This window comes from Staurois parvus, unplaced genomic scaffold, assembly GCF_062004578.1.
Source record: "Staurois parvus isolate SC_StPar_1 unplaced genomic scaffold, SC_StPar_1.0 ptg001837l, whole genome shotgun sequence".
Taxonomy (NCBI): Eukaryota; Metazoa; Chordata; class Amphibia; order Anura; family Ranidae; genus Staurois; species Staurois parvus.
Window position 1 is genome coordinate 17068 of NW_028319633.1, and position 118345 is coordinate 135412.

General features: G+C 48.9%; 1 protein-coding gene across 1 annotated transcript; it reads left to right on the forward strand.

Moving 5' to 3' along the window:
- Positions 1-12538: 12538 nt before the first annotated feature.
- Positions 12539-82919, forward strand: LOC149434100 (uncharacterized). The gene is made up of 9 exons (XM_089664104.1): positions 12539-12620; positions 28037-28233; positions 29721-29815; positions 42262-44412; positions 47002-47069; positions 69577-69944; positions 72389-72483; positions 79886-81654; positions 81788-82919. Exons 2-9 carry the CDS (start codon positions 28050-28052, stop codon positions 82728-82730), a joined length of 5673 nt encoding a protein of 1890 aa, XP_089520230.1. The 5' UTR covers positions 12539-12620; positions 28037-28049; the 3' UTR covers positions 82731-82919.
- The last annotated feature ends 35426 nt before the right edge of the window (positions 82920-118345 follow it).

Consider the following 118345-nt stretch of genomic DNA (forward strand, 5'->3'; position numbering starts at 1 on the left):
TAGCCCCTCCTCCTTATCGCCATAACCCCTCCTATTTCCTTCCCCTGTCCTTACCTCTATAGCCCCTCCTCTTTCCCCTGTTTTTATCCCCATGGCTCTTCCCTTGTCCCCATCTCCATGCCCACTCCTTGTGCAGGAGCAGAGAGCACAGAAAGTTCTCTCAAGATTTCTGGCAGGATCAACGGCTATTTTCAGTCCTTCACAGCAATAACAAAACACTATCAGTGGTGTATTTAACAGAACAAAATGTAGCAATACAGAAGCTCATGATCGGGGTGTACATACCCTTTAAGTAAGAGCAGTGTGTGCAGCAAACTTTGAGCAGCTTTTTTGAAAGAACTTCGGTGTATTGCGGCAATGCGCGGTAAAATGTGCGTTCCCACAACACGTGTCGTGCGAATTTTTATTTATTTTTTTTAAATGATATCAGTGCAGTGCCCCACCATGCATATAAGTCGCAGGAAGTGGTTTTTTTTTTTATTTTATTCTGTTGTGGTTAACGTGCATGAACGCACCGCAATGGCAGTAGAAAGAGGAGTGAATGGGATGTTTGTACGGATCGGTAAGTGGGATCTGGTGGGGGGAGGGGTGAACTGTTGGAATGTAATTGTGGCAACGTTGGACCACGTACAGAACAATCACCGAGCCGGTTTTTCGGATTATGATGTGTAATTGGATTCCTGACAACCTCACCTTCCCTACAGATAACATTCCTGGCACCGTCATTGTCTGTATACGGTTCTGTATCCTCCATGGCAATGCCAGACCACCACAGTCACCATTGTACCATGCAAGAATAGGTGCAAATAATTCCACCTCCAGGGCGTGCTAGGCCCAGTACACGGTATACGGAGTCCTCAACACCATTACACACCCTATGCTACTGATAAGTCTCTTTTTTTTTCACTAAGGATCAGCAGGCATGCTGATACATGTAGTTCCTTGACTTTTATCTCACAAGACTTGTGTTCAAAAATGGTTTTCCACCTGCTGTTGATTCAGTTAGCTACATGGCCAACCCAGAAGGTCATCTTCACCATAAACTGGACTCATTCCCTCAGGCGTTATCTGAGCAATAGGTAGTGTTCCTGGTGCCAGGTCCCCAGTAATTCCCCAGGAGATTCCTAGTGTCCTCCATGTTTGCTAGCATAGAATGTTCCTAGTAGAGAAGATTCCTGGTGTTACCTAGCGTAGAGGATTCCTAGAGTAGCCCCAGTGTTTCTTAGCAGAGAAGATTCCTAGTGTCCCCCATGTTTCGTTGCATAGAAGATTCCTAGTGTCCCCCATGTTTCATTGCATAGAAGATTCCTAGTGTCCCCCATGTTTTGTTGCATAGAAGATTCCTAGTGTCCCCCATGTTTTGTTGCATAGAAGATTCCTAGTGTCCCCCATGTTTTGTTGCATAGAAGATTCCTAGTGTCCCCCATGTTTTGTTGCATAGAAGATTCCTAGTGTCCCCCAGTGTTACCTAGCGTAGAGGATTCCTAGAGTACCCCCAGTGTTTCTTAGCAGAGAAGATTCCTAGTGTCCCCCATGTTTTGTTGCATAGAAGATTCCTAGTGTCCCCCAGTGTTACCTAGCATAGAGGATTCCTAGAGTACCCCCAGTGTTTCTTAGCAGAGAAGATTCCTAGTGCCCCCATGTTTTGTTGCATAGAAGATTCCTAGTGTCCCCCAGTGTTACCTAGCGTAGAGGATTCCTAGAGTACCCCCAGTGTTTCTTAGCAGAGAAGATTCCTAATGTCCCCCATGTTTTGTTGCATAGAAGATTCCTAGTGTCCCCCAGTGTTACCTAGCGTAGAGGATTCCTAGAGTACCCCCAGTGTTTCTTAGCAGAGAAGATTCCTAGTGTCCCCCATGTATCGTTGCATAGAAGATTCCTAGTGTTCTCCATGTTTGCTAGCATAGAATGTTCCTAGTGTCCCCCAGTGATTCCTAGTAGAGAAGATACCTAGTGTAGAGTGTTCCTAGAGTACCCCCAGTGTTTCTTAGGGAAGATTCCTAGTGTCCCCCATGTTTTGTTGTATAGAAGATTCCTAGTGTACCCCCAGTCCTTTCTAGCAAAGAAGGTTCTTAGTGTCCCTAGTATTTCCTAGAGAAGATTCCTAGTGTCCCCTGTGATTCCTAGTAGAAAATATTCCCAGTGTCTTCCATGATTCATAACAGAGGAGATTCCTAGTGTCCATCATATTTCATAACAGAGAAGATTCCTATTGTCCCTACTGTTTCCTAGTGTACCCCCAGTTTTTTGTAGTGTAGAATATTCTTCATGTACCCCAATGGTTCCTAGAGCAGAAGATTCCTAGTGTCCCCCAGTGATTCCTAGTAGAGAAGATTCCTAGTGTTACCTAGTGTAGAAGGTTTCTAGAGTACCCCCAGTGTTTCTTAGCAGAGAATATTCCTATTGTCCCCCATGTTTCGTTGCATAGAAGATTCCTAGTGTACCCCCAGTGCTTTCTAGCAAAGAAGGTTCTTAGTGTCCCCAGTATTTCCTAGAGAAGATTCCTAGTGTCCCCGTGATTTCTAGCAGAGAAGATTCCCTGTTTCCCTTGTGATTCCTAGTAGAAAATATTCCCAGTGTCCATCATGTTTCATAACAGAGAAGACTCCTATTGTCCCCACTGTTTCTTAGTGTACCCCCAAAGTTTCCTAGAGGGGATGTTTACTAGTGTCCCCTGTGTTTCCTAGCAGAAAAGATTCCTAGTGTTACCTAGTGTAGAGTATTCCTACCCCCAGTGTTTCTTAGAAAACATTCCTAGTGTCTCCCATGTTTTGTAGCATAGAAGATTCCTAGTGTCTCCAGTGCTTTCTAGCAAAGAAGGTTCTTAGGGGTTTATTTACTAAAGCTGGAGAGTGCAAAATCAGACTCCCTTCTGCATAGAAACCAATCAGCTTCCAGGTTTCATTGCCAAAGCTTCATTGAACAAGCTGAGGTTAGATGCTGATTGGTTTCTATGCGGAAGGGAGTCTGATTTTGGACTCTCCAGCTTTAGTAAATAAACCCCTTAGTGTCCCCAGTATTTCCTAGAGAAGACGATTCCTAGTGTCCCTGTGATTTCTAGCAGAGAAGATTCCCCGTGTCCCCTGTGATTCCTAGTAGAAAATATTCCCAGTGTCCCCCATGATTCCTAGCAGAGAAGATTCCTGGTGTCCGTCATGTTTCATAACAGAGAAGATTCCTATTGTCCCCACTGTTTCCTAGTGTACCCCCAATGTTTCCTAGAGGATACGTTTACTAGTGTCCCCTGTGATTCCTAGCAGAGAAGATTCCTAGTGTACCCCCAGTGTTTTGTAGTGTAGAATATTCCTTGTGTACCCCAATGGTTCCTAGAGCAGAAGTTGATTTCTAGCAGAGAAGATTCCCCGTGTCCCCTGTGATTCCTAGTAGAAAATATTTCTAGTGTCCCCCATGATTCCTAGCAGAGAAGATTCCTGGTGTCCATCATGTTTCATAACACAGAAGATTCCTATTGTCCCCACTGTTTCCTAGTGTACCCCCAATGTTTCCTAGAGGAGAAGTTTACTAGTGTCCCCCAGTGATTCCTAGCAGAGAAGATTCCTAGAGTTACCTAGTGTAGTGGATTCCTACATTACCCCAGTGTTTCTTAGCAGAGAAGATTCCCAGTGTCCCCTGTGATTCCTAGTAGAAAATATTCCCAGTGTCCCCCATGATTCCTAGCAGAGAAGATTCCTGGTGTCCGTCATGTTTCATAACAGAGAAGATTCCTATTGTCCCCACTGTTTCCTAGTGTACCCCCAATGTTTCCTAGAGGATACGTTTACTAGTGTCCCCTGTGATTCCTAGCAGAGAAGATTCCTAGTGTACCCCCAGTGTTTTGTAGTGTAGAATATTCCTTGTGTACCCCAATGGTTCCTAGAGCAGAAGTTGATTTCTAGCAGAGAAGATTCCCCGTGTCCCCTGTGATTCCTAGTAGAAAATATTTCTAGTGTCCCCCATGATTCCTAGCAGAGAAGATTCCTGGTGTCCATCATGTTTCATAACACAGAAGATTCCTATTGTCCCCACTGTTTCCTAGTGTACCCCCAATGTTTCCTAGAGGAGAAGTTTACTAGTGTCCCCCAGTGATTCCTAGCAGAGAAGATTCCTAGAGTTACCTAGTGTAGTGGATTCCTACATTACCCCAGTGTTTCTTAGCAGAGAAGATTCCCAGTGTCCCCCATGTTTTGTAGCATAGAAGATTCCTAGTGTACCCCCCCCCCCCAGTGCTTCCTAGCAAAGAAGGATCTTAGTGTCCCCAGTATTTCCTAGAGAAGAAGATTCCTAGTGTCCCCGTGATTTCTAGCAGAGAAGATTCCCCGTGTCCCTTGTGATTCCTAGTAGAAAATATTCCCAGTGTTCCCCATGATTCCTAGCAGAGAATATTCCTAGTGTCCATCATGTTTCTTAACAGAGAAGACTCCTATTTCCTAGTGTACCCCCAAAGTTTCCTAGAGGAGATGTTTACTAGTGTCCCCTGTGTTTCCTAGCAGAGAAGATTCCTAGTGTCCGTCATGTTTCATAGCAGAAGATTCCTAGTGTCCGTCATGTTTCATAGCAGAAGATTCCTAGTATCCCCCAGTGATTCCTAGTAGAGAAGATTCCTAGTGTTACCTAGTGTAGAGGATTCCTACCCCCAGTGTTTCTTAGAGAAGATTCCTAGTGTCCCCCATGTTTTGTAGCATAGAAGATTCCTAGTATCCCCAGTGCTTCCTAGCAAAGAAGGTTCTTAGTGTCCCCAGTATTTCCCAGAGAAGAAGATTCCTAGTGTCCCTGTAATTTCTAGTAGCAAATATTCCCAGTGTCACCCATGATTCCTAGCAGAGAAGATTGCTAGTGTCCATCATGTTTCATAACAGAGAAGACTCTTATTGCCCCCACTGTTTCCTAGTGTACCCCCAATGTTTCCTAGAGGAGACATTTACTAGTGTCCCCCATGGTTCCTAGCAGAGAAGATTCCTAGTGTCCCCCAGTGATTCCTAGTAGAGAAGATTCCTAGAGTCCCCCATGATTCCTAGCAGAGAAGATTCCTAGTGTCCCCCATGGTTCCTAGCAGAGAAGATTCCTAGTGTCCCCCATGATTCCTAGTAGAGAAGATTCCTAGTGTCCCCCATGATTCCTAGTAGAGAAGATTCCTAGTGTCCCCCAGTGATTCCTAGCGTAGAGGATTCCTAGAGTACCCCCAGTGTTCCTTAGCAGAGAATATTCCTAGTGTCCCCCATATTTCGTTGCATAGAAGTTTCCTAGTGTACCCCCAGTGCTTCCTAGCAAAGAAGGTTCGTAGTGTCCCCAGTATTTCCTAGAGAAGAAGATTCCTAATGTCCCCGTGATTTCTAGCAGAGAAGATTCCTCTTGTCCCCTGTGAGTCCTAGTAGAAAATATTCCCAGCGTCCCCCATGATTCCTAGCAGAGAAGATTCCTGGTGTCCGTCATGTTTAATAACAGAAGATTCCTAGTGTCCCCACTGTTTTCTAGTGTACCCCCAATGTTTCCTAGAGGATCCGTTTACTAGTGTCCCCTGTGATTCCTAGCAGAGAAGATTCCTAGTGTACCCCCAGTGTTTCGTAGTGTAGAATATTCCTTGTGTACCCCAATGGTTCCTAGAGCAGAAGTTTCCTAGTGTCCCCCGTGATTTCTGGTGGAGAAGATTCCTAATGTCTCTAGAGCAGTGGAGATGTGTTCTCTAGAGTGACCAATCACGTTTCTCTGTCTGGCAATCCCATGGATGTGTCTGGCTTTGGCGTTTGCCAAGAGAATGGTACTTACCTGACTGCATTGTGTCAAGTGTAAAGTTTGGTGGAGGGGGGATTATGGTGTGGGGTTGTTTTCCAGGGGTTGGACTTGGCCTCTTAGGTCCAGTGAAGGGAACTCTTAAGCGGTCAGCATACCAAGACATTTTGGTCAATTTCATGCTCCCAATTTAGTGGGAAGAGTTTGGGGATGGCCCCTTCCTGTTCCAACATGACTGCGCACCAGTGCACAAAGCAAGGTCCAAAAAGACATGGAGGAGCCAGTTTGGGGTGGAGGAACTTGACTGTCCTGCACAGAGTCCTGACCTCAACTCAATAGAACACCTTTGGGATGAATTAGAGCGGAGACTGTGAGCCAGGCCTCCTCCCCCGACATCAGTGCCTGACCTGACAAATGTGCTTCTGGAAGAATGGTCCAACCTTCCCATAGACACCCTCCTAAACCTTGTGGACGGCCTTCCCAGAAGAGTTGAAGCTATTATAGCTGCAAAGGGCGTGGCCAACTCAATATTGAACCCTACGGACTAAGACTGGGATGCCATTAAAGTTCACGTGCGTGGAAAGGGCGGGGCCAACTCAATATTGAACCCTACGGACTAAGACTGGGATGCCATTAAAGTTCACGTGCGTGAAGAGGCAGGTGGCCCAATACTTTTGGCAATATAGTGTAGTGTAGAAGATTCCTACTGTACCCCAGTGTTTCTTAGCAGAGAAGATTCCCAGTGTCCTCCATGATTCCTAGCAGAAAAGATTTCTAGTGTCCCCCATGTTTTCTAGCATAGAAGATTTTTAGTGTCCCCAGTGATTCCTAATAGAGAAGATTCCTAATGTCTTTTGATTTTCCTAGCAGGGAAGATTCCCAGTGATGTCCCCTATGTTTAATAGCAGAGAAGATTTCTATTGTCTCCAGTGTTACCTAGAGCAGGGGCGGACTGACCATTTGGAAACATGGGCACTGCCCGAGGGCCGGGGTCAGTAGGGGGCCCCATGAGATGCCCCTGGTACCTTTTTCATAGGCTTTTTTGAGTTTGGGCAAGGACACAGGGGCCCCATGATCCCCTATTGCCCAGGGGCCCCATGAGTTGTCAGTCCACCCCTGACCTAGAGTAGAAGATTCTTATAGTACCCCCCCTTGTGTTTCTTAGCACAGAAGATTTTGAGTGTCCCCCCAAGTGTTACCTAGCATAGAAGATTCCTAGAATACCCCCAGTGTTTCCTAGAGATGAAGATTCCTAGCATCCCCAGTGATTCCTAGTAGCGAAGATTCCCAGTGTTTCCTAGTAGAGATGGTTCCTAGTGTCCCCCATGATTCCTAGAAGAGAAGATACCTTGTGTCCCTCATGATTCTTAGAAGAGAAGATTCCTTGTGTCCCCCATGATTCCTAGAAGACAAGATTCCTTGTGTCCCCCATGTTTAATAGCAGAGAAGATTCATATTTTTCTCCAGTGTTACCTAGAGTAGAAGATTCATAGAGTACCCCCCAGTGCTTCCTAGTATAGAAGATTCATACTGTACCCCCCAGTGTTTCTTAGCAGAGAAGATTCCCAGTGTCCTCCATGATTCCTAATAAAAAAGATTCCTAGTGTCCCCCGTGTCTCCTAGAGTAGAAAATTCCTAGTGTACCCCCATTGTTATCTAGCATAGAAGATTTATAGTGTCCCCCAGTGATTCCTAGTAGAGAGGATTCCTAATGTCCCCCCAATGTTTCTTAGCAGAGAATATTCCTAGTATCCTCCATGATTCCTAGCAAAGCAGATTCTTAGTATCCCCAGTATTTCCTAGAGAAGAAGATTGCTAGTTTCTCCTGTGATTCCTAGCAGAGAAAATTCCCAGTGTCCCCCATGATTCCTAGCAGAGAAGATTCCAAGTGTCCCCCATGATTCCCAGCAGAGAAGATTCCAAGTGTCCCCCATGATTCCTAGCAGAGAAGATTCCCCGTGTCCCCCATGATTCCTAGCAGAGAAGATTCCCCGTGTCCCCCATGATTCCTATCAGAAAAGATTCCTGGTGTCCGCCATGTTTCATAACAGAGAAGATTTCTATTGTCCCCACTGTTTCCTAGTGTACCCCCAATGTTTCTTAGAGCAGAAGATTCTGTGTCCCCCGTTATTCCTGGTGGAAAAGATTCCTAGTGTCCCCGTGATTCCTAGAAGGGGAGATTCCTTGTGTCACTCATGTTTAATAGAAGAGAGAGTCCCTATTGTCTCCTGTGTAGAAGATTACTAGTTTCCTAGAGAAGTTTCCTGGTGTCCCCCAAGGTTTCCTGCCAGAGACAATTCCTAGCGTAGAAGAATCCTAGTTTATCCGCAGTGTTTCCCAGCATAGGAGATTCCTAGCGTACCTCCAGTGGGTCCTAGAGATGAAGATACCTAGTGTCCCCTGTGATTCTTAGCAGAGAAGATTACTATTGTCCCCCATGATTCCTAGCAGAGAAGATGTGCAGTGTCCCCCATGATTCCCAGCGGATTCCTAGTGTTCTCCCAGTGTTTCCTTGTGTTCTTGTATTCCTGAGAAGATTCCAAGTGACCCCTATACTCTTAGTGTTTTATGATCTGAGAGACTCCTAGTGACCCCGATATTTCTAATGATCCTGTAGCTGGATCCTCCTTATTACTAATGTCTGTTTGCAAAAGTCTCCTAGTGTCTTCCAGTGTGATCTCCATACCCCCCAGTGTTCCCAGCATGTTCCAGTGTGATCCCTATAGCCCCAATGTTCCCAATGCCCCGCACTGTGATCTCCGTTCCTTTGGTGTCTTCCAGTGTGATCTCTGCACCCCCAGTGTCTTTCACTCTTATCTTTGTACCCCCAATATGTCTTGTGCCTTCCAGTGTGATCTCTGTGTCCCCCAGTGTTCCCATGGTGATCTCTGTACCCCCAGTATTTCCAGTACCTTCCAGTGTGATCTCTGCACCCCCAGTGTCTTCCATTCTTACCTTTGTACCCCCAGTATGTCTTGTGCCTTCCAATGTGATCTCCATACCCCCAGTGTCTTCCACTGTGACCTTCATGCCCCTAATGTTCCCAATGCCCTCCAATGTGATCTCTGTACCCCCCAGTGTTCCCAGTACCTTCCAGTGTGATCTCTGTACCCCCCAGTGTCTTCCAGTGTGATCGCTGTACCCCCCAGTATTTCCAGTACCTTCCAGTGTGATCTTTGTACCCCCCAGTATTTCCAGTACCTTCCAGTGTGATCTCTTTACCCCCCAGTGTTCCCAGTACCTTCCAGTGTGATCTCTGTACCCCCCAGTGTCCCCCAGTGTCTTCCAGTGTGATCTCTGTACCCCCCAGTATTCCCAGTACCTTCCAGTGTGATCTCTGTACCCTCCAGTATTTCCAGTACCTTCCAGTGTGATCTCTGTACCCCCAGTATTCCCAGTACCTTCCAGTGTGATCTCTGTACCCCCCAGTATTTCCAGTACCTTCCAGTGTGATCTCTGTACCCCCCAGTATTCCCAGTACCTTCCAGTGTGATCTCTGTACCCCCCAGTATTCCCAGTACCTTCCAGTGTGATCTCTGTACCCCCAGTGTTTCCAGTGCCCTCCAATGTGATCTCTGTACCCCCGGTATTCCCAGTACCTTCCAGTGTGATCTCTGTGTCCCCCAGTGTTCCCATGGTGATCTCTGTACCCCCAGTGTTTCCAATACCTTCCAGTGTGATCTCTGTACCCCCCAGTGTCCCCCAGTGTCTTCCAGTGTGATCTCTGTACCCCCCAGTATTCCCAGTACCTTCCAGTGTGATCTCTGTACCCCCCAGTATTTCCAGTACCTTCCAGTGTGATCTCTGTACCCCCCAGTATTCCCAGTACCTTCCAGTGTGATCTCTGTACCCCCCAGTATTTCCAGTACCTTCCAGTGTGATCTCTGTACCCCCCAGTATTCCCAGTACCTTCCAGTGTGATCTCTGTACCCCCAGTGTTTCCAGTGCCCTCCAATGTGATCTCTGTACCCCCGGTATTCCCAGTACCTTCCAGTGTGATCTCTGTGTCCCCCAGTGTTCCCATGGTGATCTCTGTACCCCCAGTGTTTCCAATACCTTCCAGTGTGATCTCTGCACCCCCAGTGTCTTCCATTCTTATCTTTGTAACCCCAGTATGTCTTGTGCCTTCCAATGTGATCTCTGTGTTCCCAGTGTTTCCAGTGTCTTCCAGTGTGATCTCTGTACCCCCAGTGTTTCCAGTGCCTTCCAGTGTGATCTCCATACCCCCCAGTGTTCCCAGCATGTTCCAGTGTGATCCCTATAGCCCCAATGTTCCCAATGCCCCGCACTGTGATCTCCGTTCCTTTGGTGTCTTCCAGTGTGATCTTTGCACCCCCAGTGTCTTCCACTCTTATCTTTGTACCCCCAATATGTCTTGTGCCTTCCAGTGTGATCTCTGTGTCCCCCAGTGTTCCCATGGTGATCTCTGTACCCCCAGTATTTCCAGTACCTTCCAGTGTGATCTCTGCACCCCCAGTGTCTTCCATTCTTACCTTTGTACCCCCAGTATGTCTTGTGCCTTCCAATGTGATCTCCATACCCCCAGTGTCTTCCACTGTGACCTTCATGCCCCTAATGTTCCCAATGCCCTCCAATGTGATCTCTGTACCCCCCAGTGTTCCCAGTACCTTTCAGTGTGATCTCTGTACCCCCCAGTGTCTTCCAGTGTGATCTCTGTACCCCCCAGTATTCCCAGTACCTTTCAGTGTGATCTCTGTACCCCCCAGTGTTCCCAGTACCTTTCAGTGTGATCTCTGTACCCCCCAGTGTCTTCCAGTGTGATCTCTGTACCCCCCAGTGTCTTCCAGTGTGATCTCTGTACCCCCCAGTATTCCCAGTACCTTCCAGTGTGATCTCTGTACCCCCCAGTATTCCCAGTACCTTCCAGTGTGATCTCTGTACCCCCCAGTATTCCCAGTACCTTCTAGTGTGATCTCTGTACCCCCAGTGTTTCCAGTGCCCTCCAATGTGATCTCTGTACCCCCGGTATTCCCAGTACCTTCCAGTGTGATCTTTGTGTCCCCCAGTGTTCCCATGGTGATCTCTGTACCCCCAGTATTCCCAGTACCTTCCAGTGTGATCTCTGTACCCCCAGTGTTTCCAATACCTTCCAGTGTTATCTCTGCACCCCCAGTGTCTTCCATTCTTTTCTTTGTAGCCCCAGTATGTCTTGTGCCTTCCAGTGTTATCTCTGTACCCCCAGTGTTTCCAGTGTGATCTCTGTGCCCCCAGTACCTTCCAGTGTAATCTCTGTGCCCCCCACAGTGTTCCCATGGTGATCTCTGTACCCCCTAGTGTTCCCATGGTGATCTCTGTACCCCCAGTGTTTTCAGTACCTTCCAGTGTGATCTCTGTACACCCCCCCCCCCCCCCCCCGTGTTTCAAGTGCCTTCCAGTGTGATCCCTGTACCCCCAGTATTCCCAGTACCTTCCAGTGTGATCTTGGTGCCCCCCAGTGTTGCCATGGTGATCTCTGTACCCCCAGTGTTCCCAGTGCCTTCCAGTGTGATCTCTGTACCCCCCAGGGTTCCCTTTGTGATCTCTGTACCCCCCAGGGTTCCCTTTGTGATCTCTGTACCCCCCAGTATTCCCATTCCCAGGTCCTCTGATTCCCTGTTTATTCTCACCTGCTTTTCATTAGCATCACCTGTGTCTTCAGTGTCCCCCCGGTATATTTCTAGTCTGTTTCCTGCTCGGTGTCCCCGTGCACCTCTCCCCGCTCCTGTTTGTCTCTGCATTCATTCCTAGTAGTCCTGCATGCCTCCCTACTGTCCTGTGATCCCTGCGCCTCAGCGCTGCAAGGGATTCTCACCTGTTTTTCAGCCCTTAGTTCCCAGAAGCGGTCTGCTCAGGTGAGGCGGAGAACCGAAACTTGAGAATACTCTGCAGTGCAACCCATCTCCACCGTCAGGATCTCTGGAGGACACCGGGCAGTTCCATGGATTCCAAGGGCCCTCACCTTCATTACGGAGTACTGATAGGAGTCCTTCCCGTCCGAGACCCCCCGGTGTACCTACCTGTGTCCTGTGTACCTGCATTCCCTGGGACCCCTGTGCACCTCATACATATTATTACCTCTGTGTCCCTGTAAACTCAGCATCCCACTGCTGCCATGATACTCCTGTGAGCCCAGCACCCCAGTGCATTCAGTGCCTTGTACTAGTCCATGTCCTGCCTGCCGGTGAGACCGATACCCCAGCGCTGCGCTGCGCTCCCGCCAGTCCTGTGAGTCCTGTATTCCATGCTTCTGAGTCTGGGCACACCGCCAACCACAGTGCAGGCGCATGGGGGGGGTCCACCATCCGAAGTATACAGCCCCTGCACACAGTATACGGAGTCCCCGGCACTGCCAGTCTATATACACACAGTATACGGAGTCCCCGGTATGGACAGTCTATATACACACAGTATACGGAGTCCCCGGCACTGCCAGTCTATATACACACAGTATACGGAGTCCCCGGTATGGACAGTCTATATACACACAGTATACGGAGTCCCCGGTATGGACAGTCTATATACACACAGTATACGGAGTCCCCGGTATGGACAGTCTATATACACACAGTATACGGAGTCCCTGGTATGGACAGTCTATATACACACAGTATACGGAGTCCCTGGTATGGACAGTCTATATACACACAGTATACGGAGTCCCTGGTATGGACAGTCTATATACACACAGTATACGGAGTCCCCGGCACTGCCAGTCTATATACACAGTATACGGAGTCCCCGGGTAGGCGGGACTTTCTGGCCGTTAGTAGGGAGTGTCTTCTCTACTTTCACTTTCTGTTCTCGGTAACAGACTGTTCAGTGATCTCCTCCAGGAATCCAGCAGATCTCCGTCTGTCACCCCTCAGGGGCCCCAAGCAGTGGAGGGGACACAGGTGAGTGGGGGAGGGGGGTGAGTACTTCCTCTGGGGTCTGATACTTCTTAACCTTTTCTGATCTCTTTTGTTACATTGTGTCACCAAGACACCTCTGACTTCCTGAATGTGTCCCTTCCCCCGCCCGACCCCAACATGAATCTGCGTCACCCATCACAGTGTGCAAATCGCCAACATGTCCTCTCCCGGGAATCCGTCTTCATGCCGAGATAAATAACAGGGACTACTGGGACTGTCCTTCCACTAGCAAAACTTTCCTCCTTCTCTCCACAACTGTCCTTTTCCCTCCACAACTGTCCCTCTTCCCTCCTCAGCTGTCCCTCTTCCCTCCATGACTGTCCTTCTCTCCACGACTGTTTCTCTTTCCTCCATTACTTCCTCTTTTTCTTCCATGACTGTCCCCCTTCTTTCTTCAATTGTTTCCCTTGTCCCCACGACTGTCCCTCTTCCCTCCAGGACTGTCCCTCTTCCCTCCAGGACAGTCCGTCTTCCCTCCAGGACCGTCCCTCTTCCCTCCAGGATTGTCCCTCTTCCCTCCAGGACCATCCCTCATTCCTCCAGGACCATTCCTCTTCCCTCCAGGACTGTCCGTCTTCCCTCCAGGACTGTCTGTCTTCCCTCCAGGATTGTCCCTCTTCCCTCCAGGATTGTCCCTCTTCCCTCCAGGATTGTCCCTCTTCTCTCCAGGATTGTCCCTCTTCCCTCCACGACTGTCCCTCTTCCCTCCAGGACTGCCCCTCTTCCCTCCAGGACTGTCCCTCTTCCCTCCAGGACCGTCCGTCTTCCCTCCAGGACCGTCCCTCTTCCCTCCAGGACCGTCCCTCTTCCCTCCAGGACAGTCCGTCTTCCCTCCAGGACTGTCCCTCTTCCCTCCAGGACTGTCCCTCTTCCCTCCAGGACCGTCCGTCTTCCCTCCAGGACCGTCCGTCTTCCCTCCAGGATTGTCCCTCTTCCCTCCAGGACTGTCCCTCTTCCCTCCAGGACAGTCCGTCTTCCCTCCAGGACCGTCCCTCTTCCCTCCAGGACCGTCCCTCTTCCCTCCAGGATTGTCCCTCTTCCCTCCAGGACCATCCCTCTTTCCTCCAGGACCATCCCTCTTCCCTCCAGGACCATCCCTCATTCCTCCAGGACCATTCCTCTTCCCTCCAGGACTGTCCGTCTTCCCTCCAGGATTGTCCCTCTTCCCTCCAGGACTGTCCCTCTTCCCTCCAGGACTGTCCGTCTTCCCTCCAGGACTGTCTGTCTTCCCTCCAGGATTGTCCCTCTTCCCTCCAGGATTGTCCCTCTTCCCTCCAGGATTGTCCCTCTTCCCTCCAGGGCTGGACTGTCCCTCTTCCCTCCACGACTGTCCCTCTTCCCTCCAGGATTGTCCCTCTTCCCTCCAGGACTGTCCCTCTTCCCTCCAGGACTGTCCCTCTTCTCTCCAGGATTGTCCCTCTTCTCTCCAGGACTGTCCCTCTTCCCTCCACGACTGTCCCTCTTCCCTCCAGGACTGTCCCTCTTCCCTCCAGGACTGCCCCTCTTCCCTCCAGGACTGTCCCTCTTCCCTCCAGGACCGTCCGTCTTCCCTCCAGGACCGTCCCTCTTCCCTCCAGGACCGTCCCTCTTCCCTCCAGGACAGTCCGTCTTCCCTCCAGGACTGTCCCTCTTCCCTCCAGGACTGTCCCTCTTCCCTCCAGGACCGTCCGTCTTCCCTCCAGGACCGTCCGTCTTCCCTCCAGGATTGTCCCTCTTCCCTCCAGGACTGTCCGTCTTCCCTCCAGGACTGTCCGTCTTCCCTCCAGGATTGTCCCTCTTCCCTCCAGGACCATCCCTCTTTCCTCCAGGACCATCCCTCTTCCCTCCAGGACCATCCCTCATTCCTCCAGGACCGTCCGTCTTCCCTCCAGGATTGTCCCTCTTCCCTCCAGGACTGTCCCTCTTCCCTCCAGGACTGTCCGTCTTCCCTCCAGGACTGTCCGTCTTCCCTCCAGGACTGTCCGTCTTCCCTCCAGGATTGTCCCTCTTCCCTCCAGGACTGTCCCTCTTCCCTCCAGGGCTGGACTGTCCCTCTTCCCTCCAGGACTGTCCCTCTTCCCTCCACGACTGTCCCTCTTCCCTCCAGGATTGTCCCTCTTCCCTCCAGGACTGTCCCTCTTCCCTCCAGGACTGTCCCTCTTCTCTCCAGGATTGTCCCTCTTCTCTCCAGGATTGTCCCTCTTCTCTCCAGGACTGTCCCTCTTCCCTCTACGACTGTCCCTCTTCCCTCCAGGACTGTCCCTCTTCCCTCCAGGACTGCCCCTCTTCCCTCCAGGACTGTCCCTCTTCCCTCCAGGACTGTCCGTCTTCCCTCCAGGACCGTCCCTCTTCCCTCCAGGACCGTCCCTCTTCCCTCCAGGACAGTCCGTCTTCCCTCCAGGACTGTCCCTCTTCCCTCCAGGACTGTCCCTCTTCCCTCCAGGACCGTCCGTCTTCCCTCCAGGACCGTCCGTCTTCCCTCCAGGATTGTCCCTCTTCCCTCCAGGACTGTCCGTCTTCCCTCCAGGACTGTCTGTCTTCCCTCCAGGATTGTCCCTCTTCCCTCCAGGACCATCCCTCTTTCCTCCAGGACCATCCCTCTTCCCTCCAGGACCATCCCTCATTCCTCCAGGACCGTCCGTCTTCCCTCCAGGATTGTCCCTCTTCCCTCCAGGACTGTCCCTCTTCCCTCCAGGACTGTCCGTCTTCCCTCCAGGATTGTCCCTCTTCCCTCCAGGACTGTCCCTCTTCCCTCCAGGGCTGGACTGTCCCTCTTCCCTCCAGGACTGTCCCTCTTCCCTCCACGACTGTCCCTCTTCCCTCCAGGACTGTCCCTCTTCCCTCCAGGACTGTCCCTTTTCTCTCCAGGATTGTCCCTCTTCTCTCCAGGATTGTCCCTCTTCTCTCCAGGACTGTCCCTCTTCCCTCCAGGACTGTCCCTCTTCTCTCCAGGACTGTCCCTCTTCTCTCCAGGACTGTCCCTCTTCCCTCCAGGACTGTCCCTCTTCTCTCCAGGACTGTCCCTCATTCCTCCAGGATTGTCCCTCTTCCCTCCAGGACCGTCCCTCTTCCCTCCATGGCTTTCCTTATGACCAGTCCATGAAGGTGTCCTATTTTTCGGTGGTATTGGTAGTCTGGCTCCTCCCTGACAGTAATGGGGCTGCACAGAGTTTGAAGGAATTGTAGTGATGCTGCCCATGGTAATGGCTCTCATGTTTCTCCCTGACAATGCCGCACTGAGCAGTCTGAGTGAGTGATCCCTGTGTTCTGTACAGTGCTGTGCTCCAGGGCGGGTATTTTTATGTCTGTTTTTGTGTTTATTAACCCCCTGCCATCCAGTGAACATATATAAACGCCCGGGACAGCAAGTGGTCATACCACGGTCCTAGCTGCAGCCGGGTCGGCCGACCACAGAGGAATGGGGGAACATCTGTCCCTCGATCCCCTCTGGGATGAAAGACCCCCGAAGTTACAATGTGAGTTTGACCAGCTGCCTGGGAGGGTGGGGGGGGGGGTCTAATAGAACCCCGATACATCCATAGAACCCTGATATCTCCATAAAGAGGACCTGTCACCTGGCCAATGCCATCACAAGGGGGTCTGTTAACCCCCCCTGTAATAATAAAGTTAAATAAAAATAAATCAAAAAATTAAAAAGTGTAGAAATAAATGTAATAAAAATGAACACAAATAAAAAAAAAAGAAAAAAAATTAAAAGCAGCCCCATTCCCCTGTGCATACATACACATGGAAACGCACATGTAGGTCTGGCACGCATGTATCGCTGCGAAGGTCGGGGTGAGAGCGATCATAATGCACCGCCAATGGACAATTTTAGGTACCGCAGTTTGTTGCCATTTCACAGGTAAAATCTTGGCACGTTTGGTATCTATTTACTCGGCACAACCTCCATCTTTTGTATTTTACCAACACATTAATTGTATCAAAATTAAACATTTGTTTTAGTATTTTTCTCCGAAAATTTACATTTGATAAACGTAGGGTCCTGAAGTTTGTTGCCATTGCATGAGGGCAGGCAAGTTTAAGGTTTGACATGTGGGGTATCTAATTACTCGTCTTTTACATTTTACCAACACATTAATTGTATAAAAATTAAACATTTATTTTAGTGTATTTTTTCCTGAAAATTGGCGTTTGATAAACATAGGGTCCTGAAGTTTGTCGCCATTGCAAGGGTGCAGGCAAATTTAATGTTTGACAGGTTGGGTATCTATTTACTCGGTGCAACCTGGTCTTTTATATTTTACCATCACATTAATTGTACCAAAACGCAACATTTATTTTAATATTTTCCCCGAAAATGTGTGTTTGATAAATGTATCATGTATATGTATATTTTGCAACAAGAAAAAAAATGGGAAAATGACTGCATTTGTGTGCCCTAAAATTAACTTTCTTGTATTTTTTATTGAAATTTTGCATTTCCTAGACCTTGACAGTATTATCAAGTGACATAAAAAACAGGTTGGGTATCTATTTACTCAGTGCAACCTCCTGAAGTTTGTCGCCATTGCACAGGCGCGCGCAAATTTGACATTTGACGCGTTGGGTATCTATTTACTCGGTGCAATCTCATCTTTTATATTTTACCAACACCTTAATTGTATCAAAATGAAAAATTCATTTTATTGTATTTTTTCCTGAAAATTGGCATTTGATAAACGTAGGGTCCTGAAGTTGGGTATGTTGGGTATCTAGTTACTCGGTGCAATCTCGTCTTTTATATTTTACCATCACATTAATTGTACCAAAACACAACATTTTTTTAATATTTTCCCCCGAAAATGTGTGTTTGATAAATGTAGGGTCCTGAAGTTTGTCACCATTGCACGGGCGCCCGCAAATTTAATGTTTGACAGGTTGGGTATCTATTTACTCGGTGCAGCCTCATCTTTTATATTTTGCAACAAGAAAAAAAATGGGAAAATGAATGCATTTGTGTGCCCTAAAATTAACTTTCTTGTATTTTTTATTGAAATTTTGCATTTCCTAGACCTTGACAGTATTATCAAGTGACATAAAAAACAGGTTGGGTATCTATTTACTCGGTGCAACCTCCATCTTTTATATTTTACCAACACATTAATTGTATCAAAATGAAAAATTCATTTTAGTGCATTTTTTCCTGAAAATTGGCGTTTGATAAACGTAGGGCCCTGAAGTTTGTCGCTATTGCACAGGCGCATGCAAATTTATGGTTCGACAGGTTGAGTATCTATTTACTCGGTGCAATCTCATATTTGATATTTTACAAACACATTAAATGTACCAAAACACAAAATTTATTTTAGTATTTTTTCCTGAAAATTGACGTTTGATAAATGTAGGGTCCTGAAATTTGTCGCCATTGCACGGGTGCAGGCAAATTTAAGGTTTGACAGGTTGGGTATCTATTTACTCGGTGCAGCCTCATCTTTTATATTTTACCAACACCTTAATTGTAGGAAAATGAAAAATTTATTTTAGTATTTTTCCCAAAAAATTTGTGTTTGATAAACGTAGGGTCCTGAAGTTTGTCGCCATTGCACGAGCGCTTGCAAATTTAAGGTTTGACAGGTTGGGTGTCTATTTACTCGGTGCAACCTCGTCTTTTATATTTTACCAACACATTAATTCAGTGTTTCTCAACTCCAGTCCTCATGGACCCCCAACAGGTCATGTTTTCAGGATTTCCCTCAGATGAAACAGCTGTGGTAATTACTTAGGCAGTGAAACTGATCAAATCACCTGTGCAAAATAATGGAAATCCTGAAAACATGACCTGTTGGGGGTCCATGAGGACTGGAGTTGAGAAACACTGCATTAATTGTACCAAAACACAACATATATTTTAGTATTTTTCCACAAAAATTTGTGTTTGATAAACGTTAGGGTCCTGAAGTTTGTCGCCATTGCACAGGCGCCCGCAAATTTAACGTTTGACAGGTTGGGTATCTATTTACTCGGTGCGATCTCGCCTTTTATATTTTACCAACACATTAATTGTATGAAAATGAAAGATTAATTTTAGTGTATTTTTTCCTGAAAATTGGCGTTTGATAAACGTAGGGTCCTGAAGTTTGTCATCATTGCACGGGCATGTGCAGATTTAAGATTTGACAGGTTGGGTATCTATTTACTCGGTGCAACCTCATCTTTTATATTTTACAAACACATTAATTGTATCAAAATGAAAAATTAATTTTAGTGTATTTTTTCCTGAAACTTGGCGTTTGATAAACGTAGGGTCCTGAAGTTTGTCGCCATTGCACAGGCGCCCGCAAATTTAACGTTTGACAGGTTGGGTATCTATTTACTCGGTGCAATCTCGCCTTTTATATTTTACCAACACATTAATTGTATGAAAATGAAAGATTAATTTTAGTGTATTTTTTCCTGAAAATTGGCGTTTGATAAACGTAGGGTCCTGAAGTTTGTCATCATTGCACAGGCATGTGCAGATTTAAGATTTGACAGGTTGGGTATCTATTTACTCGGTGCAACCTCATCTTTTATATTTTACAAACACATTAATTGTATCAAAATGAAAAATTAATTTTAGTGTATTTTTTCCTGAAAATTGGCGTTTGATAAACGTAGGGTCCTGAAGTTTGTCATCATTGCACAGGCGCCCGCAAATTTAACGTTTGACAGGTTGGGTATCTATTTACTCGGTGCGATCTCGCCTTTTATATTTTACCAACACATTAATTGTATGAAAATGAAAGATTAATTTTAGTGTATTTTTTCCTGAAAATTGGCGTTTGATAAACGTAGGGTCCTGAAGTTTGTCATCATTGCACGGGCATGTGCAGATTTAAGATTTGACAGGTTGGGTATCTATTTACTCGGTGCAACCTCATCTTTTATATTTTACAAACACATTAATTGTATCAAAATGAAAAAATTATTTTAGTGTATTTTTTCCTGAAACTTGGCATTTGATAAACGTAGGGTCCTGAAGTTTGTCATCATTGCACAGGCGCCCGCAAATTTAACGTTTGACAGGTTGGGTATCTATTTACTCGGTGCGATCTCGCCTTTTATATTTTACCAACACATTAATTGTATGAAAATGAAAGATTAATTTTAGTGTATTTTTTCCTGAAAATTGGCGTTTGATAAACGTAGGGTCCTGAAGTTTGTCATCATTGCACGGGCATGTGCAGATTTAAGATTTGACAGGTTGGGTATCTATTTACTCCGTGCAACCTCATCTTTTATATTTTACAAACACATTAATTGTATCAAAATGAAAGATTAATTTTAGTGTATTTTTTCCTGAAAATTGGCGTTTGATAAACGTAGGGTCCTGAAGTTTGTCATCATTGCACGGGCATGTGCAGATTTAAGATTTGACAGGTTGGGTATCTATTTACTCGGTGCAACCTCATCTTTTATATTTTACAAACACATTAATTGTATCAAAATGAAAAAATAATTTTAGTGTATTTTTTCCTGAAACTTGGCATTTGATAAACGTAGGGTCCTGAAGTTTGTCATCATTGCACAGGCGCCCGCAAATTTAACGTTTGACAGGTTGGGTATCTATTTACTCAGTGCAATCTCGCCTTTTATATTTTACCAACACATTAATTGTATGAAAATGAAAGATTAATTTTAGTGTATTTTTTCCTGAAAATTGGCGTTTGATAAACGTAGGGTCCTGAAGTTTGTCATCATTGCACGGGCATGTGCAGATTTAAGATTTGACAGGTTGGGTATCTATTTACTCCGTGCAACCTCATCTTTTATATTTTACAAACACATTAATTGTATCAAAATGAAAAAATAATTTTAGTGTATTTTTTCCTGAAACTTGGCGTTTGATAAACGTAGGGTCCTGAAGTTTGTCGCCATTGCACAGGCGCCCGCAAATTTAACGTTTGACAGGTTGGGTATCTATTTACTCGGTGCGATCTCGCCTTTTATATTTTACCAACACATTAATTGTATGAAAATGAAAGATTAATTTTAGTGTATTTTTTCCTGAAAATTGGCGTTTGATAAACGTAGGGTCCTGAAGTTTGTCATCATTGCACAGGCATGTGCAGATTTAAGATTTGACAGGTTGGGTATCTATTTACTCGGTGCAACCTCATCTTTTATATTTTACAAACACATTAATTGTATCAAAATGAAAAAATAATTTTAGTGTATTTTTTCCTGAAACTTGGCATTTGATAAACGTAGGGTCCTGAAGTTTGTCGCCATTGCACAGGCGTGTGCAGATGTAAATATGAAGAAAATGCAGCGCTGTGTGATGTTACTATATTGCGGGCAGATATAAATAATAAATGAAACCAAAGCAAATGAATAAATGAATAAATAAATAAATAAATAAATCACAGTCCAGCAATGGTGCTCACTGATTCCCAGTGCAAAAGTTAGAAATGCGCACTAACCAGAAACGTATTAATAATACGCATGTGTATATGGTATCTTGGAGATTCCCCTCTCTTTTCTGGTCTGGTAATGGGCAGGAGCTGAAGATAGTAGAGATGAAGCGCCCTCGTGTGGCGAAATGGAGGTCCAGCAGGTCACAGAAATCCTTACAGAAGTGTGTGAAGTGGAAAATTCCTCCTCTCAAAGGCTGGTGCAGGGATCAATCTGGGTCCGCCGAAGCTGAAAAGGCTCATCGCAGAAGACACAGGAAAGAACCCATAGTGTAGTAGGTTGATGAAAATGATTTTATTCAGGAAAAACTCACAATGGTGCCAGGTTTAATCAAATGACTGACCCTTTAAGATTAAAGATGGCCGCCGGGCCTCCACGTGGCACCGGCGGCGTAGTGTCAATGGCGTCCTGGGCTCCTTCTGACGCGTTTCGTGCCGCACGCACTTCTTCAGAGGTAGAGCTGAGGATCCCCGTGTGCAGATGTAAGGTTCAACAGGTTGGGTATCTATTTACTCGGTACGATCTCATCTTTTATATTTTACCAACACATTAAATGTATCAAAATTAAAATTTTATTTTAGTGTATTTTTTCCTGAAAATTGGCTTTTGATAAACGTAGAATCTTGAAGTTTCTCACCATTGAAACAAGCGCAGGCAAATTTAAGGTTTGACAGGTTGGGTATCTATTTACTCGGTGCAATCTCATCTTTTATATTAATTGTACCAAAACACAAAATGTATTTTAGTGTATTTTTTCCTGAAATTTGGCGTTTGATAAGCGTAGGGTCCTGAAGTTGGGTATGTTGGGTATCTATTTACTCGGTGCAACCTCATCTTTTATATTTTGCAACAAAAAAATTTAAAATTGGGAAACTGAATGCATTTGTGTGCCCTAAATTGAACTTTTTTAATTGAAATTTTGCATTTCCTAGACCGGGTGTCGGCAACCCGCGGCTCCAGAGCCGCATGCGGCTCTTTTTCACCTTGGCTGCGGCTCCGGAGCACACTGCCCACCAGGTGACAGGCAATAGGGCAGCAATGGGCAAACTACGGCCCGGCGGACCTTTTAATCTGGCCCGCGGAGCTAGGCTCCCGCTAGGCTCCTCTCACAGTCCGCCCTGAAGACCGGTGTAGCATGAAAATCTGTCTCCTATGAGGATCTGTCCCCCTCGACGTATCTGCACATGTGCCGGAGATGGCCGATCGACTGCTAATGCCTGAAACTGGCACATGCGCAGATACGTCGAGGGGGGCAGATCCTCATAGGAGACAGATTTTCATGCCACACCGGAACGGCGCGGGAACACGGCGAGAGGAACGCGCGGAGCAAAGGTAAGTGAATTGACACAGGGGGGACTTGGGGACTTAATATGGGGGATGAATTAATATGGGGGATGAATTAATATGGGGGATGAATTACTATAGGGGGGATGAATTACTATATGGGGGATGAATTACTATGGGGGATGAATTACTATATGGGGGATGAATTACTATATGGGGGATGAATTACTATATGGGGGATGAATTACTATGGGGGATGAATTACTATGGGGAATGAATTACTATGGGGGATGAATTACTATATGGGGGATGAATTACTATATGGGGGATGAATTACTATGGGGGATGAATTACTATGGGGGATGAATTACTATATGGGGGATGAATTACTATATGGGGGATGAATTACTATGGGGGATGAATTACTATATGGGGGATGAATTACTATATGGGGGATGAATTACTATATGGGGGATGAATTACTATGGGGGATGAATTACTATATGGGGAATGAATTACTATGGGGGATGAATTACTATATGGGGGATGAATTACTATATGGGGGATGAATTACTATGGGGGATGAATTACTATATGGGGAATGAATTACTATGGGGGATGAATTACTATATGGGGGATGAATTACTATATGGGGGATGAATTACTATGGGGGATAAATTACTATATGGGGGATGAATTACTATATGGGGGATGAATTACTATATGGGGGATGAATTACTATGGGGGATGAATTACTATATGGGGGATGAATTACTATATGGGGAATGAATTACTATGGGGGATGAATTACTATATGGGGGATGAATTACTATATGGGGGATGAATTACTATATGGGGAATGAATTACTATGGGGGATGAATTACTATATGGGGGATGAATTACTATATGGGGGATGAATTACTATGGAGGATGAATTACTATATGGGGGATGAATTACTATATGGGGGATGAATTACTATATGGGGGATGAATTACTATGGGGGATGAATTACTATATGGGGGATGAATTACTATATGGGGGATGAATTACTATATGGGGGATGAATTACTATAGGGGGGATGAATTACTATGGGGGATGAATTACTATATGGGGGATGAATTACTATATGGGGGATGAATTACTATATGGGGGATGAATTACTATATGGGGGATGAATTACTATGGGGGATGAATTACTATATGGGGGATGAATTACTATGGAGGATGAATTACTATAGGGGGGATGAATTACTATGGGGGATGAATTACTATGGGGGATGAATTACTATGGGGAATGAATTACTATATGGGGGATGAATTACTATATGGGGGATGAATTACTATAGGGGGGATGAATTACTATATGGGGGATGAATTACTATAGGGGGGATGAATTACTATATGGGGGATGTATTTTCAGTTTTAAAAATGTGGCTCTCAAAATAAATTTCAATCGTGGTTTTGGCGAGATTTGGCTCAGTTGAAAAAAAAGGTTGCCCACCACTGACCTAAGGCTATGATTGTGATTATGACGATACACTGTGGCCCTGATTAACCCTTTGCTTACTGGGCCCTTAAACCCCCTTCATGACCAGAGCGCTTTTTGCAATATATGCAGTGTCGGATTTGTTATAAATGTTGCAATGGTTTTGCGGCTCCCAGTCTTTTTTTTCCCTCTCGGAAACGGGTCCAAGTGGCTCTTTATGTCTTAAAGGTTGCAGACCCCTGGCCTAGACCTTGACAGTATTATCAAGTGACATAAAAAATTGCAACAACCACCATTTTATTCCCCGGGGACTCTGCTTTCAGCATATATTTTATATTGGAGGGTTCAAAGTCATTTTCTAGCAAAAAAAAAAAATGCTGATTTTTTTTTTACCACGTGTGTGAGAAATGTCAAAATTGCCCCAGACAGCAAGTGGTTAAATAGTCTGTTGAGCAGGAGGTGGGGAGTGGAGGGAAGGTGAGTATGTGCAGCTGCAGAGGGAAGGGGGTTGGTGAATCGGCTGCACTTTTTTCAGCATTTTGTGGGTTTTCCAGACAGGCTGGGGCTTGTAGTTCCTCTGCACCTACAGAGAGTCAGGCTGGGACTTGTAGTGCCACAGGTCAGGCTGTCATGGTGGTCCCATGTCTATACTGTATGCAAGAAAAGATTTTTTTTTTTTCCCACCTGTAGACCGGTTTAAAGTGGATCTGACACCACCGGTTTAACGGGTCCCGGCAACAGATACATTCCAGGCATGTCTCTGGTGACAACGGCCACTTTCCAGGGTGTCAGCTCATCGAATGGCTGGTGTCATCGCTGATCACATGTTAGGTCCCATATCTATATAGAGCAGGGGTCTCCAAGCTTTCACACAAAGGGCCAGTGCGAGGAACACTACTCCATCATTGGTGTCAGTGGAAGGAATAGTGCCCCATCATTGGTGTCAGTGGGAGGAATAGTGCCCCATCATTGGTGTCAGTGGAAGGAATAGTGCCCATCATTGGTGTCAGTGGAAGGAATAGTGCCCCATCATTGGTGTTAGTGGAAGGAATAGTGCCCCCATCATTGGTGTCAGTGGGAGGAATAGTGCCCCATCATTGGTGTCAGTGGAAGGAATAGTGCCCCATCATTGGTGTCAGTGGGAGGAATAGTGCCCCATCATTGGTGTCAGTGGGAGGAATAGTGCCCGATCATTGGTGTCAGTGGAAGGAATAGTGCCCCATCATTGGTGTCAATGGAAGGAATAGTGTCCCATCGTTGGTGTCAATGGGAGGAATAGTACCCCGTTGTTGGTGTCAGTGGGAGGAATAGTGCCCCATCGTTGGTGTCAGTGGGAGGAATAGTGCCCCATCGTTGGTGTCAGTGGGAGGAATAGTACCCCGTCGTTGATGTCAGTGGGAGGAATAGTGCCCCATCGTTGGTGTCAGTGGGAGGAATAGTACCCCGTCGTTGGTGTCAGTGGGAGGAATAGTGCCCCATCGTTGGTATCAGTGGGAGGAATAGTGCCCCATCATTGGTGTCAGTGGGAGGAATAGTGCCCCATCGTTGGTGTCAGTGGGAGGAATAGTGCCCCATCGTTGGTGTCAGTGGGAGGAATAGTGCCCTATCGTTGATGTCAGTGGGAGGAATAGTGCCCCATCGTTGGTGTCAGTAGGAAGAATAGTGCCCCATCGTTGGTGTCAGTAGGAAGAATAGTGCCCCATCGTTGGTGTCAGTGGGAGGAATAGTGCCCCGTCGTTGGTGTCAGTGGGAGGAATAGTGCCCCGTCGTTGGTGTCAGTGGGAGGAATAGTGCCCCATCGTTGATGTCAGTGGGAGGAATAGTGCCCCATCGTTGGTGTCAGTGGGAGGAATAGTGCCCCATCGTTGGTGTCAGTGGGAGGAATAGTGCCCCATCGTTGGTGTCAGTAGGAGGAATAGTGCCCCATCGTTGGTGTCAGTGGGAGGAATAGTGCCCCATCATTGGTGTCAGTGGGAAGAATAGTGCCCCACCATTGGTGTCAGTGGGAGGAATAGTGCCCCACCATTGGTGTCAGTGGGAGGATTAGTGCCCCATCATTGGTGTCAGTGGGAGGAATAGTGCCCCATCATTGGTGTCAGTGGGAGGAATAGTGCCCCATCACTGGTGTCAGTGGGAGGAATAGTGCCCCATCATTGGTGTCAGTGGGAGGAATAGTGCCCCACCATTGGTGTCAGTGGGAGGAATAGTGCCCCACCATTGGTGTCAGTGGGAGGATTAGTGCCCCATCGTTGGTGTCAGTGGGAGGAATAGTGCCCCATCATTGGTATCAGTGGGAGGAATAAGGCCCCATCATTGGTGTCAGTGGGAGGAATAGTGCCCCATCATTGGTGTCAGTGGGAGGAATAGTGCCCCATCATTAGTATCAGTGGGAGGAATAGTGCCCCATCATTGGTGTCAGTGGGAGGAATAGTGCCCCATCATTGGTGTCAGTGGGAGGAATAGTGCCCCATCATTGGTGTCAGTGGGAGGAATAGTGCCCCATCATTGGTGTCAGTGGGAGGAATAGTGCCCCATCATTGGTGTCAGTGGGAGGAATTGTGCCCCATCGTTGGTGTCAGTGGGAGGAATAGTGCCCCATCGTTGGTGTCAGTGGGAGGAATAGTGCCCCATCATTGGTGTCAGTGGGAGGAATAGTGCCCCATCGTTGGTGTCAGTGGGAGGAATAGTGCCCCATCGTTGGTGTCAGTGGGAGGAATAGTGCCCCATCGTTGTTGTCAGTGGGAGGAATAGTGCCCCATCGTTGGTGTCAGTGGGAGGAATAGTGCCCCATCGTTGGTGTCAGTGGGAGGAATAGTGTCCCATCGTTGGTATCAGTGGAAGGAATAGTGCCCCACCATTGGTGTCAGTGGGAAGAATAGTGCCCCACCATTGGTGTCAGTGGGAAGAATAGTGCCCCATCATTGGTGTCAGTGGGAGGAATAGTGCCCCATCATTGGTGTCAGTGGGAGGAATAGTGCCCCATCATTGGTGTCAGTGGGAGGAATAGTGCCCCATCATTGGTGTCAGTGGGAGGAATAGTGCCCCATCGTTGGTGTCAGTGACAGGAATAGTGTCCCATCGTTGGTATCAGTGGAAGGAATAGTGCCCCACCATTGGTGTCAGTGGGAGGAATAGTGCCCCATCATTGGTGTCAGTGGGAGGAATAGTGCCCCACCATTGGTGTCAGTGGGAAGAATAGTGCCCCGTCATTGGTGTCAGTGGGAGGAATAGTGCCCCATCATTGGTGTCAGTGGGAGGAATAGTGCCCCATCATTGGTGTCAGTGGGAGGAATAGTGCCCCACCATTGGTGTCAGTGGGAAGAATAGTGCCCCGTCATTGGTGTCAGTGGGAGGAATAGTGCCCCATCATTGGTGTCAGTGGGAGGAATAGTGCCCCATCATTGGTGTCAGTGGGAGGAACAGTACCCGAAGGACCAGATGGGGTCTCCAAACTACGGCCTAATGGTGGGGAAACCTCATTATTGTCAGAACACAGTAGCTCAGTGGGGAGGATTCCCCCATCTGCATCAAATGTGTGGGTGGAGGAACCGGATTTTTGTTTTGTTTTTTTGCAACCAACTGATTGAATTAAAAAAAAAATTGGCTGTTTTACAGTGGTAAAGGGGACTCTGATGGGGACTCTGAAGGGGACTCTGATGGGGACTGTGGTGTAATATATATATAATATTCCAGTCGATAAGTCCATTTTAAAGTAAAAAAAAAAAATATATATATATATATATATATAATCTCAGACCACAGAAATTAAAATTTTTTATTTTTCCAATATACCAGCCTCCAAAAGTCCCCAGGAGATTCAGTATCAACCTCCTCCTGGTATGACAAGCCGGCCCCCGAGGACCAGGCCCAGTGTAAGCCCCTCCCCTTTCACAGGACTCTTGTCTGCCTCCGCCCAGGCACAGATTCACGTGGAAGAGACTAAGGACAGGGAGAGCGGTTGACGCGGACGTAGGAGGACAGAACTTGATGTCCAAATTTTAGTGGCAGCTGTCTGTCGATTGGGGTTTGCTCGGGGGATGGGCGGGGGAGGGATGGGACTGGCCAAGTATTCTGAACCTACTGGAGGCCATGATTGTCTCTCTTCTGCCTGCACTATGGGCACTAAAGTCTTCCGTTAGATTTGTGGCGCTCTTACCTTCCTACGCGAAAAAATAAAAAAGGGTGGGGGGGGGGGGGACTGCTCCTTTACGTGTGACCTGTAAGTCTCATGAGAACCTCCTCTCCGCAGGAAACGGATCACCATGACGCAGAGCTGCGATCTACAAGTGTCGGGAATTCCCGCGGGTCGGTATGAAGATGACCTGGTACTAGACAAGCTTTTCCTGCACTTCCTGCGGCGCAAGAATGGAGGAAACGGCGAAGTCCGTATACTGTACCCCACGGGGGAAAAGGGTGTGGCCACTCTGACCTTTGACCTGGTAGGAGGTAAGTGAGTCTTAACACCCCCCCCCTCCTCCTCCTCCCTTCTGCCCCAAGTAGACTGGTGGGCTTTCTTCACTTTCTGTCTAGCAGTTGAGGGGGAGGGGAGTCACTAATCACTCTGTATGCCCACTGTGTGCCCCGGGTTGTGTTGATGCATGAGCATTCCCGAAGAGAGACACCCCCTGGCAGGAACAAAGGGTTTCCAACATGGTCCTCCTAGCCAATAGGCCTGACAGACCCCTTTCCTTATAGCTAGCTGAAGCTGACCACCAAGTACTAGGTCAGGGAGCTCTCCCAAAGAGACACCCTCTGGCAGGAGTAAAGGGTTTCCAACATGGTCCACCTAGCCAAAAGGCCTGGTGGACCTCTTTCCGTGTGGCTAGCCGAAGCCACCCACCAAGTTCTTGGTCAGGGGGATCTCTTGAAGAGAGACACCCCCTGGCAGGGACAAAGGGTTTCCAACATGGTCCACCTAGCCAAAAGGCCTGGCGGACCTCTTTCCATGTGGCTAGCCGAAGCCAACCACCAAGTACTTGGTCGGGGATCTCCTGAAGAGAGACACCCCCTGGCAGGGAAAAAGGGTTTCCAACATGGTCCACCTAGCCAAAAAGCCTGGAGGACCCCTTTCCTTATGGCTAGCCGAAGCCAACCACCAAGTACTAGGTCAGGGAGCTCTCCCAAAGAGACACCCTCTGGCAGGAACAAAGGGTTTCCAACATGGTCCACCTAGCCAAAAGGCCTGGCAGACCCCTTTCCTTGTGACTAGCCAAAGCCAACCACCAAGTACTAGGTCAGGGAGCTCTCCCGAAGAGAACAGGGGAGGAAGGAACCTAATGGCCATGCATCCTCCCCCTAGACTTCAGGGCAGGCCCGAGGACCCACACCCTCCATCATAGTGAGAAAAAAAACACACAAAAGTGAAAGGCGAGGAAAAATTAAAAATAAATCAGTGGCCGTGCAATTGTGCACTGGCAAGAACAGTGACCACGTGCACTTTTCACACTTGGGATCCCACCCCCATGTGCTACTAAGATCTCCACAGACTCTCTGCCTCCCCGGCCACCTGGCCAGACAAGGTAGACCCATTCAAATCAGGAGGAACTGGGCACCATTAGTTACATCTACTGATGATCCATATAAATAGCAATACACCTAAACAGCCCCACCCTTGCCAAACTTGGCATTGGACCAATGGATTGGCCAAGCTATGTATAAAATAACCTCTGCTGAATACCGGCACAGATCTGTGGTGAATCCATCAATAAAATCCATGTTTCCATCTTACTGGTGGAGTTTTGATATTATTGCAGTTCGGTTCCGCATTATGGCCACTGGAAGATCATAGCAAATCAATGTGTTTGGTAAAATACCGCCAAAATTCATGCTTGTGGCATTCGTACAACTTTTTTTTTTTTTTTTTTTTTACACATAGACCCCAGAGTGTCACATCTCTATCATAATGACTTGATGCTATGGTATTGTCTCCGCAGTGGCAGACCAGGTCCTGGCCAAAAAGCACCAACTGGAGATAGAAGGGAACATGTATCCGATTGAAGTCAGACGCCCTCAGCGCCAGAGGACTCAGGTAGGTACTGGATTGTCATAGGTCACCAGAACATCATTGGGTAACAAGATACAGGATTCAGATTAGTTTGGGGATGTGGGGCAGAGCTAAAGTCCATGGCATGCACCACCACTATAGCCATGATCAGCAGGTACCCTGTCACTTGGCCACCACATTGCTGATTAGGAATATGGGATAGTGCTTGCCTCCCATTGTTTACATGGAACAAGGTCACCTCCAATTTGCCTCTAATTGTTCGTGCTCCTCATGTCCTGGGAGCTGGCAAAGAAGCAGAAACAAGCTGCTGCCCCTGAGACATCCTCCTTGACAGTGGTAGAGTGCACATAAAAGAGCCAGCTATAGACGGGCAGGTTTTGAAACCCTGTGACACTGGATGGCCCAGGGATTTTGAATACTTGACTTCACACTTATATGAGTTGGTTGGACCTCCCATTCCAAAACCACGACCATTAATATGGAGTTGTGGCTATAACATCCTCCATTCTTCTGCTCTAAGGCTTTCCTCAAGATTTTCTAGGGTGTCTGTGGGAATTTGTGTCTATTTAGGAGGTCAGGTACTGATGTTGGATGAAAAGACCTGGCTCATATATTGGGCCTCATACTAGGTGCCAAAAAAAAAGACCTGGCTTGCAATCGGCATTCCAGTTCATCCCAACGGTGTTCAGTAGGGTTGAGGTCATGGCTTTGTGTAGGACATTTGAGTTCCTCCACACTAAACTGGTCAAACCATGTCTTTATGGAGCTGCCTCGTAATCAGGGTTCCATTTCATCCCAAAGGTGTTCAGTAGGGTTGAGGTCAGGGCTCTGGTGTAAAGAAACTGGAGTGTCCTGCACAGAGCCCTGACCTCAACCCTACTGAACACCTTTGGGATGAAATGGAACCTGATTATGAGGCAGCTCCATAAAGACATGGTTTGACCAGTTTGGTGTAAAGAAAACTGGTGTAAAGAAACTGGAGTGTCCTGCACAAACTGGTCAAACCATGTCTTTAGGGAGCTGGCTTTGTACACGGGCACAGTCATGGTGGTGCAGAAAAGGATCTTCCCCAAACTGTTACCATAGGTTGCACTGTTGGATAAAAGCCAAAGAAAATCAAAAACCAGGACCAATATTATGGAGTTGCCCCCTTTGTGGCGATAACATTCTCCACTCTTTTGGGAAGGTTTTCCACGAGATTTTTGAAAGGTGTCTGTGGGAATTTGTGCCCATTTGTGAGGTCAGGTACTGATGTTGGCTGAAAAGACCTGATTCACAATCAGCATTCTAATTAATCCCAAAGGTGTTCAGTAGGGTTGAGATCTGAGCAGGACACTTGAGTTCCTCCACCCCAAACCAGGCAAACCATGTCTTTATGGGGCTGGCACCACTCTTATGGGAAGACATCCCACAAAATTTTGGAGTGTGTCTATAGGATTTTGTGTCCATTGAGCCAAAAGAACATTTTCGAGGTCAGGTACTGATTTTGGATGAGAAGACCTGACTCACCATTATTGCTCCGATTCATTCCAAAAGGTGTTAAGTAGGGTTGAAGTCAGGGTTCTGAGCAGGACACTCGAGTTCCTCCACCCCAAACTGGGCAAACCATGTCTTTATGGAGCTGGCACCACTCTTATGTTGAGGCATCCCACAAAATTTTGGAGTGTGTCTATGGGATTTTGTGTCCATTGAGCCAAACGAACATTTTCGAGGTCAGGTACTGATGTTTGATGAGAAGACCTGGATTACCATTAGTCCTCAGATTCATTCCAAAGGTGTTTAGTAGGGTTGAGGTCAGGGTTCTGTGCAGGACACCCAAGTTCCTCCACACCAAACAGGTCAAAGCATGTCTTTATGGAGCTGACTTCGGACATAGGGGCACTGTCCTGGTGGAAAAGACAAGGGTCTTCCCCAAACTGCTACCACAAGGTTGAAAGAACCCAATTATCTACAATGTAGGATTAACAGCACCCTTCACTGGAAACACGTAAACTCCATCATTTGGAAGAGGGGTGGGTCTGCATAATTTTGATCATATAGTAGGTGTGATGGTCAGGTGTGCACAAACCTTTGACCTTAGTTTACATTTGGATATAAAAAAAATATACTTTCCCTTAGTTTCCATGAAACCTAACCCTTAGATCACCTAATCCTAACACTTAACTAATATATGCTTACCAACATTTCAGTCCCAACACAGGTAACCTTGTGGGTAGGTAAAGCATAGTGTGGCAACAGTAAAGACAAATTTCGGTTGCAATAAAGCTTGGAACTTGCATTGAAGGAGCGCCACTTAGGGGAAACACAGTTCAGTTCAAATGCAGAGATGCAGTGAAGAGAGATGCACCGACGGCGTCTGTTTCAGAAAGTGAAGTGCGGCCTAGCAGGTCCGGTCCCAAAAGTCAGGCTTCCTTGAGGATAGAGAATCCCTAGCCTGTCCCTACTCATCAGGAACCTTTCCCTGCCGATAGTCACTTTCCCTGTCAGACGGGGTCTCTCTCCCCACTCTACCCACTTTGCAAAAAAGCGTGCCAAAACCTGGGGGCGCAGATCTTATAAGGATCCTGCTGACCCAAGATGGCCACCAAGAGTCACATGGATGCAGCGTAGCCAAAAGGAACGCTGCTCCATGACCCAGGAAACCATAGACAAAACAGGTTTCCCTTGACTTCTTCAGGTTTTGGTACCACTAGTTTGAGGGCCACCTACAGTGAAGAACGCAGTCTGCATCTGCCTACAACCTCACCCACCCAGTTACTGCATGGCCTGTCCAGACCCTCCCACCTACCACGGTGGCCTAGCAAAACTCAGCCTCTAATTATGAGGGACCTGCCCAACATGGCCCCCAATCGCTGTAATGAACACCTTAGTGCATTTGTAATGGACCGCCTGACAGCACCTCTATCAATCCCCTGGCAGAGCCTCCCCAGAGTGCGGAGTCTAAGCACCGGAGCACTTGTTCACCAGGGCCCCTGATGGTGGGGATGGACTTGGAGCGCTCCGGTACCAGGTCACAACTGCTAGGTATCTCCAACAGGGGTAGAGGAGTCTGACAGGAGCTCCAGGGGGCTAAGAGTCTGATGTGAGGGAGCCTAGTGATCCCTGTGGGATGGATGGATGAGCTAAATCAGAGTCATACAGGCCGGGTCGGTAACTAGCGGGTCGGTGAGGTACAAAACGGTAGGCAAAGGATAGTCGGGTCACACGCAGGGTCAATACCAAAAGATCAGATTTAAAGGGGAACATCCAGGAGCAGAGTCAGGCAGGCCAAGGGTCAGGACAGGAGAAGGCAGCAAGGTCAAACAATCCAGATCAAGATACTCACAACACAGGTAACAGGATACAAAGACCATTCGGCAACAAGTGTTTGTGCAGAGCTGGTTTAAATAGCCCACCCTGCACCTGACAGGCGCAGCCCAGGTCCTAGTGCCTGCCCAGTACTGCCAAGACGACGGGTGCGCCTGGGTCCTAGTGCCCTGCCACCTACACGTCTCGGCAGACACCTACGCCTGTGCAGACGCATGCGTCGCGATGGTCCCTGACAGCATTGCTGCACTTGCACAGTATCTCAAACGGGTGATACTGTGATTCTGGGACAGAGCCCGGGACACCGCATCTTCGGGACTGAGGTTCAATGGTTTAGGACTGTCCCAGAAAATCCAATGATTCCCATAACTAAACGACCTAGCTACAGTCTAATTAGACAGTCCATGTCTGCTCAGGTGATATAAATAGGAGGGTCCACCATCTGATGCACCAAGGTGCAGACAGGGAATCCCTTTTATCATCTGTCTTCCTGATCTGGCCATCTGTACAATAGAGGTGTGGACTGATATAGGAAACATTCCTGCTCAGGGAATTGGGGTGTTCTGTAGTCCTGTCTGAGGGTGACAACACTGCTCCTTCATACAGAACAAGTTGTCACTGTGACACAGGATGTGTGTTACTAACAGGATCACCGGGGGGGGGGGGAGCCTAAAGAAAAAAAGAAATGCGGCTACCACATCTAAGGACTAGTTGGCTCAAATATGTTACATTTCTGTTCTTGGGTTTAGATACGCTTTAATTCACTTCTGTATTCCCTTTTATAAAACACGCAATACTTGTTTTCATTCATTACATAGACCAGACTGCAAACGTACCTGTTACGAAACCGGGCCCCGACTGCGCTAGGGTATTTCCGTTAGACTCCCGCTTCCCTGTCCAGACACAGATCCACGGACACCACCGCTTACCATACAAGACAAGACACACTAGACATGTATAAAAGACAGGAAATGGACTGCTTTATTTTACCACAGACACAAGATATATATACAGGGCGGGGAAATACATTTAGTAACAGGAAACACATCAGCAGGCCGTCCCATCAGGGGGAAGGGCTGCCGGAAACACCCCCCACTAAACCAAGACAGACAATAGAACAATGGGATACACCACTTGGCAGTAGACAATACAGGAACACATACATCCCATAATAGTTTGCTGGCAAGCAAGACACAATAGAACAATGGAACAACCACCTGGCAGTAAACAATGAACAACCCCCCACACCCCACCTATACATGTCAACACAATACTAGGACAGACCACCCTGTGCCCCTAACAGCAGGCACAGGGTGGCTTACACATAGGAGGAATATGGGGAGATGATACAGGGGTCCCCCCACCCTCAAAAGTCTCTCCCATCACAGTACCTCATCCCTGATATCATATGAAGAACCACAAAAAACTAGTGTGACTTTACTGGGAAAACGGACAACCTCTTATTACTGTATAAACCACCTTTATTGAAACATATCTTCCAAAAATTTACCAAAAAAAACTAATCAGCCCAATAAATTACAGCATTTTATGTATTGTGACATCCAAGTCCTCCAATAGGCCGACGCGTTTCACTTATTAGCTTCCTCAGGACCCCGAAAAAGTTGGAGGCAAAGAAATCCAATGCCCTAGCTGGAAGATACAGAAATGCACATATAGCTACATAGTTAGTCTGGCTGAAAAAAGACAAAAGTCCATCTGGTTCAACCATAGAAAAAAAAAAAAGTTATAATCCTACACCCACAGCTGATCCAGAGGAAGGCAAAAAAACTAGCAAAGTACGATCCAATTTGCTCCTGCTGGGAAAAAAATTCCTTCCTGATCCCCCGGATCGGATATTCCCGGGATCAACTTTCCCTATAAATGTTATATTCTGTGTATCCAAGAAAGAATCCAGGACTTTCCTACAGCAATCCACTGAGCTGGCCACAACCAACTCTGGAGGGAGTCTATTCCACATTTTACAATTGCGATTATTACAGAATTTTTACAACGGAAAACCTTCTCCACAGACTCAGCATGAGCGGTAATAAAGGGCCCATCGGTCAAAGTGGTCATGGATGAACATCCGCGCACACGGCCACCTCCCCTCGTACCCTTACTAGCCATTCATTTCTGGTTGTTTCTGAAGGTACCAAAAAAGTTATTTATGTTCCATCCTAAGACAGAAAAAAGGGGGCGGGGGGGGGGGAGAAAGGGAAACAAGAAATATTCTGTCTTAGGATGGAACATCACCGTTTGGTCTGTTTACGGGGCCTAATTTTGTGGGGTACGAGGGGAGGTGGCCGTGTGCGCGGATGTTCATCCATGACCACTTTGACCGATGGGCCCTTTATTACCGCTCCTGTTGACACGTGAGTCTGTGGAGAAGGTTTTTCGTCTTTGCCTCTTGGTCAGATAACATGCAACAACAAATAATTATCACAATTTGTACTTTCTGAGGCTTGGTATTACCCTTGTCCCCACCTTCGTCTGCCATCCTAGGTACTGGCCCACCAGGGCCATTATGGGAAATACAGCCCTATCCTTCCTGTCCTTTACCTTGCAGACCAGCCACTCCCACTACAAGCCTGGTTTTGCGTTCAGCTTGTGTTTTCACCATATTTATGTAATAATAATAATGACTGAATTATCACAATTTGTACTTTCTGAAGCTTGGTAATTCCCTCGTCCCCACCTTCGTCTGCCATCCTAGGTACCGGCCCACCAGGGCCATTATGGGAAATACAGCCCTCCCCTTCCAGTCCTTTACCTTGCAGACCAGCCACTCCCACTACAAGCCTGGTTTTGCGTTCAGCTTGTGTTTTCACCATATTTTATGTAATAATAATGACTGAATTAAGACCATGAAGAACCACAAAAAACTAGTGGGGCTTTACTGGTACAGAAAATGGACAACCCTCATATTACTGTATAAAACATCTTCCATCTTCCAAAAATGTACCATAAAAACAGTATTTGGCTAGACAGCCCAATAAATAACAGCATTTTATGTATTTTGACATCTAAGTCCTCCAATAGGTCGACGTGTTTCGCTTATTAGCTTCCTCAGAACTCCGAAAAAGTTGGAGGCAAATAAATCCGATGCCCTAGCTAGAAGATACATATATACAACATTAATCGCACAAATGTGATTATTACAGAATTTTTACAATGAAAAACCTTCTCCACTGACTTGCTTGTCAACATGAGCGGTAATAAAGGGCCCATCGGTCAAAGAGGTCATGGATGAACATCCGCGCACACGGCCACCTCCCCTCGTACCCCACAAAATTATGCCCTATAAACGGACCAAACGGTGATGTTCCATCCTAAGACAGAAAAAGGGGGAGGAGGGGAAACAAGAAAAATTCTGTCTTAGGATGGAACATCACCGTTTGGTCTGTTTACAGGGTGTAATTTTGTGGGGTACGAGGGGAGGTGGCCGTGTGCGCGGATGTTCATCCATGACCACTTTGACCGATGGGCCCTTTATTACCGCTCCTGTTGACACGTGAGTCTGTGGAGAAGGTTTTTCCTCTTTGCCTCTTGGTCAGATAACATGCAACAACAAATAATTATCACAATTTGTACTTTCTGAGGCTTGGTATTACCCTCGTCCCCACCTTCGTCTGCCACCCTAGGTACCGGCCCACCAGGGCCATTATGGGAAATACAGCCCTATCCTTCCTGTCCTTTACCTTGCAGACCAGCCACTCCCACTACAAGCCTGGTTTTGCGTTCAGCTTGTGTTTTCACCATATTTATGTAATAATAATAATGACTGAATTATCACAATTTGTACTTTCTGAGGCTTGGTATTACCCCCGCCTCCACCTTCGTCTGCCATCCTAGGTACTGGCCCACCAGGGCCATTATGGGAAATACAGCCCTCCCCTTCCAGTCCTTTACCTTGCAGACCAGCCACTCCCACTACAAGCCTGATTTTGCGTTCAGCTTGTGTTTTCACCATATTTTATGTAATAATAATGACTGAATTAAGACCATGAAGAACCACAAAAAACTAGTGGGGCTTTACTGGTACAGAAAATGGACAACCCTCATATTACTGTATAAAACATCTTCCATCTTCCAAAAATGTACCATAAAAACAGTATTTGGCTAGACAGCCCAATAAATAATAGCATTTTATGTATTTTGACATCTAAGTCCTCCAATAGGTCGACGTGTTTCACTTATTAGCTTCCTCAGAACTCCGAAAAAGTTGGAGGCAAATAAATCCGATGCCCTAGCTAGAAGATACATATATACGACATTAATCGCACAAATGTGATTATTACAGAATTTTTACAATGAAAAACCTTCTCCACTGACTTGCTTGTCAACAGGAGCGGTAATAAAGGGCACAGCGGTCAAAGTGGTCATGGATGAACATCCGCGCACACGGCCACCTCCCCTCGTACTCCACAAAATTATGCCCTATAAACGGACCAAACGGTGATGTTCCATCCTAAGACAGAAAAAGGGGAGGAGGGGGAGAGAAAGAAAACAAAAAACATTCTGTCTTGGGATGGAACATCACTGTTTGGTCTGTTTATAGGGCGTAATTTTATGGAGTACGAGGGGAGGTGGCCGTGTGCGCGGATGTTCATCCATGACCACTTTGACCGATGGGCCCTTTATTACCGCTCATGTTGACACCATGAGTCTGTGGAGAAGGTTTTTCGTCTTTGCCTCTTGGTCAGATAACATGCAACAACAAATAATTATCACAATTTCTTTCTGAGGCTTGGTATTGCCCTCATCCCCACCTTCGTCTGCCATCCTAGGTACCGGCCCACCAGGGCCATTATGGGAAATACAGCCCTCCCCTTCCTGTCCTTTACCTTGCAGACCAGCCACTCCCACTACAAGCCTGGTTTTGCGTTCAGCTTGTGTTTTCACCATATTTATGTAATAATAATAATAATAATAATGACTGAATTATCACAATTTGTACTTTCTGAGGCTTGGTATTACCCCCGCCCCCACCTTCGTCTGCCATCCTAGGTACTGGCCCACCAGGGCCATTATGGGAAATACAGCCCTCCCCTTCCTGTCCTTTACCTCGCAGACCAGCCACTCCCACTACAAGCCTGGTTTTGCATTCAGCTTGTGTTTGCACCATATTTTATGTAATAATAATGACTGAATTAAGACCATGAAGAACCACAAAAAACTAGTGGGGCTTTACTGGTACAGAAAATGGACAACCCTCATATTACTGTATAAAACATCTTCCATCTTCCAAAAATGTACCAGGAAAAACAGTATTTGGCTAGACAGCCCAATAAACAGCATTTTATGTAATGTGACATCTAAGTCCTCCAATAGGTCGACGCGTTTATCTTATTAGCTTCCTCAGGACCCCGAAAAAGTTGGAGACGAAAAACCTTCTCCACAGACTCGCGTGTCAACATGAGCGGTAATAAAGGGTCAAAGTGGTCATGGATGAACATCCGCGCACACGGCCACCTCCCCTCGTACCCCACAAAATTAGGCCCTATAAACGGACCAAACGGTGATGTTCCATCCTAAGACAGAATTTTTCTTGGTTCCCTTTCTCTCCCCCCCTTTTTCTGTCTTGGGATGGAACATCACCGTTTGGTCTGTTTACAGGGCCTAATTTTGTGGGGTACGAGGGGAGGTGGCCGTGTGCGCGGATGTTCATCCATGACCACTTTGACCGCTGTGCCCTTTATTACCACTCATGTTGACACGTGAGTCTGTGGAGAAGGTTTTTCATTGTAAAAATTCTGTAATAATCACATTTGTGCGATTAATGTTGTATATATGTATCTTCCAGCTAGGGCATTGGATTTATTTTCCTCCAACTTTTTCGGGGTTCTGAGGAAGCTAATAAGCGAAACGCGTCGACCTATTGGAGGACTTTGATGTCACATTACATAAAATGCTGTTATTTATTGGGCTGTCTAGCCAAATACTGTTTTTATGGTACATTTTGGAAGATGGAAGATGTTTTATACAGTAATATGAGAGTTTTCCAATTTCTGTACCAGTAAAGCCCCACTAGTTTTTTGTGGTTCTTCATTGTTTTAATTCAGTCATTATTATTACATAAAATATGGTGAAAACACAAGCTGAAACCAAAATCAGGCTTGTAGTGGGAGTGGCTGGTCTGCAAGGTAAAGGATAAGAACGGGAGGGCTGTATTTCCCATAATGGCCCTCGTGGGCCAGTACCTAGGGTGGCAGACGATGGTGGGGACAGGGGTAATACCAAGCCTCAGAAAGTACAAATTGTGATAATTCAGTCATTATTATTATATAAAATATGGTGAAACACAAGCTGAACGCAAAATCAGGCTTGTAGTGGGAGTGGCTAGTCTGGACAGGGAGGGGAGGGTTGTATTTCCCATAATGGCCCTTGTGGGCCGGTACCTAGGGTGGCAGACAAAGGTGGGGGCGGGGGTAGCCTCACAAATTGTTATAATTATTTGTTGTTGCATGTTATCTGACCACCTCTGTTTTAATTCAGTAAGAGAACAGTAGGGGGTGTACCAGGGGCGGACTGACAACTCATGGAGCCCCCAGGCAATATGGGATCATGGGGCCCCTGTGTCCTCGCCCACACTCAAACCACACCCAAAAAAGCCTATGAAAGGTACCAGCGGTATCTCATGGGGCCCCCTACTGACCCCGGGCCCTCGGGCAGTGCCCGAGTTTCCGAATGGTCAGTCCGCCCCTGGGGTGTACAAGAGGTTTCAGGGGAGGGGAGTCACAAGACTCTTTTTAGTACAGAAAACATGAAACCACCTCTACTTTCTCTTTAGTTTAAACAGCCATGTGACACAAGGGGAGGAGCTTTTACACAAGGGGAGGAGCTTTTACACAGGGGCATAACCCTTCGGGGGGTGCCTAGGCAGTTGGATATCTACATACAGCCCTAAAAAAAACAGAAATAAGTTGGCTAAGGTCAAGGATCGCCCAGGGTGGGTGTCGCCACTGTGGAAATGTTCAATGGCAATTCGGAGAGCAAGCAAGAGGCGGGGCCGTGGCACAGAAAGATTACAGGATATAAAAATTGACATTAGTATACAGCCATGTAGAGGAGTAAGATGGGGGGAGGGGGGGGGTCATTGCACTATTTTGCAGATATTTCTGCTCGTTCTGTGTTCAGTGCATCCAAAAAGTATTCCAAGCGCTTCACTTTTGCCACATTTTCTTGTGTTACGGCCTTATTCCAAAATGGATTAAATTAATTTTTTTCCTCAACATTCTACAAACAATGCCCCATAATGACAACGTGAAAGAAGTTTGTTTTGAAATCTTTGCAATTTATTAAAAATAAAAATAAAATAAAAAAACACATAAGTATTCCCAGCCTTTGCTCCATACTTGGTTGAAGCCCCTTTAGCACCAATTCCAGCCTCAAGTCGTTTTGAGTATGAGGCTACAGGTTTGGCACACCGATTTTTAGGCGATTTCTCCCATTCTTCTTTGCAGGACCTCTCCAGCTCCATCAGGTTGGATGGGGAGCTTCGGTGCACCGCCATTTTCAGATCTCTCCAGAGATGTTCAATCGGGTTTAAGTCTGGGCTCTGGCTGGGCCACTCCAGGACGTTCACAGAGTTGGCCCGTAGCCACTCCTTTGTTATGTGGGCCGTGTGCACAGGGTCGTTGTCCTGTTGAAAGATGAACCGTCGCCCCATTCTAAAGGCCAGAGCGATCTGGAACAGGTTTTCATCAAGGATGTCTCTGTACATTGCTAAATTCATCTTTCCTTCGATCCTGACTAGTCTCCCAGTTCCTGCCGATGAAAAACATCCCCACAGCATGATGCCGCCACCACCATGCTTCACTGTAGGGATGGTATTGGCCAGGTGGTGAGCGGTGATTGGTTTCCTCCAGACATGATGCTTGGCATTCAGGCCAAAGACTTCAATCTTGGTTTCATCAGACCAGAGAGTTTGGTTTCTCATGGTCTGAGAATCCCTCAGGTGCCTTTTGGCAAACTCTAGGTGGGCTGCCATTTGCCTTTTACTGAGGAATGGCTTCCGTCTGGCAACTCTACCATACAGGCTTGATTGGTGGAGTGCTGCAGAGATGGTTGTTCTGGAAGGTTCTCCTCTGTCCACAGAGAAACGCTGGAGCTCTTTCAGAGTGACCAACGGTTGCTTGGTCACTTCCCTGGCTAAGGCCCTTCTCCCTCGATCGCTCATTTTGGCCGGGCGGCCCACTCTGGTGGTTCCAAACTTCTTCCATTTACAGATGATGGAGGCCACTGTGCTCAATGGGCTCTTCAATGCTGCAGAATTTTCTCTGTACCCTTCTCCAGATCTGTGCCTTGATACAAACCTGTCTCGGAGGTCAAGAGACAATTCCTTGGTCTTCATGGCTTGGTTGGTGCTCTGACATGCACTGTTACCTGTGGGACCTTCTATAGACAGGTTTATGCCTTCCCTAATCATGGCCAATCAGCTGAATGTCCCACAGGTGGACTCCTATCAACTGAATGTCCCACAGGTGGACTCCAATCAGCTGAATGTCCCACAGGTGGACTCCAATCAGCTGAATGTCCCACAGGTGGACTCCAATCCACTGAATGTCCCACAGGTGGACTCCAATCCACTGAATGTCCCACAGGTGGACTCCAATCAGCTGAATGTCCCACAGGTGGACTCCAATCCACTGAATGTCCCACAGGTGGACTCCAATCCGCTGAATGTCCCACAGGTGGACTCCAATCCGCTGAATGTCCCACAGGTGGACTCCAATCCGCTGAATGTCCCACAGGTGGACTCCAATCCACTGAATGTCCCACAGGTGGACTCCAATCAGCTGAATGTCCCACAGGTGGACTCCAATCAAGTTGTGGAAACATCTCAAGGATGATCAGTGCCAAAAGGATGCACCAGAGCTCAATTTTCAGTGTCATGGCAAAGGCTGGGAATACTTATGTACATTGTTTGTTTTTTATTTAATAAATTGCAAAGATTTCAAAACGAACTTCTTTCACGTTGTCATGATGGGGTATTGTTTGTTGAATGTTGAGGAAAAAAATGAATTTAATCCATTTTGGAATAAGGCCGTAACAGAACAAAATGTGGCAAAAGGTAGGCGCTGGGAATACTTTCTGGGTGCCCTGTATGTGGTTTAACGATGTTTTAAGCTGTTGCGTTCTAAGTGCAATGTTCTTTCCTGCAGTTCTCCATGCCCATCAAGACCATCCTGAGCCTGGAATACTTTTGTGACAAGTCAGACGTCAAGAGGCTTCTCAAGAAACACAACCTTAGAATTTGCAGTGAGGACAGCTCTTCTATTACCATTGAAGGGGAATTCCAGGATCTGAGTCAATGCCGCAATGAACTTTACAAGACAATGAGCAATTCTTCCCATCATGCTGAGAACCGAAAGTCCCGTAAGGACCAGTTTTACCCCAGTGAGTACAGTCCAGATAAGTATCATGTCTGTGGAGAAGAAGGTCATATGCAAAAGTCAACTAGTAAACAGAGTCCAATAGACAGTTTGCCTGCCACATCCTTTCATAAAGCCTCTGACCGACACCTCTCACCTAGGAGGACAATAAAAACATCTGAGCCTCTATCAGCAGAGAATAATAGTTACAGTTCTACTGCAGACAAGAGCAGACCGCCGTACATAAAACCATCTTTAACCCATAAAGGAAGTCCAGTTCCTGGCTCAGTTGGCTCCAGTCAAAGAAAACCCAAGAACACATCTTCAGATGACTCAACCTCCATCAAAAAACACCCCAGGAGCAAATTAGCAGCTAACCTAAACTTTTATCCTGGACCACCCGAGAAAATACTTGCTGATGAAGACCGAAGAACAGGCAGGAACTCACCACTAGCTAGTAATGGAAAAACAGCTGATGTCTTAGGTTTAGCCACACACACTACATTTGCCAGCACACAATTTGGAGAGGACTTGCCTGGATCCAAACAACCCATGGACACTTTTGCATCTGACTCCAGCTCCAGTGAAAGTAAACCCAAAGGCACGATTGTAGATGAATTCATCTCCAACCCAAAGCATCCCAACAGAACTGATAGAGAGAGATCCGATTTCAACCCTGAGCAACCCAAGAACACATCTACACATGGAGTAAACTTAAACCCAAAACATTCCAAGGTGACCATCGAGGATAGCACCAAATTCAGCTCTGAACAACCCAAGAACACATCTACAGATGAACTAAACTCAAACCCAAAACATTCCAAGAGCACCATTGGAGGTGACACCAAATTCAATTCTGGACAACCCAAAAACACATCTGCTGATGAATTAAACTCGAACCCAAAACTTCCCAAGAGCACCATTGGAGATATCAGGGGAATCAATTATGGACAATCTAAGAACACATCTGCAGATGAAATAAACTCAAATACAAAACATTTCAAGAGCACCAAAGAAGACAGTACCAAGTTGAACTCTGGACAGTCCAAGAACACCTCTAGAGAGGAATTAAACCAAAACACAAAACTTCCCAAGAGCACCATTGGAGGTGGTGCCAATTTCGAGCGTGGAAAACCTCACAACTCCTCTCCAGATGAATTAAATTTAAATCCACGAATCCCAGATAATTTGACTGCAAACTCATCTAATCACTCATCCCTCACGGCAGCCGAATGGTCATCTTCTAGTTCTCCTGCTTTTAACTCGTTGGCAAAAAGTAATCCTCAAAGTCATCTGGACCAAAGCCCACTCTCTACAGAGTTCCTTGTGGACCCAGCAGTTCACACCTATGTAAGAGTATTTCTGAAAGACACGATCAAAGGTATTCTGGGTCAGTCTGATGTGGAAATGAAAACAGAGGTCGGTGAGGGCTTTAACAGGGTCATCCTGACCGCCAAATCCCGCCATCTTTCCCAGCACTTTTACAAAGCTGCTCGTGAAATGTCAGACATCTTTATAAAATACCAACGTCTTCTCCGGGTTCAAACCATCGACCTGTCCAATATTTCTGCTGATGGGACCAAAAAACTGCAGTTCTATCTCTATTCATGTGGCATCTGGTCTTCTACAAATAACAAGAGGCTACAAATGATTGGTCCATCCACAGACATCTCTGAGTTCATGGAGAAATGGACATCAGCTGGGGGTGACTTCGGGAGATTTATGCATCTTTTACAGGCAGGAATTTCTGCAGCTTCCTCTCGCCCCCCAGTGGTTGGAATGGACAATGTGCACCAATCTACATCCCAAGACCATAACAGGACACATGAAGTCCACACCCAGAGGGGGAGATCAAGACATCGCAGTGAAGAGTCTGGTGCCAGGGGAGGAAGTAGAGGGCCCGATACAAACAGTCGTAGCAAGACGGCTCCTAATCCACCCTGGAAATAAGTGTGTTTTTTTGTTGGGTTTTTCTTTTGTTTTTTTATAGACTGGCTTACTATTAACAGTACAACTCCAGCCAAAATGTTGTTTTATTTAGTTTTGGACAAAGGACATGTTATTGCTGTTTTTGTGGCCAATGCGGAGATGTTCTATCCTTTCCTGTGTGCTCACTGAGGCAGGAAGTGTAAAAAACCAACAACAGGGCCCAAACAATAATCCAAAAGTTTGTGGGTAAGGATGAGAACACCTATCAGGCTGTATGTATCCCAGTTCCGGAGATCTCCTCTTCCTGATTGGCTACCAGGACAGGAAACAAGATCAAATCTCCCCAACAGAGTTAAGGACGGCAGTGAAATCTTGACCGAGATCATAACCCTTCCCAACTCTAACCAAAACCAAAAATAAGTTGTGGAAGGAAGCCGGGCTTTAAAGGGATGCTGGGACAAAGCCTATCACTTCCATTGGTGACCACCTTCTGAACATTCTAGTGGCTTGGCTGCCATATTGATGCCCTGGGTTATAGACTCTTCCACGTCATCATTCCGCTTTGCCTGTATATGGTCAGTGTTGTACGAGCAGTAACATTGACACTGATAGAATGATAGAAATGAACTTTTTTATACAAATTCCTCCATTTTTGGCAATGTAGGGACCATGTGATTTCTCCGTAAAGCTCTTTTATCTATACTGACCATAAAAATGGGCATTTCACAGAAGCCTGTTCTTGTAAGTCTGGGTTCACACTTGTGCCTCTGCGTTTTATGTTTTCCATGTGCTCCAACTTACATCTATGGGGCCAAAAATTCACCAAAAGAAGCATCTGCACCTTCTTCCAAGTTGTACAAAACTGTGTTGCATAGATGTGAATTGGTCCCCATAGACAATAATGGGATTCCTCTTGCCATGCCTTTGGTGTTCAGCACCCTCGGTTAAGGCAGTCCCGGGGTTCCTCTTGCCATGCTTTTGGTGTTCAGCACCCTCGGTTGGGGCAGTGTCGGGGTTCCTCTTGCCATGCCTTTGGTGTTCAGCACCCTCGGTTGGGGCTGTGCCGGGGTTCCTCTTGCCATGCCTTTGGTGTTCAGCACCCTCGGTTAAGGCAGTCCCGGGGTTCCTCTTGCCATGCTTTTGGTGTTCAGCACCCTCGGTTGGGGCAGTGTCGGGGTTCCTCTTGCCATGCCTTTGGTGTTCAGCACCCTCGGTTGGGGCTGTGCCGGGGTTCCTCTTGCCATGCCTTTGGTGTTCAGCACCCTCGGTTGGGGCTGTGCCGGGGTTCCTCTTGCCATGCCTTTGGTGTTCAGCACCCTCGGTTGGGGCTGTGCCGGGGTTCCTCTTGCCATGCCTTTGGTGTTCAGCACCCTCGGTTGGGGCTGTGCCGGGGTTCCTCTTGCCATGCCTTTGGTGTTCAGCACCCTCGGTTGGGGCAGTGCCGGGGTTCCTCTTGCCATGCTTTTGGTGTTCAGCACCCTCGGTTGGGGCAGTGTCGGGGTTTCTCTTGCCATGCCTTTGGTGTTCAGCACCCTCGGTTGGGGCTGTGCCGGGGTTCCTCTTGCCATGCCTTTGGTGTTCAGCACCCTCGGTTGGGGCAGTGCCGGGGTTCCCCTTGCCATGCCTTTGGTGTTCAGCACCCTCGGTTAGGGCAGTCCTGGGGTTCCTCTTACCATGCTTTTGGTGTTCAGCACCCTTGGTTGGGGCAGTGTCGGGGTTCCTCTTACCATGCTTTTGGTGTTCAGCACCCTCGGTTGGGGCTGTGCCGGGGTTCCTCTTGCCATGCCTTTGGTGTTCAGCACCCTTGGTTGGGGCAGTGCCGGGGTTCCTCTTGCCATGCCTTTGGTGTTCAGCACCCTCGGTTGGGGCAGTGCCGGGGTTCCTCTTGCCATGCCTTTGGTGTTCAGCACCCTCGGTTGGGGCAGTGCCGGGGTTCCTCTTGCCATGCCTTTGGTGTTCAGCACCCTCGGTTGGGGCAGTGCCGGGGTTTTAGTACTGTTTGGTTCTCTTTCAGCAAACCCATTATTGAGCTGATGGTTCATTCGGTAAGTTGGGGTAAGCCAAGTGTTCATGTTGCATTTTTTGTTTTTGTGTTGGTGTTTTTAAGGGGGAGCGTTCTTTTTTTTTTTTAAGTCATTGTGCAAATGTCTCACCTTTTGCACAACCGTTGCACATAGCCCCCATAATACATGTATGAAATGGGATTTTCTATTTATTTCCTTTGAATATGAGCTCCATCTAGGGACCATGATGTGTTATTTTCCTGAAATAATGCAACTTGAAAAACAAATCATCATTATGGCCTCTAGATGAAGCTGATGATCATAGGAAATAACCAGAAAATTATATTTTACACATACTAGATACATTGTGGAATTATTTGTGACGGCTGTGTGAATGTTGGGACGTTCCTACAGTGATTGTTTTTTTTTTTTTTTTTTTTTTTAAAGACCCCTCAGTGTTGGGGAGGTAAATAGAAAATATAGTCTTTTTTTTAATGCAAAGATTATGAATCTGCAAGTTGAAAATTGTGTGCATGCGCAGACCTGCAAACCTGTGTTTTCTTTTGCTTTGTCCATATTTTATGTTCTCCATTTCCAGATCCTGCACTGGGACTGGGAGAAGCCACATTTTTGGTTCAGTGCAGCCAGCAAAGATGAAGCCAAGAGGTCCTAGAGCTTCCCCGGTCCTACACTGTGCTTGGTAGATCTTCCCCGATCCTACACTCTGCCTGGTAGACTTTCCTCGATCCTACACTGTCCCTGGTAGACCTTCTCTGATCCTACACTGTCCCTGGTAGACCTTCTCCGATCCTACACTTTGCCTGGTAGACCTTCTCCGATCCTACACTGTGGCTGGTAGACCTTCTCCGATCCTACACGGTGCCTGGTAGACCTTTTTCGATCCTACACTGTGCCTGGTAGACCTTCTCTGATCCTACACTGTGCCTGGTAGACCTCTGATCCTACACTGTGCCTGGTAGACCTCCGATCCTACACTGTTCCTGGCAGACCTTCTCCGATCCTACACTGTGCCTGGTAGTCCTCTGATCCTACACTGTGCCTGGTAGACCTTCTCCGATCCTACACTGTGCCTGGTAGACCTTCCCCGATCCTACACTGTGCCTCTTAGACCTCTGATCCTACACTGTGGCTGGTAGACCTTCTCCGATCCAGCACTGTAGCTGGTAGACCTTCTCCGATCATACACCGTGCCTGGTAGACCTCTGATCCTACACTGTGCCTGGCAGACCTTCTCCAATCCTACACTGTGCCTGGTAGTCCTCTGATCCTACACTGTGCCTGGTAGACCTTCTCCGATCCTACACTGTGCCTGGTAGACCTTCCCCGATCCTACACTGTGCCTCTTAGACCTCTGATCCTACACTGTGCCTGGTAGACCTTCTCCGATCCTACACTGTGCCTGGTAGACCTTCCCTGATCCTACACTGTGCCTCTTAGACCTCTGATCCTACACTGTGGCTGGTAGATCTTCTCCGATCAAGCACTGTCCCTGGTAGACTTTTTCCGATCATGCACTGTCCCTGGTAGACCTTCTCCGATCCTACACTGTGGCTGGTAGACCTTCTCCGATCCTACACTGTGCCTGGTAGACCTTCTCCGATCCTACACTGTGCCTGGCAGACCTCTGATCCTACACTGTGCCTGGTAGAGCTTCTCCGATCCTACACTGTGCCTCTTAGACCTCTGATCCTACACTGTGGCTGGTAGATCTTCTCCGATCATGCACTGTCCCTGGTAGACCTTCTCCGATCCTACACTGTGGCTGGTAGACCTTCTGGAACAAATTTTGCAGGTCTGAATGCACCATTTTTAAATTGCATTTTCAGAGTGTTTGCTAACAAGAAAAGGAACCATTATGGTGAGATCCTGTATATTGTGTCAGATTATTGTTGTTCTTGGGTTTAAATATACAAAGTTGGGTGGCAATATATCAATATATGTTGGGTGATACTGGGGAGGGCACTGCTGCTTTTATACATATTTGATCATTAATGGCGGGGGGGGGTTGTTTATAAAGAATTGTGGAACATTTTTAATATATATGACAGTGTTCAGCCCGATGTAAATAATTTAAAATTGTACAGTAACATAACAAATATCATTTTTTTTATGTATAGTATGTAGATCTCGATGTACAATGGGGGCAGTTATATTTAATAAACTGACTGGTTCCTGCTAAGTCGTGATGTACGGTGATTGTGCTTTACTGTTCCTTTAATGTAGGCCTACCAATTGATCTTATCTCAACAGTCCTTGCTGACCACCCTGCTACCCCTGAAAGGGAGAATCAACCAATACGGATATTAAATGCATTCCAATTGTTCCTATTTTTTTTTTGTTGTAGCATTCAAGCTATAAAAGACACAAATTAAGGATCTGAATGTGCCCGGGTATCAGCCTCTTGTAGTCCCTGTACAGCAGAGCTCAGACTGGGGTAGGGAGAAGCAGCACAAGAGGCTGTGATAGAGTGCTGCTCAGTGATGTACTATGTGCTAACAACAAACAGGCTGATAGAAGGAGAGAGCAGAGTGATGAGCTGCTCAGTCCACCACTTCTCCTTTTACTGTCCAATGACAGCGTGGGGGAGGGACAAGACCTGGAAGTGTTACTGAACTGAACTGACTAGATGGACAGACGAACAGATCCTTTGGCAGTGTCACCAGGGGCAGACTGACCATTTGGGAACTCAGGCACTGCCCGAGGGCCCGGGGTCAGTAGGGGGCCCCATGAGATGCCCTTGGTACCTTTTATAATTCTACCTCCTTCCTGCCTACCAAACACTTCTACCCCCTTCCTGCCTACCAGGCACTTTTACCCCCTTCCTGCCTACCGGGCACTTCTACCCTCTTCCTGCCTACAGGACACTTCCACCCCCTTCCTGCCCACCGAGTACTTCTACCCCCTTCCTGCCTACAGGGCACTTCTACCCCCTTCCTGCCTACAGGGCACCTCTACCCCCTTCCTGCCCACCGGGCACTTCTACCCCCTTCCTGCCTACAGGGCACTTCTACCCCATTCCTGCCTACTGGGCGCTTCTACCCCCTTCCTGCCTACCAGACGCTTCTACCCCCTTCCTGCCTACCGGGCACTGTCACCCCCTTCCTGCCTACAGGGTGCTTCTACCCCCTTCCTGCCCACCGGACACTTCTACCCCCTTCCTGCCCACCGGACACTTCTACCCCCTTCCCGCCCACCGGGCGCTTCTACCCCCTTCCTGCCTACAGGGCGCTTCTACCCCCTTCCTACCCACCGGACACTTCTACCCCCTTCCTGCCTACCGGGCGCTTCTACCCCCTTCCTGCCTACCGGGCACTTCTACCCCCTTCCTGCCTACCGGACACTTCTACCCCCTTCCTGCCTACAGGGCACTTCTGGGTGTGGTTCAGGCTCTTCTTTGGGTGTGGTTTGAGTGTGGGCTAGGACACAGGGGCCCCATGATCCCCTATTGCCCGGGGCCCCATGAGTTGTCAGTCCGCCCCTGCGCCCTTATGTACAGTGATTCACCCTCTGCCTGGAGTTCAGTTTTCAGTAATAAAGGTGAGCAGCGATCTTTAAAGCCGGCCATACATGGGTCGAAATTCGACCAATTTTTCGTCCTAAAATCAGACCTAAGAATAATCGACCGATTTTCACTCTGTTAGTGGGGTCGATGGCACCGGCCGATTTTTTTTTTTTTGTGGTTCCTCCCCTTTTCGGTGATCGGGCATGTTGGAAAATTCATGAAAAACGTCCAATTTGCGACTCGATGATGGTCAAATCGTACGATCGTTTTTCAGAACAGAATATGCACCATGAGCCGTGACCTGGAAGGAACAGAAGCTTTGCCTGGTATATGGGGGGAACTTTATGACTCGGTCAGCCGATTTTCGAAATCATTGATGGCGACCATCGGATTACCGAGCGAACAACGTTTTCAATTTTCGGATGAAAAATCGTTCGGAATTGGAACCATGTATGACCTGCATTAGTCCTTTTATAAGATGTAACAATTCTAAGCCAATGTTTTCCGAATTTGGCTGCAATAAAGGAAGTCCACTTTAACCCCTCGCCTACTGGGCACTTCTACCCCCTTCCTGCCTACTGGGCACTTCTACCCCCTTCCTGCCCATCGGGCACTTCTACCCCCTTCCTGCCTACCGGACACTTCTACCCCCTTCCTGCCTACAGGACACTTCTACCCCCTTCCTGCCTACAGGACACTTCTACCCCCTTCCTGCCTACCGGACACTTCTACCCCCTTCCTGCCTACCGGGCACTTCTACCCTCTTCCTGCCTACAGGACACTTCCACCCCCTTCCTGCCCACCGAGTACTTCTACCCCCTTCCTGCCTACAGGGCACTTCTACCCCCTTCCTGCCTACAGGGCACCTCTACCCCCTTCCTGCCCACCGGGCACTTCTACCCCCTTCCTGCCTACAGGGCACTTCTACCCCATTCCTGCCTACTGGGCGCTTCTACCCCCTTCCTGCCTACCGGGCGCTTCTACCCCCTTCCTGCCTACCAGACGCTTCTACCCCCTTCCTGCCTACCGGGCACTGTCACCCCCTTCCTGCCTACAGGGTGCTTCTACCCCCTTCCTGCCCACCGGACACTTCTACCCCCTTCCTGCCCACCGGACACTTCTACCCCCTTCCCGCCCACCGGGCGCTTCTACCCCCTTCCTGCCTACAGGGCGCTTCTACCCCCTTCCTACCCACCGGACACTTCTACCCCCTTCCTGCCTACCGGGCGCTTCTACCCCCTTCCTGCCTACCGGGCACTTCTACCCCCTTCCTGCCTACCGGACACTTCTACCCCCTTCCTGCCTACAGGGCACTTCTGGGTGTGGTTCAGGCTCTTCTTTGGGTGTGGTTTGAGTGTGGGCTAGGACACAGGGGCCCCATGATCCCCTATTGCCCGGGGCCCCATGAGTTGTCAGTCCGCCCCTGCGCCCTTATGTACAGTGATTCACCCTCTGCCTGGAGTTCAGTTTTCAGTAATAAAGGTGAGCAGCGATCTTTAAAGCCGGCCATACATGGGTCGAAATTCGACCAATTTTTCGTCCTAAAATCAGACCTAAGAATAATCGACCGATTTTCACTCTGTTAGTGGGGTCGATGGCACCGGCCGATTTTTTTTTTTTTGTGGTTCCTCCCCTTTTCGGTGATCGGGCATGTTGGAAAATTCATGAAAAACGTCCAATTTGCGACTCGATGATGGTCAAATCGTACGATCGTTTTTCAGAACAGAATATGCACCATGAGCCGTGACCTGGAAGGAACAGAAGCTTTGCCTGGTATATGGGGGGAACTTTATGACTCGGTCAGCCGATTTTCGAAATCATTGATGGCGACCATCGGATTACCGAGCGAACAACGTTTTCAATTTTCGAATGAAAAATCGTTCGGAATTGGAACCATGTATGACCTGCATTAGTCCTTTTATAAGATGTAACAATTCTAAGCCAATGTTTTCCGAATTTGGCTGCAATAAAGGAAGTCCACTTTAACCCCTCGCCTACTGGGCACTTCTACCCCCTTCCTGCCTACTGGGCACTTCTACCCCCTTCCTGCCCATCGGGCACTTCTACCCCCTTCCTGCCTACCGGACACTTCTACCCCCTTCCTGCCTACAGGACACTTCTACCCCCTTCCTGCCTACAGGACACTTCTACCCCCTTCCTGCCTACCGGACACTTCTACCCCCTTCCTGCCTACAGGGCACTTCTACCTCCTTCCTGCCTACCAGACACTTCTACCCCCTTCCTACCTACAGGGCGCGTCTACCCCCTTCCTGCCTACCGGGCACTTCTACCCCCTTCCTGCCTACCGGGCACTTCTACCCTCTTCCTGCCTACAGGACACTTCCACCCCCTTCCTGCCCACCGGGTACTTCTACCCCCTTCCTGCCTACAGGGCACTTCTACCCCATTCCTGCCTACCGGGCGCTTCTACCCCCTTCCTGCCTACCGGGCGCTTCTACCCCCTTCCTGCCTACCGGACGCTTCTACCCCCTTCCTGCCTACCGGGCACTGTCACCCCCTTCCTGCCTACAGGGTGCTTCTACCCCCTTCCTGCCCACCGGACACTTCTACCCCCTTCCTGCCTACAGGGCACTTCTACCCCCTTCCTGCCTACCGGGCACTTCTACCCCCTTCCTGCCTACCGGGCACTTCTACCCCCTTCCTGCCCACAGGGCACTTCTACCCCCTTCCTGCCTACCGGGCACTTCTACCCCCTTCCTGCCTACAGGGCACTTCTACTCCCTTCCTGCCTACAGGGCACTTCTACCCCCTTCCTGCCTACAGGGCACTTCTACCCCCTTCCTGCCTACAGGGCACTTCTATCCCCTTCCTGCCTACAGGACACTTCTACCCCCTTCCTGCCTACAGGGCACTTCTACTCCCTTCCTGCCTACAGGACACTTCTACCCCCTTCCTGCCTACAGGGCACTTCTATCCCCTTCCTGCCTACAGGACACTTCTACCCCCTTCCTGCCTACCGGGCACTTCTACCCCCTTCCTGCCCACCGGGCACTTCTACCCCCTTCCTGCCCACCGGACACTTCTATCCTCTTCCTGCCCACCGGGCACTTCTACCCCCTTCCTGCCTACCGGGCACTTCTACCCCCTTCCTGCCTACAGGGCACTTCTACCTCCTTCCTGCCTACAGGACACTTCTACCCCCTTCCTGCCTACAGGACACTTCTACCCCCTTCCTGCCTACAGGACACATCTACCCCCTTCCTGTCCACAGGGCACTTCTACCCCCTTCCTGTCCAGGCCAATTTTCAGCTTTCAGCGCTGTCACACTGTGAATGACAATTGCACGGTCATGCTACACTGCACCCATTTGAAATTTATATCATTTTTTTCTCACAAATAGAGCTTTCTTTTGGTGGTATTTACTCCCCGTTGGGGGTTTTATTTTTTGCGCTATAAACAAAAAAAGAGCAACAAATTTGAAAAAAAAGTTTTTCTTTGTTTCTATTATAAAATTTTGCAAACAGGTACTTTTTCTCCTTCAACTGATGTGCGTTGATGAGGCTGCACTGATGGGCACTGATGAGGCGGCACTGATAGGCAGCACTGATGGGCACTGATGAGGCGGCACTGATAGGCAGCACTGATGGGCACTGATGAGGTGGTACTGAGAGGCAGCACTGATGGGCACTGATGAGGTGGTACTGAGAGGCAGCACTGATGGGCACCAATGAGATGGCACTGATAGGCAGCACTGATGGGCACTGATGAGGTGGCATGGACAGGCAGCACTGATGGGCACTGATGAGGTGGCATGGACAGGCAGCACTGATGGGCACTGATGAGGTGGCATGGACAGGCAGCACTGATGGGCACTGATGAGGTGGCATGGACAGGCAGCACTGATGGGCACTGATAGGCGGCACTGATGAGTGTAACAAACTAGCTCATCAGAGCTGGAAGCGGAGTTCTTCTTTTTCTTGTTCCTTCTGTTATTTGAGGTATTCCTGGATCATTCCTCACATCCCCCCTTTCCTTTCCTGAGAGACCAACGTTATCTCCTGACAGATGGTGGGGGTCAGCCCAGGAGAAACATTTCTGGTGGGGCCAGCAGGCTGGAAAAACTGTCACCTTTCTCACCTACGTCTGATAAGGCCGCATTTCTCAGAGGGCTGAGAAGCATTGACCCAAAACGGCGTAAGCCCACACATTATCAACCTGACCAGAGTAATTGAACATTCCTCAGGTCAAGCGTATGTTTCATGTCATGTATTATGAAGCTATAGTTAATTCAGTTTCCCACTGACCACTCCCAAAACGTGTAGTAAGAGCCCCCCCTCCCCTTTGAGAGGGACTTTTAAGAGAGACAAGTGAGTTAGAGCTTGACACACACAGAGATCTCCCAGAAACATCGTAACAAAAGGAGATCAAGAACTCACCCTGCTCTACAACTTGGATCTGCAAACCCAGGCATATGGGCAAGTAACCTAACCCTGTAATCTTCTTCCTAATTATCTCTTTGCTGTGTCTTTATATACATATATATGTATTTTTGTGACATCTCTTTGTAAATATTTTATCGCACCTGTTTTGACCCTGTTAGTAATAAATCTTTCTTTCTGAAAGTGTTAAACTGTTTCTAAGCGCTTACTTGCAATTCACGAATCCCTGCCTTTGAAGAGACGCTACTGTTTGTTATATCTCTGTATAGCAGGTCCGCGGGCCGTGCTGTATAGATCAATATTTCAATCATTATAGTGTATATTTGATAACGGGGAGTTTCCCCGTCTCCGACAAAAGTGGTGGTGGCAGTAGAGGGTTAGTTGTGTAATTAACCCGACCCAGTAACAAGCGCATTCAGGCTGCAGGCACCGATTGTAGTCCATCAGCTGGGCAATCGCTGTGCTGGGTGCGGCTGGGTGGGGCCTTGTTATGCGCGTCACACCGCGGTTTTAGATCGCCCGGTCCTTCAGTCACGAGTTTGGTGAGAAGGTCTGGGGTCTGACGCCGTGGGCGTGACGTATTACTGTTAGTCGCGGTCGTGCGATTGTCACCTGTTGGTGGCGGCAATCGTGCATCCGTGACAATGAGCACTGATCATCAGTGCCCTGATGATCAGCACCAATCACTTCTCGGACAATAGCAGGTTATCTGCAGTACTTTCCTCTCGCTGTGACAGTGTGAGGAAAGTGCAGCCGATAATCGGCAACTGTATTTTCCCGGTGATCTGCTGTGTCATTGGACACAGCTGATCATGTGGTAAAAGGCCGCTGTGATTGGCCGTTTATCATATCACATGGCGACGCTGGGGGCATGGACGTCATCCCAGAACTAGACTACCGCGCTGTGGCCATCTTTCAGCTATAGCGCGGTAGGGAAGAGGTTAAACAATGTAGCAATTTATTTCTCCTCCCCTCCTGCAGTGTTCAATCTCAGTCTTCACGGGACTGAGATTGAGCTCTGCAGTCACTTTTGTTGTGTTTTTTATTCCAGGTCACAATCCTGCGCAATGTCCTTCTTGTCTCTTTCGGTCACGTGACCACGTGGGCCGCGCTTATGCTGATCAGACTCAGTTTTCCCGGAAACTGTATACTCCGACATAACTTTTCACTCTGGACCTCGCCGCGCGGCAAATAAATTGGCGACTTCAGTCACGGAGGCGCCACCTAAGCAGCACCAACAATTTGCCCTCTTTGAAGCTTCATTCCACATTTGTTCCTCCAAAGAATACCAATCGCCTGGCTGTCTCTGGGTTCAAAGCCTTGAGGTACCGACCCGGAACAAGCGTGCATCCCGATTGGTGTTCTTGCTTCTGGTCGGTGACTCCATTTATTGAAGCCGTTGGATCAGTATGACAGCCAGGCACCCGAATGTTCTGAAGCAGGTCACCCATTGCCAGTCTATATACACACAGTATACGGAGTCCCTGGCACTGCCAGTCTATATACACACAGTATACGGAGTCCCTGGTATGGACAGTCTATATACACACAGTATACGGAGTCCCCGGTATGGACAGTCTATATACACACAGTATACGGAGTCCCTGGTATGGACAGTCTATATACACACAGTATACGGAGTCCCCGGTATGGACAGTCTATATACACACAGTATACGGAGTCCCCGGTATGGACAGTCTATATACACACAGTATACGGAGTCCCTGGTATGGACAGTCTATATACACACAGTATACGGAGTCCCCGGTATGGACAGTCTATATACACACAGTATACGGAGTCCCTGGTATGGACAGTCTATATACACACAGTATACGGAGTCCCTGGCACTGCCAGTCTATATACACACAGTATACGGAGTCCCCGGTATGGACAGTCTATATACACACAGTATACGGAGTCCCCGGTATGGACAGTCTATATACACACAGTATACGGTGTCCCCGGTATGGACAGTCTATATACACACAGTATACGGAGTTCCCGGCACTGCCAGTCTATATACACACAGTATACGGAGTCCCTGGCACTGCCAGTCTATATACACACAGTATACAGAGTCCCCGGTATGGACAGTCTATATACACACAGTATACGGAGTCCCTGGCACTGCCAGTCTATATACACACAGTATACGGAGTCCCTGGTATGGACAGTCTATATACACACAGTATACGGAGTCCCCGGTATGGACAGTCTATATACACACAGTATACGGAGTCCCCGGTATGGACAGTCTATATACACACAGTATACGGAGTCCCTGGTATGGACAGTCTATATACACACAGTATACGGAGTCCCCGGTATGGACAGTCTATATACACACAGTATACGGAGTCCCCGGCACTGCCAGTCTATATACACACAGTATACGGAGTCCCTGGCACTGCCAGTCTATATACACACAGTATACGGAGTCCCCGGTATGGACAGTCTATATACACACAGTATACGGAGTCCCTGGTATGGACAGTCTATATACACACAGTATACGGAGTCCCTGGCACTGCCAGTCTATATACACACAGTATACGGAGTCCCTGGCACTGCCAGTCTATATACACACAGTATACGGAGTCCCTGGTATGGACAGTCTATATACACACAGTATACGGAGTCCCTGGCACTGCCAGTCTATATACACACAGTATACAGAGTCCCCGGTATGGACAGTCTATATACACACAGTATACGGAGTCCCTGGTATGGACAGTCTATATACACACAGTATACGGAGTCCCCGGTATGGAGAGTCTATATACACACAGTATACGGAGTCCCCGGTATGGACAGTCTATATACACACAGTATACGGAGTCCCCGGCACTGCCAGTCTATATACACACAGTATACGGAGTCCGCAGCACTGCCAGTCTATATACACACAGTATACGGAGTCCCTGGTATGGACAGTCTATATACACACAGTATACGGAGTCCCTGGTATGGACAGTCTATATACACACAGTATACGGAGTCCCTGGCACTGCCAGTCTATATACACACAGTATACGGAGTCCCCGGTATGGACAGTCTATATACACACAGTATACGGAGTCCCTGGTATGGACAGTCTATATACACACAGTATACGGAGTCCCCGGTATGGACAGTCTATATACACACAGTATACGGAGTCCCCGGTATGGACAGTCTATATACACACAGTATACGGAGTCCCCGGCACTGCCAGTCTATATACACACAGTATACGGAGCCCCTGGTATGGACAGTCTATATACACACAGTATACGGAGTCCCCGGTATGGACAGTCTATATACACACAGTATACGGAGTCCCTGGCACTGCCAGTCTATATACACACAGTATACGGAGTCCCTGGTATGGACAGTCTATATACACACAGTATACGGAGTCCCTGGTATGGACAGTCTATATACACACAGTATACGGAGTCCCCGGTATGGACAGTCTATATACACACAGTATACGGAGTCCCTGGTATGGACAGTCTATATACACACAGTATACGGAGTCCCTGGCACTGCCAGTCTATATACACACAGTATACGGAGTCCCTGGTATGGACAGTCTATATACACACAGTATACGAAGTCCCTGGCACTGCCAGTCTATATACACACAGTATACGGAGTCCCCGGTATGGACAGTCTATATACACACAGTATACGGAGTCCCCGGCACTGCCAGTCTATATACACACAGTGTACGGAGCCCCTGGTATGGACAGTCTATATACACACAGTATACGGAGTCCCTGGCACTGCCAGTCTATATACACACAGTATACGGAGTCCCTGGTATGGACAGTCTATATACACACAGTATACGGAGTCCCTGGTATGGACAGTCTATATACACACAGTATACGGAGTCCCCGGCACTGCCAGTCTATATACACACAGTATACGGAGTCCCTGGTATGGACAGTCTATATACACACAGTATACAGAGTCCCCGGTATGGACAGTCTATATACACACAGTATACGGAGTCCCTGGTATGGGCAGTCTATATACAAACAGTATACGGAGTCCCTGGCACTGCCAGTCTATATACACACAGTATACGGAGTCCCTGGTATGGACAGTCTATATACACACAGTATACGGAGCCCCTGGTATGGACAGTCTATATACACACAGTATACGGAGTCCCCGGTATGGACAGTCTATATACACACAGTATACGGAGTCCCTGGCACTGCCAGTCTATATACACACAGTATACGGAGTCCCTGGTATGGACAGTCTATATACACACAGTATACGGAGTCCCTGGTATGGACAGTCTATATACACACAGTATACGGAGTCCCCGGTATGGACAGTCTATATACACACAGTATACGGAGTCCCTGGTATGGACAGTCTATATACACACAGTATACGGAGTCCCTGGCACTGCCAGTCTATATACACACAGTATACGGAGTCCCTGGTATGGACAGTCTATATACACACAGTATACGAAGTCCCTGGCACTGCCAGTCTATATACACACAGTGTACGGAGCCCCTGGTATGGACAGTCTATATACACACAGTATACGGAGTCCCTGGCACTGCCAGTCTATATACACACAGTATACGGAGTCCCTGGTATGGACAGTCTATATACACACAGTATACGGAGTCCCTGGTATGGACAGTCTATATACACACAGTATACGGAGTCCCCGGCACTGCCAGTCTATATACACACAGTATACGGAGTCCCTGGTATGGACAGTCTATATACACACAGTATACAGAGTCCCCGGCACTGCCAGTCTATATACACACAGTATACGGAGTCCCTGGTATGGGCAGTCTATATACAAACAGTATACGGAGTCCCTGGCACTGCCAGTCTATATACACACAGTATACGGAGTCCCTGGTATGGACAGTCTATATACACACAGTATACGGAGTCCCTGGTATTGACAGTCTATATACACACAGTATACGAAGTCCCCGGCACTGCCAGTCTATATACACACAGTATACGGAGTCCCCAGCACTGCCAGTCTATATACACACAGTATACGGAGTCCCTGGTATGGACAGTCTATATACACACAGTATACGGAGTCCCTGGCACTGCCAGTCTATATACACACAGTATACGGAGTCCCTGGCACTGCCAGTGTATATAGACACAGTATACGGAGTCCCCGGCACTGCCAGTCTATATACACACAGTATACGGAGTCCCTGGCACTGTCAGTCTATATACACACAGTATACGGAGTCCCTGGTACTGCCAGTCTATATACACACAGTATACGGAGTCCCTGGTATGGACAGTCTATATACACACAGTATACGGAGTCCCTGGTATTGACAGTCTATATACACACAGTATACGGAGTCCCTGGCACTGCCAGTCTATATACACACAGTATACGGAGTCCCTGGTATGGACAGTCTATATACACACAGTATACGGAGTCCCTGGCACTGCCAGTCTATATACACACAGTATACGGAGTCCCTGGCACTGCCAGTCTATATACACACAGTATACGGAGTCCCTGGTATGGACAGTCTATATACACACAGTATACGGAGTCCCTGGCACTGCCAGTCTATATACACACAGTATACGGAGTCCCTGGTATGGACAGTCTATATACACACAGTTTACGGAGTCCCCGGCACTGCCAGTCTATATACACACAGTATACGGAGTCCCCGGCACTGCCAGTCTATATACACACAGTATACGGAGTCCCCGGCACTGCCAGTCTATATACACACAGTATATGGAGTCCCCGGCACTGTTACTCCCTGTTGTATACACACTGTTTATTCTTTGCACTGGGAGTGTTTCTTTCAGTTTCGCTTCATGTGAACAGGGAACTCGTTCGGTGATCTCCTCCAGGAATCCAGCAGATTTCCTTCTGTCATCCTTCAGGGGCCCCAGGCAGAGGAGGGGACACACAGGTACGTGGGGGAGGGGGGTGAGTACTTCTTCTGGGGTCCTGCTGGATACGTTGTACTGACAATGGATTATTTCTTTCTTCTGTTACTTTGTATCACTTTGACTCCTCCACACTTCCAGGCCGTACACTTCATTCCCCGGCATGGTGGGAGAAGCTTCTCCTCTTGTATCTCTCTGGGGTTCTGGTGGGTCAGAGGCAGGGGCGGACTGACCATTGGGGAACTCGGGCACTGCCTGGGGCCCGGGGTCAGTAGGGGGCCCCATGAGATGTCCCTGGTACCTTTCATAGGCTTTTTTGGGTGTGACTTGAGTGTGGGCGAGGACACAGGGGCCCCATGATCCCCTATTCCCCGGGGGCCCCATGAGTTGTCAGTCTGCCCCTGGTCAGAGGGGTATTTACTAAGACAATGACTGACTTACAAGCTTTGTACGAAGCCTCTGGACTGCCTATCTCTGGGCCGTCTCTTCTCCAAAGCCCAATCTCTCCACCCTGCCGTAGAATAATACGCGGTCGCTCCACTCTAGCCGTCACCCCATTGGACGTTGCCATCCGGAACTCCTCTTCTCACTAGGCGACGCCCGGTGTGAAAAATCAATTTTTAATGTCAACTTCATCAGAGAGGAGACAATATTGGGGCGAGATTTGGAATGAAGGTCTCCTAAATGGTAACCTATTGTAGTATCTGCAATGGAATTTTATTGACCTCTGTGACAGGCCAATGCTATGCCAGGGTGTAAAAAAGCCATTGGATGGAAGTTGGGCATGTATGGAGTCACCACCCAGAGGTGATACTGGGCTACAGGATAATGAAGGATTCTGGGGTCACCTAGGATTGTCCCCACACAAGCTGAGGAGCTCCAGGATATGAACCTCGTAGGGAGAAACCAAGCTTGTTGGTATGGCGGTGTGCGACGCCCGGTGTGAAAAAAAATTTTTTTAATGTCAACTTCATCACAGAGGAGACAATATTGGGGCGAGGTTTGGAATGAAGGTCTCCTAGATGGTAACCTATTGTAGTATCTGCAATGGCGTTTTATTGACCTCTGTGACAGGCCAATGCTATGCTAGGGTGTGAAACCGCCGTTGGATGGAAGTTGGGCATGTATGGAGTCACCACCCAGAGGTGATAGTGGGATACAGGATAATGAAGGATTCTGGGGTCACCTAGGATTGTCCCCACACAAGCTGAGGAGCTCCAGGATATGTACTTTGTAGGGAGAAACCAAGCTTGTTGGTGTGGCGGTGTGCGACGCCCGGTGTGAAAAACCAATTTTTAATGTCAACCTCATCACAGAGGAGACAATATTGGGGCGAGGTTTGGAATGAAGGTCTCCTAGATGGTAACCTATTGTAGGATCTGCAATGGCGTTTTATTGACCTCTGTGACAGGCCAATGCTATGCCAGGGTGTAAAAAAGCCATTGGATGGAAGTTGGGCATGTATGGAGTCACCACCCAGAGGTGATACTGGGCTACAGGATAATGAAGGATTCTGGGGTCACCTAGGATTGTCCCCACACAAGCTGAGGAGCTCCAGGATATGAACCTCGTAGGGAGAAACCAAGCTTGTTGGTGTGGCGGTGTGCGACGCCCGGTGTGAAAAACCAATTTTTAATGTCAACCTCATCACAGAGGAGACAATATTGGGGCGAGGTTTGGAATGAAGGTCTCCTAGATGGTAACCTATTGTAGGATCTGCAATGGCGTTTTATTGACCTCTGTGACAGGCCAATGCTATGCCAGGGTGTAAAAAAGCCATTGGATGGAAGTTGGGCATGTATGGAGTCACCACCCAGAGGTGATACTGGGCTACAGGATAATGAAGGATTCTGGGGTCACCTAGGATTGTCCCCACACAAGCTGAGGAGCTCCAGGATATGTACAGTTGTGGCCAAAATTATTCAACCCCCACTGAAATTGAGTGTTTTGGCCAGTTTGACATTGCTTTTGATCATTCAGTCATCTTGCTTACATTTACATTAAAGAGGCACTTGTAGGTCAGACAAATATAACATAACAGTTATAATGAAATAACCACAAATGTCTTTTCTGTGCTCACAGCATTATCAGTTTTATTCAACCCCCAAGTGACATTCAATCTTAGTACTTAGTACAGCATCCTTTTACAGTTATAACAGCTTTTAAACGTGAAGCATAGCTTGACACAAGTGTCTTGCAGCGATCTACGGGTATCTTCGCCCATTCTTCATGGGCAAAGGCCTCCAGTTCAGTCACATTCTTAGGCTTGCGCACTGCAACTGCTTTCTTTAAGTCCCACCAGAGGTTCTCAATCGGATTTAAGTCTGGTGACTGCGATGGCCACTCCAAAATGTTCCAGCCTTTCCTCTGCAACCATGCTCTAGTGGACTTGGAGGTATGCTTGGGATCATTGTCCTGTTGAAAGGTCCAACGTCTCCCAAGCCTCAGGTGTGTGACGGACTGCATCACGTTTCCATCCAATATCTCCTGGTACTGAAGAGAATTCATGGTACCTTGCACACGCTGAAGCTTCCCTGTACCTGCAGAAGCAAAACAGCCCCAAAGCATGATTGACCCTCCACCATGCTTCACAGTAGGCAAGGTGTTCTTTTCATCATAGGCCTTGTTCTTCCTCCTCCAAACATAGCGTTGATCCATGGGCCCAAACAGTTCTAATTTTGTTTCATCAGTCCACAGAACACTATCCCACAACTTTTGTGGTTTGTCCACATGGCTTTTGGCATACTGCAGTCGACTCTTCTTATTCTTTGGAGACAGCAAGGGGGTACGCCTGGGAGTTCTGGCACGGAGGCCTTCATTACGCAGTGTGCGTCTTATTGTCTGGGCTGAAACTTCTGTACCCACATCTGACAAATCTTTTCTCAGTTCCTCAGCAGTCACACGGGGACTTCTCTCCACTCTACGCTTCAGGTAGCGCACAGCAGTCGAAGTCAGCATCTTCTTTCTGCCACGACCAGGTAGCGTTTCAACAGTGCCCTTTGCCTTGAATTTGCGAATGATGCTTCCTAAGGTGTCTCTTGGTATGTTTAACATCTTTGCAATCTTCTTATAGCCATTGCCCTTCCTGTGAAGAGAAATCACCTCTTCTCTTGTCTTCCTGGACCATTCTCTTGCCTTCACCATGTTTGTAACCACACCAGTAAATGTCTAGAAGGAGCTGAGTATCACAGTCATTTTAAAGCTGCCTAATTGGTGCTTATTATGCTTGATTGCTGCTCGGTGACATCCACAGGTGTTTTCAATACCTGATGGAAAGCACCTGTATGAACCTCTGTTCTTCAGAGTGGTAGTCTTTAAGGGGTTGAATAATTGTGGCAATGAAGAAACCACATAAGAACCATTTACTACTGTATTACATAAACAATTGATGTCATTTTAGTTGCATTTGGGTAGTTACAACGTCCTTGTAGGATTTGATTCTGAATACAATTCCAAATGTACACTATAGTCCCTAAACCCCTTTACAGCATTGGGGGTTGAATAATTTTGGCCACAACTGTACTTTGTAGGGAGAAACCAAGCTTGTTGGTGTGGCGGTGTGCGACGCCCGGTGTGAAAATTCAATGTTTAATGTCAACTTCATCACAGAGGAGACAATATTGGGGCGAGGTTTGGAATGAAGGTCTCTCATTCATAAGAATAGCATGAATCGGGAAAACGCCTAAATGGTAACCTATTGTAGTATCTGCAATGGCATTTTATTGACTTCTGTGACAGGCCAATGCTATGCCAGGGTGTAAAAAAGCCGTTGGATGGAAGTTGGGCATGTATGGAGTCACCACCCAGAGGTGATACTGGGTCACAGGATAATGAAGGATTCTGGGGTCACCTAGGATTGTCCCCACACAAGCTGAGGAGCTCCAGGATATGAACCTCGTATTGAGAAACCAAGCTTGTTGGTGTGGCGGTGTGGGACGCCCGGTGTGAAAAACCAATTTTTAATGTCAACCTCATCACAGAGGAGACAATATTGGGGCGAGGTTTGGAATGAAGGTCTCCTAGATGGTAACCTATTGTAGTATCTGCAATGGCGTTTTATTGACCTCTGTGGCAGGCCAATGCTATGTCAGGGTGTAAAACAGCCGTTGGATGGAAGTTGGGCATGTATGGAGTCACCACCCAGAGGTGATTCTGGGTCACAGGATAATGAAGGATTCTGGGGTCACCTAGGATTGTCCCCACACAAGTTGAGGAGCTCCAGGATATGAACCTCGTAGGGAGAAACCAGGCTTGTTGGTGTGGCGGTGTGCTATGGGAGTTGACCGTAGCTCAGGTTTCCACCTTTGAAGACATTGGAGGTTCTCCATGGCAGCCAGAAGGTGTGTGTGTTTGCACAGAGAGCTGTCTGTAAAAGAAATAGACAGGGGCCCTAAGCCGTGGGGCCAAAGCAGCAGGACTGCAAGAATAAACCAGGAGGTTTATGGAGGTATTGGCCTTGACAGAGAGCTGGTGAGTAATTCTGGGGGGGGGGGCAACCCCTTAGTGTTTGGGAACTTTTCTTCTAATAAAAGTGTTCAGGAAAGCCTTAAAATGAGGATTTTGCCAAGTTGACAGTATGCAACGTTACCCCCCGCAGGGGCCGCTTGATAATGTCCCCGGTGGTTGCCCTGACCTTGCAAGCCTCCCGACACCTCCGACACTCTGGGTTCAGGCATACAGTATAGGATAATAATGCAAGAAACACAATTCTTTAGTAACACCTCTATATTCAGGCCCGGACTGGCCATAGGGCACACAGGGCATTTGCCCCATGGGCCAGGGCCGCCTGGTTAGGAGGGGTGGCCAGGTGGCATATAGAGGAACCGGATTGTGCATTTCTCTTCTGCCACCACTGAATGCCCCATCATTGGTGTCAGTGGGAGGAATAGTGGCCCATCATTAGTGTCAGTGGGAGGAATAGTGCCCCATCATTGGTGTCAGTGGGAGGAATAGTGCCTCATCATTGGTGTCAGTGGGAGGAATAGTGGCCCATCATTAGTGTCAGTGGGAGGAATAGTGCCCCATCATTGGTGTCAGTGGGAGGAATAGTGCCCCATCATTGGTATCAGTGGGAGGAATAGTGCCCCATCATTGGCGTCAGTGGGAGGAATAGTGCCCCATCATTGGTGTCAGTGGGAGGAATAGTGCCCCATCATTGGTGTCAGTGGGAGGAATAGTGCCCCATCATTGGTATCAGTGGGAGGAATAGTGTCCCATCATTGGTGTCAGTGGGAGGAATAGTGTCCCATCATTGGTAACAATGGGAGGAATAGTGGCCCATCATTGGTGTCAGTGTGAGGAATATTGTCCCATCATTGGTGTCAGTGGGAGGAATAGTGTCCCATCATTGGTAACAGTGGGAGGAATAGTGTCCCTTCATTGGTGTCAGTGGGAGGAATAGTGCCCCATCATTGGTGTCAGTGGGAGGAATAGTGCCCCATCATTGGTAACAGTGGGAGGAATAGTGTCCCTTCATTGGTGTCAGTGGGAGGAATAGTACCCCATCATTGGTGTCAGTGGGAGGAATAGTGTCCCTTCATTGGTGTCAGTGGGAGGAATAGTGCCCCATCATTGGTGTCAGTGGGAGGAATAGTGTCCCATCATTGGTAACAGTGGGAGGAATAGTGTCCCTTCATTGGTGTCAGTGGGAGGAATAGTGCCCCATCATTGGTGTCAGTGGGAGGAATAGTGCCCCATCATTGGTGTCAGTGGGAGGAATAGTGCCCCATCATTGGTGTCAGTGGGAGGAATAGTGCCCCATCATCTCTGACCATCTCCTATAGTATGTCTGCAGTCTCTTGCCATTGTCTAGCCTGTAGAGGTCTGTGTGTCCCTCCATGGATATGCCTCCCCCGACCATCACTGACCCACCACCACAACGGTCATACTGAACCATGTTACAGGCAGCAGAACGTTCTCCACGGCTTCTCCAGACCCTTTCACGTCTGTCACATGTGCTCAGGGGGAACTTGCTCTCATCTGTGAGGGGGAACCTGCTGTCATCTGTGAAAAGCACAGGGTGCCAGTGGTGAACCTGCTAATTCTGGGGTTCAATGGCAAATGCCAATCCAGCTCTATGGTGCCAGGCAGTGAGCACAGGGCCCACTAGAGGATGTTGGGCCCTCAGGCCCCCCTCATGAAGTCTGTTTCTGATTGTTTGGTCAGAGACATTCACACCAGTGACCTGCTGGAGGTCATTTTGTAGGGCTCTGGTAGGGCTCATCCTGTTCCTCCTCGCACAAAGGAGCAGATACCGGTCCTGCTGATGGGTTAAGGACCTTCTACGGCCCTGTCCAGCCCTCCTAGAGGAACTGCCTGTCTCCTGGAATCTCCTCCATGCTCTTGTCTCCTGGAATCTCCTCCATGCTCTCGTCTCCTGGAATCTCCTCCGTGCTCTCGTCTCCTGGAATCTCCTCCGTGCTCTCGTCTCCTGGAATCTCCTCCATGCTCTCGTCTCCTGGAATCTCCTCCATGCTCTCGTCTCCTGGAATCTCCTCCATGCTCTCGTCTCCTGGAATCTCCTCCGTGCTCTCGTCTCCTGGAACCTCCTCCGTGCTCCTGTCTTCTGGAATCTCCTCCATGCTCTCGTCTCCTGGAATCTCCTCCGTGCTCTCGTCTCCTGGAATCTCCTCCGTGCTCTCGTCTCCTGGAATCTCCTCCATGCTCTCGTCTCCTGGAATCTCCTCCATGCTCTCGTCTCCTGGAATCTCCTCCGTGCTCTCGTCTCCTGGAATCTCCTCCATGCTCTCATCTCCTGGAATCTCCTCCATGCTCTCGTCTCCTGGAATCTCCTCCATGCTCTCGTCTCCTGGAATCTCCTCCATGCTCTCGTCTCCTGGAACCTCCTCCGTGCTCCTGTCTTCTGGAATCTCCTCCAAGCTCTTGTCTCCTGGAATCTCCTCCATGCTCGAGACTGTGCTGGGAGACACAGCAAACCTTCTGGCAATGGCAGGTATTGATGTGCCATCCTGGAGGAGTTGGACTGCCTGTGCAACCTCTGTAGGGTCCAGGTATGACCTCATGCTAACAGTCAGAAAAGATGAGGAGGGATAAAAATGTCACCTGTAAAGCATTCCTGTTTTGGGGGTCGTCTCATTGTTGCCCATCTAGTGCACCTGTTGTTAAATCATGAACACCAAAGCAGCTGAAACTGATTACCACCCCCCTCTGCGACTTACCCGACCAGATCCATATCCCGGGAGGTTCATTGACTCGATGCTAGACTCTCTTTTTGAGCCGTGTGTATCAATAGGGCGGCTTTTAGATGAACCCCTTCATGGCAAAGATCACCTGAACTCAGCTTTGCACCCCAACTCATCAGTGTATCCAGGCCAGGGGCGGACTGACCACTTGGAAACTCGGGCACTGCCCGAGGGCCCGTGGTCAGTAGGGGGCCCCATGAGATGCCCTTGGTACCTTTTTCATAGGCTTTTTTGAGTATGGGCAAGGACACAGGGGCCCCATGATCCGCTATTGAGGGCCCGGGGTCAGTAGGGGGCCCCATGAGATGCCCCTGGTACCTTTTTCATAGGCTTTTTTGAGTTTGGGCAAGGACACAGGGGCCCCATGATCCCCTATTGAGGGCCCGGGGTCAGCAGGGGGCCCCATGAGATGCCCCTGGTACCTTTTTCATAGGCTTTTTTGAGTATGGGCAAGGTCACAGGGGCCCCATGATCCGCTATTGAGGGCCCGGGGTCAGCAGGGGGCCCCATGAGATGCCCCTGGTACCTTTTTCATAGGCTTTTTTGAGTTTGGGCAAGGACACAGGGGCCCCATGATCCCCTATTGAGGGCCCGGGGTCAGCAGGGGGCCCCATGAGATGCACCTGGTACCTTTTTCATAGGCTTTTTTGAGTTTGGGCAAGGACACAGGGGCTTCATGATCCGCTATTGAGGGCCCGGGGTCAGTAGGGGGCCCCATGAGATGCCCCTGGTACCTTTTTCATAGGCTTTTTTGAGTTTGGGCAAGGACACAGGGGCCCCATGATCCCCTATTGAGGGCCCGGGGTCAGCAGGGGGCCCCATGAGATGCCCCTGGTACCTTTTTCATAGGCTTTTTTGAGTATGGGCAAGGACACAGGGGCCCCATGATCCGCTATTGAGGGCCCGGGGTCAGTAGGGGGCCCCATGAGATGCCCCTGGTACCTTTTTCATAGGCTTTTTTGAGTTTGGGCAAGGACACAGGGGCCCCATGATCCCCTATTGAGGGCCCGGGGTCAGCAGGGGGCCCCATGAGATGCCCCTGGTACCTTTTTCATAGGCTTTTTTGAGTATGGGCAAGGACACAGGGGCCCCATGATCCGCTATTGAGGGCCCGGGGTCAGTAGGGGGCCCCATGAGATGCCCCTGGTACCTTTTTCATAGGCTTTTTTGAGTTTGGGCAAGGACACAGGGGCCCCATGATCCCCTATTGAGGGCCCGGGGTCAGCAGGGGGCCCCATGAGATGCACCTGGTACCTTTTTCATAGGCTTTTTTGAGTTTGGGCAAGGACACAGGGGCCCCATGATCCGCTATTGAGGGCCCGGGGTCAGTAGGAGGCCCCATGAGATGCCCCTGGTACCTTTTTCATAGGCTTTTTTGAGTTTGGGCAAGGACACAGGGGCCCCATGATCCCCTATTGAGGGCCCGAGGTCAGCAGGGGGCCCCATGAGATGCCCCTGGTACCTTTTTCATAGGCTTTTTTGAGTATGGGCAAGGACACAGGGGCCCCATGATCCGCTATTGAGGGCCCGGGGTCAGTAGGGGGCCCCATGAGATGCCCCTGGTACCTTTTTCATAGGCTTTTTTGAGTTTGGGCAAGGACACAGGGGCCCCATGATCCCCTATTGCCCGGGGGCCCCATGAGTTGTCAGTCCGCCCCTGGTCCAGGCGGATTATACCGCATTTTCATGTTCAGGACAAATTGGGTTTCATTTGGTGCTAAAATGGTAATAGATATCGCCTGATTTTTTATTTTTTTAAACGATCGAAAGAAAATTGACACAAAATAGTAAAAAAAAAATAATTTGTTAAAAATTAGCTTTTTGGTTTCCTATGGTTGAGCTGGATGGACTTTTGTCTTTTTTCAGCCAGACTAACTATGTAACTATGTAACTATGTCATTCCTTTCTATTGCCATACCTCACCACAAAAGAACAAAGGGTGTCAGTCGTTGTTTGTACCCCTAGAAGGGCCCAGAGACAGTCGTGCACCGGGGAGGGGTTGGTGTCACTGAGACAAGATGACCCAGAAACCCGAAAGCTTGACAGATCTCGATGGGCGTATATCCTCCCCTCCCCCACACACAAAACTCACAGTGCTCATTGTAAACTATTTGTCCAATGTTCTTGGTCTGCAGGGACACTATGGGGGACCGTCTCGTTCTGCAGGACACTATGGGGGACCGTCTCGTTCTGCAGGACACTATGGGGGACCGTCTCGTTCTGCAGGACACTATGGGGGACCGTCTCGTTCTGCAGGACACTATGGGGGACCGTCTCGTTCTGCAGGACACTATGGGGGACCGTCTGGTTCTGCAGGACACTATGGGGGACCGTCTCGTTCTGCAGGTTTCTGGTATTCCCACCAGCCTCTATTATAAGATGGTGCGGGATCAGCTGTTCATACACTTCCTCCGGCGCGGCAATGGAGGCGATGGCAAGGTCGGTGTACGGTACCCCACGGAGGAGGAGGGCGTGGCCTATCTGACCTTCAGCCAAGAAGAAGGTTAGTAGACTTGGACAAAATTATTGGCCAGAAATATTCGACACGCATTCGGAATCTCCTTCTCCCCAGAAACTTCCCCCGACCTACCGGCCAGGGCATTGCCGGGGTCCGTGCATTGGGGTCCCGGAGAGCCAACGTCTCTTCTCCATTGGTCCTGATGGTGAGGGGAGGGTTGGGGTCTCTGGGCCCCCCTCTTGCTTACAGGGCGGCAGTTCCTCTCCTGCAGTGTAGGGGCACCCAGCACCGGGACAAGGTCACCTACCGCCCAGAGCAAGGACTCCCCCACCTCAAATGTATGAGCATCATGTGTCAGCAAAAATCCCCCCCCCTAAACTTCACACTTACCCCCTACACATAAATCCCCTTTGTAAGTCAAAATTCTCCCCAAACAAGAATTCCTCCTCTTCCAGTACAAATCCCCCCTCCCAGCTCAAATCCTCTCCCTCCCCAAATCCCCCCTGCTTGCACAAATCCATTACCCCTCAAATTTCCCCTCTGGGCATAAATCCCCTCTCCCTCTCCAAATCCCCCTCTCCCTGCACAAATTCTCCCCCCCACTACCAATCCCCTCTCCTACACTAGTCTTCCACCCAAATTTCCCCTCCTAGCACAAATCCCCCCAATCATCCCTACTAGCACAAATCCTTCCCCCAACCCTCCTCCCAGCACAAATCCCCCTCCCAGCAAAAATCCCCCCAATCATCCCTTACTAGCACAAATCCTTCCCCCAACCCCCCCAATCCCCTCCCAGCACAACACCCCATCCCCCCTCCTAGCACAAATTCCCCCAATCGTCCCTACTAGCACAAATCCTTCCCCCAACCCCCCCTCCCAGCACAAATCCCCCCTCCCAGTAAAAATCCCCCCAATCATCCCTTACTAGCACAAATCCTTCCCCCAACCCCCCCCCCCCAGCACAACCCCCATCCCCCCTCCTAGCACAAATTCCCCCAATCATCCCTACTAGCTCAAATCCTTCCTCCAACCCCCCAGCACAAATCCACTCCAAATCTTCTCTCCTTGAACAAATCCTCCCCCCAAATCCACCCTCCTAGCAGTAATCCTCTACCCCTCAAATGTCCCCTCTGGGCATAAATTCACTCCCCCTCTCCAAATCCCTCTCTCCCAGCACAACCCCGCCAACCCCTCTCCTACACTGATCTTCCCCCCAAATTTACCCTCCTAGAATAAATCCCCCCAATTATCCCTACAAGCACTAATCACCCCCCCCCCCCAAATCCCCCCTCCTAGCAGAAATCCTCCACCCCTCAAATTTCCCCTCTGGGAATAAATCCACTCCCCCTCTCCAAATTCCCCTCTCCCAGCACAACCTCCCCCCCATCCTCTATCCTACACTAATGCCCCCCCCCCCCAAATTTCCCCTCCTTCCCCTCATAGCACAAATCCTTTAGCCCTCAAATTTCCCCTCTGGGTATAAATCCTCCCTCCTGGAAAAAATCCCCCAACCCAATTCCTTCTCCTACACTGATCTTCCCCCCAGATTCCCCCTCCTAGCATAAATCCCCCCAATCATCCCTACTAGCACAAATCCTTCCCCACAAATCCCCCCTCTCCCAGCACAGATCCCCCCCAAATCCCCTCTCCTACCACTAATTTCTCCTCCTAGCACAAATCCCTCCAAGCATCGCTCCTGGCACAACCCCCCTACCACCACCAATTCCCCTTCCTAACACAAATCCACCCTCCTAGTAAAAATCCCCCCTTCTAGCACAGCCCCCCAAATCTCCACCGCGCCCAGGGCAGCCGTCCCTCCTGCCGACCCCTTGTCCCGGCACTGGTGGCACCTACCTGGTGGACTGCAGAGCAGGAACAGGCACTTTCACAGCTACAGGAGGGTGGGCCAGTGAACCAGTTCCCCTCTCTGTTTTTTTGCTTGAAAACAGGCATCCCCTTGCACAATGGGCTGATGCTGTGCTTGGGCCCTCCCGCCGGCCTGATGGGATCCATGACAGGGGTATTGCCTGTACCCTCCTATCAGCAGCCCCACTCAGACTGGTGGACACTCCCAACAGAGAATGCAAATAGGTGCCAAGCAAAATCGAATGTTATTAGGCCATTTTCTGTCCAGGTCGAATGTTATTCATTTATAAGAATAGCATAAATTAAGGAAAAATACCGCATTATGGCCAATAGATGGAGCTGATGCTCAGAGGAGATAAGTAGTTATTTCCTCCGATCATCGGCTCCATCTAGTGCAATTCATTTTTAAGTGGCAGCCCAACGTACATGCAGTGGAGCACACGACAATGCCTGGTGATGTATTCCTGTACAATGTGGTGCGGTGTGTCCGAAAAAAAATGGTGCAAGTCCTATTTTGTGGTTGTTTTGGTGCGTCTTGAAAAAAAGTGGGCTGCCGTAACACAGTCTTATTGGTGGAATTCTGATGTAATGCCGTTGTTGATGTTGATGTTTGTCCCCCGCAGTGGCAAACCGAGTCCTGAGCCGGAGGCACCAACTAGAGCTAGAAGGGTACACCTACCCGCTGGAAGTGAGCCGTCCGCAGTGCCAAGGGACTCAGGTAGGTGCTGGAGTGCCACAGATGTCTGCTGTCCACACACCGACCCTGCCACCATTGCTGTTCTCTGTTTTGCTGCTGCAGGGGAGAGGGTAGGATCAGGGGCGGACTGACCATTTGGAAACTCGGGCACTGCCGGAGGGCCCAGGGTCAGTAGGGGGCCCCATGAGATGCCCCTGGTACCTTTTTCATAGGCTTTTTTGAGTTTGGGTAAGGACACAGGGGCCCCATGATCCCCTATTGCCCGGGGGCCCCATGAGTTGTCGGTCCGCCCCTGGGTAGGATACATTAACCATTTCAAGTCTGGACACTTTCCCCCCCTTCCAGTCCGGACACTTTCCCCCCCTTCCAGTCTGGACACTTTCCCCCCCTTCCAGTCCGGGCACTCCCCCCCCCTTCCAGTCCGGGCACTTTTACCCCCCTTCCAGTCCAGACACTTTTACCCCCCTTCCAGTCCGGACACTTTTACCCCCCTTCCAGTCCGGACACTTTTACCCCCCTTCCAGTCCGGACACTTTTACCCCCCTTCCAGTCCGGACACATTCACCCCCTTCCATTCCGGACACTTTCACCCCCCTTCCATTTCGGACACTTTCACCCCCTTCCAGTCCGGACACTTTCCCCCCTTCCAGTCCGGACACTTTCCCCCCCTTCCAGTCCGGACACTTTCCCCCCTTCCAGTCCGGACACTTTCCCCCCCTTCCAGTCCGGACACTTTCACCCCCTTCCAGTCCGGACACTTTCACCCCCTTCCAGTCCGGACACTTTCACCCCCCTTCCAGTCCAGACACTTTTACCCCCCTTCCAGTCCCGACACTTTCACCCCCCTTCCATTCCGGACACTTTCACCCACTTCCAGTCCAAACACTTTTACCACCCTTCCAGTCCGGACACTTTCACCCCCTTCCAGTCCGGACACTTTCCCCCCCTTCCAGTCCGGACACTTTCCCCCCTTCCAGTCCGGACACTTTCCCCCCCTTCCAGTCCGGACACTTTCCCCCCCTTCCAGTCCGGACACTTTCACCCCCTTCCAGTCCGGACACTTTCCCCCCCTTCCAGTCCGGACACTTTCCCCCCTTCCAGTCCGGACACTTTCCCCCCCTTCCAGTCTGGACACTTTCCCCCCCTTCCAGTCCGGACACTTTCACCCCCTTCCAGTCCGGACACTTTTACCCCCCTTCCAGTCCGGACACTTTCCCCCCCTTCCAGTCCGGACACTTTCACCCCCTTCCAGTCCGGACACTTTCACCCCCTTCCAGTCCGGACACTTTCACCCCCTTCCAGTCCGGACACTTTCACCCCACCCAGACATATTATTATTATTATACAGTATTTATATAGCACCAAAGGGTATGCTCAGCGCTGTACAATATAGTGGGGGACAGAACATGAGACAAGACAGTAACAATACAATACACGAGGGGTTCGAGGGCCCTGCTCTTTCAAGCTTACAATCTAGGAGGGAGGGGAAGGTGGTACAGGAGGAGATGGCTGTGGGGGATGGAGTGGTGGGAGGAGTGGAGGAGGTTAGTTGTTAGGTGAGGTCGGGTGTTAGGTGATGTTGGGGTAGGCTTCCCTGAAGAGGAGGGTTTTCAGGGTGCGCCTGAAGGTGAGGAGGGTAGGTGACAGTCTGATGGATTGGGGTAGGGAGTTCCAGAGGATGGGGGAAGTCCTAGAGAAGTCCTGCAATCGGGCGTGGGAGGAGGAGACCAGGGAGCTAGAGAGCAGGAGGTCCTGTGAGGAGCGGAGGGCACGGGTAGGGTAGTATTTGGGTATCAGGTCAGTTATGTAGTTTGGGGCGGCGTTGTGAATGGCTTTGTAGGTCAGAGTTAGCAGTTTGAATTTGATGCGTTGGGCAATCGGGAGCCAGTGAAGGGATTGGCAGAGGGGGGTGGCGGATGTGGAGCGGTTGGTGAGGTGGATGAGTCTGGCCGCTGAGTTCAGGATAGACTGGAGTGGGCATAGCGTTCGTTTGGGTAGGCCGGTGAGGAGGGAGTTGCAGTAGTCCAGGCGTGAGATGATGAGGGAGTGTACGAGTTGTTTGGTGGTGTCTGTGGTGAGGAATGTACGTATCTTGGAGATGTTGCGGAGGTGGAGCCTGCAAGATCTAGATAGCAGTTGGATGTGGGGTAGGAAGGAGAGGTGGGAGTCCAGGGTGACACCCAGGACTTTGGCGTGTGGGGTGGGAGTGATGGAGGCGTTGTTAGTGGTGATGGAGAGGATGGGGGGGTTTAGTCCAGGAGCTCGGTTTTGGATAGGTTAAGTTTGAGGAAATGGAGCGACATCCAGTCTGATATGTCGTTTAGGAGGTGGGCGATGCGGGCAGAGAGTGAGGGGGTGAGTTGGGGGGTGGAGAGGTAAATTTGGGTGTCGTCAGCATAGAGGTGGTAATTGAAGCCGTGGGAGTGAATAAGTTTGCCAAGGGAGGAGGTATAGATGGAGAAGAGGAGGGGCCCGAGGACGGAGCCTTGGGGGACCCCGACAGAGAGGGGGAGGGAGGGGGAGGTGGCAGTGTTGTAAGTGACGCTGAAGGAGCGTTGGGAAAGGTAGGAGGCGAACCAGGAGAGAGCAGCGTCCCTGATGCCAAGGGAGTGCAGTTTGGCAAGGAGGAGGGGGTGGTCAACAGTGTCAAAGGCCGCGGAGAGGTCAAGGAGCAGGAGGATAGAATAGCGGCCATTGGCTTTGGCAGTTAGCAGGTCATTGGTGATTTTAAGTGGGGCAGTGTCAGTGGAGTGTAGGGGGCGGAAGCCAGACTGTAGGGGGTCAAGGAGGTTGTTATCAGTGAGGTGGGTGCTTAGGCGATTGTAGACCTGGCGCTCAAGGAGCTTGGAAGTGAAGGGCAACAAGGAGATGGGTCTAAGGTTGTTAAGGTTAGTGGGGTCAAGGGAGGGTTTTTTGAGTATGGGGGTGATATGTGTGTGCTTTAGAGGGGAGGGGAAGGTGCCTGTGGAAAGGGAGAGATTGAAGATGTGGGTAAGGGAACGGATGATGGAGGGGGGGGTGACTGGAGGAGCTGTGAGGGGATAGGGTCCAGGGTGCAGGTGGTGAGGCGGGCTTCAGTGAAGACCTTAGAGACCTCCTCAGAGGTAGTTGGGCTGAAGGAGCGGAGTGTTGGGGAGGTGATGGTGTGCGGGGCAATGGGTATAGTGGGGGGTAGTGTGGCTATGAGGTCGGGGGAGGGGAGGGTAGGTGGGTTGGAGGAGGGCGGGAGGCTGGGTGGAGAGGTGGATTGTGAGTTAACAATGTCCTTACGGATTGCGTCAATCTTGTTCTGGAAGTGAGTGGCAATCTCGTGGGCGGTGAGTGAGGTGCTGGGTGGAGGTGGTGGGGGGGGGGGAGAGCAGGGATTTGAAGGTGGAGAAGAGCCGATGAGGGCAGGTGGAGAGGGTGCGGATAAGGGTTATGAAATAGGCTTTCTTGGCGGCGTGGAGGGAGGTGGTGTAGGCGAGGTAGGCGGCTTTATAGAGGGAGAACGCGGGAGGGGATCTGGTTTTGCGCCATAAGCGCTCCAGCGCACGACTGCATAGTTTGAGACATTTTGTGTGGTCGGTTTGCCAGGGTTGAAGCGGTCGGGGTCTAATGCTGCGAGTGGTTAGGGGCGCCAGGGAGTCAAGGGCAGCAAGCAGTGAGTCGTTGTACACAGTAGTGGCCAGGTCAGGGCATGACAGAGGGAGGATAATGTCATACAGACGGTCAGCTGCCGGGTGGAGATGGGTCGGGTTCAGATTGCGGAGGTTGCGGGTGATGGTTAGACGCTTCGGGGGGGGGGAGTTGAGGGAGGGGGAGATGGAGAATGTGAGGAGGTGGTGGTCAGAGAGAGGGAAGGGGGTGTTAGTGAAGTCGTGGGGGGTGCAGAGGTTGGAGAAAACTAGGTCCAGGGTGTTTCCGTTGGAGTGGGTGGAGGACTGGGTGTGCTGTGTGAGCACGAAGGAGGAGGTTAGAAGGAGGAGTTGGGAAGTAGCCGGGCTGTTGGCGTTGATCGGGATATTGAAGTCGCCTAGGATGATGGTCGGTAGCTCGGAGGAGAGGAAAAAGGGAAGCCAGGCGGCAAAGTCGTCAAGGAAGGGGGATGCGGAGCCAGGAGGCCGATAGATTACCGCAATCCATAGGGGGGTGGGAGAGAAGAGCTGGATGCAGTGGACCTCGAAGGAGGAGAAGGATAGGGAGGGAGAGTTAGGGAGGAACTGGAAGGTGCTCAGCGGTGGTAGGAGCATACCGACCCCTCCGCCTCTGCGTCCGCTCGGTCTGGTTGAATGGGTCCAGACGAGGCCTCCATAGGAGAGGGCAGAAGGGGAGGTGGAGTCAGTGGCTTGGATCTAGGTTTTGGTAACCGCTAGGAGGTTGAGGGAGTGGGAGACAAAGAGGTCATGGATGGCGGTGAGCTTGTTGCAAACCGAACGGGCGTTCAGGAGTGCAACCGAAAGGGGAGGGGTGGATGTGGGGAGGAGGGGGACAGATATGAGATTGAGGGGGTTGCGGTGTTTGGCGTGTGTAGGGGGGTGCCGGGTGGGGGAGTGGGGAGATGGAGGGCCAGGGTTCGGGAAGATGTCACCGGCGGTTAGGAAAAGGAGGAGGGTGAGAAAGGTGGCAGGGGAATGGGAGGTGCGGGAGCGCTAGGGTCGGTTGGTGGTGGCTTGTGCATCGGCGGGGGAGTGGAGTAGTATGAGGAGGTGGTGAGAGCCGTAGAGGGGGGAGGGAAGAAGTGAGGATGCGATGTAGAGGTGTTTTGGGGGAGTAGGGGAGTAGAGGGAGGCAAGTTTGGGGATGGAGGAGAGGAGAACGAGGAGGAGGCGTGCAGGTGGCATGCTAAGGTGGGCAGAATTCTGATCGGGTCGGAGAGGAGGGAGGTTTCGGTCATGAGGATGGGGAGAGTCCGTTATGCCGCGTCGGAGTTCATCAGTGACCGATCGTAGGAGACATACAACCCAAAATGTAAGCAAGCAAAAACAACGGAGCACTCATAAATATAATGTATACATAGAAGCCCCACATTTGGTGAATTCAGATGGTGAAACTGCATGTACATGCGATCTAGGTGAATGCTGGCAAAATTGAATGTTACTGGGCCATTTTCTGGGCCATTTTCTCTCCAGGTCAGATGTTCTTCATTCATCAGGAAAGTGTAAATCGGGAAAAATACAGGATTATGACAACCAGATGGAGCTGATGGCTATAGTGAATATATATTTCCTCTGATCGTCACTTCTACCTAGTGGTCATAATGTGATTCCCTGATTCATTCTATTCTTATAAATCAGTGGTCTCCAAACTGCAGCCCAGGGGCCGGATGTGGCCCTTTGCTTGCTCCTATTTGGCCCTTTGGGCAATATTCCTACCACTGACATCACCAACAGGGCATAATTCCTGTCACTGATACCAACAAGAAGGCACTATTCCTACCAATGACCCCAACAATGGCACACTATTCTTCCCATTGACACCAACAAAGGGGGACTGTTCCTTCCTCTGGTCCCAAAAATGGGACAATATTCCTCCACTAATACCATGATGGGGCATTGTTTGCTCCCATTAACTCCCATCTATTCTTATAAATCAGTGGTCTCCAAACTGCAGCCCAGGGGCTCGATGTGGCCCTTTGCTTGCTCCTATTTGGCCCTTTTGGCACTATTCCTACCACTGACATCAACAACAGGGCATAATTCCTGTCACTGATACCAACAATAAGGCACTATTTGTACCAATGACCCTAACAACGGGGCACTATTCTTCCCATTGACACCAAGGATGGGGCACGGTTCCTTCCCCTGTTCCCAAAAATGGGGCAAATTTCCTAGCAGTAATACCAACGATGGGGCACTGTTCCTTTCCCTGGTCCCAAAATGGGGCAATATTCCTCCCTCTAATTCCAATGATGGGGCATTGTTTACTCCCATTAACTCCCATCTATTCTTGTAAATCAGTGGTCTCCAAACTGCAGCCCAGGGGCCGGAGGTGGCACTCAATAAGGCACTATTCCTACCAATGACCTCAACAATAGGACTGTCACGAACACTGATGGTGACCTCTAGTGGCCCACTGGCCAGAGTTCCCCCAGGGGAGGAGTCTAAGCCCAGGTCTGCTGGTTCACCAGAGCCCCTGATGGTGGGGATGGACTTGAAGCAGACCAGGACCAGGTCGCGACCCCTGAGTGACACCAACCGTGGTAAAGGTAACCGCCAATGGCGTGTAGCGGGTAGGAGCCAGATGTGAAGAGGTGTGATGTGGTCAGGCAAGCCGGGTAGGTAACAGCGAGGCAGATGGTACAGATCGGTAGACAAAGCGTAATTAGGTCACAAGCCGGGTTCGGTAACAGGAGGGCAGACAAAAGGAGCAGGCAGAGGATGGTCAGGGCAAGCCAAAGGTCAGGGCAGGAGAAGACAGCAGTATCGGGTCCAGGCAGGGTCAGCAACAAGGCAATCAGCATACAAGATCAGAAACACAGGAACAGGGAGAAGACCATCAGGCAACTTGTGTCTGTGCAGGGCTGGTTTAAGTAGCCCGCCCGGCGCTGACAGGTGCGCCTGGGTCCTAGTGCCTGCCCAGCGCCGTCATAGGTGACAGGCGCACCTGGGTCCTAGTGCCCGCCTGCCTGCATATCTTGTCGGACACCTACGCATGTGCAGACTCATGCATCGCGGTGGTTCCTGACAAGGACACTATTCTTCCCATTGACACCAACAATGGGGCACTGTTCCTCCCACTGATACCAATGATGGAGCATTGTTTACTCCCATTAACTCCCATTTATTCCAGATGTGGCGCTTTGCTTGCTTCTGTCTGGCCCTTTGGGCACTATTCCTACCACTGACATCAACAACAGGGCATAATTCCTGTCACTGATACCAACAATAAGGCACTATTCCTACCAATGGCCATAACAACGGGACACTATTCTTCCCATTGACACCAATGATGGGGCACTGTTCCTTCCCCTGGTCCCAAAAATGGGGTAATATTCCTCCCACTGATACCAATGATGGGGCACTATTCCTCCCACTGACACCAATGACGGGGCACTATTCCTCCCACTGATACCAATGATGGGGCACTATTCCTCCCACTGACACCAATGATGGGGCACTATTCCTCCCACTGATACCAATGATGGGGCATTGTTTACCCCCATTGACACCAAGGCATTTTCTATCTTCACTGGCCACAGTCCGGCCCCTCAAAGCCTTAAGTACACTAAACTGGTACTTTGTTTAGAAACTTTGGAGATCCCTGTTATAAATGAAGAACATTTGACCTGGAGAGAAAATAGCCTAGCAACATTCAATTTTGCTGACCTTCACAAAGATCAAATGTATATGCAGTTTCACGGGACGAATAGCTCTGCAATGTTTTTTATAACTACACCCCATAGTGTAAAATCAATTTTTAATAATACTGTTTTGTTCTGCAGGTTTCCAAGCCATTGGCAATGGTCCTGAGTCTGGGGGATGTGTCTGCTGGTGCGGTTGGAGGATCAGGTTATTTCCCAGATGACTTCAGCCAAAGAAAATCCAAGGACACATCTACAGACATTGACAATGCAACTCACCTGAATTTCCTTCCAAGTCCATTCAAGAAGACATCTGCCAACAAGGACAGAACACCAGACAGGAACATACCGCTGGCCAGTAATGGGAAACTATCTAGTCACATGGCGATTACCAGCACACAGTATGGAGATGACCGGTCTGAGCCCAGACAACACGACGATAGCTACTTCTCTACTGGATATAAAAACAGACTGTCGTACATAAAACCACCTTTAACCCATAAAGGAAGGCCAGTTCCTGGCTCAGTTGGCTCCAGTCAAAGAAAACCCAAGGACACATCTTCAGATGACTCAACCTCCATCAAAAAACACCCCAGGAGCAAATTAGCAGCTAACCTAAACTTTTATCCTGGACCACCCGAGAAAATACTTGCTGATGAAGACCGAAGAACAGGCAGGAACTCACCACTAGCTAGTAATGGAAAAACAGCTGATGTCTTAGGTTTAGCCACACACACTACATTTGCCAGCACACAATTTAGAGAAGACTTGCCTGGATCCAAACAACCCATGGACACTTTTGCAGCTGACTCCAGCTCCAGTCAAAGTAAACCCAAAGGCACGATTGTAGATGAATTCACCTCCAACCCAAAGCATCCCAACAGAACCGATGGAGGGAGATCCGATTTCAACCCTGAGCAACCCAAGAACACATCTACAGATGAATTAAACTTAAAACCAAAACATTCCAAGGGCACCATCAAGGATAGCACCAAATTCAGCTCTGGACAACCCAAGAACACGTCTACAGATGAATTAAACTCAAACACACAACATTCCAAGAGCACCATTGGAGATGTCTCCAAATTCAACTCTGGACAACCCAAAAACACATTTACAGATGAATTAAGCTCAAACCCAAAACATTCCAAGGTCACCATCGAGGATAGCACCAAATTCAGCTCTGGACAACCCAAGAACACATCTACAGATGAACTAAACTCAAACCCAAAACATTCCAAGAGCACCATTGGAGATGACACCAAATTCAATTCTGGACAACCCAAAAACACATCTGCTGATGAATTAAACTCAAATCCAAAACTTCCCAAGAGCACCATTGGAGATATCAGGGGAATCAATTATGGACAATCTAAGAACACATCTGCAGATGAATTAAACTCAAATACAAAACATTTCAAGAGAACCAAAGAAGACAGTACCAAGTTGAACTCTGGACAGTCCAAGAACACCTCTAGAGAGGAATTAAACCAAAACACAAAACTTCCCAAGAGCACCATTGGAGATGTCTCCAAATTCAACTCTGGACAACCCAAAAACAAATTTACAGATGAATTAAACTCAAACCCAAAACATTCCAAGGGCACCATCGAGGATAGCACCAAATTCAGCTCTGGACAACCCAAGAACACATCTACAGATGAACTAAACTCAAACCCAAAACATTCCAAGAGCACCATTGGAGATGACACCAAATTCAATTCTGGACAACCCAAAAACACATCTGCTGATGAATTAAACTCAAATCCGAAACTTCCCAAGAGCACCATTGGAGATATCAGGGGAATCAATTATGGACAATCTAAGAACACATCTGCAGATGAATTAAACTCAAATACAAAACATTTCAAGAGAACCAAAGAAGACAGTACCAAGTTGAACTCTGGACAGTCCAAGAACACCTCTAGAGAGGAATTAAACCAAAACACAAAACTTCCCAAGAGCACCATTGGAGATGTCTCCAAATTCAACTCTGGACAACCCAAAAACACATTTACAGATGAATTAAACTCAAACCCAAAGGTCACCATCGAGGATAGCACCAAATTCAGCCTCTGGACAACCCAAGAACACGTCTAGAGAGGAATTAAACCAAAACACAAAACTTCCCAAGAGCACCATTGGAGATGGTGCCAATTTCGAGCGTGGAAAACCTCAAAACTCCTCTCCAGATGAATTAAATTTAAATCCAAGAATCCCAGAGAATTTGACTGCAAACTCATCTAATCACTCATCCCTCATGGCAGCCGGACGGCCATCTTCTGGTTCTCCTGCTTTTAATTCTTTGGCAGCAAGTAATCCTCAAAGTCATCTGGACCAAAGCCCACTCTCTACAGATTTCCTTGTGGATCCAGCAGTTCACACCTATGTAAGAGTATTTCTGAAAGACACGATCAAAGGTATTCTGGGTCAGTCTGATGTGGAAATGAAAACAGAGATCGGTGAGGGCTTTAACAGGGTCATCCTGACCGCCAAATCCCCCCATCTTTCCCAGCACTTTTACAAAGCTGCACGTGAAATGTCAGACATCTTTATGAAATGCCAACGTTTTCTCCGGGTTCAAACCATCGACCTGTCCAATATTTCTGCTGATGTGACCAAAGAACTGCAGTTATATCTCTTTTCATGTGACATCTGGTCATCTCCAAATAACAAGAGGCTACAAATGATTGGTCCATCCACAGACATCTCTGAGTTCATGGAGAAATGGACATCAGCTGGGGGTGACTTTGGGAGATTTGTGCATCTACAGGCAGGGATTTCTCCAGGGTCCTCTCGCCCCCCAGCGGTTGGAATGGACAATGTGCACCAATCTACATCCCACGACCATAACAGGACACCTGAAGTCCACACCCAGAGGGGGAGATCAAGCCATCGCAGTGAAGAGTCTGGTGCCAGGGGAGGAAGTAGAGGGCCCGATACAAACAGTCGTAACAAGACGGCTCCTAATGCACCCTCTAAATGAGTTTTTTTTTTAATAGACTGACTTACTATGAACTGACATTAACCATACAACTCCAGCCAAAACCTTTTTTTTTGTAGTTTTGGACGAAGAGCGTGCTGTTTTTGTAGTCAATGGGGAGTCTTTCTATCACTTTCTGTGTGTTCACTGAGGCAGGAAGTATGAAAATTAATAAAAAAGAGAGCCCATGCACTTATGGATGTGCAATATAATGCGATTAATCCAAACCAAACATTAAAGCGAATGCAGCAGTCCCGAAAATGTGCAATGCCACCATAATAAGAAATATATATATACAGTATATGTGTGTGTGTGGCCCACGCATCTAGATCATACATATCATATGTGCATACCCTCTATGTATTGTCAGAGAAATTCATAACATCTATAAATCAAACTTCACACCATCACAGCAGTTCACGGCATGATTGCCATTAATTAACCCCTCGCCTACCGGGCACTTCTACCCCCTTCCTGCCTACAGGGCACTTCTACCCCCTTCCTGCCTACCGGGCACTTCTACCCCCTTCCTGCCTACAGGGCACTTCTACCCCCTTCCTGCCTACAGGGCACTTCTACCCCCTTCCTGCCTACAGGACACTTCTACCCCCTTCCTGCCTACAGGACACTTCTACCCCCTTCCTGCCCACCGGGCACTTCTACCCCCTTCCTGCCTACAGGGCACTTCTACCCCCTTCCTGCCTACAGGGCACTTCTACCGCCTTCCTGCCTACCGGGCACTTCTACCCCCTTCCTGCCCACAGGGCACTTCTACCCCCTTCCTGCCCACCGGGCACTTCTACCCCCTTCCTGCCTACAGGACACTTCTACCCCCTTCCTGCCCACCGGGCACTTCTACCCCCTTCCTGCCCACCGGGCACTTCTACTCCCTTCCTGCCTACAGGACACTTCTACCCCCTTCCTGCCTACAGGGCACTTCTACCCCCTTCCTGCCTACCGAGCACTTCTACCCCCTTCCTGCCTACAGGGCACTTCTACCCCCTTCCTGCCTACCGGGCACTTCTACCCCCTTCCTGCCTACCGGGCACTTCTACCCCCTTCCTGCCTACAGGACACTTCTACCCCCTTCCTGCCTACCGGACACTTCTACCCCCTTCCTGCCTACCGGGCACTTCTACCCCCTTCCTGCCTACAGAACACTTCTACCCCCTTCCTGCCTACAGGGCACCTCTACCCCCTTCCTGCCTACAGGGCACTTCTACCCCCTTCCTGCCCAGGCCAATTTTCAGCTTTCAGCGCTGTCGCACTTTGAATGACAATTGTGCGGTCATGCAACACTGTACCCATGTGAAATTTTTATCATTTTTGTCTCACAAGTAGAGCTTTCTTTTGGTGGTATTAACTCCCCGCTGTGTGTTTTATTTTTTGTGCTATAAACAAAAAAAGAGCAAAAAATTTGAAAAACAAAAAAAAAGCTTCTTTGTTTCTTTTATAAAATTTTTCAAACAGGTCATTTTTCTCCTTTACTGATGTGCACTGATAAGCGTCACTGATAGGCGACACTGATGGGCACTGATAGGCAGCACTAATGAGGTGGCACTGATAGGCGGCACTGATGAGCTGGCACTGATGATGGGTACCAGGGGCGGACTGACAACTCATGGGGCTCCCAGGCAATAGGGGATCATGAGGCCCCTGTGTCCTTACCCAAACTCAAAAAAGCCTATGAAAGAGGTACCAGGGGCATCTCATGGGGCCCCCTACTAACCCCGTCCCTCGGGCAGTACTCGAGTTTCCAAATGGTCAGTCCGCCCCTGATGGGTACTGATAGTCGGCACTGAAGAGCTGGCAGTGATGATGGTTACTGATAGTCGGCACTGACTGGCGGCACTGTTGGGCACTGACTGACTCTGACAGCCTGAGGAAAGTGCAGCTGAGAACCGTCAATTTCCCAATGATCAGCATGTCATTGGACACGGCTGATCATGTGGTAAAAGGCTGCTGTGATTGGCCTTTTACCACATCACGTGATCAGCTGTGTCCATAGAACACAGTGATCATGGAGATTGCCGGGGGGGCGCGCAGGAGAGCATGTTCTGGGAGGACGTCATATGACGCCCTCCCAGAACTGGCCGGCCGCGGTGCAGCCGTCATTCGGTTATCTGCGGTTGGCAACTGGTTAAAGTGTCAAATGGTGAAACCAGCGCCCGTGCTTGTGTTCCAACTTGATTTTGGCGCTTCACTTGTTCAGCTAATTTAAAGTGCTCCACGGTGCTCAAAGGTGCCCCAAATGGACCAAAACTTACCCTAAGCAGATGACCATTCCTGCCTCTAAAAAGAACGCTACTGTGTTTGTTTAACCCTCTGTATAACCGTGTTATACAGACGATTACTTCAACCATTATAGTGTTATTGAGGATAGCGCCGAGTTTCCTCTTTCTCTGTACAAAAAGGAGGTGGTGGCAGTGTGAAGGGTTAATTGCGTAATTAACCTGACCCAGTGACAATCGCTCAGGCTGCCGGTACATCGATTGTGGTCCAATTAGCCGGAAAATCGTTGTGCAGGGTGCAGCTGGGTGTGGCAATGTTACGCACGTGACATCGCGGTTTTAGATCGGCTAGTCCTTTGGTCAGGAGTTTGGTGAGAAGGGCTGGGGTCTGACGCCGCGATCGTGACATATTGGGGCAGCACAGTGGCTAAATGGTTAGCACTTCCGCCTGGCAGTACTAGGGTCGTTGGTTCAAATCCCAGCCATGGCACCACCTGCCTGGAGTTTGCATGTTCTCCCTGTGCCTGCATGGGTTTCCTCCGGGTACTCCGGTTTCCTCCCACACTCCAAAGACATGCTGATAGGTTAATTGGCTCCTGTCTAAATTGCCCTAATATGTGTATGTATGAATGCGAGTTAGGGACCCTAGATTGTACGCTCCTCGGGGGCGGGGACTGATGTGAATGTACAATATATATGTAAAGCGCTGCGTAAATTGATGGCGCTATATAAATACCTGAAATAAATAAATTTTGAGAATGGTCTACAGCGCTTTTGGGGCATTCCCAATGAAGTTGATTATCTCCAGGTCCCCGCAGTCTCGGAGTAAATATATCACAAAAAGAACAGGAAGGGGAATCCCATAGTGTAATGCAGGCCATACACGGTTGGAATTCCAAACAATTTTTCGTCCGAATATCAAAAACGTTTGCGCGGTAATCCGATGGTTCCATCAAGGATTTCGAAAATCAGCCGACCAAGTCATAAAGTTCACCCCATATGGGATGGGAGTCACTTTGGGTGGGGGGCCCATGGAACCCAGCTCACATTGGACCCCTGTCTCGGCTCCCCACATCCCTCTTATGTGTAAGTCACCCTGTGCCTGTTAGGGGTACAGGGTGATCTGTCCTAATATTGTGTAGACATGTCTAGGAGATAGGTGGGGTGGGGAGTTGTGAATTGTTTGGTGTTGTGTGGCTGCATCCCATTGTTCTATTATTTGTCTTGCTTGGGAGCAAACTATTATGGGATGTATGTGTCTATGTGTATTAGCTTAGTGGGGGGGGGGATGTCCAGCAGCCCTCCCTCCTGATGGGACTGTCTGCTGGTATGAAGTTTGAATACCTGTGAGTCTTTTGTTACTAAATATAGATTGCCCCGCCCTGTGTCATTATGCAGGGGGGGGGGGATTGTCCCCTGAGTGTATATATCTTGTATCTCTGTTCAAATAAATTAGTCTACCGTCTGGATTATTTCAAGATTGGTGTCACTTTGGGTGGGGGGCCCATTGATGGGAGTCACTATGGGTGGGGGGGTCCATGGAACCCAGCTCACTTTGGAGAAGTGGGGAGACCCCTGTCTCAGCTCCCCATATCCCTCTTATGTGTAAGTCACCCTGTGCCTGTTATGGGTACAGGGTGATCTGTCCTAATATTGTGTACAGTCAGGTCCATAAATATTGGGACATCAACACAATTCTAACATTTTTGGCTCTATACACCACCACAATAGATTTGAAATGAAACGAAAAAGATGTGCTTTAACTGCAGACTGTCAGCTTTAATTTGAGGGTATTTACATCCAAATCAGGTGAACGGTGTAGGAATTACAACAGTTTGCATATGTGCCTCCCACTTGTTAAGGGACCAAAAGTAATGGGACAATTGGCTTCTCAGCTGTTCCATGGCCAGGTGTGTGTTATTCCCTCATTATCCCAATTACAATGAGCAGATAAAAGGTCCAGAATTCATTTCAAGTGTGCTATTTGCATTTGGAATCTGTTGCTGTCAACTCTCAAGATGAGATCCAAAGAGCTGTCACTATCAGTGAAGCCATCATTAGGCTGAAAAAACAAAACAAACCCATCAGAGAGATAGCAAAAACATTAGGCGTGGCCAAAACAACTGTTTGGAACATTCTTAAAAAGAAGGAATAGAATCCCATTGTTCTATTGTTTGTCTTGCTTGGGAGCAAACTATTATGGGATGTATGTGTCTATGTGTATTAGCTTAGTGGGGGGGGGGGGGTGTCCAGCTTCTATTAGATAGAAGCAGGATAGGCTTCTTTAAAGAGAAAGGTTTTCAGGGATCGTTTAAAGGTGGATAGATTAGGAGACAGCTGGACAGATTGGGGTAGAGAGTTCCGTAGGATGGGAGACATTCGGGAGAAGTCCTGGAGGTGAGCATGGGAGGAGGTGACATGGGAACTAGAGAGCAGAAGGTCTCGGGAGGATCGAAGAGAGCGGTTTGGTTGATATTTTGAGACCAGGTTGGTGATGTAGCCGGGGGCAGAGTTATGGATGGCTTTGTAAGTTGTTAGTATTTTGAATTTTATTCGTTGAGCGAGTGGAAGCCAGTGGAGGGATTGGCAGAGAGGGGTGGAGAACACTGAGTGGAGGCCAGTGGAGGGATTGGCAGAGAGGGGTGGAAGACACTGAGTGGAGGCCAGTGGAGGGATTGGCAGAGAGGGGTGGAGGACACTGAGTGGAGGCCAGTGGAGGGATTGGCAGAGAGGGGTGGAGGACACTGAGTGGAGGCCAGTGGAGGGATTGGCAGAGAGGGGTGGAGGACACTGAATGGAGGTCAGTGGAGGGATTGGCAGAGAGGGGTGGAGGACACTGAGTGGAGGCCAGTGGAGGGATTGGCAGAGAAGGATGGAGGACACTGAGTGGAGGCCAGTGGAGGGAATGGCAGAGAGGGGTGGAGGACACTGAGTGGAGGCCAGTGGAGGGATTGGCAGAGAGGGGTAGCAGAAATTGAATGGAGGCCAGTGCAGGGATTGGAAGAGAGGGGTGAAGGACACTGAATGGAGGCCAGTGGAGGGATGGGCAGAGAGGGGTGGAGGACACTGAATGGAGGACAGTGGAGGGATTGGCAGAGAGGGGTGAAGGACACTGAATGGAGGCCAGTGGAGGGATTGGCAGAGAGGGGTAGCAGACACTGAATGGAGGCCAGTGGAGGGATTGGCAGAGAGGGGTGGAGGACACTGAATGGAGACCAGTGGAGTGATTGGCAGAGAGGGGTAGCAGACACTGAATGGAGGCCAGTGGAGGGATTGGCAGAGAGGGGTGGATGACACTAAGTGGAGGCCAGTGGAAGGATTGGCAGAGAGGGGTGGAGGACACTGAATGGAGACCAGTGGAGGGATTGGCAGAGAGGGGTGAAGGACACTGAATGGAGGCCAGTGGAGGGATTGGCAGAGAGGGGTAGCAGACACTGGACGGTTGGTAAGGTGGATGAGCCTGGCAGCCGTATTCATGATGGACTGGAGGGGGGGTCTCCTCTGTGAAGGTCATCCAATGAGGAGGGAGTTGCAGTAGTCGAGGCGAGAGATGACCAGGTAGGGAATTAGGAGCTTTGTGGTGTCATTGGTTAGGAAAGGGGGTATTCTGGAGATGTTGCGGAGGTTGAGGCGGCATGATTTGGACAGGGATTGGATGGGCCTGGAAGGATAGTTCAGAATTCGGGGTTACCCCTCGCACCCTGGCATGCGGGGGACGGGTTGATGATGGTGCTATTGATCCTGACTGATAAATCATGGGAAGAGGCACGTGGGGGAGGTAATATTATGAGCTCAGTTTTGGATAGATTGAGTTTTAGGAAGTGGAGTGACATCCAGTCTGATATATCTGTTAGTAAATATTCGTTTTGGAAAAACGATCGTACGATTTAAGCATGGAGTCGAAAATTGGTCGTTTTTCATGAATTTTCCAACATGCCCAATCACCGAAAAGGGGAGGATCCACGAAAATCGGCCAGTGCCATTGACCCACTAGCAGAGCGAAAATCGGTTGATTATTCTTAGAACGGCAAATCGATCGAAATTCGACCCATGTATGACCGGCATAAAACCGTAATATACTTTATTGTAGAATATGTATATAGAAACCCACTCATAAATGTAGTGCCTTTGCCCGGCACCAGGTGTACTCAGCCTTGTTTGTGTGTATGGAAGCCACTGTACTTAGCGTTCCTCGGAGCGGCGTGCGTTCCATACACCGGAAGTGACGTCAGCGGAGGTTGCGTCATCAAACATCGACGCTTTTCGATCAAAGATCGTCTTCGGGAAGTGATCGTCTGTTGTGGGTAAGGAGGAGAACATCTATCAGGCTGTATGTTCCCCAGTTCAGGAGATCACTTCCTGATTGGCCACCAGGACAGGAAATGAGATAAAATCTCCCCAACAGAGTTAAGGACGGCAGTGAAATTATCACCTACCTGGTGATGGAGGCCAATGGAGAGAGGGCTTCCCTTGCGGCTAAGTTCTGGACTCCCCTGAGAGTGGGACAGCGGGAGTCAGGCCCAAAGTTGCACAGGTCGCCTGTAGGAGTGCTGGTTGGTGGTCCACTTAGAAGCACAGCTGGTGCACGGAGATAGGTCTGCAGACAGGAGGCGCCTGTGCGTGGTATGCAAGCCCTTTTGGGATTTAGATGTTTACTGGGTAGTCGGTTCAGGCCAAGGTCAGGTACCAGGTGGGAATCAGAGCAGATGTAGTCAGAAGGGATAGCCGAGGTCATACACAGAGGAGCGAGAGAGAGAGTATCCGTAAGCCAAGCCGAGGTCAGATCAGGGGTAAAGCAGAGTAGACAGGTCCAGGAGCAAGCCGAGTCGGTAACAGGTAATCACAGGAACCAGGAACAGGGCACGGGGAGCTAGAGATCATCCAGCAACTTGAGGAAGTGAAGAGCCTCCTTATAAAGGCCGTCTGGCACCAAACTGAGGCTGATGTGTACTTCTGCGGCCATGCAGAGTACTGGCAGAAATGCCAGATCTTCCAGAACTTCTGCCGTGGACAGAACCCTGACAGAAATCCTGAGCGAGATCATAACCCTTCCCAACTCTAACCAAAACCAAAAATAAGTTGTGGAAGGAAGCCGGGCTTTAAAGGAACCCTATGCTGGGACAAAGCCTATCACTTCCATTGGTGACCACCTTCTGAACATTCCAGTGGCCTGGCTGCCATATTGACTCCCTGTTTTCACCGGCATAGGTTATAGATTCATGATTCCTCTTTGCCTGTATATGGTCAGTGTTGTACAGCAGTAACACTGACACTGATAGAATGATAGAGAAGCACTTTTTTATACAAATTCCTCAATTTTTGGCAATGTAGGGACCATGTGATTTCTCAGTGAAGCTCTTTCATCTATACTGAGCATAAAAATGGGCATTTCACAGAAGCCTGTTCTTATAAGTCTAGGTTCCCGCTTGTGCCTCTGCGTTTTATGCTTTTTCCATGCGCTTCAACTTACATCTATGGGGCCAAAAATTCACCAAAAGAAGCATCTGCACCTTCTTCCAAGTTGTACAGAACTGTGTTGCATAGGTGTGAATTGGCCCCATAGACAATAATGGGGTTCCTCTTGCCATACCTTTGGTGTTCAGCACCCTCGGTTGGGGCAGTGTCGGGGTTCCTCTTGCCATGCCTTTGGTGTTCAGCACCCTCGGTTGGGGCAGTGTCGGGGTTCCTCTTGCCATGCCTTTGGTGTTCAGCACCCTCGGTTGGGGCAGTGCCGGGGTTCCTCTTGCCATGCCTTTGGTGTTCAGCACCCTCGGTTGGGGCAGTGCCGGGGTTCCTCTTGCCATGCCTTTGGTGTTCAGCACCCTCGGTTGGGGCAGTGCCGGGGTTCCTCTTGCCATGCCTTTGGTGTTCAGCACCCTCGGTTGGGGCAGTGCCGGGGTTCCTCTTGCCATGCCTTTGGTGTTCAGCACCCTCGATTGGGGCAGTGCCGGGGTTCCTCTTGCCATACCTTTGGTGTTCAGCACCCTCGGTTGGGGCAGTGTCGGGGTTCCTCTTGCCATACCTTTGGTGTTCAGCACCCTCGGTTGGGGCAGTGTCGGGGTTCCTCTTGCCATGCCTTTGGTGTTCAGCACCCTCGGTTGGGGCAGTGCCGGGGTTCCTCTTGCCATGCCTTTGGTGTTCAGCACCCTCGATTGGGGCAGTGCCGGGGTTCCTCTTGCCATACCTTTGGTGTTCAGCACCCTCGGTTGGGGCAGTGCCGGGGTTCCTCTTGCCATGCCTTTGGTGTTCAGCGCCCTCGATTGGGGCAGTGCCGGGGTTCCTCTTGCCATACCTTTGGTGTTCAGCACCCTCGGTTGGGGCAGTGCCGGGGTTCCTCTTGCCATGCCTTTGGTGTTCAGCACCCTCGGTTGGGGCAGTGCCGGGGTTTTAGTACTGTTTGGTTATCTTTCAGCAAACCCATTATTGAGCTGATGTTTCATTCGGTACGTTGGGGTAAGCCAAGTATTCATGTTTGCATTTTTGTTTTTGTGTAGGTGTTAAGTTTAAGGTTGGCTTCGGCTAGCCAAAAGGAAAGGAGCCACAAGGAAAGGGGTCCGCCAGGCCTTTTGGCTAGGTGGACCATGTTGGAAACCCTTTGTCCCTGCCAAGGGGTGTCTCTTTTCGGGAGAGCTCCCTGACCAAGTACTTGGTAGTCGGCTTTGGCCAGTAACAAGGAAAGGGGTCCACCAGGCCTTTTGGCTAGGAGGACCATGTTGGAAACCCTTTGCCCCTGCCAGGGGGTGTCTCTCTTTCGGAGTGCTCCCTGACCTAGTACTTGGTGGTCGGTTTCGGCTAGCCACAAGAAAAGGGGTCCGCCAGGCTTTTTGGCTAGGTGGACCATGTTGGAAACCCTTTGTCCCTGCCAGGGGGTGTCTCTTTTTGGCAGAGCTCCCTGACTACTTGGTGGTCGGCTTCGGCTAGCCACAAGGAAAAGGGTCCGCCAGGCCTTTTGGCTAGGAGAATCACGTGGAAACCTTTGTCCCTGTCAGGAGCCTTGCGCCTCGGGGGATCACAATAGAGGTCCTACCCCTTCTGGAGGTGAACTAAAGCACACCCCTAAGTGCACTCTTTCGTGTTTGTGTTTTGCACTTGCACGTTTTTTGTTCACTTACGGGTTTTTGTTCTTTCGCACCTCCATGAGCCCGCACCGGAACTGGAAGGAGCCACACTGGTCTGTGCAGCGATAGTCTCCATCCCTTATGCAAATGTAGGAACTAGAGATGAGCGAATTATTCAAAAATTCGATTCGGCTGATTTGCCGAATTTCAGGAAGAAATTCGATTCGATGCGAATTTATTCGCTACGAAGTTAACTTATAAAAAGGGTTTCTAGGCTTCAGAGAGCCTTTAAATTAGTGCAGAACACTGTACCTTTAATTTAAATGCCCTTGGAGATGAGGAAGGAGAAGGAGAAGGAGAAGGAGAAGGATGAGAAGAAGGAGAAGGATGAGAAGAAGGAGAAGGAGAAGGATGAGAAGAAGGAGAAGGATGAGAAGAAGGAGAAGGAGAAGGAGAAGGATGAGAAGAAGGAGAAGGATGAGAAGATGGAGAAGGAGAAGGATGAGAAGAAGGAGAAGGAGAAGGATGAGAAGAAGGAGAAGGAGAAGGATGAGAAGAAGGAGAAGGAGAAGGATGAGAAGAAGGAGAAGGAGAAGGATGAGAAGAAGGAGAAGGATGAGAAGAAGGAGAAGGATGAGAAGAAGGAGAAGGAGAAGGATGAGAAGAAGGAGAAGGATGAGAAGAAGGAGAAGGATGAGAAGAAGGATGAGAAGAAGGAGAAGGATGAGAAGAAGGATGAGAAGAAGGAGAAGGATGAGAAGAAGGATGAGAAGAAGGAGAAGGATGAGAAGAAGAAGGATGAGAAGAAGGAGAAGGATGAGAAGAAGAAGAAGGATGAGAAGAAGGAGAAGGATGAGAAGAAGGAGAAGGATGAGAAGAAGAAGAAGGATGAGAAGAAGAAGAAGGATGAGAAGAAGAAGAAGGATGAGAAGAAGGAGAATTCCAAGCCGGCAAAAAGTGTATCTGCAGAGCTCCGCTATTTCTTAGCCTATTTCTGACAGTTATGTGACATTCACTCCATACAGCGGTTGAAACATTGTATCTATTTGTTTCCATAAATGGATCCATTTATGGAAACAAATAGATACAATGTTTCAACCGCTGTATGGAGTGAATGTCACAGAACTGTCAGAAATAGCGGAGCTCTGCAGATACACTTAGCGGAGCTCTGCAGATACACTTTTTGCCGGCTTGGAATTATTCTTATTTTCATCCTACTTCTTCTTCTTCTTCTTCTTCATCCTCATCCTCTTCTTCTTCTTCTGAGGATGAGGATGAGGATGAAGAAGAAGAAGAAGAAGTAGGATGAAAATAAGAATTCCAAACCGGCAAAAAGTGTATCTGCAGAGTTCCTCTATTTCTGACAGTTCTCTGACAGCTCCTTCACATGTACAGCGGTTGAAACATCTGTTTCCGAATAAAAACATCTGTATCCTAAATGGAAACAAATAGATACAATGTTTCAACCGCTGTACATGTGTTCCTTCTGTCAGAGAACTGTCAGAAATAGCGGAGCTCTCTGCAGGGACACTTTTGCCGGCTGATCGGGAAAAATCCGATTCGCGCACCCGAAGTAGGCAAATATTCGGATTCGACGCGAATCGAATTTTTCCTGAAATTCGTATCGAATTCCGGTTCGCCTGGTTCGATTCGCTCATCTCTAGTAGGAACATAATGACACCTAAGAGGGACGTGTAGAAGGTCTATGAGCTCTGAGCCATGGAGACACCAGATTTAAAGCCAAAAGGTAGTAGAAAAGCTCAGATCCTGCACTGTACCTTCACAGCTGTCAATCAAACGAGAAGGAAGAACACGTAGGGAACGGCGAGAAGCCACATTATTCTTTGCTATAAATGTTTTCTACCCATTATCCAAATGTAGAGGCATATTGACATCCCAAGAGGAAGGTGTGGAAAGCCTATGAGCTTTGAGCCACACAGCTAGTAGACATGAAACCAAGAGCTCATTGAGGAATCCCACATCCAGCACTGGGTCTGCGAGAAGCCACGTTTATGGTTCTGTAATGGTCTCCACCACTTATGCAAATGTAGGGCATAATGGTACAACAATAGGGACGTGTGGAAGCCTAATGGGCTCTGAGCCCAGTAGCTGGTAGAGATGAAGCCACATCGTTCTGTGCAGCGATGGTCTCCACCCCTTACGTAGTGCAAATGTAGGATCATAATGATGTACTAGGGAGGAGGTGTAGAAAGTCCATGACCTCAGACACGAAGCCAAGAAGTCACGGAGAATCCTGTTCCTGCACAGAAGCTGCCAATCAAATGAGAAGGAAGACCACAGAGGTGGACCATGTGGAAACCTTTGTCCCTGTCAGGAGCCTTGTGCACCGGAGGAATCATGGTAGAGGTCCTACCCCTTCGGGAGGGTGGACTAAAGCACACCCCTAAGTGCACTCTTTCGTGTTTGTGTTTTGCACTTGCATGTTTTTTGTTCACTTACGGGTTTTTGTTCTTTCGCACCTCCCACATTGAGGAATCCCACATCCTGGGTCTGGGAGAAGCCACGTTTATCGTTCTGTAATGGTCTCCACCACTTATGCAAATGTTGGGCATAATGGTACAACAATAGGGACGTGTGGAAGCCTCATGGGCTCTGAGCCCAGTAGCCGGTAGAGATGAAACCACATCGTTCTGTGAAGCGATGGTCTCCACCCCTTACGTAGTGCAAATGTAGGATCATAATGATGTACTAGGGAGGAGGTGTAGAAAGTCCATGACCTCAGAGACGAAGCCAAGAGGTCATGGAGAATCCTGTACCTGCACAGAAGCTGCCAATCAAATGAGAAGGAAGACCACAGAGGTGGACCATGTGGAAACCTTTGTTTCTGTCAGGAACCTTGCGCCCCGGGGGGGATCAGGGTAGAGGTCCTACCCCTTCGGGGGGGGGGGGTGGACTAAAGCACACTTTTTTGTTTTGCACGTTTTTTTGTCACTTGTGGGTTTTTGTTTTTCACCCCTCCATGAAAAAACCACGGGCACAGCAATCCAAGATGGCGGACGTTTAAAGAGTGAGCTCTGCCGACCCTCAGCCTTCATGGACCTCCCGCTATCCTCCTGAAGCAGCCTCAGACCCGGGAGAGCTCTCCCACAAGTCAGGATACCCACAGGCACATTCATGGGTAAAATCGGGCGTTGGAAGCCACCCACGCCACCTCCTCCAGACCCCCCGGCCTTCCATGCTGGACCACTTCTTTACTAGGCCTACATCCCCTGGCCTTGGGTAGTTGCGGTGGTCTGAGTGAGTGCTCTGGATTGTCCGCTGAAATGGAGGGGACAGACAAATGCCCCTGCTGCTCTGCTTCCCACCCCGGTGGTCCCCTCTCTGACGGTGGATATCCTGGAAGACAAACTGCAAGTATTCTTCACAATATCACCCGCACCATCTTCGCTGAACTTGGGAGACCACCTCAAGTCAACGTTTGACGAATTGGTGCAATATGTCCATGTCCTGGAAGAGGACAATGCGAATCTCAAACACTCCGCGTCTCAGCTCCAGCAGGAAGACCTGGAAAACAGGGAGCGCCGCCAGGATATTCGTGTCCGCGGCATCTCCAAAACGGTCCTCGACGCCCAACTTCAGCATTACCTGCTGTCTCTGTTCACCACTCGGGCCCCCTAAAGTCCCAGATGTCGATTGGCGCATGGACCAGGCCCCAGAGATGTTTTCATTCGTTTTCACTACCTTGACAGCAAAGAAGCCTTGCTCTCTTCTACCGGCAACAAGTCCTCCCTGGAATTTAAAGGGAACAGGCTTCAAATTTTCAGCGATTTATCCCACATCACCTTGGCAAAAAAAGACGCGTCTTGAAGGCGGTCACCAATCATCTCCAGCATCACTGTATCGCCTACCGGTGGGGATCTCCTTCCAAGCTAGTTGTCTCCAAAGAAAATGCCCAAATCTTACTTTGCAACCTGCATGAAGCTGACTCCTCCTTTAACCCCTCCCCTTCCTGCCTACCGGCACTTCTACCCCCTTCCTGCCTACAGGGCACTTCTACTTCCTTCCTGCCTACCGGGCACTTCTACCCCCTTCCTGCCTACCGGGCACTTCTACCCCCTTCCTGCCTACAGGACACTTCTACCCCCTTCCTGCCTACCGGGCACTTCTACCCCCTTCCTGCCTACCGGACACTTCTACCCCCTTCCTACCTGCAGGGCGCGTCTACCCCCTTCCTGCCTACCGGGCACTTCTACCCCCTTCCTGCCTACAGGGCACTTCTACCCCCTTCCTGCCTACAGGGCACTTCTACCCCCTTCCTGCCTACCGGGCACTTCTACCCCCTTCCTGCCTGCAGGGCACTTCTACCCTCTTCCTGCCTACCGGGCACTTCTACCCCCTTCCTGCCTACCGGACACTTCTACCCCCTTCCTGCCTACTGGGCACTTCTACCCCCTTCCTGCCTACAGGGCACTTCTACCCCCTTCCTGCCTACAGGGCACATCTACCCCCCTTCCTGCCCACCGGACACTTCTATCCCCTTCCTGCCTACAGGGCACTTCTACCCCCTTCCTGCCTACAGGGCACTTCTACCCCCTTCCTGCCTACCGGACACTTCTACCCCCTTCCTGCCTACCGGGCACTTCTACCCCCTTCCTGCCTACCGAACACTTCTACCCCCTTCCTGCCCCCCGGGCACTTCTACCCTCTTCCTGCCTACAGGACACTTCTACCCCCTTCCTGCCTACCGGGCACTTCTACCCCCCCGCCACGTTTATGGTTCTGTAATGGTCTCCACCACTTATGCAAATGTTGGGCATAATGGTACAACAATAGGGACGTGTGGAAGCCTCATGGGCTCTGAGCCCAGTAGCCGGTAGAGATGAAACCACATCGTTCTGTGAAGCGATGGTCTCCACCCCTTACGTAGTGCAAATGTAGGATCATAATGATGTACTAGGGAGGAGGTGTAGAAAGTCCATGACCTCAGAGACGAAGCCAAGAGGTCATGGAGAATCCTGTACCTGCACAGAAGCTGCCAATCAAATGAGAAGGAAGACCACAGAGGTGGACCATGTGGAAACCTTTGTCCCTGTCAGGAACCTTGCGCCCCGGGGGGGATCAGGGTAGAGGTCCTACCCCTTCGGGGGGGGGGGGGTGGACTAAAGCACACTTTTTTGTTTTGCACGTTTTTTTGTCACTTGTGGGTTTTTGTTTTTCACCCCTCCATGAAAAAACCACGGGCACAGCAATCCAAGATGGCGGACGTTTAAAGAGTGAGCTCTGCCGACCCTCAGCCTTCATGGACCTCCCGCTATCCTCCTGAAGCAGCCTCAGACCCGGGAGAGCTCTCCCACAAGTCAGGATACCCACAGGCACATTCATGGGTAAAATCGGGCGTTGGAAGCCACCCACGCCACCTCCTCCAGACCCCCCGGCCTTCCATGCTGGACCACTTCTTTACTAGGCCTACATCCCCTGGCCTTGGGTAGTTGCGGTGGTCTGAGTGAGTGCTCTGGATTGTCCGCTGAAATGGAGGGGACAGACAAATGCCCCTGCTGCTCTGCTTCCCACCCCGGTGGTCCCCTCTCTGACGGTGGATATCCTGGAAGACAAACTGCAAGTATTCTTCACAATATCACCCGCACCATCTTCGCTGAACTTGGGAGACCACCTCAAGTCAACGTTTGACGAATTGGTGCAATATGTCCATGTCCTGGAAGAGGACAATGCGAATCTCAAACACTCCGCGTCTCAGCTCCAGCAGGAAGACCTGGAAAACAGGGAGCGCCGCCAGGATATTCGTGTCCGCGGCATCTCCAAAACGGTCCTCGACGCCCAACTTCAGCATTACCTGCTGTCTCTGTTCACCACTCGGGCCCCCTAAAGTCCCAGATGTCGATTGGCGCATGGACCAGGCCCCAGAGATGTTTTCATTCGTTTTCACTACTTTGACAGCAAAGAAGCCTTGCTCTCTTCTACCGGCAACAAGTCCTCCCTGGAATTTAAAGGGGACAGGCTTCAAATTTTCAGCGATTTATCCCACATCACCTTGGCAAAAAAAGACGCGTCTTGAAGGCGGTCACCAATCATCTCCAGCATCACCATATCGCCTACCGGTGGGGATCTCCTTCCAAGCTAGTTGTCTCCAAAGAAAATGCCCAAATCTTACTTTGCAACCTGCATGAAGCTGACTCCTCCTTTAACCCCTCCCCTTCCTGCCTACCGGCACTTCTACCCCCTTCCTGCCTACAGGGCACTTCTACCCCCTTCCTGCCTACAGGGCACTTCTACTTCCTTCCTGCCTACCGGGCACTTCTACCCCCTTCCTGCCTACAGGGCACTTCTACCCCCTTCCTGCCTACAGGGCACTTCTACTTCCTTCCTGCCTACCGGGCACTTCTACCCCCTTCCTGCCTACCGGGCACTTCTACCCCCTTCCTGCCTACAGGACACTTTTACCCCCTTCCTGCCTACAGGACACTTCTACCCCCTTCCTGCCTACCGGGCACTTCTACCCCCTTCCTGCCTACAGAAAACTTCTACCCCCTTCCTGCCCACCGGACACTTCTACCCCCTTCCTGCCTACAGGACACATCTACCCCCTTCCTGCCCACCGGGCACTTCTACCCCCTTCCTGCCCACCGGGCACTTCTACCCCCTTCCTGCCTACAGGGCACTTCTACCCCCTTCCTGCCCACCGGACACTTCTACCCCCTTCCTGCCTACAGGACACTTTTACCCCCTTCCTGCCTACAGGACACTTCTACCCCCTTCCTGCCTACAGGGCACTTCTACCCCCTTCCTGCCCACTGGACACTTTTACCCCCTTCCTGCCTACAGGACACTTCTACCCCCTTCCTGCCTACAGGACACTTCTACCCACTTCCTGCCCATCGGACACTTCTACCCCCTTCCTGCCTACAGGACACTTTTACCCCCTTCCTGCCTACAGGACACTTCTACCCCCTTCCTGCCCACCGGGCACTTCTACCCCCTTCCTGCCTACAGGACACTTTTACCCCCTTCCTGCCTACAGGACACTTCTACCCCCTTCCTGCCCACCGGGCACTTCTACCCCCTTCCTGCCTACCGGGCACTTCTACCCCCTTCCTGCCTATCGGACACTTCTACCCCCTTCCTGCCTACCGGGCACTTCTACCCCCTTCCTGCCTACCGGGTACTTCTACCCCCTTCCTGCCTACAGAACACTTCTACCCCCTTCCTGCCCCCCGGCACTTCTACCCCCTTCCTGCCTACAGGGCACTTCTACCCCCTTCCTGCCTACAGGACACTTCTACCCCCTTCCTGACCCCCGGGCACTTCTACCCCCTTCCTGCCTACAGGACACTTCTACCCCTTCCTGCCCACCGGACACTTCTACCCCCTTCCTGCCTACAGGACACTTCTACCCCCTTCCTGCCTACCGGTCACTTCTACCCCCTTCCTGCCTACAGAACACTTCGACCCCCTTCCTGCCCACCGGACACTTCTACCCCCTTCCTGCCTACAGGACACTTCTACCCCCTTCCTGCCCACCGGGCACTTCTACCCCCTTCCTGCCCACCGGGCACTTCTACCCCCTTCCTGCCTACACGGCACTTCTACCCCCTTCCTGCCCACCGGACACTTCTACCCCCTTCCTGCCTACAGGACACTTTTACCCCCTTCCTGCCTACAGGACACTTCTACCCCCTTCCTGCCTACAGGGCACTTCTACCCCCTTCCTGCCCACTGGACACTTTTACCCCCTTCCTGCCTACAGGACACTTTTACCCCCTTCCTGCCTACAGGACACTTCTACCCACTTCCTGCCCACCGGACACTTCTACCCCCTTCCTGCCTACAGGACACTTTTACCCCCTTCCTGCCTACAGGACACTTCTACCCCCTTCCTGCCCACCGGGCACTTCTACCCCCTTCCTGCCTACAGGACACTTTTACCCCCTTCCTGCCTACAGGACACTTCTACCCCCTTCCTGCCCACCGGGCACTTCTACCCCCTTCCTGCCTACCGGGCACTTCTACCCCCTTCCTGCCTATCGGACACTTCTACCCCCTTCCTGCCTACCGGGCACTTCTACCCCCTTCCTGCCTACCGGGTACTTCTACCCCCTTCCTGCCTACAGGACACTTCTACCCCCTTCCTGCCTACAGGGCACTTCTACCCCCTTCCTGCCTACAGGGCACTTCTACCCCCTCCCTGCCTACAGGGCACTTCTACCCCCTTCCTGCCTACAGGGCACTTCTACCCCCTTCCTGCCTACAGGACACTTCTACCCCTTCCTGCCCACCGGACACTTCTACCCCCTTCCTGCCTACAGGACACTTTTACCCCCTTCCTGCCTACAGGACACTTCTACCCCCTTCCTGCCTACCGGGCACTTCTACCCCCTTCCTGCCTACCGGGCACTTCTACCCCCTTCCTGCCTATCGGACACTTCTACCCCCTTCCTGCCTACCGGGCACTTCTACCCCCTTCCTGCCTACCGGGTACTTCTACCCCCTTCCTGCCTACAGGACACTTCTACCCCCTTCCTGCCCCCCCGGCACTTCTACCCCCTTCCTGCCTACAGGGCACTTCTACCCCCTTCCTGCCTACCGGGCACTTCTACCCCCTTCCTGCCTACAGGACACTTCTACCCCCTTCTTGCCCACCGGGCACTTCTACCAACTTCCTGCCCACCTGACACTTCTACCCCCTTCCTGCCTACAGGACACTTCTACCCCCTTCCTGCCTATAGGGCACTTCTACCCCCTTCCTGCCCACAGGGCACTTCTACCCCCTTCCCGCCTACAGGGTACTTCTACCCCCTTCCTGCCTATAGGGCACTTCTACCCCCTTCCTGCCTACAGGGCACTTCTACCCCCTTCCTGCCTACAGGGCACTTCTACCCCCTTCCTGCCCACCGGACACTTCTACCCCCTTCCTGCCTACAGGGCACTTCTACCCCCTTCCTGCCTACAGGACACTTCTACCCCCTTCCTGCCTACAGGGCACTTCAACCCCCTTCCTGCCTACAGGACACTTCTACCCCCTTCCTGCCTACAGGGCACTTCTACCCCCTTCCTGCCCACAGGGCACTTCTACCCCCTTCCTGCCTACAGGGCACTTCTACCCCCTTCCTGCCTACAGGGCACTTCTACCCCCTTCCTGCCTATAGGACACTTCTACCCCCTTCCTTCTTACCGGACACTTCTACCCCCTTCCTGCCTACAGGGCACTTCTACCCCCTTCCTGCCTACAGGACACTTCTACCCCCTTTCTGCCTACAGGACACTTCTACCCCCTTCCTGCCTACAGGGCACTTCTACCCCCTTCCTGCCTACAGGGCACTTCTACCCCCTTCCTGTCTACCGGACACTTCTACCCCCTTCCTGCCTACAGGACACTTCTACCCCCTTCCTGCCTACCGGGCACTTCTACCCCCTTCCTGCCTACCGGGCACTTCTACCCCCTTCCTGCCTACAGGACACTTCTACCCCCTTCCTGCCTACAGGGCACTTCTACCCCCTTCCTGCCTACAGGGCACTTCTACCCCCTTCCTGCCTACAGGACACTTCTACCCCCTTCCTGCCTACAGGGCACTTCTACCCCCTTCCTGCCCACCGGGCACTTCTACCCCCTTCCTGCCTACAGGGCACTTCTACCCCCTTCCTGCCTACCGGACACTTCTACCCCCTCCCTGCCTACAGGGCACTTCTACCCCCTTCCTGCCTACAGGACACTTCTACCCCCTTCCTGCCTACAGGGCACTTCTACCCCCTTCCTGCCTACAGGACACTTCTACCCCCTTCCTGCCTACAGGGCACTTCTACCCCCTCCCTGCCTACAGGGCACTTCTACCCCCTTCCTGCCTACAGGGCACTTCTACCCCCTTCCTGCCTACCGGACACTTCTACCCCCTCCCTGCCTACAGGGCACTTCTACCCCCTTCCTGCCTACAGGACACTTCTACCCCCTTCCTGCCTACAGGGCACTTCTACCCCCTTCCTGCCTACAGGGCACTTCTACCCCTCCCTGCCTACAGGGCACTTCTACCCCCTTCCTGCCTACAGGACACTTCTACCCCCTCCCTGCCTACAGGGCACTTCTACCCCCTTCCTGCCTACAAGGCACTTCTACTCCCTTCCTGCCTACAGGGCACTTCTACCCCCTTCCTGCCTACAAGGCACTTCTACTCCCTTCCTGCCTACCGGGCACTTCTACCCCCTTCCTGCCTACAGGGCACTTCTACCCCCTTCCTGCCCACCAGACACTTCTACCCCCTTCCTGCCCAGGCCAATTTTCAGCTTTCTGTACTCTGAATGACAATTGTGCGGTCATGCAACACTGTACCTATATGACATTTTTATCATTTGTTTTCCCACACATACAGCTTTCTTTTGGTGGTATTTACTGCCCGATGGGGGTTTTATTTTTTGCACTATAAACAAAAAAAGAGCAAAAACTTTGAAAGAAAAAAAAAATTTCTTTGTTTCTATTATAAAATTTTGCAAACAGGTAATTTTTCTCCTTCACTGATGTGCGTTGATTAGGCTGCACTGATAGGTGGCACTGATAGGCACTGATAGGTGTCACTGATAGGCAGCACTGATGGGCACTGATAGGTGTCACTGATGGGCACTGATAGGTGTCACTGATAGGCAGCACTGATGGGCATTGATAGGTGTCACTGATAGGCAGCACTGATGGGCACTGATAGGCAGCACTGATGGGCAGTGATAGGAGTCACTGATAGGCAGCACTGATGGGCACTGATAGGAGTCACTGATAGGCAGCACTGATGGGCACTGATAGGCAGCACTGATGGGCACTGATAGGCACTAATAGGTGGCACTGATGGGCACTGATAGGCAGCACTGATGGGCACTGATAGGCACTAATAGGTGGCACTGATGGGCACTGATGGGCACTGATAGGCAGCACTGATGGGCATTGATAGGTGTCACTGATAGGCAGCACTGATGGGCACTGATAGGCAGCACTGATGGGCACTGATAGGCAGCTCTGATGGGCACTGATAGGCACTAATAGGTGGCACTGATGGGCACTGATAGGCAGCACTGGTGGGCACTGATAGGTGGCACTGATAGGCAGCACTAATGAGGTGGCACTGATAGTCGGCAAAGATAGGTGGCACCAATGATGGGTACTGATAGTCGGCACTGACTGGCGGCACTACTGGGCACTGACTGGCGGCACTGCTGGGCACTGACTGGCGGCACTACTGGGCAATGACTGGCGGCACTACTGGGCACTGACTGGTGGCACTGCTTGGCTGCACTGATGGACACTGGTGGGTGGCACTGGTGGGCGGCACTGGTGGGCGGCACTGGTGGGTGGCACTGGTGGGCGGCACTGGTGGGTGGCACTGCTGGGCACCGATCATCCAGGTCCTCTGCTACTCCACGCAAGATCTGGACACCCGCTAAACCTGGGAAGAATAGTGTGAATCGGGAATAAATACCGGATTATGGCCACTAGATGGAGCCGACTACCTGAGGAGATAAGTCATTATTTCCTCTGCTCATCAGCTCCATCTAGTGCTATTCATATTAAATGGCAACCCAACGCACATGCAACGCACCACACTACAATGTGTGGTAATACCGCATTATGGCCACTAGTTGGAGCCGATGATCAGAGAAAATAAGTAGTACTCTCGGGCATTGTACAACCGGTGCATGTTGACTGAACGGCGAGGTGGGCCCCCGGTCATATGCAGGTCATACACGGTTCCCAAATGATTTTTCATCCGAAAATAAAAAACATTGTTTGCTCGGTAATCCGATGGTTGCCATCGATGATTTGGAAAATCGGCGACCGAGTCATAACCAGGGGCGGACTGACCATTGGGGAGCCCGGGCACTGCCCGAGGGCCCGGGGTCAGTAAGGGGCCCCATGAGATGTCCCTGGTACCTTTCATAGACTTTTTTGGGTGTGATTTGAATGTGGGTGAGGACACAGGGGCCCCAGGATCCCCTATTACCCGGGGGCCCCATGAGTTGTCAGTCCGCCTCTGGTCATAATGTTCACCCCATATAACAGGTGAAACTTCTGTTCCTTCCAGGTCACGGCTCGTGGCGCAGATTCTTTCAGAAAAACGATCGTCGTTGACCATCATCGAGTCGAAAATTGGTCTTTTTTCACGAATTTTCCAATATGCCAATCGCTGAAAAGAGGAGGAGCCACCATTATTCTTAGGTCTGATTTGTGGACGAAAAAACAAACTACTGGGGGGAATCTCCCCATTGTGGGAGGGGCAGAGACACCAACTACTGGAGGGGAATCTCCCCATTGTGGGAGGGGCAGAGACACCAACTACTGGAGGGAAATCTCCCCATTGTGGGAGGGGCAGAGACACCAACTACTGGAGGGGAATCTCCCCATTGTGGGAGGGGCAGAGACACCAACTACTGGAGGGGAATCTCCCCATTGTGGGAGGGGCAGAGACACCAACTACTGAAGGGGAATCTCCCCATTGTGGGAGGGGCAGAGACACAAACTACTGCAGGGAAATCTCCCCATTGTGGGAGGGGCAGAGACACAAACTACTGCAGGGAAATCTCCCCATTGTGGGAGGGGCAGAGACACAAACTACTGAAGGGGAATCTCCCCATTGTGGGAGGGGCAGAGACACAAACTACTGGAGGGGAATCTCCCCATTGTGGGAGGGGCAGAGACACAAACTACTGGAGGGGAATCTCCCCATTGTGGGAGGGGCAGAGACACAAACTACTGGAGGGAAATCTCCCCATTGTGGGAGGGGCAGAGACACAAACTACTGGAGGGGAATCTCCCCATTGTGGGAGGGGCAGAGACACCAACTACTGGAGGGGAATCTCCCCATTGTGGGAGGGGCAGAGACACAAACTACTGGAGGGGAATCTCCCCATTGTGGGAGGGGCAGAGACACCAACTACTGGAGGGGAATCTCCCCATTGTGGGAGGGGCAGAGACACCAAATACTGGAGGGGAATCTCCCCATTGTGGGAGGGGCAGAGACACAAACTACTGCAGGGAAATCTCCCCATTGTGGGAGGGGCAGAGACACAAACTACTGCAGGGAAATCTCCCCATTGTGGGAGGGGCAGAGACACAAACTACTGAAGGGGAATCTCCCCATTGTGGGAGGGGCAGAGACACAAACTACTGGAGGGGAATCTCCCCATTGTGGGAGGGGCAGAGACACAAACTACTGGAGGGGAATCTCCCCATTGTGGGAGGGGCAGAGACACAAACTACTGGAGGGAAATCTCCCCATTGTGGGAGGGGCAGAGACACAAACTACTGGAGGGGAATCTCCCCATTGTGGGAGGGGCAGAGACACCAACTACTGGAGGGGAATCTCCCCATTGTGGGAGGGGCAGAGACACAAACTACTGGAGGGGAATCTCCCCATTGTGGGAGGGGCAGAGACACCAACTACTGGAGGGGAATCTCCCCATTGTGGGAGGGGCAGAGACACCAAATACTGGAGGGGAATCTCCCCATTGTGGGAGGGGCAGAGACACAAACTACTGCAGGGAAATCTCCCCATTGTGGGAGGGGCAGAGACACAAACTACTGGAGGGGAACCTCCCCATTGTGGGAGGGGCAGAGACACAAACTACTGGAGGGGAAATCTCCCCATTGTGGGAGGGGCAGAGACACAAACTACTGCAGGGAAATCTCCCCATTGTGGGAGGGGCAGAGATGCAAATTAGTGGGGGAAATCTCCCCATTGTGGGAGGGGCAGAGACACAAACTACTGGAGGGGAATCTCCCCATTGTGGGAGGGGCAGAGACACCAACTACTGGGGGGGAATCTCCCCATTGTGGGAGGGGCAGAGACACCAACTACTGGGGGGGAATCTCCCCATTGTGGGAGGGGCAGAGACACAAACTACTAGGGGAATCTCCCCATTGTGGGAGGGATGCAATCATTGGAGCGTTATGGAGGTGGGCCGTGTGATTCGGCGGAGTGCGACATCTCGGTGTTGGGTGGAGTCGTTCTCTCCGATCGTTTGATGAATAGAGGAAGTGAGCGATGACTAAACCTGGTATTACATACAGAGGTGGGGGGGGGAGGGGGAGGGGGAGGAGCCGCACTGCGGGACCTAGATTACATCATAGATATATATATACATGGGGGGGGTGGGGCGAGGGGGGGGAGGGGGGGTTGTCTGACACCTTTGCTCCGCACTGTTCTATTCACACAAATCTGACTTCCCTGTTCAATTAAAATGTCATTTTCCTTTTTTAAAAAAAAAATCTTTCCTCGCCCTCCACACAGGATTCCGGGTCATCCTCGTCCCCCTGCTCCTGTCATGACAAGTACCTCCTCCTGGGGGAATTCAGCCAATCACATGACCCTGTTCACGCCTGACACCTGCGTTTCATTGCGTTCAGAATCGCATTTCGGACAAATTTTTTTCAAGGCATCCGAAATAACGAATGAAAAAAAAAATAACGACTTTAAACGAATCCAAAATATCGAAACACAAATTTTCTACTCCATTTTATTCTATTCTTTCCTATTCTATTCTTTTCTAGTCTAATACATTCTATTCTATTCTTTACTATTCTATTATTTCCTATTCTATTCTATTCTTTTCTAATCTGTTCGAATTTCGGAAGAAAATTATATTCTTTCTATTCTATTCTCTTATTTTCTATTCGTTTCTATTCTAATCTATTCGAAATTTGACTTTCGGAAGACAGTTATATTCTATTCTATTCTGTTCTTTTATGTTCTAATCTATTTGAATTTCAAAAGACGGTTGTATTCTTTGTATTCCATTCTTTTCTATCCTCATATTTTCTATTCTAATCTATTTGAATTTCGGATGACAGTTATATGCTATTTTATTCTATTCTGTGGTTTGTTTTCTATTCTATTCTAGTCTAATCTCCTCTGTTCTATTCTATTCTTTTATTTTCAATTCTAATCTGCTTGAATTTCAGAAGACAGTTGTATGCTATTTTATTCTATTCTATAGTTGTGTTTTGTTCTATTCTATTCTAGTCTAATCTAGTCTGTTCTATTCTATTTTTTTATTTTCTATTCTAATCTATTGTATTCAAATGGGTTCTATTTGTAATTATAATTTCAGAAGACAGTTATATTCTATTTTATTCTATAGTTTTTTTTCTATTTTATTCTTTTCTGTTCTATTCTAATCTATTCTGTTCTATTCTATTCTTTTATTTTCTGTTCTATTATTTTCTTTTCTATTCTAATGTATTCCGTTCTAATCTAGTCTATTCAAATTCAAATTTATTATTTTCGTAATTCGAATTTCAGAAGACAGTTGCATTCTTTCTATTTTATTCTATAGTTTTTTTCTATTTTATTCTTTTCTGTTCTATTCTAATCTATTCTGTTTTAGTCTATTCTTTTTCTATTCTGTTCTTTTTTTTCTGTTTTAATCCATTCTATTGGAATTTATTATTATTTTATTTTATTTTATTTGTAAATCGAATTTCAGAAGGCAGTTATATTCTTTCTATTTTATTCTATTCTATAGTTTTTTATATTCTATTATTCTCTGTTCTATTCTATTCTATTCAAATTATAATTTATTCTATTCGTAATTCCAATTTCAGAAGACAGTTATATTCTTTCTATTTTGCTCTATAGGTTTTTTCCTGTTCTATTCTATTCTAATCTATTCTGTTCTAATTTATTCTATTCAAATTCAAATTTATTCTATTCATAATATGAATTTCAGAAGACAGTTATATTCTATTTTATTCTATTCTATAGTTTTTTCTGTTTATTCTATTCTATTCTAATCTATTCTGTTCTATCCCTTTCTGTTCTATTCTACTCTTTTGTTTTTAAATTCTAAATGAATTTGAGTCGAATTAGATTCAAATTCGAGTTGAATGCGATTTGAAATTCTTCCGAATGTACACTGGATTTAGTTTCCGTATTTTGGATTTGTAAATATTGTAATTTGGAATATCTGATGCTTCTGAATTCCCGAATACCAAATAATCTGTTTGAATTTCGTTTCGGGAGGAAATGAGCCGCACATGTCTACTGATGTGGTAATATCTTTTGAGGGGGGAGGGGTAAGCAGGATCTGTATGGCTGGGAAGTCGCTAGGAGTTGCTAATAGGTCCATAAAGAGAACCTGTCACCTCTGTGCTGCACATAGGGGGAAGGTAAGAAAAAACTAAAGTATTGAAAATTGGAATTATAATAAAATAAAATGAAAAACAGCAAATGTGTCAACTCACACATGCAAATGTAATTGCTCGTGTAGGGGTGTGCACGTGTGGGTGTGTGCACGTGTAGGGTGTGAACGTGTAGGGGTGTGCTCGAGTAGGGGTGTGCATGTGTAGGGTGTGCTCGTGTAGGCTGTGCACTTGTAGGGGTGTGCACGTGTCGGGGTTTGCTCATGTAGGGTGTACTTATGCAGGGTGTGTACGTGTAGGGGTGTGCTCGTGTCGGGTGTGCTCGTGTAGGGGTGTGCTCGTGTAGGGGTGTGCTCGTGTCGGGTGTGCTCGTGTCGGGTGTGCACGTGTCGGGTGTGCTCGTGTAGGGATGTGCTCGTGTTGGTGTGCTCGTGTAGGGGTGTGCACGTGTAGGGGTGTGCTCGTGTAGGGGTGTGCTCGTGTAGGGGTGTGCTCGTGTCGGGTGTGCTCGTGTCGGGTGTGCACGTGTCGGGTGTGCTCGTGTAGGGATGTGCTCGTGTTGGTGTGCTCGTGTAGGGGTGTGCACGTGTAGGGGTGTGCTCGTGTCGGGTGTGCACGTGTCGGGTGTGCTCGTGTAGGGGTGTGCTCGTGTCGGGTGTGCTCGTGTAGGGGTGTGCTCGTGTCGGGTGTGCTCGTGTCGGGTGTGCACGTGTCGGGTGTGCTCGTGTAGGGATGTGCTCGTGTTGGTGTGCTCGTGTAGGGGTGTGCACGTGTAGGGGTGTGCTCGTGTCGGGTGTGCACGTGTCGGGTGTGCTCGTGTAGGGGTGTGCACGTGTCGGGTGTGCTCGTGTAGGGGTGTGCACGTGTCGGGTGTGCTCGTGTAGGGTGTGCTCGAGTAGGGGAGTGCTCGTGTAGGGGTGTGCTCGTGTAGGGTGTGCTCGAGTAGGGGTGTGCATGTGTAGGGTGTGTTCGTGTAGGCTGTGCACGTGTAGGGGTGTGCTCGTGTAGGGCTGTGCACGTGTCGTGTGTGCTCGTGTAGGGGTGTGCACGTGTCGGGTGTGCACGTGTCGTGTGTGCTCGTGTCGGGTGTGCTCGTGTAGGGGTGTGCACATGTCGGGTGTGCTCGTGCAGGGGTGTGCACGTGTCGGGTGTGCTCGTGTCGGGTGTGCTCGGGTAGGGGTGTGCTCGTGTAGGGGTGTGCACGTGTTGGGTGTGCTCGTGTAGGGGTGTGCACGTGTCGGGTGTGCTCGTGTAGGGGTGTGCATGTGTCGGGTGTGCTCGTGTAGGGGTGTGCACGTGTCGGGTGTGCTCGTGCAGGGGTGTGCTCGTGTAGGGGTGTGCACGTGTCGGGTGTGCTCGTGTAGGGGTGTGCACGTGTCATGTGTGCTCGTGTAGGGGTGTGCACGTGTCGTGTGTGCTCGTGTCGGGGTGTGCACGTGTCGGGTGTGCTCGTGTAGGGGTGTGCTCGTGTAGGGGTGTGCACGTGTCGGGTGTGCTCGTGTAGGGGTGTGCACGTGTCGGGTGTGCACGTGTAGGGGTGTGCTCTGGTAGGGGTGTGCACGTGTCGGGTGTGCTCGTGTAGGGGTGTGCTCGTGTAGGGGTGTGCACGTGTCGGGTGTGCTCGTGTAGGGGTGTGCACGTGTCGGGTGTGCTCGTGTAGGGTGTGCTCGAGTAGGGGAGTGCTCGTGTAGGGGTGTGCTCGTGTAGGGTGTGCTCGAGTAGGGGTGTGCATGTGTAGGGTGTGTTCGTGTAGGCTGTGCACGTGTAGGGGTGTGCTCGTGTAGGGCTGTGCACGTGTTGTGTGTGCTCGTGTAGGGGTGTGCACGTGTCGGGTGTGCACGTGTCGTGTGTGCTCGTGTCGGGTGTGCTCGTGTAGGGGTGTGCACATGTCGGGTGTGCTCGTGCAGGGGTGTGCACGTGTCGGGTGTGCTCGTGTCGGGTGTGCTCGGGTAGGGGTGTGCTCGTGTAGGGGTGTGCACGTGTTGGGTGTGCTCGTGTAGGGGTGTGCACGTGTCGGGTGTGCTCGTGTAGGGGTGTGCATGTGTCGGGTGTGCTCGTGTAGGGGTGTGCACGTGTCGGGTGTGCTCGTGTAGGGGTGTGCTCGTGTAGGGGTATGCACGTGTCGGGTGTGCTCGTGTAGGGGTGTGCACGTGTCGGGTGTGCTCGTGCAGGGGTGTGCTCGTGTAGGGGTGTGCACGTGTCGGGTGTGCTCGTGTAGGGGTGTGCACGTGTCATGTGTGCTCGTGTAGGGGTGTGCACGTGTCGTGTGTGCTCGTGTCGGGGTGTGCACGTGTCGGGTGTGCTCGTGTAGGGGTGTGCTCGTGTAGGGGTGTGCACGTGTCGGGTGTGCTCGTGTAGGGGTGTGCACGTGTCGGGTGTGCACGTGTAGGGGTGTGCTCTGGTAGGGGTGTGCACGTGTCGGGTGTGCTCGTGTAGGGGGGTGCACGTGTCGGGTGTGCACGTGTAGGGGTGTGCTCGGGTAGGGGTGTGCACGTGTCGGGTGTGCTCGTGTAGGGGTGTGCTCGTGTAGGGTATGTGTAGCAGTGTGCTCGTGTAGGGTGTGCACGTGTAGTGTGTGCTCGTGTAGGGGTGTGCTCGTGTAGGGGTGTGCTCGTGTAGGGTGTGCTCGTGTAGGGGTGTGCACGTGTAGGGGTGTGCACGTGTAGGGGTGTGCTCGGGTAGGGGTGTGCTCGTGTAGGGGTGTGCACGTGTCGGGTGTGCACGTGTAGGGGTGTGCTCGGGTAGGGGTGTGCACGTGTAGGGGTGTGCACGTGTCGGGTGTGCACGTGTAGGGGTGTGCACGTGTCGGGTGTGCACGTGTAGGGGTGTGCTCGGGTAGGGGTGTGCTCGGGTAGGGGTGTGCACGTGTAGGGGTGTGCTCGTGTAGGGGTGTGCACGTGTCGGGTGTGCACGTGTAGGGGTGTGCTCGGGTAGGGGTGTGCACGTGTAGGGGTGTGCTCGTGTAGGGTGACACCAATAATTCTAGAGCCGTCATTAAGGGCCGTTTTCCACCATAGAGAATGCGCGGTTTGATGCGTTTTGATGTGTTCCGGTGCTTTTTTTGATGCATTTTACCGCGTTCCAGTACAGTTCTGTGCAGGAAAAATGCCGCCTGTTCTACTTTTTTTTCTGCAACCGGAACGTACCGGAACTGCGAGCGCGGATGTGAACTCTGACTCCGACAACCACCGACTTTCTGTGCGTTTTGGATGCATAAAAAAAGCAACTGAAACTCATGGAGTCTGAGGGTTGCAGCAAACCAATAACCTGTACAGGCATTAAAGGCGTCATTTATGGGGTGCTGTCATTTATGGGGTGCTGTCATTTATGGGGTGCATTCATTTATGGGGTGCTGTCATTTATAGAGTGCTGTCATTTATGGGGTGCTGTCATTTATAGGGTGCTGTCATTTATGGGGTGCTGTCATTTATAGGGTGCTGTCATTTATGGGGTGCTGTCATTTATGGGGTGCTGTCATTTATAGGGTGCTGTCATTTATGGGGTGCTGTCATTTATGGGGTACATTCATTTATGGGGTGCATTCATTTATGGGGTGCTGTCATTTATAGGGTGCTGTCATTTATGGGGTACATTCATTTATGGGGTGCTGTCATTTATAGGGTGCTGTCATTTATGGGGTGCTGTCATTTATGGGGTGCCGTCATTTATGGGGTGCTGTCATTTATGGGGTGCATTCATTTATGGGGTGCTGTCATTTATAGAGTGCTGTCATTTATGGGGTGCTGTCATTTATAGGGTGCTGTCATTTATGGGGTGCTGTCATTTATAGGGTGCTGTCATTTATGGGGTGCTGTCATTTATGGGGTGCTGTCATTTATAGAGTGCTGTCATTTATGGGGTGCTGTCATTTATAGAGTGCCGTCATTTATGGGGTGCTGTCATTTATGGGGTGCTGTCATTTATAGAGTGCTGTCATTTATGGGGTGCTGTCATTTATAGAGTGCTGTCATTTATGGGGTGCCGTCATTTATGGGGTGCCGTCATTTATGGGGTGCCGTCTTTTATGGCGTGCCATCATTTAAGGAGTGCCATCATTTATGGGGTGCTGTCATTTATAGAGTGCCGTCATTTATGGGGTGCTCTCATTTATGGGGTGCTGTCTTTTATGGCGTGCCATCATTTAAGGGGTGCTGTCATTTATGGGGTGCTGTCATTTATAGGGTGCTGTCATTTATGGGGTGCTGTCATTTATGGGGTGCTGTCATTTATGGGGTGCTGTCTTTTATGGCGTGCCATCATTTAAGGGGTGCCATCATTTATGGCATGCCATCATTTAAGGGGTGCCATCATTTATGGGGTGCCGTCATTTATGGAGTGCTGTCATTTATGGGGTGCCGTCATTTATGGAGTGCCGTCATTTATGGGGTGCCGTCATTTATGGAGTGCCGTCATTTATGGGGTGCCATCATTTATGGAGTGCTGTCATGGGGTGCCGTCATTTATGGGGTGTTGTCATTTATGGGGTGCCGTCATTTATGGGGTGCCGTCTTTTATGGGGTGCCATCATTTATGGGGTGCCATCATTTAAGGGGTGCCATCATTTATGGAGTGCCGTCATTTATGGGGTGCCGTCATTTATGGGGTGCTGTCATTTATGGGGTGCCGTCATTTATGGGGTGCCGTCATTTATGGAGTGCCGACATTTATGGGGTGCTATCATTTATGGGGTGCTGTCATTTATGGAGTGCTGTCATTTATGGGTCCCGTCATTTATAGAGTGCCGTCTTTTATGGCGTGCCATCATTTAAGGGGTGCCGTCATTTATGGGGTGCCGTCATTTATGGGGTGCCGTCATTTATGGGGTGCCGTCATTTATAGGGTGCTGTCATTTATGGGGTGCCGTCATTTATGGGGTGCCGTTATTTATGGGGTGCTGTCATTTATAGGGTGCTGTCATTTATAGGGTGCCGTCATTTATGGGGTGCCGTCATTTATAGGGTGCCGTCATTTATAGGGTGCTGTCATTTATGGGGTGCCGTCATTTATGGGGTGCTGTCATTTATGGGGTTCTGTCATTTATAGAGTGCTGTCATTTATGGGGTGCTGTCATTTATAGAGTGCTGTCATTTATAGAGTGCTGTCATTTATGGGGTGCTGTCATTTATGGGGTGCTGTCATTTATAGAATGCTGTCATTTATGGGGTGCTGTCATTTATAGAGTGATGTCATTTATGGGGTGCTGTCATTTATAGGGTGCCGTCATTTATGGGGTGCTGTCATTTATAGGGTGCTGTCATTTATGGGGTGCTGTCATTTATAGAGTGCTGTCATTTCTGGGGTGCTGTCATTTATAGGGTGCTGTCATTTATGGGGTGCTGTCATTTATGGGGTGCCGTCATTTATGGGGTGCTGTCATTTATGGGATGCTGTCATTTATGGGGTGCTGTCATTTATGGGGTGCTGTCATTTATGGGGTGCCGTCATTTTTTAAGCCTCAACATGTTTGGTATCTAATGATGCGACACCCCCCAATCTTTTATATTTTTCCAGTAAAATTGATATCAGGCTATGTTTGTGTTCACTAAAATTCACTAATTTTGTTTTTATTTAAAGTTTTCCAAATGTTGTGACATAAAAAAATTTGCAGCAGCCTCCATTTTATTCTCCAGGAGGCTCTGATTTCACAAAACATTTTTCTATTTTATTCTACTCTATAGTTTTTTTTCTTTTATTTTTTCTGTTCTATTCTTTTATTTTCTGTTCTTTTCTTTTCTATTCTATTCTATTCTATTCTATTCGTAATTTGAATTTCAGAAGATAGTTATACTCTATTTTATTATATTCTAAAGTTTTTTATTTTCTATTCTCATTTTTTTAGGTCATTTTCTAGCAAATAATGAAAATTTTAACACGGGTGTGAGAATTTTTAAAAAATTGCCCCGGACTTCAAGTGGTTAAGAATTTTTTTTTTTTTTTTTAAGTTTTCAAAATATTGTATGACAAAAAAAAAAAAATTGCAGCCGCCTCCATTTTATTCTCCAGGTGGCTCTGATTTCAGAAAACATTTTTTTTTAGGTCATTTTCTAGCAAATAATGCCGATTTTAACACGGGTGTGAGAATTTTTAAAAAATTGCCCCGGACTTGAAGTGGTTAAGATAATTTATTTATTTTTTTTTTTTCTAGTTTCCCAAATGTGTGAAATTTTATTCTCCAGGAGGCTATGATTTCAGAAATAAAAAAAAAAATTTTCTAGGTCATTTTCTAGCATATAATGAAAATTTTAACACGGGTGCGAGAATTTTTTAAAAATTGCCCCGGACTTCAAGTGGTTAAGAATTTTTTTATTTTTTTTTTTAAGTTTTCAATGTATTGTGTGACATGAAAAAAAATTGCAGCCGCCTCCATTTTATTCTCCAGGAGGCTCTGATTTCAGAAAACATTTTTTTAGGTCATTTTCTAGCAAATAATGCCGATTTTAACACGGGTGTGAGAATTTTTAAAAAATTGCCCCGGACTTCAAGTGGTTAATTTTTTTTTTTTTTTTTGGTTTGTTTCCCAAATGTTGTGTGACATTTTATTCTGCAGGAGGCTCTGATTTCATAAATTTTTTTTTTTTCTAGGTCATTTTCTAGCAAATAATGAAAATTTTAACACGGGTGTGAGAATTTTTAAAAAATTGCCCCGGACTTCAAGTGGTTAAGATAATTTTTTTTTTTTTCTAGTTTCCCAAATGTGTGAAATTTTATTCTCCAGGAGGCTATGATTTCAGAAATAAAAAAAAAAATTTTCTAGGTCATTTTCTAGCATATAATGAAAATTTTAACACGGGTGCGAGAATTTTTTAAAAATTGCCCCGGACTTCAAGTGGTTAAGAATTTTTTTATTTTTTTTTTTAAGTTTTCAATGTATTGTGTGACATGAAAAAAAATTGCAGCCGCCTCCATTTTATTCTCCAGGTGGCTCTGATTTCAGAAAACATTTTTTTAGGTCATTTTCTAGCAAATAATGCCGATTTTAACACGGGTGTGAGAATTTTTAAAAAATTGCCCCGGACGTCAAGTGGTTAATTTTTTTTTTTTTTTTTTTGGTTTGTTTCCCAAATGGAGGAGGCTCTGATTTCATAAATTTTTTTTTTTTTTCTAGGTCATTTTCTAGCATATAATGAAAATTTTAACACGGGTGTGAGAATTTTTAAAAAATTGGACTTCAAATGGTTAAATTTTTTTTTTTAAATACAATCTGTACAGTGTGGAGATTTTTTCGAGGGTTTCATATTTTATTTTGGTTCCCCTTGTTGGCGGCGTAATTTTTTTTTTTTTTACTGTTAAAGTTTGATAACAGGAAATAAAGTCACCGTCTGATGCGCCCGTCTATGTCACATTTATAGGGCCACGCCCTGTTGTGACCACAAGTCTGTGAGCGCACACAGCCGATGCGAGGAAATGCCGACGTCCGGATTTATTTCATCACAGGAGAATGTTATGACAGATGGGGGGGTGCACTGCCGCACCCTACACCCCGGGCTGCCGGCTGGACCCCATTACCGCCCAACAAAGCACAGGAACAAATACATTTTTTTTTTCTAAAGGGGATCATTTATTGTTTAAATATATATATATATATATAATTTTGTAGCAAAAAAATATATATATTTTTACATATATATATATATATATATATATGTGTGTGTGTGTAAAAATATATTTTTTTTTTTTGCTACAAAATTATTTAGACCCCCCCAATTTTTTTTTTTTAAGCAGAGGCCCTAGAGAATAAAATGGTGCAATTTGCAATTTTTCATGTCACGTGGATTTTGCGCAGTCATTTTTAATTTTAATGCATTTTTTTTTTTGCTACAATGTAAATGAGGGTGTTTCGCCGAGTAAATAGATACCAAACATGTCACACTTTAAAATCGCAATGGTGACAATGTAAATTTTCCTATCCATAGGCGACGCTTTAAAAGCCTTTACTGGTTACCGCTTTAGATTTACACAGGAGATCTGGTGCTAAAATTCCTGCCCGTGACCAGACGTTCGCGGCGATACGTCACATGCATGGGACGATCGTTGTTGCGTGCGTGCATTTGTTTGCCTTTGCAGGTAAGCAAGGGGGGGAGGGGTGCTTAAAATTAATAAATATATATTTATTTAATTTTTTATTTTTACAGTGTCACTTGAATTTTTTTTTTATTAGCTATTTATTTATTTTTACACTGTCGCTTTAATTTTTTTTAATTATTTGTTTAGTTATATTTACACTGTCACTTTTTTTTTTTAAATCATTTGTTTATTTATTTTTACACTGTCGCTTTAGTTTTTTATTTATTTATTTATTTACTTTTACACTGTTGCATTCATTTTTTTTAAATTATTGTTTATTTAGTCATTTTTACTGTCAGTTTTCTTTTTTTTTTAAATTACTATTATTTTTTTATTTTACTGTTGCTTTTTTTATTATTTATTTATTTAGTTTTACACTGTCCGTGTAATTTTTTTAAAATTATTTATTTATTCATTTTTACACTGCCACTTTAATTTTTTTATTTATTTATTTTTACACAGTCGCTTTCATTTTTAAAAAATGTATTTGTTTTTACACCGTCGCTTTAACCTTTTTTTAAAAAATTTTTTATTTATTTATTAATTTTTACACTGTCGCTTTATTTTTTTTAACTACTATTTATTTATTTTTGCACTGTCGCTGTAATTTAAAAAAAAATATATTTATTTATTCTTTTTTACGTTGCCGCTTTCATTTTTTTTAATTAATTACACTATCACTTTAAATATATATTTTTTTAATTATTATTTATTCATTTTTACTTTGCTGCTTTAATTTATTATTATTATTTATTTTACACTGTCACTTTACATATATTTTTAAAAATTATTATTTATTCCTTTTTACTTTGCTGCTTTAATTTTTTTTTTTCATTATTATTTTTATTTATTTTTACATTGTCACTTTAAATATATTTTTTAAAATGAATATTTATTCATTTTTACTTTTCCGCTTTCATTTTTTTAAAATTATTATTATTTATTTATTTTCACACTGTCACTGGAAGTATATTTTTTTATATGATCATTTATTCAGTTTTACTCTTTCACTTTAATTTTTTTTTTTCTTTTTAATCACTTTTATTTTTATCGCAGGAGAATAGGAATATATCCCCCGTGATAGCGACAGGCAAGTGACAGGTTCTCTTCAGCCCCCAGGCCTCTCCTCTGCCCTTCGGATCGTACCAAGATCGGGGAGGTCGGATACTTTCTGAATTTTAAACATTTTTTACATCTGGCGAAATGAATGGTCACCACTTCCTGTTCCTCTACCATAGAGAGGATCGGGGGGCCGTTCTGGTCACTGATGACCTCTATGGTCAGCCGGGAGAACCGCCAGCCGGAAGCTCCAGTCTCCTGGTGGGACAGGAGAGCCCGAGAGAGCCGCAGCGGGAGGTGGGGGGGGGGGTATCTCCTCCCACCCAGAGAGGGCATCTCCTCCCACCCAGAGGTGGCATCTCCTCCCACCCAGAGAAGACATCTCCTCCCACCCAGAGAGGGCATCTCCTCCCACCCAGAGGTGGCATCTCCTCCCACCCAGAGAAGACATCTCCTCCCACCCAGAGGGGGCATTTCCTCCCACCCAGAGGTGGCATCTCCTCCCACCCAGAGAAGACATCACCTCCCACCCAGAGGGGGCATCTCCTCCCACCCAGAGGTGGCATCTCCTCCCACCCAGAGGTGGCATCTCCTCCAGCCCAGAGGGGGCATCTCCTCCCACCAAGAGAGGGCATCTCCTCCCACCCAGAGAAGACATCTCCTCCCACCCAGAGGTGGCATCTCCTCCCACCCAGAGAGGGCATCTCCTCCAGCCCAGAGGGGGCATCTCCTCCCACCCAAAGAGTGCATCTCCTCCCGCCCAGAGAGGGCATCTCCTCCCGCCCAGAGGGGGAGTCTCCTCCCGCCCAGAGAGGGCATCTCCTCCCGCCCAGAGGGGGAGTCTCCTCCCACCCAGAGGTGGCATCTCTTCCTGACCAGAGGGGACATCTCTTCCCGACCAGAGGGGACATCTCCTCCCGCCCAGGGGGGGCAACTCCTCCAACCCAGAGTGGACATCTCCCACCCAGAGGGGGCATCTCCTGCCACCCAGAGAAGACATCGCCTCCCACCCAGTGGGGGAGTCTCCTCCCGCCCAGAGGGGGCATTTCCTCCCGCCCAGAGGGGGCATTTCCTCCCACCCAGAGAGGGCATCTTCTCCTACCCAGAGATGACATCTCC

What these genes read in the sequence shown, in the direction of transcription:
- LOC149434100 (XM_089664104.1), top strand. Translation starts at nt 28,050, where the DNA reads ATGACGCAGAGCTGCGATCTACAAGTGTCGGGAATTCCCGCGGGTCGG. An exon ending in AGACGGCTCCTAATCCACCC is followed by an intron (nt 44,413 to 47,001) that starts TGGAAATAAGTG and finishes CTCCATTTCCAG; the next exon opens with ATCCTGCACTGGGACTGGGA. An exon ending in GACCTTCAGCCAAGAAGAAG is followed by an intron (nt 69,945 to 72,388) that starts GTTAGTAGACTT and finishes TGTCCCCCGCAG; the next exon opens with TGGCAAACCGAGTCCTGAGC.